Here is a 144,179-nt window from a genome sequence, read left to right on the forward strand (position 1 = left end):
TGGAGTCTCACTAAAGTTCTATTCAACTCTAGCATCATTTCCCTGCTTTTGTAATCTGTGCCTTGATTGACAAAGTGCCCGATATGCCTTTTCCACCACCATGGCCTTCTGAGATCATGGAGAAACATGCCAAGGTTCCTTTGTTCCATAGAACTTTCTAGTGTCATGCCAATCTTTAATTGGACACAGTCATTGCAACAACATTTTGTTTGTGGACCCCTGGATATAATATAAACCTCTGTATTCTGTCCATATATTTCTCATGGCTGCACCCATCTCCTGTCTTAGTCTGTGCAGCTGTTGCACAGTTCTCTTGCAAGCTGTTTCATTCTTTCTCCCACTGGTCCTACCTCCTTACTCCCTGCGACAACCTCCCCTGGTAGTGTCATGATCCTTCTTGTAAATAATGCTTACAAAGTCAATCCAGTCATTCTGCTGATCTTACTCTGTGTCCCATCAAGATACTGAGTGGTAGAACATTTCCCGTGTCCTGAATGGCTTCAGCTAAAACCTTTTTACTATTCCATTCAACCATGCCTGAATTCTGCAGATGATACTCAATGTGGGACTTCTGCTTTATATCCAGCCATTTACATACCTCCTTGATTACTCTTGAGTTTCCCCATCTGAATCTGTCTGGAATAGTATTTTCCACTAGGGAATGGCCTCCTCCAACATTGTTCAAGCAACAGATGGGGCTGAACCATCTCAAATGAGAAACACTTTTACCCATCTCTTAAATTGATCAATGATGACTAGACAATACTGTTTACTCTTATTCTGTGAGAGGAGGGCTGCTTGTGAAGTCTATCTTACCTGCTCCCATTGGTTACTAAATGTCTCTATGCGACTTTGCCAGATTTACCTCCTTCATGCCCCGTTGTTGCTATGGCCACCTCGTAACTCTGACCAGTTGTTGCAGCCTCCTCAGTTACTGTATCCACCTATTGATTACCCAAATCAATGGCAGGCAGCACCTTTTGGTGTGCTTTTGATTTTTATTACTGCTGTCTCCAGTTTATTATGCAGCTTCCACTGAATCCTTAATTTTCATCATTTCTTTTCATATCCTTATTCGGTATTCATTCAGTTAAAGTCTTCTTATGACACGAGTGCAATGTGTATTGCATGTGATAATCTATGCCCTTCATTTCAATTTATTTTGAGGTTCACTCCTGTCTCATGCTTAAATACAACGTCATAAAAATCAGATGAACATAATTCTCCCTTTTTTTTGTCTGATGGATTTGAAGCCAGTTTCTTTGAGGAGTATGGGTCAATGCCTCATCATTTGAAATGTGGTTTATTGATTTGAGGGACATGGGTATCCACCCCGCTCAGTCCCAATATTTTGAACGGTGGCCAATTCTAGTTCTCGTAAAACTTCTTAATCATGTGGGCTTCACTTGTGACCAATGTAAGGACTTACATTAATCAGACACTTTCATAGTGCAGGATATGTTGGTATTCATAGTTCATTGTCATGATCACAGGTGGTCTAAAAGGCCTAGTGGCATGATCATTAAACTACTTATCTATGTCTTTGGATGATTTTCCAGGGATCTGGGTTCAAATCCTATCATGGCAGATGGTAGTATTTTAATTCAATCCAAATCTGGAATTAAGAGTCTATTGATGATCAGCGTTGATTGTCAGAAAAATCCATCTTCTTCACTAACATCCTCAGGAAAGGAATCCGCCATTTTTACCTGGTCTAACTTACATGTGACACCAGATTCCAGAATTGTGGTTGATTTTTAACTGCCTTCTGTTAAATTACGGATGTGCAAAGAAATGTAGGCCTTACCAGCAATGCCCCAATCCCATAAATGAATTTTAAAAACACATCTCCAGACAAAGCTGTGAATTAATTTGCTTTATCTGTACTTTTTTTTGAAATTCTCTATTTAACTACTTCCAAAAGTGGATTGTTTACTTTTATTGTTGATTTCCCTGTCACTATCCAAATAAAATATTCTTAAAACAAAAATCAAATATTCCTATTTATCCACAAAGACCGACTGAAATGTTTTACAATTGGGTCTCTTAGGTTTCCAAAAATAAAAAGTTACTTGCTAAATTTCTTCAGACATTTCACTTTAAAAAATATTACAAATTCACAGTAAAATGTTCCCTTTGGAATTTATCACCTTCCTAGAATCATTCGTATGTGTATTATTCTTAACATTGACAAGACATTATGATTAATGAACTACAGCTGATAAAATTTAAGCGACTGCTGGACATGTACATAGAGAGCAGCGAGTTGAGGGGTGCGTAGGTTGTTATTATATTAGGATTAAACCTAAGCACAACATCGTGGGCCAAAGGGCCTATTCTGTGCTGTACTGTTCTACATTCTATGTTCTAAAGGACCATACAATAATTAAAATAAACCCATTGCCCTGTTTTGCAGATCCACAGGCCTTTAGATAGTCGAGTGTGTCATTAAACTGTAGGAAAGGTTTACTTAGGCTGACTTTAAACCCAGCTGCTTGAGGATATACAGTAAAGGGCTATATTCCTTTCTGGTTTCTGATGTAATCAAAACATGGTCTATATATTAAATCAGTGCTGCTTCTTTGACTACATGTCACTTTCCAATTGAGAGCTTGAAATTGCAACATTATTTATTAATTCAAATTTCAGAAACATGTATCCAAGCTTGGTGGTTTTAAACGGTTATTTCAGATCAGAGATCCAGGAGATCAGAGTCAATTTTCCCAATCTCAAACACTTTGTCTTTGAAGATAACATCTGACCTGATTGGTCAAGGCCAGTATCTAAGTCCTTAATCCAAATTGGACATTTTCAACAGCCATACATTCAGCAATATGGGAAGTATGGTGAAATTAAATGGTAGCTACCAGCAGAAATAGTTAATTCTCTGCTGTTCTAAGAGGCTGGAACCAAGCTATCAAATGATGTAATTCATCATTTTTGCTTTCTTAAAACACTTCTGAAATTTTCTGATCATTTCAAACTGACCTTTTAAATGTTGATAGTCTTCTCTTGGTTTTTCCAACTTGCTTTCATTGTCTGAAAATGCCTTTCACATCTTTAAGATCACCAACATAGTGCCATAAATATCTTAATTTTATATTTCTCTTACATGTTTTTCAATAAGTAGTTTGATTAGCTATTTTACCAAACTAGGAGAAAGTGAGGAATGCAGGTTTGGAGATCAGAGTCAAAAGGTGTAGTGATGGAAAAGCACAGCATCCAAGAAGCAGGAGAATTGACATTTCAGGCATAAGCCCTTCAGCATTCCTGATGGCCTGAAATGTCGATTCTCCTGCTGCTTGGATGCTACCTGACCTGTTGTGCTTTTCCAGCGCCACACTTTTCAACCATTTGCCAAACTAGTCAACCTATATTTTGAGAACAAGCCAACTACAGCACTTTATATGGAAAAATATTTCTTATTCCAAATTCTAACTTCAAATTGGGTGTCTTGCAAAATGAAATTACTTATGCTGTGAGAATAACTTGAACTTGTACAACATAAAAACTTGTTTTCAAATGAGAATTAAAAAAAACGCATTCAGTTTATTTCCAGAGATTTACACAGTATTTTGCAAATGATACCCTGATTTTCGCTGACTTCTTTCTAACTACTGAGTGGGTTGTTGCCTTCCATAGGATTGGAAAAAAAAGCCCCATCATCTAAAATATTGAAAAATAAAGTATTTTTCAAATGTCAAAAAAACTGGACAAAACACACACACACACACACACACACACACACACACACACAGTTTTTCAGGGACAGTTGTTCAGACTGATGTTTCATTTTACACTCCCACTGCAAGAGTGGAATCAACCAACCTTAACACTAACTAACTTTTACACCTCGGGCTGCACAAAGCAGACAATATGAAATCTCAAAGTTAATGGACATTCAACTTCAATCAAAATATGTTCACACATACTTTTAACCATGAAGAAGCTAATTTATCTCAAAGGGAACACCAGAAGCACAATGGCAACATGAGAGGAGATAACAGGGCACACAGTCTGTAAAACTGTTTGCCCTGACTTTACCTGGGAGAGAGCCTTTTCAACAACAAGCATCTGCATAAACAGCTTCCCCACTGGCTCCCAGCCCCAACAAGCAGTTTTGGACTCAAGAACCACACAGGCTGAACTGAGAAGCATCATCGCAACAAAAGGACATCAAAGAGATGGGGAAGCCAACCAAGTGGTATCTGAACAAGAGCTTCCAGGCACAGGCCTGTTCCAAACCAAGACAATCAAAGGCAGGAGCCATACTTATACTTACCTTTTTGTATTTAAATAAACACCTGTCAACTACCTTCTACCTTTCACATTCCCTAAATAAGTCGTGTCTAGAACCAGGGAACTGGGGGTGAGTTGAACCACCTAATATCAGCAAGTTACTGATTAGAGTGGGCACTTGTGATTCATTGTTCAGGGCTGGATGTCTTATCATTTTTTTCAGCTGTTTCTACCTTATCGTCATGGATACCAGCCATAGCCATTGACTTGCAGCTTCATGTATATTAACATGATCTCATTTGCATAATTATATTTAAAATGGTGATGATCATTTCCTCCGCTGGTCTTAGTTGTGCCCCATTTCTTGGAGCTATTAGTTTCACTAGTTATTGTCCTAGTGGCCATGGAGTGTAGGGACAAATGTTGGTATATTATGATATGGATAGACCCTGCCCCTCTGTACTCACTGTACTTGCTACAAGCTGACCATTCCCCTCCCATGATCTTTCCATTTGTTTCTCTAAAAAGTTGTGGGTTTAGATTTGTAACCATTATCACTCCTTTCTGCTCGCAATCCTTGTTTTGACCCACTCACTAGCACTTCTGATTCGCAGGTGTGTCGTGTGGGTCCCAACCACTCCCCGGCATTTTCATAACTAAGTTTGACTATCATTCCATTGCACAATTGAAATGTCGAGCTTATTCAAGTTGGCAAATGGAGTTTAATGCGGAAAAGGGTGAGGTGATTCACTTTGGAAGGACTAACTCTGAGCCCTAGAGGAAAGGCATTGAATCAATTAACCGAATAATCAATTATCTGAATGAAATAGTGCCCACCCAGCTCGATCAGATATTCAAGGTTCCTCTGTATATGTCTCAATTAAGTTACCTCTCAACCTCTTCTCTCTGATGAAAACAGCCTCAGGTCCCTCAGCCATTCCTTGTAAGACCTTCCCTCCTTACCAAGCAACATCCTAGTAAATCTCCTCTGAGTTAATGGTAAGATTCTTAATAGTGTAGATGAGCAGAGAGATCTGTGTCCATGTACATAGATCCCTGAAAGTTGTCACCCAGGTTAGTCTGATTGTTAAGAAGGCATAGGTGTGTTAGCTTTTATTAGTAGAGAGATTGAGTTTTGGAGTTTTGTGGGCGGCGCAGTTAGCACTGCTGCCTCACAGCGTCAGAAACCCGGGTTCAATTCCCGCCTCAGGCGACTGACTGTGTGGAGTTTGCACGTTCTCCCCGTGTCTGCGTGGGTTTCCTTCAGGTGCTCTGGTTTCCTCCCACAGTCCAAAGATGTGCAGGTTAGGTGAATTGGCTATGCTAAATTGCCCGTAGTGTTAGGTAAGGGGTAAATGTAGGGGTATGGGTGGGTTGCGCTTCGGTGGGTCGGTGTGGACTTGTTGGGCCGAAGGGCCTGTTTCCACACTGTAAGTAATCTAATCTAATCAAAAGGTCATGCTGCAGCTGTACAAAACTCTGGTGTGGCTGCACTTGGAGTATTGCATACATTATTGAAGGGGTTCAAAGGAGATTTATGATGATGTTGCTTGGTATGGAGGGAAGGTCTTTCGAGGAATGGCTGAGGGACTTGAGATTAAAATGGCAAGATTAGCAGCTGGAATGGCTAATGGTTATGAATCCCCTCCAAACCAATCACTATGGCTGACTTGGAAATATACTACCATTGCTTCATTGTCCCTGGATCAAACTCCTGGCAGTTTCTCCCTAGCGGTACTGTGCATTTACCTACAGCACAGGAACTGCAGCAGTTCAAGAAGGCAGCTTACTACCAACTTCTCAAGATCAACTAGCGATAGGCAATAAATGCTGGCTCGCCTGTGAAGCCCACGACCCACAACAAATCATTGAAACAACATTCCCACACCAACACTCCAGACCATGTTCCCATTCCAACACTCCTGACCAAATAACTATCCCAACTGACTTTCCAGACCAACCATTCCCACACTGACATTCTGCTGATGCTGACCTTTTTTATTTTGGATTTCAGTTTTAAAACAAAAACCTTGAGAAACTGATATCCCCTGCTTATTTTCTTTTGTACTTGTTACTACTGATTGATTAGCCATTATCGTTTCCAAATCTCTCACTGTATGCTTTTATTGTGTGCCTGTCATATGAATCTTACCACTTCCATTATGTGTGAAATATAAACCTTACTTCTGGCTAACTTTAACACTATTGCTGTAAAATTAGTGCCCAGAAACAAAGAGTGAGCAAAATACACACCCACCATAAAAAAAAAGGGCAGAAATAAATCTGCTTTGGACAGATGCTGTGAATAGGAAAATATTGATTTTAAAGTTTGCAATCTACTTAAGACAATGGTTTTGTGAAAGGAAAATAAAGTTTAACTGACTTACTAAAAGCTTTTGAGGACTTATGAAGCGACGTCGATATACAGAAACCTGTACTTGGAATCATTGAGATCTATTGTATAGAATAAAATAACCAACAGATCTTTCATACCCAGCAACATCATGGTAAATCCCTTCTGAAACCCCTCTATAGCTTAATAATGTCTTTCCTATAAGTGGGCAACCAGAATTGGTCATAATGAAAGGCTGGATAGGCTGGGAGATCTTTTTACTGGAGCGTAAAGGTTGAGAAGTGATCTTATAGAGGTTTATAAAATTATGAGCGGTATAGATAGGGATAGCAGTATAGAAAAGGGTGCCTTTTCCCTAGAATGGGGGATTTCAAGACCAGGGGGCATATTTTTCAAATGAGAGGAGAGAGATTTTAAAAAGACACGAGGAGCAATTTATTTTATACAGAGGGTGGTTCGGGTGTGGAATAAACATCCTGAGGAAGTGATGAATGTCGGTAAGTTACGACACCTGAAAGACATTTGGATGAAAGATTTGAAGGGATATGGGCCAGGAGCAGACAGGTAGGACAAGTTTAGTTTGAAATTATATTCGGTATGGACGAGTTAGACCGAAGGGTCCGTTTCCATGCTGTATGACTATATCCAATTATTTTCATTTTCCAACAATCAGCTTCTATGCCATGGAATCACAAACACACTTCTAAATACTTCTTCAACGTTATGAGGGTTCCTGCCTCAAAAGGCAGTGCCCTGTAGGCAGTGAGTTCAGATTCCCACTACCCTCTGGGTGAGAAAGCTTTTCTTCACATCACCTCTAAACCTCCTGCCCCTTACCTTAAATCTTTGCCCTCCCACCCCCAGCCCCGTCACTGATACTTCCACCAGAGAGGAAAAGATACCATATCTATGCCCTCATAATTTTATACATCTCAATCATGTCGCTATTCAATCTCCTCTGCTCTACCCAGTTTGTCCATTGTCCCTTCATAACAAACTCTCTAGCCCAGGTAACATCCTGGTTAATCTCCACTGCACTCTATCCAATACTATCGCATCCCTCATGTAATCTGGATTCTAGAACTGACCTCAGTACACTAGCTGTAGCTTAACTAACTATTTAACACCGGCATAACCTCCCTGTTCTTAAACCCTATGCCTCAGCTAATAAAGGCAAGTATTTCCGGTGCCTTCTTAATCACTTTACCCAACTTTGTTTTCCTTTGACACCTTAAGGTGTACATGCATATTAGGGTCCCTCGAATCCTCAGTGCTTCTCAGAGTCTCACCATTCATCATGTATTCCCTTGCCTGGTTTGTCCTGCCTACACTTATCCAGATTCAATTCCATACGAAAAAACTTACTGAAGTCCAAGTATTAGCCTCACCTATAAACTTCAGCACCTCTGAAAAATTCAGTTAAGACATAATCCCTTCTTAACAAAACCATATTGACTGTTCTTAATTACTGCCTGCCTCTCCAAATGCAAATTAATGCTGTCCCTCAGAATAGAGGGACAAACAGTCCTTGTTAATAGCCAAGTGCCTGTTATCTGCTTAGACATAATGCTTTCCCCAGTGTCGAAGCATATGTGGAGTACATAGAAAAATACAGCGCAGTACAGGCCCTTTGGCCCTCGATGTTGCGCCGATCCAAGCCCACCTAACCTACACTAGCCCACTATCCTCCATATGCCTATCCAATGCCCGTTTAAATGCCCATAAAGAGGGAGAGTTCACCACTGCTACTGGCAGGGCATTCCATGAACTCACGACTCACTGAGTAAAGAATCTACCCCTAACATCTGTCCTATACCTACCACCCTTAATTTAAAGCTACGCCCCCTCGTAATAGCTGACTCCATACGTGGAAAAAGGTTCTCATGGTCAACCCTATCTAAACCCCTAATCATCTTGTACACCTCTATCAAGTCACCCTTAAACCTTCTTTTCTCCAATGAAAACAGCCCCAAGTGCCTCAGCCTTTCCTCATACGATCTTCCTACCATACCAGGCAACATCCTGGTATACCTCCTCTGCACCCGTTCCAGTGCCTTCACATCCTTCCTATAGTATGGCGACCAAAACTGCACACAATACTCCAGATGCAGCCGCACCAGAGTCTTATACAACTGCAACATGACCTCAGGGCTCCGGAACTCAATTCCTCTACCAATAAAAGCCAGTACGCCATATGCCTTCTTCACTACACTATTTACCTGGGTGGCAACTTTCAGAGATCTGTGTACATGGACACCAAGATCCCTCTGCTCATCCACACTACCAAGTATCCGACCATTAGCCCAGTACCCCATCTTTTTGTTACTCATACTAAAGTGAATCACCTCACACGAACCCACATTGAACTTCATTTGCCACCTTTCTGCCCAGCTCTGCAGCTTATCTATATCCTGCTGTAACCTGACACATCCTTCCTCACTGTCAACAACTCCACCAACTTTCGTATCATCTGCAAACTTGCTCACCCAAACTTCTAGCCACTCCTCCAGGTCATTTATAAAAACGACAAACAGCAATGGTCCCAAAACAGATCCTTGCGGAACACCGCTAGTAACTGCACTCCAAGATGAACCTTTACCATCAACTACTACCATCTGTCTTCTTCCAGCCAGCCAATTCCTAATCCAAACCTCCAACTCATCCTCAATGCCATACCTCCGTATTTTTTGCAGTAGCCTACCATGGGGAACCTTATCAAACGCCTTACTAAAATCCATATACATCACATCTACCGCTTTACCCTCGTCCACCTCCTTAGTCACCTTCTCAAAGAATTCAATAAGGTTTGTGAGGCACGACCGGCCCTTCACAAAACCATGCTGACTATCCTTGATCACATTATTCCTATCCAGATGTTCATAAATCCTATCCCTTACAATTCTCTCTAAGATTCTGCCCACAACAGAAGTGAGACTCACCGGCCTATAGTTACTAGGGTTATCCCTACTCCCCTTCTTGCACAAAGGAACCACATTTGCTATCCTCCAGTCTTCTGGCACTATTCCTGTAGACAACGAGGGCATAAAAATCAAGGCCAATGGCTCTGCAATCTCCTCCCTTGCTTCCCAGAGAATCCTAGGATAAGTGCCATCAGGCCCAGGGACTTATCTATTTTCACCCTTTCCAGAATTTCTAACACCTCTTCCCTACATACCTCAAAGCCATCCATTCTAATTATTTGTGACTCAGTATTCACATCGGCAACAATGTCCTGTGCCTGAGTGAATACTGACGAAAAGTATTCATTCAGTGTCTCCCCAATCTCTTCAGCCTCCACACGCAACTTCCCACTACTATCCTTGACTGGACCTATTCCTACCCTAGTCATTCTTTTATTCCTGACATACCTATAGAAAGCCTTAGGGTTTTCCCTAATCCTATCAACTAAGGACTTTTCATGTCCCCTCCTTGCTGTTCTTAGCTCTCTCTTCAGATCCTTCCTGGCTACCTTATAACTCTCAATTGCCCCAATTGAACCTTCACGCCTCATCTTTACATAGGCCGCCCTCTTCCATTTAACAAGGGATTCCAATTCCTTATTAAACCATGGCTCCCTCACACGACCCTTTCCTCCCTGCCTGACAGGTACATATTTATCAAGGACACTCAATAGTTGCTCCTTTGACAAGCTCCACTTATCAATTACGCCCTTGCCTTGAAGCCTACTTTTCCAAGCCACGCATCCTAACTCGTGCCTCACCACATCTTAATTTCCCTGCCCCCAGCTATAACTCTTGCCCTGCAGTGCACACTTATCCCTCTCCATCACTAGAGTAAAAGTCACCGAATTGTGGTCACTGTCCCCAAAGTGCTCACCTACCTCCAATTCTAACACCTGGCCTGGTACGTTACCCAGAACCAAATCCAGTATGGCCTCACCTCTTGTTGGCCTGTCTACATATTGTGTCAGGAAACCCTCCTGCACACATTGGACAAACACCAACCCATCTAACGAACTCGAGCTATAGTTTTCCCAGTCAATATCAGGAAAGTTAAAGTCCCCCATAACAACCACCCTTTTACTTTCACTCTTCTCTTGAATCATCCTCGCAATCCTTTCTTCTACATCTCTAGGACTATTAAGAGGCCTGTAGAAAACTCCTAACAGGGTGACCTCACCTTTCCTATTCCTAACCTCAGCCCAAACTACCTCAGATGGCGAGTCTTCTTCCATCGTCCTTTCCATCACTGTAATACTATCTTTGACAAGCAATGCCACACCTCCCCCTCTTTTACCCCCACCTCTGACCCTACTAAAACATTTAAACCCTGGAACCTGCAACAGCCAATCCTGTCCCGGTTCTACCCATGTCTCTGTAATAGCCACAACATCGAAATCCCAGGTACCAACCCAGGTTCACCGCTGCAAGTTCACCTACCTTATTTCGTATACTTCTTGCATTGAAGTATACACACTTCAAGCCACTTTCCTGTTTACAGGCACCCTCCTTTGAGATTGATGCCATGTTCCTAACCTCCCTACACTCCAGGTCCTGCACCCTAAAGCTACAGTCTAGGTTCCCATGCCCCTGCAGTTAGTTTAAACACCCCCCAAAGAGCACTAGCAAACCTCCCCCCAAGGATACTGGTGCCCCTCAGGTTCAGGTCTACACCAGCCTGTTTATAGAGGTCCCACCTTCCCCAGAAAGAACCCCAGTTATCTAGATACCGGAATCCCTCCCTCCTGCACCATCCCTGTAGCCACGCATTTAACTGTTCTCTCTCCCTATTCCTCGACTCTCTATCACGTGGCACGGGTAACAAACCAGAGACAACAACTCTGTTTGTTCTAACTCTGAGCTTCCAACCTAGCTCCCTGAAAGCCTGCCTAACATCCTCAGCTGTCCTCCTACCTATGTCGTTGGTGCCAATGTGGACCACGACTTCGGGCTGCTCCCCCTCCCCCTTAAGGACCCGGAAAACACGATCAGAGACGTCACGTACCCTTGCACCTGGGAGGCAACATACCAAACGTGAGTCTCTCTCGCCCCCACAAAACCGCCTGTCTGTGCCTCGAACTATCGAGTCCCCAATACCTATTGCTCTGCTCTTCTCCACCCTTCCCTTCTGAGCAACGGGGACAGGCTCCGTGCCAAGGCGTGAAACCCATTGCGTACCCCTGGTAAGTCGTCCCCCCACAAGTATCCAAAACGGTATACTTGTTCTTGAGGGGGTCCCTGCACTGGCTGTTTCCTCCCAGTCCCCCTCACTGTCACCCATCTGTCTGCAATCTTTGGAGTTACTACTTCCCTAAAGCTCCCTCTGCCTCCCGAATGATCCTAAGTTCATCCAACTCCAGTTCCCTAACACTTTGATCAAGAATCAACTTGCAATTAATATTCAGGCCTGGCTTCACAAACAAGTAACAATTTGTTTTAATACAAGTGCTGCCCTCTGTCCAAAGGTCATTTTGAGCTCACATTTCACAGGTCCAAACCAAAACTGATAAGAGAGTAAAATAAAAATATTGAAAAATCAGTGAGGATTTTTAACAAGGTACAGCAAATAATTAGGAAGGAAATGAACGTTGGCCTCTATTCCAAAGAGAATCAAGTATAAAAGTAGAGAAGATGTGTTACACTTTTACAGGGCATTAGTTAGACCACAGCTCAAATAACATGCATCGTTTTGTTTCCCTTAGCCAAGAAAGTATTTAATTAACTTAATAACCAATTCAGGGAAGATTCACTCAACAAACTTTTGGGATGAATAGGTTGGGCCACTGTACATTGGATTTTAGACGACTGAAAGTGATTGTATTGATGGGACATGGTAGGATGGATGTTGAAAGGATGTTTTGCCTCATGGAGCAATTTAATCAGAGCGCATCCCCTAGTCCACCTTTGATTAACTAATGGGAACACTTGTAGTTAGTAAACATGAGAAACAAACATGTGATGGAAATGCGAATAAAACATTGTAATTGATTTAAGCTGTTTTCCTGTCACAAGATTAAGTGTACTTAGTGACCATACTTGTTCATTTCAGGGATAAAAATTTAAAAGTTTTCTGACCAAAGTAAAAGTCCTGTACTTTCTATCTGCGCACAGACTTTTAAAATTCTTTAACAACTTTGAAGAATTTGTACAACTCATTTTTTTACTACAGGAAGGAATTAACAGTTTTCTGCATTGTCCAAATGTCGAACAGTTCCTGGGAAAAAAATCGCAGATCCTGTGCAAAGGCACACTGGTGGATCACAGCCAGTAGCGCTTGTGCATGTCTATGTCTCCATATGTAAGATATCCCTGTTTACTGATGGGCCAGCTATTGTTGCTGTAGTAGCGATAGGGACTGAGCCTTGCATCTTGATGCGTGTTACTGAAGAATACTTCTTGGTGTTCTAACGTGGCATATGGAAGGTACATGCGCACTTTGTCCAAGAGATGGCCAGGCCAGAAGGCATATGGGTTGGCCTGAGCACTGGGGGTCAGGCCTGGCACTGACTGCGCCTTCACCTTCAACTTTCTGAAAAATAAAATCAACAGAAACAAATTCAGTGATTCCATCAATTTGCTTTTATCCTTTGCAGCTGACTTTACTCTGGTGGATTATGGGACTCAATTCAATCCAAAATGTTTGAACATGGATTCAAAGAGGGCTATAGCACACAAAAAAAGACCCTTTGTTGCCCATCTCTGATTACTCTTGAATTCAGTAGCTTGCTCGGTCATTTCAGAGGATAGTTAAGAGTCAACCACATTACCATGAAACTGGAGTCAGATATAGATTAGGTTGGGCAGGACAGCAGATTTCCCTCCACAAAGGGCATAGGTGAACCTGAACAGGTGCAGTGTTTACAATAATCATCAATGGTTTTCATGTTACCAGAGTCTAGCTTTTAATACCTGAATATTGTGCATTGATTGAATTTAAAATACCACCAGTTGCAAAAAAAGGAGTATGAATACCTGCCCCTTTGATCATCTGTCATAGGGAAAATGCTGGAAGTCACAGAACAACACAGGAATAGGCCCTTTGGCCCACATGTCTGTGCTGACCATGATGCCGATCTAAACTAATTCCATCTGTTACACATGGTCTGTATCCCTCTCTCCCCCGTCTATTCATATGTCTGGCTAAATGCCTCTTAAACCTTGCGAATGTATCTTCGTCAAAAATGTTCCTGGCAGCACTTTCCAAGTACTTTCCATGCTCTGTGTGAAGACCTTTCCTCGTACATTTTCCTTAAACTTTTCCATTCTCATCTGAAACCTATGCCCTCTAGTATTTGACATTTCCACCCTCGGAAAAAGATTCCGAATGCCGACATTATCTATGCCTCTCATAATTTTATATACTTTTATTAGAATACCTCTCTGCCTTCGCTGCTCTAGTGAAAACAATTCAAGTTTGTCCTACTTGCCCTAATAGCTAATACACTCCAATTCAGGCAACATCCTGGTAAACGTCTTTTGCACTCTCTCAAAGCCTCCACATGTTCCTATAGTTTGGGGACCCAAGCTACAAATATGGCATAACTAAAGTTTTATACAGCTGCAATTGACTTCCCAACTTTTATACCCAATGTCCCAATTGATGAAGACAAGCAGGCTGTATGCCTTCTTTATCATTTTACCTACTGTGTGTCATAATGAGGGAAGCTATGGACTTGGACCCCAAGATCTCTCTGCATATTACTGTTCTTAAGGGTCCTGCCATAAACTGTATACTTTCTTCTTGTATTTAACCTCCTAAAATGCATCACCTCACACTCGTCCAGATTAAAGTCCATCTACCATTTCTCCTCCAACTGTCCAGATGATCTGTTTCCTGCTGTATCCTTTGACAACCTTCCTCGCTATCCATTACTCCAATTTTCCTGTTGTCTGCAGACTGAATAATGACCACCTATATTTTCATTCAAGTCATTTGTAAAAATTACAAACAATAGAGGATCCAGCTCCAATCCTTACCAGTCATCACAGACCTCCAGTCAGAAAGAACACCCTTCCACAACTGCTTCGTTATGACCAAGCTAATTTTGTATACAATTTCCAAGGGACTTAATCTTCTGGTTCGGCCTATCATGAGGCTGAAGGAGGAAGGGAGGAGATTGCTGGGGCCTTGACAGAGATCTTTGTCTCCTCTTTCGCCACAGACATGGTCCCAAAAGACTGCAGAATCGCCAATGTTATTCCTTTGTTTCCTTTGAAGAAGGGTCACTGGACCTAAAATGTTTACTCTGCTTTCGTTCCACATATGCTGTCAGCCATGCTGAATTTTTACAGCAATTTCTGTTTTTGCTTTAGTAAAACCCATGTAGGTAACATCTATTGGTCTACCCCTCATCAATCACATTGGTCACTTCCTTAAAAGTGAGACAAGACCTTCCCTGCATTCAGCCACGCTGAATATCCCTAATAACTCCATTATTTTTCAAATGCACATAAATCCTGTTGCTAACAATCTTCTCCAATAATTCTCTATCACTGATGTAAAGCTCACGAGCTTATCATTTCCTGTATTATTCCTGTTGCCTTTCTTAAACAAAAGAACAACAGTGGAGTGTACTGCATCACACTCCTGAATTATGCCTTTTACATGCTGGACAAGTTTTGGGGAGTCAGCAGGTAAGTTGCTTGCTGCAGAATTCCTAGCCTCTGACTTTCTCATGTAGCCAATGTATGTATATAGTGAGTCCTGTTGAGTTTAGAGTCAAAGGTAACCCTCAAAATATTGTTTATTTGGGATTCATTAATAGTAAGGTTGCTGAATATCAATGTCAAGTGGGTAGCTTGTCTCTTATTATAAAAGGTCATTGCCTGGCAATTTGTGTGGCACAAATGTTACTTACCACTCCTCAGCTTAAGAGTATGGTGCTGGAAAAGCACCGCAGGTCAGGCAGCATCCGAGGAGCAGGAGAATCAACGTTTTGGGAAGGGCTTATGCCCAAAACGTCTATTGTCCTGCTCCTCAGATGCTGCCTGACCTGTTGTGCTTTTCCAGCACCACACTCTCGTCTCTGATCACCAGCATCTGCAGTCCTCACTGTCTCCTTCTTAACTCAAGCCTGGATATTGCTCAGATCTTGTTGCATTTGAACATGAACTACTTCAATTTCGATCAGAGTGTGGTGCTGGAAAAGCACAGCAGGTCAGGCAGCATCCGAGGAGCAGGAAAATCAACGTTTCCGGCACAAGGAATAGAGGCAGGAAGCCTCCAGAGATAATGAACTTCAATACCTATGGAGTCACAAATAGTGCTGAATGTTGCACAATCAATCAATCATGAGCGAACATCTCCACTTTGACCTTATGATGGAGGGAAGGTCATTGATGAAGCAGATAAAGATAGTTGGGTTTCGGACACTACCCGAGGAACTACTGCAGAGATGTTCTGGAGCTGAGATGACTGACCTCCAGCAACTACAAGCATTTTACTTTGTGCATGGCTTGACTCCAACCAATGGAGAGAGTCTTTCCCCTGATTCCAATTAACTCCAGTTTTGCCAGGGATTCATGAAGCTACACTTGGTCAGGAGTTGGCTTGATGACAAGGGCTGTCATTGTCAGTTTCCCTCTGGAATTCAGCTGCTTTGTTCACTTTTCAACGAGGGCTGTAAAGAGGTCAGGAGCTGAGTAACTGTGATAGAACCCAAACTAGGTGTCACTGAGCAGGTTCTTGCTGAGCAGGTGCTGCTTGACAGCACTGTTGATGACACCCTTCCATTAAATTAGATTAGATTATTTACAGTGTGGAAACAGACCCTTCAGCCTAACAAGTCCACACCGACCCGCCGAAGCGCAACCCACCCAGACCCATTCCCCTACATTTACCCCTTCACCTAACACTAGGTGCAATTTAGTATGGCCAATTCACCTAACTTGCACATTTTTGGACTGTGGGAGGAAACCGAGTACCTGGAGAAAACCCACGCAGACACGGGGAGAATGTGCAAACTCCACACAGTCAGTCGCCTGAGGCGGGAATTGAACCCGGGTCTCTGGCGCTGTGAGGCAGCACTGCTAACCACTGTGCCACCGTGCTGCCCATTACTTTGCTGATAACCGAGAGTAGACTGAAGGTGCAATGATAACAACTTCTCTCTCAATGTTGGCAAAACTAAAGAACATCGACTTTAGAAAGAAAGAAGAACACACCCCATCGACATCAATGGAGCGCAGGTTGAGAGGATGAAGAGCTTCAAATTCTTAGGAGTAATGATAAACAACCACCTGTTCTGGACTTCCCATATAGATATGATGGTCAAAAGTCACTACAACACCTCTTCTTCCTCAGACAGCTTAGGAAATTTACATACCCATAAGGACCCTCACCAACTTTTACAGATGCACCATAGAAAGCATACTGTCCGGGTGCATAATGGCCTTGTACAGCAATTGCTCTGCCCAGGACTGTAGGACTGTAAGAAGGTTGTGTGCACAACTTAGATCATCATGGAAGACAACCTGCCATCCATGCACTCCATTTACACCATCTCATTGCTGCTGAAAGACTACCAACATTGTCAAAGACCCATCCCAGCCTGGTAATGCTCTCCTACAACCTCTTCTGTCAGGCAGTATATACAGAAGCTTGAGCACATGCACAAGCTTCTTCCCTAGCATTATTAGACTGATGAATGGACTCTCTAACTTCAAATAATGTTGATCTTGCCTCCCATATGTCATAAAATCAAAGATTTATACAGCATGGACACAAGCCCTTTGGCTCAAACTGGTCCATGGTGCCCACTCAGCGAGTTTCAGTTGTCTGCATTTGGTCCATATCCCTCTAAACCCTTCCCATCTATGTACCTATCCAATTTTTTTTCTAAATGTTGCTATTGCACCTGCCTCAACTACTTTCTAAAGAAGGGCTTATGCCCGAAATGTCAATTCTCCTGCTCCTCAGACACTGTCTAACAGGCTGTGCTTTTCCAGCACCACACTCTCAACTCTTCAACCACCTTCCTTGCCAGCCCATTCCATATACATACCACTCTCTACGTGAAGACACTGCTCCTCAGGTCCTTCTTAAATCTTTCCCCTCTCACCTTAAACCTATGACCTCTAGTTTCCAAATCTACATCCCTGGACAAAAGACTATTTGTAGTCATCCTATCTATACCCCACATGATTTTATACACCTCAATAAGGTCATCCCTCATTCCCCTACATTCTAAGGAATAAATTCCTATCCTGGCCAACCTCTCCCTATAACTCAGGCCTACTGGGTGGCATGGTGGCACAGTGGTTAGCACTGCTGCCTCAAAGTGCCAGAGACCCAGGTTCAATTCCTGCCTCAGGCAACCGTCTGCGTGGAATTTGCACATTCTCCCCGTGTCTGCATGGGTTTCCTCCAGGTGCTCCAGTCTCCTCCCACAGTGTACAGGTGAGGTGATTTGACCATGCTAAACTGCCCCTATTGTTAGGTGAGGGGGTAAACATAGGTGAATGGGTCTGGGCGGGTTGCTCTTTAGAGGGTTGGTGTGGACTTGTTGGGCCGAAGGGTCTGTTTCCGCACTATAAGTAATCTAATCTACTAGTCCTGGCAACATGCTCGTAAAGCTTCTTTGTACTCTTTGCAGTTTAACTATGTCTTTCCTAAAACTGTACACAAGTGCGGCCTCACCAAAGACTTACACAACTGCAACATAACATCCCAACTCCTATACTCAGTGTCTTGACCGATGAAGACCAGCATGCTAAATTCTTCACCACCCTGTCTACCTATTACGCCACTTTCAAATAACTATGTACAGCGGAACCTCAATTATCCAAATTGGGCAGGGAGCATTTTGTTCGGATAATCTGAAATTCAGATAATCGAGGTTTCTCTGTACTCCTAGATCCCTCTGTTCCGCAACACTCCTCAGGATCTTACATTCTGTGCAGTGTAACCTGTACACCTCACTCTATCCAAGTTTTCTCACCCACGATCTGTATGTCATTGCTCACTGCCTATATTGCTCACACAAAAAAAGGCCTTTCGCAGTTCTTAGGTGTGCATGACAATAAATCTAACCAATCAATCGGCTTTGTTGGATTTGTCAGGCTTTTTGTGTACAGCGTCTGAGCAATTTTTCTCATTGTTGGGTAGATGCCAGTTTTCTAACTATACTGGAAGAGCTTGGTTCAGGAGCAGCAGGTTCTGCAGCACAAGTCTTCAGTACTATTGCAAGAATGTTGTCAAAGTCCATAGCTGTTCAGTAATCACAGAAACATAGGAAAGGGGTGCTGGAGTAGGCCAGTCAGCCCTTCGAGCCTGCACCACCATTCAATTCGATCACGGCTGATCATTCAATCTCAGTATCCCATTCCTGCCCTCTCCCCACACCCCTTGATCCCTTTAACCGCAAGGGCCACATCCAATCTCTCTTGAATATATCTAATGAACTGGCCCCCAGTTTCCTGTGGGGCAGAATTCCAACTCTGAGTGAAGAAATTCTTCCTCATCTCAGTCCTGAATGGTTTACCCCATATTCTTAGACTTTGACCCCTTGTTCTAGATTTCCCCAACATTAGAAACATTCCTCCCACATCTAGCTTGTCCAGTCCCATCAGAATTTTATGTTTCTATGAGATCCCCCTCACTCTTCTAAATTCCAGCAAATACAAGCCTAATTGATCCAGTCTTTCCTCAAAACTATTTGGATACAGAACTGGCTCGAAGGTAGAAGGCAGAGGGTGGTTGCTTTTCAGACTGGAGGCCTGTGACCAGTGGAGTGTCACAAGGATCGGTGCTGGGTCCACTACTTTTCATCATTTATATAAATGATTTGGATGTGAACATAGGAAGTATAGTTAGCTACTTTGCAGATGACACCAATATTGGAGATGTAGTGGACAGCGAAGACGGTTAACTCAGATTACAATGGGATCTTAATCAGATGGACCAATAGGCTGAGGAGATGGTGTTTTAATTTAGATAAATTTGAGGCGCTGCATTTTGGAAAAGCAAATCAGAGCAGGACTTATACACTTAATGGTAAGGTCCTAGGGAAGGTTGCTGAACAAAGAGTCCTTGGAGTACAGGTTCATAGTTCCTTGAGAGTAGAGTCGCAGTTAGATAGGATAGTGAAGTAGGGATTTGGTATGCTTTCCTTAATGGTCAGAGGATTGACTATAGGAGTTGGGAGATCATGTTGAAGCTGTATATGATCATTGGTTAGACCACTTTTGGAATATTGCATGCAATTCTGGTCTCCTTCCCACCAGAAGGATATTGTGACACTTGAAAGGGTTCAGAAAAGATTTACAAGGATGCCGCCAGGGTTGGAGGATTTGAGCTCAGGAAGAGGCTGAATAGGTTGGGGCTTTTTTCCCTGGAGCGTCAGAGGCTGAGGGGTGACCTTATAGAGGTTTATAAAATCATGACAGCCGTGGATAGGGTAAATAAACAAAGTATTTTGCCTGGGGTGGGGGAGTCCAGAACTAGAGGGGATAGATTTAGGGTGAGAGGGGAAAGACATAAAAGGGATCTAAGGGGAAATGTTTTCACACAGAGTGATGCATGTATGGAATGAGTTGCCAGAGGAAGTGGAGGAAGCTGGTGCAATTGCAGCATTTAAAAGGCATCTGGCTGGGTATATGAATAGGAAGGGTTTAGAGGGATATGGGCCAAGTGTTTGCGAATGGGATTAAATTACATTAGGATATCTGGTCAGCATGACGAGTTGGACTGAAGAGTCTGTTTTCATGCAGTACATCTCCATGGCTCTGTGACTATATATCAGTCACGTCATCTCAGGAATCAGTCTTCGCTGGACTGCCTCCATAATGTCCTTCCTTGATTCGGAGACCAAAATCGCATACAATAATCAAGGTGTGGCCTCACGAAGGCGCTGTATAACCACAGCAAGGCATCCTTACTCTGATACTTGTCTTGCAGGAGGAGCATGCATTAGATTTCCTCACTGCCTGCTGCAGCCGCACGCCAACCTTCAGCAACTATTCCACCCTGACACCTAGGTCTCGTTGCACCTCACCTTTTCGTAAACCGACACCATTAACAGATAATCTGCCTTCCTGTTTTTGTGATCAAAGTGGAGAATCTCACATTTATCCACATTATATTGCATTTGCTGACTATTTGCCAACTCAGCCAGTCTGTCCAAGTCACCCCGCATCCTCTTAGTATCCTCCTCATCGCGTACACTGCCACCCAACTTAGTGTCATCTGCAAATTTGGAGGTATGGCATTTAATTATTTTATCCAAATCGTCAATGTATATTGTGAACAGCTGAGGTCCCAGATCTGGACACTGCATTCACCCCACTCTGAAAAGGACTAGTTTATTCAAACTCTCAGCTTCATGTCTGTATCCAGTTTCTCCTATCGTTTCTTGATGTCACGTGAAGTGAATTGAATTGGCTGAAGACTGGGATTTGTGATGCTGGGGACCGTTACAGGAGGTTGAGATGGATCATCCACGGGGCATACCTGGCTGAAGATTGCTGTGAATGCTTTTACCTTATCTTTTGCACTGAACTGGACTCTTCCATCATTGAGGATGAAGGTATTTGTGGAGAATTTTCCTCCAGTGAGTTGTTTAATTATCAACCACCATTCACTACTGGATGCGGCATGACAGCAGAACTTAGATCTGATGCACTAGTTGTGGGATCTCTTCGCTCTATAACTTGCTGCTTATGTGGTGTGGCATGCAAGTAGTCTTGGCTGGTAATGAGGTATGTGAGGGGTATGATGTGTGTGGGTTGTGTGTGTGTGGGGGTGTGTGTGTGGTGGGTGTATGTGCGTGTGTGTGTGGGTGCATGCGTGTACCGTTGTGGTTTGTGTGCCATGTGTATGTTCAGTGGGTACATATGCATGGGGTGTGTGTGTGTTGGGGGTGTATGCATGTGGGGTGTGTGCATGTCTGCGTATTTGAGCATGTGTCAGTGGGTCTGAGTGCATGTCAATTCTCCAGAGTATTAATTATTATTTTTATTCCAGAATCTGTGGACTGATCCACCTATTTTGTGTCTGAAGTTCTATGATGTATTTATGCGAGATGAACGACACTAAGTGAACACCCCCAAAATATCACTGTTTACAGTCAGCACACTGATTCCAGAGCTTGGAGTTTATGTTTCAGCAGCTCAGCATTGCCAAGCATTAAAAACTGTAGGAGCATCACAGCAGCGCTTGCATTGGCAGCTGTATTAATCCAGAGTCAGCATTTCCAGGACAACCCGTAATAAATTGCAAGACCACTGTGCAATCACTGAGGGATGACCACAATATTCAGGTAATATTACATAAGAAATCTAACCTTTTGAACTTCACATAATCGTCGAATGTCATGTGCTGTTTCTTGTTGCTGGGTGCATGAGTTCTGCTGCCCTTCTTTTTCCTGTGACCTTTCCTGTGGGATTGGGGTAATAATGCAGTTAAATGAAAAAAAAATTAAGAAGTAATTATTTAAAATGAAGTTTGACCAAAATTGATGTTTCAAATGGAGGCACCCCCTCCCCAGCATTTTAGGCAGTCAGGTTCAATGGTCAATCTTTCACTAACATTAGTCAATACAATGTGGGAGTTTTTAGACAGAGAGACAGACTGAAGTAACCACATCTGCATTTGGTTGTCTGCTCTCATTAAGCAAAAATAAGAGTTGGACACATTGTGATGCATAACAAGAAGTGGTGTACAAATTACACAATCATACCTACTGGAGAGATACAGGTTCAAATGGGTTGGTGCAGGCAATCATGTACCCATTGAGGGAAACTGAGTGAGGGGTGAGGGGTGAGGTAGAGAATGATGTCCTGCTGAAACTGGTTTCTCTGATAGTATTAATCAGCATTCTACCTTGTGTATAAGTCTGTCTTGAGGATAGCCAGATGGGGAATAGGGTATCTTGGCACAGGAGACTGTCCAAAAGTGTGACAGTGGAGAAGAGAGCAGAATATTGAACTACCCAGACATCAACTGGGATATCGCAAGAGTATGGATATAGAATGAAATGGTTTGAGAATTTGAGAATTTTGGAGAATTTGACCACATAGAGGCAAAAGGTTTTTAAGTTTAGAAAGGCATCACGTGTTGGCCCAGTTTTGGTGGGCCAAAGGGCCTGTTCGGTAATGTTCTTTGAATCTCCGTGTATTAAGTGGACAATAGGTGAAGAAAGTACAGATGAAATTGGATACAGGAAACCACAAAGCTTTTGCATGATGAAAATCTGTAAATTTGTAATTTACATAATCGATACACTATTGTATTCCTTTAACGGAACATACCCTCTACATTAAAGAAGATATTCTTGACATCAAAGGGTAGAAATTTAGAAAACAAAAATTGTGTTAAAATTACATAGCATGTTTGCTCATTGTCTTCTAAAATATTAAAACTTTTAGTAAAGGGCACAGGGATACGGGATGGTGAGTATAATAAGCTCACAAAAGAGGCAAATGATAGATGTGAGAATGACATTGTTACAGTTAATATTTAAGTCTGGCTTGTCAATGCAGATAGTGGTCATGGATTTCAAGGGATAAAGAAAAATGTTCGTTTTACGTTTTACAGATCTGGCAAGCAGATTTTGTCAGACATCAATAGTAAAAGGAAAAACAATAAGAAAATAATTGTGGCTGTGATAATTGAAAAGTGGATGGGACCACCAGCTAAGTTTCTTACTGAAAATAGGGAGTGTTTGAGAGTGATGAATTTAGTGCTCTGTGTGAGAATGAATAGAATAATTATGGATCTGGCAGCAGAAAGTCCTTTTTGCTGTTGGAGTAATGCAGTAAAATGGTACATAAGATTTTGACAGACCAGCCAAACTGTAAATTAATGTCTGCACCTCAACACAGCGACTCAGTGGTTAGCACTGCTGCCTCAAAGCGGCAGTGACCAAGGCTTGATTTTGCCCTGGGATGATTGCCTGTGAGAAGTTTGCACATTCTCTATATGTGTGCATGGGCGTCCTCCTGGGACTCCGGTTTTCTCCCACAGTCCAAAGGTTGTGCTAAATTGCCCCTTGGTGTAAAGGCTGGGTGGATTAGCTGTAGAAATGCAGGGTTACAGGGTCGAGAACAAAGAACATCACAGCACAGGAGCAGACCCTTCACAGCCTTCCACACCTGCGCCTATCCATATCCCCTATTTAAATCTGCTGCCTATCTTTATCTTCTAAGGAACTATATCCCTTTGCTCCCTGTCCATTTCATGCATCTGTCCATATACATCTTAAATGACACTATCGTTCCTGTCCCAACCACCTCCGCTGGCCCCCTTTGCGTAAAGAACTTTCCACGTATATCTCCCCTAAATCTGTCCCCTCTTATTTTGAACTCGTGACCTCTAGTAATTGAGTTACCCACTTTGGGAAAATGTTTCTTGCTATCCACCCTGTCTACACCTCATGATTTTGGAGGCCTCAATCAGGTCCCCTCTCAAACTCCTTCTTTCCAATGAAAATAATCCTAATTTACTCAACCTCTCCTCATAGCTGGCACCCTCCATACCAGACAACATCCTTGTGAACCTCCTCTGCACCCTCTCCAAAGCATCCACATCCTTTTGGTAATGTGGCGACCAGAATTGTATGCAGTATTTCAAATGTGACCGAACCAAAGTCTTATATATGACTGCCAACTTTCATACTCAATACCCTGTCCAATCAAGGAAAGCATGCAACTCTACCGATCTGCACTGCCACCTTCAGGTAACAATGAATCTGAACTCCCAGATCCCTCTGTACAGCAATTTTCCCCAAGACTTTTGCATTTACAGTATAGTTCATTCTGGAATTGCATCTTCCAAAACACATCACCTCGTATTTATCCGGATTGAACTCCATCTGTTATTTCTTTGCCCAACTCTCCAATCGATCTATATTCTGCTGTATTCTCTGACAGTCCCCTTCACTATCTGCTACTCCACCAATCTTAGTGTCATCTGCAAACTTGCTAATGAGGCAACCTACACCTTCCTCCAAATCATTTATGTATATCACAAACAACAGTACTCCGAGCACAGATCCCTGTGGGACACCACTTGTCACAGTTCTCCATTTTGAGAAGCTCCCTTCCACTACTACTCCTTGTCTCTTATTGTCCAACCAGTTCTGTATCCATCTAGGTAGAACACCCTGGACCCCACCTTCACCTTCTTCATCTGTCTACCATGGGGAACTTTATCAAATGCCTTGCTAAAGTCCATGTATATGACAGCTACATCCCTTCCATTATCAATCAACTTTGTCACTTCTTCAAAGAATTCTATTAGGTTTGTAAGACATGACTTTCTCTGCACAAAACCATGCTGTCTATCAATGATAAGCCCATTTTCTTCCAAATGGGTATATATCCTATCCCTTAATATCTTCTCCAGTAGCTTCCCTACCACTGATGTCAGGCTCACAGGTCTGTAATTGCCTGGATTATCCCTGTTACCCTTCTTAAACAAGGGGACATTAGCAATTCTCCAGTCCTCTGGGACCTCATCCATGTTCAAGGATGCTGCAAACATAACTGTTAAGGCCCCAGCTATTTCCTGTCTCACTTCCCTCAGTAACCTGGGATAGATGCCAACCGGACCAGGGGACTTGTCCACCTGAATGCCTTTTAGAGTACACAACACTTCCTCCCATCTTATGCCAACTTGACCTAGAGTAATCAAAGATCTATCCATAACCTCAACATGCGCTATGTCCCTCTCCTCGGTGAATACAGATGCAAAGTACTCATTAAGAATCTCACCCATTTTCACTGACTCCACACATAACTTTCTTCCTTTGTCCTGGAGTGGGCCAACCCTTTCCCTAGTTACCCTCTTGCTCCTTATATAGGAATAAAAGACTTTCGGGTTTTCCTTAACCCTGCCCGCTAAGGATATCCACTGATCCCTTTTTGCCCACTTAATTCCTCATTTCAGATTGGTCCTACATTCCCGATATTCATCCAAAGCTTCATCTGTCTTCAGTCGCCTAAACCTTATGTGCACATCCTTCTTCCTCTTAACTAGTCTCCCAATTTCACCTGTCATCCTTGGTTCCCCAATCTTGCTATTTCTATCCCTCATTTTCACAGGAACATATTCTACCTGAACACTAATTAACCTCCCTTTAAAAGCCTTCCACTTATCGAATGTGGATTTCCCTTCAAACAGCTGTTCCCAATCTATATTCCCCATCTCCTGACGAGTTTTGGTATAGTTGGCCTTCCCCCAGTTTAGCACTTCCTTTAGGACCACTCTCATCCTTGTCCATGAGTTTTCAAAAACTTATGGAATTGTGATCACTATTCCCACTGAAACTGCAACCACCTGGCTGAGCTCATTTCCTAACAGCAGGTCCAGTATGGCCCCTTCCTGAGTTGGACTACTTACATACTGCTCTAGAAAACCCTCCTGGATGCTCCTTACAAATTCTGCACCATCCAGACCTCTAACACTTAATGAATCCCAGTCAATGTTTGGAAAATTAAAGTCTCCCATTACCACCACCCTGTTGCTCCTACATCTTTCTATGATGTCTCTACGTATTTGTACCTCTATCTCACGTTCGCTGTTGGGAGGCCTGTAGTACAATCCCAACATTGTTTCCGCACCCTTCTTATTTCTGAACTCTGCCTATATTGCCTCACTGCTCAAGTCCTCCATTGTGCCCTCCTTCATTACAGCTGTGATATCTTCTTTTATCAGTAATGCAACTCCTCCACCCTTTTTACCTCCATCTCTATCGCGCCTGACGCATCGATATCCTGGAATATTTAGTTGCCAATCATGCCCTTCCCTCAAGTGTCAGTAATAGCAATAACATCTTACTCTCAGGTACAAATCCAAGCCCCAAGCCTTACCTACTATACTTCTCGCATTAAAACAAATGCACCTCAGACCACCAGTCCCTCTGCGTTCGCCCTCCGCTTCCTGCCTACTCTTCCCCTTAGTCACGCTGACTTCATTATCTAGTTAGGTAGGGGACTAGGTCTGGGTGAGATGTGCTTCAGGGGGTCAGTGTTGACTCAACAGGCGAAATGGTCAGCTTCCACACTGTAGGGATTCCATGATTTGAATCAATGAGGTTGGTAGTCTCAAAGGACAACGGCCAGAAGTGGTTAGCAAAATCAAATGCCTGTGAGATAGGTCAAATCAGTGAATAAATATGACTATTATAAATACAGCTGGGAAGGCCACTGGAAAATACTAAACCTGGATGAATGCACAGAAGGTTGGTGTCATTGATTGGGAACATGAAGTACAAGCATGGAAGGCAAGAAAATAGTGTAATCTCAAACACTGGGTCTGGGAATGAACATTTCATGAGAAAGAGATCTTAAATCATTGAAATAAATACTGCGGATAGGTCACATAGTAGCAGCCTAGAAGGCAAAATAAAGGATGTAATTTAACAGGGACAAGAAACATTGGGTCAGATTTTCCCCTGGTTGGGCAGTTGTAGTGCAGAGTTAGAATTGGTAAAGTGCACGGGGACCCTGTGGAATCTCCTCAGTTGCAGGATTCCTTCCCTTCTGAAGGAATTACCCAGAAGATCAAGTTTTCCCTGGACAATTTCACTATGCTCAGAACATAGTGGCCTCACAGCACCAGAGACCCGGGTTCAATTCCCGCCTCAGGCGACTGACTGTGTGGAGTTTGCATGTTCTCCCAGTGTCTGCGTGGGTTTCCTCCGGGTGCTCCGGTTTCCTCCCACAGTCCAAAAATGTGCAGGTTAGGTGAATTGGCCATGCTAAATTGCCCATAGTGGTAGGTGAAGGGATAAATGTAGGGGAATGGGTCTGGGTGGGTTGCGCTTTGGAGGGTCGGTGTGGGCTTGTTGGGCCGAAGGGCCTGTTTCCACACTAAGTAATCTAATCTAACATTACAAACCTCTCCATAAAAACATTGGAGACTTCAGATAGTTATGATGAAATTAAATAAAATACATAGGTAAACACCGGAGTAATTATTAAATTGATCCCATAGCTAACCCACCACTCCCACCACTTATACCCACATGCCCTAACCGGCAACCCTACCGCACCAAACGTTCATCCCAGGACCAAACAAACCCTGGCCCAAACCACTGAATCCCCTCGTCCAGGCACGGACCTAAACTAAACTAGATCCAATCTGACCCCATGCCCATACCACTGCCACCAGACCCAATCTGACACCACTGCGGCCCAATCTGACCATCTGTTCCCTTCTACCAAACTATCCTGATTCAATCCAACCCTCATCAACCTGCCAGACTCTACCCAAGCCTGTGTTGCTAATCTAAATCTCCTTGATGCAACATCTAATCTCCTTCCGCCACTGCCAAACCAAATTGTTTCCGTCCACCCCGACCCTAAACATTTACCTGCTCTCTTGTGGCCTTGCGCTATCCCCACCCCACCTAGCACTCTACTTATTTCGCACCCTATCTCTATCCATTTGTTATCCTGGCATCCAACCTCCCCTTAGCATATTACATCCCTGGCAACTTTATCCTCCTATCTACTTAGCAGTCAATAATCACAGCAACCTAACATCACCCTTAGCTTATTTTATTTTTACACTTGACAGCAGACTGGCTGTCTGAAACATTTATATTTTAGATTACGGCTGCTTACTGCTGTGAAAAGCAGGAATGGTTTGACAGATCTGTGCATCAGAATGGAAGTGCGCCTTTGCTTTTCAGAAGGTGGCCTGATCAGAATACGGTTTATATCGAACTTCCTTTTCTCATATATAAAAAAAGTGAGTAGCTACTTGTGTGGGATTGCCTGTTACCAGAAAATCTGGCCCTTATTACAGGAGTAGCATGTGGGCTTGAAGAAAAACTGTGATATCAAGATACAAGAATATAATCACCAATGACAGTAAAAGCAATTTTGAGCATTTTTTGACTTTGTTGGGAACAAATGTCTGGGATCAATTGGTGTTAAAATTGCTTTACGTGTTATTCACTCACCGAAATGGAAAAGGCACCGAATACAATAGGGACATTCTGGAAGTTAAATAAATGTATATATGGCTTAAATGATGCCTCAAATGTTTGGTACTTTTCAGTAAGGTCTGTCTTACTAAAATAGAGTTGTCATCAGCATGTTTTAATGGCACCATGAGGGGGACAGATTTAAAGAAATTTTAGGACGTAATTATTTTTTGTGGAGTGGGAGCATTGAATTTGGACGCATTGTCATAAATGGGTTAAAAACAGAATGCAAAATTGGAAGTCAAGCTTCTACATTTTTCAGACAGACTGGTCATGTATCAATTTGCATCAGCAATCTTCTTTGTGAAGGTTCCACTGCTAGTCAAATTGGCCTTCACAGAAAGATACATTGGCTTCTATAACTGAGGTGGAGGAATTATGATATCCAGATGGGCAGCTGAATTGGCTGGGTATCCAAATAAGCTCAGCCAACAGTTTTAAGTATTAGAGTTGAGCACAACTATGACAAATGCTAAGGTGGAAGATGTCATTCGGGGAAATAAGACATTGAAAAAAAAATGGAGCATCATGTTTTGCAATATCCCTCATTGCCAGGAACGTGAAGCTTGTAGTCTTTAATGCTTGGAGTAGTTTGTTTGCAGGCAAAAGGACCTCTGGCAAGTGAGAGAGCTAGAGTTCAATGTCTTTATGTTCCTGTGAGGGTGAAGGGCTAGGTTGGCAGGAATAGGGAGCCCTGGATGACAAAAGATATTGAGGCTTTTACCAGGAAAACGGAGGAATGGCTCAGCTACAGGTGGGATCAAGGTAATCACTGGAGATTTATCAGGGAACACAGGAGTTTACTGAAGAAGGAAATCAGGAGGGTGAGAAGGGGGCACAGGATAGCCTTGGCTGAGAAGATTAGGATGAATCCAATGAGGTACTTTAAGTACATTAAAGGAAAAAGAATGACTAGAGAGAGAATAGGGCCCCTCAAGGACCAAAGTAGACATTTAAGTGTAGAACTACAGGAGATGGACCAAGTTCTCAAGGAATATTTCTCCTCTGTGTTTATCTTGGAGAAAGACATGGGTACTTGGGGAAGTTAGCAGTGATATCTTGGGGACAGTCTATATCACAGCACGAGAGATGTTGGACGCATTAGAATGTGTGGATAAACCTTCTGGTCCTGACCAGATATATCCAAGAACACTGCAAGAGGCTAGAGAAGAAATTGTGGCGACATTGGTTGATATCTTTGCACCATCATTTGCCACAGGTGAGGTTGCGGGAAGACTGGAGAGTAGTGAATGTTGTGCCATTATTCAAGAAGAACTGCAAAGAAAAGCCTGGGAACTATAGACAAATAAACTTAACATCTTTGGTGGGTAAGTTACTTGAGAAGATTCCGAGATAAGATATACATAACATTTGGAAAGACAGGGTTTGATTAGGACCAGGCAGCATGACTTTGAGTGGGAGATCAGGCCTCACAAATTTATTAGAGTTCTTTGATTAAGTGGTCAGGAAGGTTGACAAGGGCTGGGCAGAAAATGTAGTCTATATGGATTTCAGTAAGGTCTTTGATAGGGTTCCATATGGTAGGCTGCTCTGGAAGGTTAGATCGCATGGAAACCATGGGGAGCTGGCAAATTGTATACAAAGTTGGCTTGATGGTAGGAAGCAGAGGCTAATAGTGAAAGGATGCTTGTCAGACTGGAGGCCTGTGACGAGTGAAGTGCCTCAGGGGTCAGTGCTGGGCCCATCGCTGTTTGTTGTCGAGGTCAATGATTTGGTTGAGAATGTACAAGACATGATTAGTAAGTTTGCTGATGATGCCAAAATAGGTGTCGTGGATAGTGAGGAAACTTATCAGAAATTGATCAGGACCTTGATCAGCTGGGAAAGTTGGCTGAGAAATAGTAAGTGGAGTTTAATATAAATAAGTCCGAGGCCCCCTTGCATTTTGGAAAGTCAAATCAAGGTGGGAGTTTCATGGTGAATGGTAGACTCTTAAAGAGTGCAATGGAACAGAGGGATCTTGGAGTTCAGGTTCATAGCTCTCTGAAAGTGGAGTCACAAGTAGACAGGACAGTGATGGCGGCTTTTGGCACATTGGCCTTCATTAGTTGAGGCATCGAGTATAGAGCTTGGGAAGTTATTTTGCAGTTATACAGGATGTTGGTGAGGCCGCACGTCACTTGGGGTATTGTGTTCATTTTTGGTCACATTACTTACTATAGGAAGGATGTTACTAAACTGGAAAGAGTGCAGAGGAAATTTACAAAGATATTGCCTGGATTCAATGATCTGAGTGATATGGAGAGGTCGGACAAGCTAGGAATTTTGTCTTTAGAGTGTAGGAGACTGAGGGGGGGAATCTTATAGAGGTGCATAAGATCATGAGAGGCATGGATAGGGTGAATGCACTCAGTCTTTTTCCCCAGAGTTGTGGAATGGAGAACTAAAAGGCATCAGTTTAAGGTTAGAGGGGAAAGAATAAAAGGCAACCTGAGGAGCAACCTTTTTTACGCAGAGGGTGGCATGCGTACGGAAAGGGCTGCCAGCAGAAGTGGTTGAGGTGGAAACATTAACAACATTTAAAAGGCATTTGGACAAACAAATGGATAGGAAAGGATTAGAAGGATATGAGCCAAGTGCAGGGAAATGGGATTAGTATGGACAGACATTTTGGTTGGCATGGACCAGTTTGGGCCAAAGGGCCCGTCTCCACTCTGTAGGATTCTATGACTCGATGGTACTTCTCATGCAGTAATCAATGGCAATGAGGTTTATGAAGTAAATCTCTCGGATAAAAGTATTGAAATAGTTTTCTTTTGGAGTAAAATCATTAACAGGGATGTGGGAATGTTTAATGTAGAACACAAACAGATCAGCCTTGATATTGCCCCATATCCACTCCTGTTCAGTGTGCACTCCGCCTATTCACAATACAAGTTATTATAGCGTTAATTTACTTTCCTGGTAGCCCCCGGACCTTACTCTCACCGCTGTCAGTGCTGCTGCAAAAATGTAAACCGCTAATCCCATGAGTTAAGTTTTTAAAGGATTAATTTACCTACCTGGCAGTCCCCTGGTCATCACTCTCACCACTCCTGCTGCGGCTGCAAATATGGAGATTGCTGATCCCACAAGGTAAGTTTTTAAAAGGATTAATTTACTTTCCTGGCATCCGCCTAGTCCTCCCTCTCACTGCTCCTTTTCCTGCTGCAAACATGGATGCCACTGATCCCACAAGATAAGGTATTAAAGGATTAATTTACCTTCCCGGCAGCCCCCGGTCCTCGCTCTCATCTCTCCTGCTGCTGCTGCAAAAATGGAGGGATGGGAGGTATGGGATGCAGGGAAATTCTGGATATATAATTAACTAGCTGAAAGACGACAGCAAATGGTAGTGGATGGAAAGTATTCCAACTGGAGGTCAGTGACCAGTGGTGTCCCGCAGGGATCTGTCCTTGGGTCTCTGCTTTTTGTAGTTTTTATAAATGACTTGGATGAAGAAGTGGAAGGGTGTGTTAGTACGTTTGCCGATGACACAAAGGTCAGTAGTGTTGTATATTGTGTTGAGGGCAGTTGCAGGCTACAAGACATTGACAGGATGCAGAGCTGAGCTGAGAAGTGGCCGATGAAGTTCAACCTGGATGAATGTGAAGTGATTCATTTTGGAAGGTCAAATTTGAATGACAGGGTTAAAGACAGGATTCTTGGCAGTGTGGAGGAACAGCAGGATCTTGGGGTCCATCTAGATAGATCTCTCAAAGTTGCCCCCCAAGTTGACAGGGTTGATAAGAAGGCGTATGGTGTTTTGGCTTTCATTAATAGGGGGAATTAGGAGCTGCGAAGTTTTGCTTCAAACTCTATAGTTAGACCACACTTGGTATTGTGTGTCCAGTTCTGGTCGGCTCATTACAGGAAGGATGTAGATGCTTTAGAGAGGATGCAGAGGAAATTTTCCAGGAGGGCTTGTCTTATGAAGAAAGGTTGAGTGAGTTAGGGATTTTCACATTGGCGAGAAGGAAGAGAGACCAGACAGATGTGTACAAGGTAGTGAGAGGCATAGACAGAGTAGATAGCCAGAGACTTTTCCCCAAGGCAGAAACGGCTGTCACCCGGGTCATAATTTTAAGGTGATTTCAGGAAGGTATAGGGAAGATGTCAGAGATAGGTTCTTTATGGAGAGTGTGGTAGGTGCGTGGAATGCACGGTCAGCGGTGGTAGTACAGTGAAAGACATTAGGGACATTTAAGCGACTGCTGGACAACCACATGGATGGCAGTAAATTGAGGGGTGTATAGGTTAAATTGAACTTAGATTAAGATAAATGCTAGGCACAACATTGTGGGCCGAAGGGTCTGTACTGTGCTGTACTGTTCTATGTTCTATATTGTTGAATGTTGATAAAGGCTCAAGGGGCTGGATTGTCTACTTTTGCTCATATTTCTTATGTTTGTATGAAAACCTTAAATGAACCAACGTCCAGTTCAGGCAGTGTATTCCATAGCTTAATTACTCACTGCAGGGAAAAGGCTTAATCTTGTATCATTTTTGCTTGTTTGCTAATCATTTTAAATCTGCCCTCTGTTCTTGATTTTAGCACAAGCGAAACAGTTTCTTCCTATCGACCCCAACATCCATCAGAGCACCTCTCAGCCTTCTTTTCTCGAAGAAAAATAGTACTAACTTCTCCAATGTAAGCTCATAACTGAAGTTACTCATCACTGGCACTAATATTCGATATGATGTCAGCTAACCCTTTTAGATACTTAATCGCTTTACACAACAGAACAAATAATTTTTGTGCCCTCTCCAATGTCTTCACATCCTTTCTAAACTCAAAGTCACGTGGGAAGGCTGGTGAACTAATTTCAGTTTTATCATTAAAGCTATTTTCTCCAGTATTGTAACCATGATAATGTGAAATCATCTCTGAACAGCATGTCCACATGCCAAGTCATCTGTCTTTTTTCACAACTTAAGGTTGATGGCTGATCTCAAGGAAGACAGAGGAAAGGGAGGACACTGAAAGACTCATTGACAAGGGAACAAATTAAGTGTGGATCTTGCTGATAATCCTCATATAATGATATGGGCAACATCTCACACCCCAAACCACATGTAGTCAGAGACACCTACATAAACTCTGTTAAGTAGAAGCAGCAAAAGCTGAAAGAGAGAGTGTGGAACTCTGGTAAGTTTAGTGTTACGATGCTCAAAATTACTGTTGTGCAGAAACATCTCAAAATGGCTTTTTAGAATCTATACAAAAAGCAGCTAGAGATTCCCATATCTACTACATTTGTGCCTCTTGAAAAAGTTCAACTGTTTTTGGGACCTCACTTGCCTTTTGCAAATCCACACTGGTTCTCTCAGATGAACTCACGTTTATCCAAATACATAACCACTCTGTCCCCAGTATCAGGTTCCAGGATCTTCCCACAACTGGAATGAGATTACAGGTTGAAAATCTCAACCTTTCACTATTTTATCCATCTCAAAAGAATACAATGTCAAAAACAGACTTCCAATTTTCCAACTTTCCACAGCTAAATGTATACTTCCATTTCACAGCCACACCATAAACTCTCTCATTTATATCTATGGATTGATGTCCACAGCAGAACTCACACCTGTACTCACCCAGAGTTCACAACTTAAATCAGGTCGCCTACACACATGCCTGCACACCCACTGGTTTGTAATCCAGAGTAGGACTCCCAGCCTCCATCTGGATGAATAGATGAGCTGGCTCGTATTGAATATACCAAGCGTCTTGCTTTAACACAGATAACATCTTGATTCTCAAGAGTTCTAGTAGGAAACGGGAATGTTTGAGAGCAGTTAGGTTCTCAGCGAACAGGATGGTTGAAACTCTGGCGTGAGTTTCAGTATGGCTGCTGTGTAACTGGGGAAGTTTCCACTTTTGATCTATTGAATACATTAGGCAGGATTGAGTTCATCTGAGGGGCAGTCCATTGCCAAATAGTACTCATAAGGGAACAGTTCAGCATTCTCATAAATACCTCCGTACTCTTCATGTACGATTAAATATTATCTTACATGAGTATTTGTGCCAATCTGTTTTTGAACAGCAAAGTCCCCACAAAGAACATAGAGATAAATAATCTGTTTGATCTGGTGTTGCTTGAAGAACAAATGAGGAGTACCAGCAAAATTTCCCCCCAGTCCTCAAACTGTGGTGAAATATTTGAAACTCAGCAAAGCAGAATGATATGGATAAATGATGGGGAACTGAGACTGACCAGCTCATATTCACTGTGTTGTCACGTGAAATGGGATCCAGCAAGAGTTAGCAACTTCTCAAAGTCAACTTTGAATATGGAGGAGGTTGTGCTCCAGCAGGTGGGGAAAGAAGCAAACCACACTTACCTCAGCTTTGTCTCTTGACTGACATTCTTCACGGTAATGTTTTCAAGCTTCGACTCCCTCTGAATTTCACCTTTTTTTTCAGCCAACTGACGATTAAGTTGTTCCAAAGCGATAAGCCGTCTAGGATATTGAGAAGTTTAGTCAAAGACTTTTCTACACTGTTCAGCAGGCAGCGTCATCCTAAAGTTTTCAACAGAAACTCTTCATTCTTATGGTTTACAAAATCGAACGGTTCCTAAGAAGGCTGGGTGTGACCATGGTTAGAAATGTAATGCCTGCAAGGTGAAAGGTGCAAGTAGTACTACTATTCAAAACTCCATGCACAAGGGGATGACAAAGAGGCAGAAATCCAGGCTTGAGGAGTCGGAGATTGTGGTGCTCAGCCTGGAGTCACTTTGCGGTTAGCCTGACATTGACCCAGCCATGCAGGAGGCATACAAAGAGAGGACGGGGCCGCAGAGGGACCTGCAACCTGTTTGGCCAAACAATCTGGTTTGTAGAGCTGTGGATTTTGTGGGCCACATTTACATATGTTATGGGAAGTTTGACTTACTTTTTAGTTATTTAAAGAATCTGCTGGAGTTTTGCCTGCTCTTCAGCCTCAAGTTCCTTATTGTTCTGCATCCAATGGAAGATGGGGAGACTTAATCGTACGCCTGTCTCGGTGTCTGGCTAAAGTAGCCATCTGGCAACAGGGCACGAAGCAGGTTGTCATTTTAAATTGCCCTGCCTCTCTTCCACCGTTACAACTGTGCCTGGGTAGAGAGTCATAGAGAGGTACAGCATGGAAACAGACCCTTCAGCCCAACTCGCCCATGTCAACCAGATATTCTTAGCTAATCTAGTCCCACTTGGCAGCACTTGCCCATATCCTTTTAAACACTTCCTTTTCACATTGCCATGCAGATGCCTCCCAGATGTTGTATTTGTACCAGCTTGTACCACTTCCTGTCAGCTCATTCCATACACATACCAACCTCTGCATGAAAAAGTTGCCCACTGTTCCTTTTTAAATTTTTCCTCTCTCATCCTAAACCTATGTCCTCTAGTTCTCAACTCCCCCAAACCTGACAACATCTTTGTAAGTCTTTACTGAACCCTTTCAAGTTTCACAACGTCCGTGGAGAGGGAACATACTTCAACCACTGGTGGTCTTGAAGCATTTACAGATAGGTGGGAACCACAAGGGATGCAGTGAGTGGTTTGTGGGTGGAATGAACTGCCAAAGGAAGCGGTGTATACAGGTACAGTTAAAAAATTTAAATACAATTTGGATAAGTACATGATTAGAAAAGGTTTGGAAGGATATGGATCAAACACAAGCAAGTGGGACGAGTTTAGTTTGGGAACATGGTCGGTGTGGGCTAGTTGGACTGAACAGTCTCGTTCCATGCTGAATGTAGGATATTTCCAAATAATTTTACTTTAGCTCCCTCCTTTCATTGCACTGTCTCGCAGTATTCCAAACTTGTTAATTAGCTGATTTCTAAAATTGGTGTTGAAATTTATTTAAAAATGGAGAACTGTGTTCTTGAGTGTCACATGATAGTGTGCCCTCCTATAGGCCACAAGATTCCATCTGTTGCAGATGTGTCATATAATGTTGAACAGGTAATTACAAACAAAAGCTGTGTTATTCTCCGATGGGTAGTTGATTTATAGATAAAGAAAGGATCCAGAAGGGAATGATGGAAACTTGTTTTTGTGTTAATCTACAGATTTACAATCAAACATTAGTGAGTCTTTGAAAGTGTTTTGCTGCCTAATTCAAGATCTTTGTCGATAAAACAGCACTCAATGTTTCTTCCAGGTTGTGTTGAACATGAAGGAGTATTGAAGGAGGATGGTAGGTAATAATCAGTAGACCTGCTGTACAGTATTTAAACTCATAGAATGAGGCGTCGCGAGGTTCAGAGTCAATATTGTGCAGTCCCACAGTGAATGTTGCTCATGTGTATACCATTGTTGTCGTATGAATACCCAGCATGGTGGTGGAGGAGTCTGGGATGTAGCTGAAACATATCGTTCGGTATGTCAGACCGTCAGTTCATGATGTATGGGGCAGCTGTCAACATTTTTGTCCATATCCTCAGACAAAAGAGAAGAGGATTACGCAGAATCAGCTATGTCTGCTTTTGTTGCATCTGAATGAAAAGATTTGATTGAAACTGAAACTCTCTAACAATATTATTAGGTGTTTGGTACCACTTCATGGCTATCCTGGCCATTAAAAAGGGCAAATAATGATTAACCAAAATGTTTTTCAATTGAGGATAGTGAGAAACTGGAACTCACTGCCTGCAAGGGTGATAGAGGCAGCTGAAACTTTATTGCTGGAACAGCACAGCAGGTCAGGCAGCATCCAGGGAACAGGAGATTCGACGTTTCGGGCACAGGCCCTTCTTCAGGAATGAGCAGAGAGTGTTCAGCAGGAGAAGATAAAAGGTAGGGAGGAGGGACTTGGAGGAGGGGCGTTGGAAATGTGATAGGTGGAAAGAGGTCAAGGTGAGGGTGATAGGTCGGAGTAGGATGGAGGCGGAGAGGTCAAGAAGAAGACTGCAGGTCAGGAAGGCGGTGCCAGGCTGGAGGGATCCGGCTGAGACAAGGTGGGGGGAGGGGGGATGAAGAAACTGGTGAAGTCCAAGTTCATCCCCTGCGGTTGGAGGGTTCCCAGTCGGAAGATAAGACGCTCCTCCTCCGACCGTCGGGTTGTTGTGGTTTGGCGGTGGATGATTTCCAACGCCCCTCCTCCAAGTCCCTCCTCCCTACCTTTTATCTTCTCCTGCTGAACACTCTCTGCTCATTCCTGAAGAAGGGCCTGTGCCCGAAACGTCGAATCTCCTGTTCCCTGGATGCTGCCTGACCTGCTGTGCTGTTCCAGCAATAAAGTTTCAACTTTGATCTCCAGCATCTGCAGACCTCACTTTCTCCCTGATAGAGGCAGCTACATTCATAACAGTTAAAATGTTTGTATGTACACTTGCAATGCTAAAACATATACACTGTGGGCCAGGTTTAAGGGTTTGAGCTATACGGAGAGGCTGAATAGGCTGGAGCTGTTTTTCCCACAGCGTTGGAGGCTTTATAGAGATTTCTAAGCTCATGAGGGGCATGGAAAGGGTAAATAGACATTGTCTTTTCCCTGGGGATGGGGAGTCCAGAACTAGAGGATATAGGTTTAGGATGAAAGGGGAAAAAATTTAAATGGGACCTCAGGGACAATTTTTTCACACAAAGGGTGGCATGTGGATGGAATGAACTGCCAGAGGAAGTGGCACAAGCTGGTACAATTACAACATTTAAGAGACATCTGGATGGATGTATGAAGAGGAAGGGTTTAGAGGGATTTGGGCCAAGCGCTGGCAAATGGGATGAGATTAGTTTGGGGTATCTGGTCAGCATGTTGGACTGAAGGGCCTGTTTCCATGTTGTACATCTCTATGACACAATAACTCTAAGTGCTGGAAAACTGAATTAGAATTGTAATGTTTTTGACCTACACAGACTCGATGGGCCGAAGGCACTTTCTCTGAGGGGTAGATCTCTCTGACTCAAAATCTAACCACCTTGCTGTGTGCCTGCTGTAGACAACACTGGATAAGGCAGATTTCTTTCCATAAAAGGATATTAATAAATCAAATTGTTGTTTTTAACAAAAATTTAAAGTGCCATGCTCATTACAGATACTAGCATTTCAATGCATGTTTATTTAATCAATGAAATTAAAATTCCATTGCTCTTGAGGGGAGTCCTGGCTTCTAGATTTACTGAACCGAAAGTAAAATACTGCAGATTGCAAAAATCAAATGAAAGCAGAAAATGTTGGAAAATGGTAGGTGGTGGAAAAATAGATTAAAAGTCCAATAACATTCCTAAGTAATCTAATGTTCCAGTCCCACCCAATTTAGAATTAAAACCTGGTATAATGATAGCAATGTAACAATTGTTGATTCTTAATAAAACCCATCTGGTTCACAGATGTCCTTTAGGAAAGGAAATCTGCAAATGTGCCATCCTTACTATTGTCCACACATGACTCCAGAACCACAGCAATTTGGTTGTCTCTTGACTGCCTTCTGAAATGGTTGACTCAGTCAGTCAATCAGCTCAAGAGCAATTAGGGATGGACAATAAATGCTGGTTCAACCTGCGATGCCAACATCCCATCAACTAACATAAAAAAAAGAGCAGGTCTAGCAATACCTGTGAAGAAAGAAATAGAATTAATATGTTGTGATGATTTTTGCCTTTCCTTTCATTTCTGATTCATAATTCTAATTTTTGTTTGTTTTTTTACTTTCTTTGTCCTTTCTCATATTTCTTAATTTATAAATTTTCACTTATATAGCACAGTTAATGCAGAAAGACATTGTGACGTGCTTGCATCATCAGCCAAAGTGGAGCAGTTCTTTTTTGATTATGCTTTCTCTACAATCAAGAGGGTTGTCCATTAAGAGGAAACTGAGTGAGTTAAGTCTATGCTCTGGATGTAGGTATGCTCGCTGAGCTGGAAGGTTCATTTTCAGACATTTCGTTACCATACTAGGTAACATCTTCAGTGAGCCTCTGGACGAAGCACTGCTGACGTTTCCTGCTTTCTATTTATATGTTTGGGTTTCCTTGGGTTGGTGACATCATTTCCTGTTCTTTTTCTCAGGGGGTGGTAAATGGGGTCCAAGTCAATGTGGTATCATGGTAGCCCACAAACCCACAATACACTAAAACAGCAACTAATGAACTTGAAAGACCCTATACAGACAACAAGCAAAACTAATGTCATTTTCAAAATATTGTAACAAACACTACATTGGATAAACAGGCAGAAAACTAGCCACCAGGACACATGAACATCAGCTAGCCACAAAATGACATGACCATCTCTCACTAGTATCCTTACATACAGATTAGGGAGGACACCACTTCGACTGGGACAACACATCCATTCTAGGACAAGCCAGAGACACGCACGAGAATTCCTAAAAGCATGGCATTCCAACTGGAACTCTATCAACAAACAGATTGACTTGAACTCCATTTACCACCCCATAAGTAAAAGAACAGGAAATGACGTCACCACAGGAAATAACATCACTAACCCAAGGAAACCCAAACATATAAATAGAAAGCAGGAAACATCAGCAGTGCTTCATCTGGATGCTCACTGAAGATGTTACCTAGTATGGTAACGAAACATTTGAAAATGAACCTTCCAACTCAGCGAGTGAACCATCCAGAACCTCAACCTGAGCTACAAATCTTCTCAGAACTTGCTAAAGTCCATGTTCCCTGGAGTTCAGAAGGACATTAGATGATGCCACTGAAATTTACAAGATTACTTTCCTGGGCAGGGTATCTGGAAAACGGGGAAAAATGAGTCGATAAGGGACTAATTGTTTAGGATGGAGATGAGGAGAATTTTTTTTTCCCCCACAGTTTGTGAATCTTTGGAATTCATTACACAAGAGAGTTGTGGATTCTCAGTGAAAACACATTTAAGGCTAGGATAGCCATCATTTTGGTCTCAAGAAATTCAGAGATATGGGGAGTGGACAGGAAAGCAGAGTAGAAACCACGATCATACTGAATGGTCGTGTAGGCCTGACAGATATAGGATTTACTCCAATTCCTTTTACTTACTTGCTTATTTTCAGATCAAGTGCCTTTTTTGAAAGGATGATCTGATTTATCTCCCTTCCTACGTGAACTTTCCTGTGCACCATTACCTCAACCTTTACCTTAACAGGTACAAACCTGTTTTGCACAAATCCCTTACAATGACACACAGATGCAAAGCATGGCTCCCCTCTTTACCTGGTGGAGACCCATTTTTCCACTTCATGATTAGGTAACAAGCCAGTCCCAGGAGGCCTTAATTTCAAACCTGGCTCCATTTTCAATTTGTCTCCAGGATGAAGTAAAGCTGCAGAGAAAGATAGATTTACAGATGAAAGACAACTCTTCAAACTTGATGTCAATAGTATTTTCCACTGTAACATTACACCAATAATTTGTATAGCCTTGCAAAGATAGTAAAACATGCCAAAATGCTTCACAAGACTTATCAACAACAGCTGTACAAGGACATAAGAGGGTGATACCAATAGCAAAGTCAAACAGTCAGTTTTAAGAAGCATCTTTTAAAAAAAAAGTGGAGAGAGTTTGAGGGGTTTACTGAGAGAACTCCTAGAGCTCACAATAGTTGATGGCACATTCACCAGACATGGAGTGTGAAAAATCAGGGTAACCAGAAGCCAAGATAGATTGACGAGTGTAGGAATGTTGGGGATGAATTGATCTTGGTATACATGAGATAAAATATGGGCAGCAGGGTTTTAGAGGAACTTGGAATTTAGGGAGTTTGTGGGGACAAAGATAGAAAGCCAGTCAAGAGTGTGACAGAATTGCGAAATCTAGGGGGTCAGAGGAATGGAGTGAGGATTTCAGCAGTTATGACATGGAGACAGAACCCCTGTACTTGTAACACAGTAAAATTACACCTTCAAAAGACTCTCAAAATTAATCCCAATGGTTCCTAGTTGAAAAGTGTGGTGCTGGAACAGCACAGTAGGTCAGGCAGCATCCAAGGAGCGGGACAGTTGACGTTTTGAGCATAAGTTCTTCATCAAGTGGGGGTAAGGTATCTGGGAATGCGATATGTAGATGGAGGTGGGGGGTGATGGTGATAGGCCGGAAAGGAGAGTGGAAAGAGATAGGTGGGAAGGAAGATGGACAGGTAGGACAGTTCAAGAGGGTGGCGCCAAATTGGAAGGTTAGATCTGGGATAAAGTGGGATGAGGGGAAATGAAGAAACTGGTGAAATTGAGATTGATCCCTACTCTTGTACCAAATCACAATCCCTTGCACTTATCCAGATTGAACTCCCACTGCCATTTTTCTGCCCATTGACCTGTTTGATCAGGATCCTTTTGTAATCTTGGAAAACCTTCTTCACTGTCTACTATGTCACCAATGTTGGTGTTGTCTGCAAACTTACTAACCATGCCTTCTACATTCTCATTCAAATCATTTAATATAAATTACAAACAAAAGAGGACCCAGAACAGATTGTTTCCTGGTTGATTTTCTGAAGATATCAATCAGGGTCACCTTTACAATTCACTCAGATAAAGGCAGTAATACTTATAATTTAGTTTTTTTTTATTTTCTGAGATTCTAAGAGCTGATAAAGAGGTTAAGGAAGGGAGCTTCTGAATATTCAAGTTGTAGAATCAACAGCCAGATTCCATTTTTTCAGAAAACTAATCCAAATTATGACCAATCCTTGACAAACTGACTGTCTCATCCATGAGTAAATGATTGGTGGAGATGGAGCCCAAAGATATAGATATATATCGATATATAAACATATCAACCTTCTTCCTCAACTGAGGAATCCTCACCACCACGTTTTACAGGGCCCTCAGCCATGTCCAACCCATCTCCCACACTTCAGCCCTCACTCCTCCTTTCCCACTCATAACAGCGAAAGGGACCCCTAGTTCCCACTTACCAGCCTTCACCAGCATCAAATCAAATCCTCTCCCTTCTCTTGTCAGCCTTCCCCAGTGATTGTTCCTCTGGAACACCTTGGTCCATTCCTTGCCCACTCCTAACACCACCCTTCACCCCATGGTACTTTCCCCTGCAATCACAGGTGTAAATCCCACTTGTTTATTTCCTCACCATCCAAGGCCCAGACACACCTTCAAGATGAAACAGCGATTTACCTGCTCTTCATTCAATCTAGTCTATTGTATTCACTGCTCATAATGTGGTCTCCTCTACAGTGGAGAAATGAAATGTGGACTGGGCGACTGCTTTGCGCAACACCTTTGTCCTGTCTGCAAAAATGACCTCCAGCTTCCTATTGCCAGCCACTTCGACACATCACTGTGCTCCCTGACCAAGATCTCTGCCTTGGGCTTGCTGCAATGTTCCCACAAAGTTCAGCACAAGCTGGAATAACAGCAAGTCATTTCCTGCTTGGGGATCCTGCAGCCTTCAGGGCTCAACATTGAGTTCATTAAGTTCAGGGCCTGAGCACCTTCTCCCATGTCTTTACCTTAACCCTGACACACCAGGCCCTTGTCTTTATGTGGGCTGCTACGACAACAACCTTATTGTCAGCTACTAATTGCTCCTATTAGCAGCTATGGATTCTGCCAGGCTGAGTTATACCCAATCATATGTCTGCCCTACCTTTCTCTGTCTGTCTGTCTCTCTCTGGGCTCATCTCCACCAATCATTTGTTCTTACCTCCCAACCCCACCAACACATCTTCAGCATATATGCCAACCTTTTCCAAGCTACAATCAGATCTGAACAAGAGTCACTGGACCCAAAATGTTAACTGTGCTTTCTCTCCATAGATGCAGCCAGACCTGTTGAGTTATTCCAGTAATTTATGTTTTTGTTTCCTAGTTCCAGAGTTCGCAATTCTTTGGGGTTTTTTTTGTTTAATGTTTATGCCTGTTTGTTTTCCTTTTGACACAAACTATTACTCACAGTCCAAAAGTCACCCTTAGCTCACAGTCCGCAGTTCACAGCTCCAATCAAAAATTATAAAAGAATAGAACAAAAAATTATTAGAAATCGGTAAGGGCTCTTATACTAGAAGTGTCTAGTTGAAGAAACAATACAAAATTAATTTCATTACTGTAATTATTTACAGATTACATAAATTTGATTTGCTTTTTTTTAAGATTACTCAGTGTGGAAACAGGCCATTTGGCCCAAGTCCACACCGACCCGCCGAAGCGCAACCCATTCCCCTACATTTACCCCTTCACCTAACACTACGGGCAATTTAGAATGGCCAATTCACCTAACCTGCACATTTTTGGACTGTGGGAAGAAACCAGAGCACCTGGAGGAAACCCATGCAGGCATGGGGAGAATGTGCAAACTCCACACAGTCAGTTGCCCGAGGCGGGAATTGAACCCAGGTCTCTGGCGCTGTGAGCAGCAGTGCTAACCACTGTGCCACTGTGCCGCCCACCTTGCCTTTTTTATTCATTGTCACATGTTCTAAAGTATAGTGAAAAACTTTGTTTACGAACAGTACAGGTGAATCGTAGTAAGCAAGGACATACAGATCATAGAATAGAAAAAAAACTTAGAGGCATGCAGGTTATGTTGCATCAGGTGTGCACTAGGCAAGATCAGCATTATTTGAAGCTTTGGAGTCCATTCATCGGTAATAACAACTGGGTAGAGGCTGTTCCTGCGGGTGCGTGTGTTCAAGCTTCTATATCTTCTGCCTGACGGAAGAAGTTGTAGCACAACATTACTGGGGTGGGATGGGTCTTCGATGATGTTGGCAGCCTTTCCGTAGCAACAAACCATGTAAATGGAGTACATGAATGGAAGGATGGCTTCATAATGGTCCAGACTGTGCACATCACCTTTTGTAGTTTCTTACAGTCCTGGGCAGAGTAGTTGCCATACCAGGCTATTATGTACAGTATGCTTTCAATGGTGCATCTATAAAAGTTGGTGAGGGACCTTTTGGGCATGCTGAATTTTCTGAGCTGCCTGAGGTAGAAGAGGTGTTGTTGTGCCTTCTTGACCGTCACATCTATATGGGAAGTGTAGGACAGGTTGTCGGTTATTATCACTCCTAAAAAGTTGATGTTCCCCACATTCTCGACCTCAGTTCCATTGACGTGGTGCAATGAGAGCAACATCTGTCAACATTGACAAAACTAAAAAAAAACTGATCAGAAATTCAGAAAGAAAGGAGGAGAACACAGCCCACCTACGTCATCAAGTTCTCAATTTCCTTTCTGTATTCGGAATAGTCGTTGTTACAAATCTGTCCTACCACAGTTGTGTTATCAGCAAACTTGCAGATGGAGTTAATTCAGAGGTTGGCAAAAGTCGTGGGTGTACAGTAAGTACAGTAGGAGGCTGAGGACTCATCCTTGGGAGGGATCCAATGTTGAGTACTTTTGTGGAGGAGGTATAGTCTATCTTCACTGATTGCGATCTGTGGGTCAGAGAAATGACGATCCAGTTGCAGAGGGCAAGGTCAAAGATCTTGGAGTTTTGAGATCAATCTGGAGGGGATAACGTTGTTGAACACGGAGTGTAGTCAATGAGGAGGAATCTTACGTCCAGATGTTCCAGGGCTAGGGTAATGGTGTCCGTTGTGGACCTGTTCCATCAGTAGGCAAATTATAGGGGATCAGGGCAGGCTGGGAGACTACAGTTGATGCGGGCCATGACCAGCCTCTCGAAGCACATGAATATGACCTATATTAGGACAGAACTAGTCCCAGCTTTGTCTCAATTAATCTCCTTCTCTTCTGATAAGAGTCCCTTGGGTGGGTGCATATTGCATTCAATCAATCATGAATGCTTTCACAACCATACAGAACATCACTGACCCCGATACTTCCCATCCATGCTCCTCAATTTTACATGCCTTAATCAAATCAAATCCAATCTTTCTTCATAGCTACAGTTATCTAAGTCTTGGCAACGTCCTCATGAATCTCCTATATCCCTTAGCAGTTCAATTACATCTATTCTGTAATGAGGTGTTAAGAATTGCAGACAGTACTGAAGTTATGACTTAACTCGAGGTTTTATAGTTTTGTAGTCCAACTTCCTTAATCTCAAATTCCATACCTCAGCTAAAAAAAAAGTGATTCCATATGGCCTTTTAATAATCTTATTTACTTGTCCAGCTAACTTCAGGGAATTGTGGATATTCACTCCTAGTGCTCTCACTTCCTCTACACTTCTTAGTATTAAATACACTTTGCTTTGCCTGGTTTACCCACCCCAGTACCTCACCACTCACTTCTCCAGGTTGAATTCCATAAGTTAATTTTCGTGCTATTAACTAGTGCTTTGATAGCACAGAATTAGTCAGAGATGTACAGCCCAGAAACAGACCCTTTGGTCCAACTCGTCCATGCTGACCAGATATTCACATTTATCTGGTTCCATTTGCCAGATCTCTAAACCATTCTGATACATATCCCCATCCAGTTGCTTCCTAAATGTTGTAAATGTACCAGCCTCCACCACTTCCTCTGGCAACCCATTCCATACATTTTGTATGAAAAAGTTGCCTCGAAGGTCCCTTTTAAATCTTTCCCCTTTTAACATAAACCAATACCCACTAGCTCTGGACTCCCCCACTCCAGGGAAAAGATCATGTCTATCTACCCTGTCCATGCCCCTCATCATCAGTTTATAAACCTCTAAGGTCACCCCTCAGCCTCTGATGCTCCAGGGAAAAAGCCCCAGCCTTTTCAGCCTCTCCCTAGTTGATATGATACACAAGGTGGCCATTCAATGCCCATTGTGTCTGTATTAGTTATATTATCTAGAGACAATCTCTCCATATCCCTGCATACTTTTTCTATCCAAATAAACATCCAATACCTTCCTGAATGCCTCAACTGAATCTGCCCTGACAATATTTCCAAGTAGTGCATTTCATATCCTAACTATTTAATGAGTGAAAAATTATTTTCTCACATCACTCTTGCTTGAGTTGCACATTACTTTTAACCTACGTCTTCTTGCACTTTCACCTTCTATGAGCAGAAACACTGATCTCTTTCCAGCCCATTCATGATTTTGAAAACCGCTGTCAAATTTCCTCTCAGCCTTCTTGGCTACAAGAAGAACAGACCCAACTACTTCAATCTGTCCTCATAATTGAAATTTCTCATTTCTGGGACCATTCTTGTAAACCTTTTTTTGCATCTTCTCCAAATGCATTCACATCTTTCCATGTGGTACCCACAACTGTACACATTAGTTCAGTAGAAGTTGAACAAGTGTCTTCTACAAGCTCAAGATTACCTCTTTTCTCTTGTACTCTGCAACCCAATCAAAGTTTCTAGCCTTGCTGCCCTCAATGATCTGTTTAACATATACATTCAGATCCCTCTGCTCCTGAACTCCATTGAGAATTGTAGGCCCTATTTTACATTGTCTGTCAATGTTTTCCGACCAAAGTTCACTACCTCACAACTTTCTGCATTGAATCACATCTGCTAACTATCTCTACATGCCAACAACCTGTCAATGTCCTTTGGGAGTTCCATATTATCCTACTCAGTTTACAATTCTTCCAAAATTGGTGTCATCTGCAAACTTTGAAATTCTTCCCTGTGCATCAAGATCCAGATCATTAACTGATATCAGGTAAAGGAATCTTCAAAACTGATCCTTGGGGAATTCTACTATGAATCTTCCTCCCGCCCGAAAAATATTAATTGAGCATTAAGCTCTATACTCTATAACTCGGCCTCACAGCGCCAGAGACCGGGTTCAATTCCCACCTCAGGCGACTGACTGTGTGGAATTTGCACATTCTCCCCGTGTCTGTGTGGGTTTCCTCCGGGTGCTCCGGTTTCCTCCTACAGTCCAAAGATGTGCAGGTTAGTTGAATTGGCCATGCGAAATTGCCCGTAGTGTTAGGTCTGAAAATGTGTTGCTGGAAAAGCGCAGCAGGTCAGGCAGCATCCAAGGAACAGGAGAATCGACGTTTCAGGCATAAGCCCTTCTTCAGGTGTTAGGTGAAGGGGTAAATGTATGGGTGGGTTGCGCTTCGGCGGGTCGGTGTGGATTGTTGGGCCGAAGGGCCTGTCTCCACACTAAGTAATCTAATCTAATCAACTCAGCCAATTTTGAGTTCATGATGCCATGATTTGTATAACATCTGTCACAAGCTTGTTGAGTGGCAAACGCCTTCTAGAAACCAATGTATAATACATAAACAGCATTATCTCTTCAAAACATACCAGCAAAATGAATTCCGCCTTAGAAACCCTGAATCTTTTCAAACTTTCTCTCTGTGAGATTACCGATTCTATTCTGAATAAATGTTTCTAGAAGGTTTTCACCAATAAAGTTAAACTGACAGATTCTTGATCAATAGGAGAATCAAGAACTATGAGGAAAGAGCAGGAAAGTGGGCATGAGGAATGTTAGATCAGTGGGGGAAGGGGAAATGAGGAAACTGTTGAAGTCCTGGGGTTGAAGTGTTCCGAGGCGGAAGATGAGGCGTTCTTCCTCCAAGCGTCTAGTGGGGAGGGGTCTGTTTTCCCTCCCCACTCCTTTCCGCCTTCCGCAAAGACCGTTCCCTCCGTGACTACCTGGTCAGATCCACGCCCCCCTACAACCCACCCTCCCATCCTGGCACTTTCCCCTGCCACTGCAGGAACTGTAAAACCTGCGCCCACCCCTCCTCCCTCACCTCTAACCAAGGCCTTAAAGGAGCCTTCCACATCCAAGGTTTTACTTGCACATCCACTAATATCATTTATTGTATCCATTGCTCCCGATGCGGTCTCCTCTACATTGGGGAGACTGGGCGCCTCCTAGCAGAGCGCTTTAGGGAACATCTCCGGGACACCCACACCAATCAACCACACCGCCCCGTGGCCCAACATTTCAACTCCCCCTCTCACTCTGCCGAGGACATGGAGGTCCTGAGCCTCCTTCACCGCCGCTCCCTCACCACCAGACGCTTGGAGGAAGAACGCCTCATCTTCCGCCCTGGAACACTTCAACCTCAGGGCATTAATGTGGACTTCAATAGTTTCCTCAGTTCCCTTTCCCCCACCTCACCCCAGTTCTTAACTTCCAGCTCAGCACTGTCCCCATGACTTGTCTGGACTTGAGCTACCTGCCTATCTCCTTTTCCACCTATCCACTCCACCCTCTCCTCCCTGACCCATCACCTTCATCCCCTCCCCCACTCACCCATTGTACTCTGTGCTACTTTCTCCCCACCTCCCTCCTCTAGCTTATCTCTCCATGCTTCAGGCTCACTGCCTTTATTCCTGATGAAGGGCCTTTGCCCGAAATGTTGATTTCGAAGCTTCTTGAAAGCTGCCTGAACTGCTGTGCTCTTCCAGCACCACTAATCCAGAAGAATCTGGTTTCCAGCATCTGCAGTCATTGTTTTTACCTCGGAATGTTAGATCAGCCATGATCCCATTGAATGGGAGAGCAGACACAAGAGGCTGAAAGGTCTATTCCTGTTCCTATTTCTTATGGTCCCATGAAACCCATGTCCTCAGAAACCTAGCCTGGAGTTCTCGATTATCATCCAGTGACATTGCTACTAAACTACCACCTCCCCTTCATTTTCCATAGCTCTGGCCACATTTACTCTACACATAGACATCTTCCTTTTCCAGCACTGTAACTGTCTCCTTAGCAAACACTGCCACCCCGCACCCTTCCTTCCTTTCTCTATTTTTCCTGAATAACTTATACCCAGGAATATTTAACACATTATCTTACCCTTCCTTGATCCAGGCCTCTGTCACCACCACAACAACACAAATCCACACTGCAATCTGGGTTGTAACTCTTAAATTTATTTACATACTCTGTGTATTAACATACATGCATTATGCATTGGATGTCCTTCCTTTTTCTCCTACCCGATTTCGGTGATTAAATTATTATTCTGCATGCTAGTGCCAGCTGTTTCCCTGCAAGCCCTATGCCAGCAAGACCTAGTATTCTGCTCTACTAATCGTTCTTGGTTCCCATGCCCATACCAAGCAAGTTTAAAGTCCACCCAATGGCACTAGCAAGATGCCGACAAGGTGTTCAGGTGCACCTAATTTGTACAGGTACTATTTTTGCCAGAGCCACTCCCAGTCCCTCATGAATCTAAAGACCTCTCTACTGCACAAAATTTCCAGCAATATATCCATTATCCTGTTATTTCTATACTCACTTGCACGTGGCATTGGAGTAATGTAGAGATTACTAAATTATGTAGTGACATGACTAGACAGGAGCCCAGACTTCTGAGGTGAGTAAACAAATTTATTTATTTGAGTAGATGGAACACCTGTAACTGCAAAATAATATAAATGCACACCTCCAATAGATAACACTGAGAAAATTGCTTCTGCTCAATGTGCCAGTCAATCTACTCACAGATACCAGAAATAGTAGAGGTAACATTGGTTGTGTGGCACTACTATTATGTTAAATGGAGTAGATGCTAAACTCTGTTACAGGCTTTTTGGGATGAATCGGCTCGCTTCCATGGATATTGAACCCTGTCATTCATTCAAAAGTGAAGTTAATCCCTGATAAATTGCATAATGTTCAACATAATTCACAATCCCCCACATATAGAAATATCCAAGTCCACATGCAGCAACAACTGGACAATATTTAGGCAAGTGGTGTGCAACATCTTTTCCAAATATGTAGCAAACAGCATCTCCAAGAAGACAGAATCTAACCATCACCCCTTGATAGCTACATCCTGGAGGCTACCATTGACCAGAAACTGAACTGGACCAGTCATATCAGTGCTGTAAGTTAAGAGGGGGGTTCAAAGCTTGGAAGTTTTAGAAAGCTTTTGTGACAATGCCATTTAACAAGGTCATTTTGTTTCTTTAAGAGAGGTTGTAAAGGTAGAGATGTCGAGGAGGCTAGAAAGAACCTCACTTAACAGTGGCAAGGGAGTGACTAGTTCTCCCCTTTCAGGTTTTTTCGAGTTTGGTTTACCTGTGGCAGTCACAAGATGTTGCAGTCCAGGAAGGTTGTATCTTCAGCACATGATTCCTGACTGACTTTCTCTCTGAAATGTTCCGCCCGTAAGAATTGGTGTTTCATTTACCTTTTTTGCCAAGGGGTGTGTTTATGGGACGTTACTGGATTGAAACAGTTCCTTAGTTAAGATTAGATTAGATTAGATTAGAGTGTAGAAACAAGCCCTTCGGCCCAACAAGTCCACACCGACCCGCCGAAGCGAAACCCACCCATACCCCTACATTTACCCCTTACCTAACACTACGGGCAATTTAGTATGGCCAATTCACCTGATCCTGCACATCTTTGTGATGTGGGAGGAAACCGGAGCATCCGGAGGAAACCCACGCAGATACGGGGAGAACGTGCAAACTCCACACAGTCAGTCGCCTGAGGTGGGAATTGAACCCGGGTCTCTGGCGCTGTGAGGCAGCAGTGCTAACCACTGTGCCACCGTGCCGCCCACAAAGTTGCTGATTAAGGTCAGTTAAGTTTTCCAATAGATAAAATATTCTAATTTCCGTTTTCTTTTGCTTATGTTTCAACTGTAATGTTTAAATACTTTCTGTGCTGCTTAAAGCCAAGTGGTTTAACCAGCTGTATCACACCTGGAATATCCACTTCACATCTGCCTTTAAAATAAGAAAAAGTTAGGGTCTAGGCTACCTTCTTAAAATATTTTGAAGGGGTCTAGCCTGGTCCATAACACTTTGGATAAAGCTAGAGGTTGTTGTTCAAAATCAATCCACTTGAAACTGGTGGTAATACACTGGCATGAATTGAGAATTTGTTAGCTGACAGAAAATAGGAGGAATAAAAACGTTGTTAGTGAACTGGAAAGGAGTGACACATGGGCACCTCTGGGATCAGTATTTGGGCCTCAGCTATTCACAATATATTTCAATGATGTGGATGAGGGAAACGAGTTCAATATCTTCAAGTTTGTAAATGACAATTCTAGGTGGGATTGAGAGTGGTGAAGAGTATGGGAAGAGTTATTGGTACAAGTTGAGTGAGTGGGCAAATACATGGCAGATACAGTATAGTGTGGAGATTGGCCAATGAGGTGAGAAAAACAGAATGATAGAATATTACTTAAATGATGATAGATTGGGAAATATTGATATTCAAAGGATATACATGAAGTGTCCTTGTATACAGGTCACTGAAACCAAGTATTCTGGTGCTGCAAACATTTAGGGAGCCACATGGCTTGTTGACCCTCACCACAACAGGATTTGAATACAAGGAAGTATTACTGCAGCTGTACAGCGCTTGGAGAGACCACATCTGGAATATTGTGCGAACTCCTGCTCTCCTTATCCAAGAAATATACATGCAATAGAGGGTACCAGAAAAGGTTCATCTAACTGAAAACTGTGGTGGTCAATCTTCCAAATGAGGGAGTGGGTCAACTCGGCCTGTATAAATTGATGTTCAGAAGAATGAGGAGGAAATCTCATTGAAATATTCAATTCTGACAGGGCTGAAAGACTGGAGGTAGGGGTGATATTTTCTTTAGCTGGGGATCCAAAGCAACCAGGTCTCATGATATGTGGTAGGCGATTTTGGACTGAGATATGGAGAAATTTCTTCACTCAGAAAGAGGGTGGTGAACCTATGGAATTCTCTAAAGAAGAGGATTGTGGAGCTAAAGTGAATGAATATATTCAGGAATTAATTAAATTTCTAGAGATTAAAGGTGGGGCAGTGCAGGAATAAGATATTGATAGACAGATTAGCCATGATCGTGTCAAATAGAAAACAGCTCAATGGGCTAAACCTTTTTTAAAAAAATCATTCACAGGATATGGTCATTACTTGTTAGACCAGCATTTATTGTTCCTCCTTAATAGGCAAATAAGAGTCAAACACATCAGGTCTGGAGTCAGATGTGGTCCACACCAGGTAACAATGGCAGTTTCCTTCCATAAAGCATTTTAGTGAACCATATAGTTTTTTCTGATGATCAGCATTGGTCAATATTAGACTCTTAAGATTTATAGTGAATTCAAATTCCACTATCTATCATAGTGGGATTCCAATTCGAGTCCCTAGAAAATATCTAGGTCTCTGGATTAACAGTAAAGCAATTATGTCACTAAGCCATCAGATTCCCCTCAATGGCCTATTCCTTCTCTGAATTTCTATATTTTTACTTCTGCAGTGAGTATCTCATCATCCAAATCCCAAAACCTATCCAACATTCACAACTCAGGCATGTGATGGAATATTCTCCATTCACCTGGATGAGTTAAGAAGCTCAAGCACCTTCACTCCCTGCACCCCTTCACACACAGTGGCAGCAATATAAATCATCTACAAGATGCACAACTGCCAAGCTTCCTTTGGCAGCATCTTCTAAACCTGTAAGCTCCACCATCTAGAAAGACAAAGATACCTGGAAACACTACCATCTGTAAGCTCCCCTCCAAGTCACTTCCGTCCTGACTTGGAAATACACTACATTTCCTGCAGCATCTTCAGGAGAAAAATCCTTCAATTTTCTTCTGAACAGCACTGTGGGTGCATGTGCAACACACCTCTGCATCAATACAAGAAGGCAACTGCCATCCTCTCTGGAATAATTAAGAATCAACAACAAATTCTGGCCGACATTCCAAGAAAGAATAAAACGCCTTTATAAAACATTGGTTTGGTTTCAAATGGAGGACTGCGTTCAATTCTGCATCAGAAAATTCATGAGAATTGCTCTGGATACAGCGGCAAGGGGATAAACTGAATAACAGGATTGGTCTTCTTCAAAGAAAGAGGGTTTGAAAGAAGATTTAAAAGAAGTGTTACGGTTCGTAAGGGATCTAGACGAGTCAATGAAGAGGAGCCATTCTCAACGATGGAAGGTTCAAGAACCGGAGGATACCAATTAAATCTACAAGTATGATAGAATACTCTCCAGAAAGCTGGGGGTTGGCTAATGTGGTGCCATTATTTAAGGAAAGCTGTAAGAAAAAGCCAGGGAATTCTAGACCAGTGAGCTTTAAGTCACAAGGATTTACAAGGATGTTACCAGGACTGGGGGAGTTTGAATCATAGGAACAGACTGAATAGGTTGAGGCTTCTTTTTCTGAAGTGTTGGAAGCTGAGGGGTGACCTTACAGAGGTGTATGAAATCATGGGAGGCATGGAAAGGGTGAATAGCCAAGGTCTTTTTCCTAGGGTGGGGAAGTCCAAAACTAGAGGGTGTAGATTTAAGGAGGGAGAAGAAAGATTTAAAAAGGACCTCAGGGGTAATTTTTTTCACACTGAGGGCGGTGCACCTATGGAACAAGCTGCCCAAAGGATTGGTGGAGGCAGTTATATAATAACAGAAACGTTATATAATAATAAAACAACAACAACAAAACTTAAAAGGCATCTGGATGGGTATATGATTGGAAGGGTTTAGAGGGATATGGGTCAAACGCTGTCAAATCAGACAAGGTCATATTGAGACTTCCTAAGAGAAGGTGAGGACTGCAGATGCTGGAAGTCAGGGTCAAGAGTGTGGTGCTGGAAAAGCACAGCAGGTCAGGCAGCATCTGAGGAGCAGGAGGATTGACATCAATTGTCCTGCTCCTCGGATGCTGCCTGACCTGCTGTGCTTTTCCAGCACCACACTCTTGACTCAGATTGGGATCTCTCATCGGCACAAACAAGTTGACCCAAAGGGCCTGTTGCTGTATGACTCTATGACTACCTGGATGTGCGTAGGTCCAACAGCACTCAAATAGTCTGATTGGTACTACATCAACCACCCTCAATATTCACCATTTACTCACTCCATCAGTGAACGTAACATATACAAGATGCACTGAAGGAATTCACCTTTGAGAACATCTTCCAAAAAGGGATTGCAATTGGATTTCCTTATACAGCTAAGATGAATCAAATCTTCCTGATTCAACTGCATGTAACTTTATCCCTTAGGAGTGAATCTCTTATAAAGAGTCCAGGAGAATGGTAGGGCGGAGGAATGAAGTCTTTGCATTAAAAGCATGGCTAGGGATCATGCATAGTGAAGCATCTGGGAGCAAAACATGGAGGCCAAGCAGAGTGCAAGATTATTGGGGTGTATAAAACAGAAACAAAAATGCTGAAGATCTGAAATAAATACAAAGTGCTGTAGAAAGTCAGCAGGTGGTGCATATGAAATACTGACATGGATGGTATGCATATGGAATGTATTATACATTACTTTAAAGAATTCGGAACCCTTTCACCTCTACATCACATTCCAGATTAGCTCTGTACTCAACTCAGTGAATCAACAAATTCCACTCAAATATACATGTTGTAGAAATGCAATAGTTAAAACTAGTCAGGGAATAGTCACAATAAGTTGACACATGATCATGGAATTAATGCTCAGAGTTGAATTTGACACTTCTGTTGAGTTCCTCAGTACAGTAAGATAGGACTTGAAATGTTATCGGTTTCTCTCTCCACAAATGTTGCTAAATGTGCTGAGGATCTCCAACATTCTCTGTTTTTAGTTCAGATCTCCAGCCTCTATGATATTATGCTTTTGACCCAATCCCTAGAGCTACTTACAACCACTGACATGAAGTTCAAGTTTTGAAGTAAAGAAACCAGTCACATTTCAGTTTGATATCAACACACCAGAGAACTGTCAACGAGTTGAAAAGGAAATGAAGAAATTCAAGACAAGAATTGATACGCAAATAGTAATTGAACAACGAGTGGCCTTCAAACAAAGGAGATGGTTAAGGTTCAGAATAGACATGAGGAAAAAAGATTACTAAATTCTCCATGATCATTCCATGATTGTATGCCATGTTTGTACAGATGTCAAGTTATATCCAACATTTTTATCTGTATTGGTAAAATAATGGATCCACGACAAAAAAGCAGGTTCCCAACTCCACCCCTTCATTGAAAAGTGGGGATCTAAATTGGGATTTACAAGAACTGACCACAATGAAAGTTTATATTGTGGCGTTTGGTGGATTTGGGAAGTAGGCTGCACAGAGTTACATTTGAATGTTACCTTTCTCAAGCATTCTTTCAGTAAAAGAGATGCCATAGTATTGGCACATTTTCAGGATTTTCTTATATTCCTCAAGGCAGCGTTGCCTATGCACATTGTTTGCCTTTCCCATCTCTCCAGCTATTGTAGTCGGTAGTGAATGACAGGCTATGGTACGCTTCTCTCCTCTCACAAGCAGACATTTTCCCATCAAATCCATGTGATGCAGTTTGTCCTGCAAGGTTCAGAAGAGAACAGAGATAACGAATGACAAATATTGAATTATATCTTTCAGTTAATAAATTGACTGTAACATTAGCAAAACCAGAGAGAGCCCCGTTGTTGACAAAGCCAACAATCCAGGTAATAACGGCCATGAGTCTCTCCAAGGGAACTGCCCTATTCACTGACCTGACCATTACTGACCGTCTCTTAGAAATGGTGCTTGGCAAGGAAGTCAACTATATGAAAAGGTCCAATTAGTTGACCTCAAAATCCAGTTGAAATTCTCTGCTCAGCATATTGAATGATCAAAAAGAAAGGCCGACTTGGCAAAGGTACAGGCAAAAATAAAGCATAGTAAACTTAAATATGTGTTTCTAAAGAGAGAGCAACACATACAAGTCCAAAAGTAAAAAAAAAATCAAAGCATTATGGGTCTTTTTCTCCTCAATAGATTTAGATTAGATTAGATTAGATTACATTACATTACAGTGTGGAAACAGGCCCTTCGGCCCAACAAGTCCACACCGACCCGCCAAAGCGAAACCCACCCATACCCCTACATTTACCCCTTACCTAACACTACAGGCAATTTAGTATGGACAATTCACCTGACCCTGCACATCTTTGGATGGTGGGAGGAAACCGGAGCACCCGGAGGAAACCCACGCAGACACGGGGAGAACGTGCAAACTCCACACAGTCAGTCACCTGAGGCGGGAATTGAACCCGGGTCTCTGGCGCTGAGAGGCTGCAGTGCTAACCACTGTGCCACCGTGCCACCCACAATAGCTTGCACACAATACAGAGATCCCAGTGTGGGGGAGGTAGTGAGAAAAGTTTGGTGATGATTCAGACAAGGCTGCTGGGTGTATGGGAAAACTCAAGAGGATTGGAGTTTTAGTTGCTATACTTCCCCTGGGAGGATACTGTGAAGGATTTACATTATACCAAATCTCTGCGTTAACCTTGGCAAAAGAGACAGTTGACAAATACGATGTTGTTGATGCCGGCATTCAAAGGCACATATGATTGCAGTGTGGGAGACTGCCTCTCTGGTGCCAGAATCAAGGGAGTCAATCATCAGCTACAGAACACTGCTAATTGGTAACAACACAATGGTTAATTTTGCATTAGAGTGACAGACCAACAACTGAGTCAAGAAGTGTGGTGCTGGAAAATCACAGCAGGTCAGGCAGCATCCAAGGAGAAGGAGAATAGATGTTTCAAGCATGAGTCTGATAAAGGGCTCGTGCCCGAAACGTCGATCCTCCTGCTCCTCAGATGCTGCCTGACCTGCTGTGATTTTCCAGCACCACACTCTTGACTCCAATTGGGATCTCTGATCGGCACAAACAAGTTGAACCAAAAGGCCTGTTGCTGTATGACTCTATGACTATCTGTATTTGTGTATGTGGATTCCTGATGAAGGACTTATGCCCAAAACATCGATTCTCCTGCTCCTCTGATGCTGCCTGACCTGCTGTGCTTTTCCAGCTCCACACTTTTCAACTCTGATCTCCAGCACCTGCAGTCCTCACTTTATCCTAGTTCAAGGAATTGACCCAACTGAACCCAGATCAGAGAAAGTGATGTTGATACAATCAATCAGCATCAGAGTTCTACACACTAGAACCTGTCAGAGAGAGTAAAAGTAAATTGGGTGAAAAATATTATTTTATGACAACCATTCAGATGGATAAGAACAAAGTGGGAGATTAAGTTCATGATTTAACTATATAACAAGCTAGTTTTCTGCAGTTCTAAAGTTTATTACAATTCACTTTCCATTTGTTCTTTTAGTGCTATGTAGTGTCAATGGCAAGATGGTGGAGTAGTGACAATTTCACTAGGCAAGTAATGCAGAGATCCAATTAGTGATTTGAGGACCACAGCAATTAGTGGAATTTGAATTTGATAAACCTGGAATTGAAATCACAATTAGGAAGCTAGAAATAAAAATACAGTGCTGGAGGAATTCGCCAGGAGAAATAAAATCAGAAAGTGCTGGAGAAATTCAGCAGATAAAGCAGCATCTGTGGAAAGAGAAACAGAGCAAAGCTTTTGAGTCCAACATAACTTTTCTTTGGACTGAAAGGGAATGAAAAGTAATCTATTACAGAGGAAGAGCATCAGGAAATGTTGGCAAGAGCAAATGACATAGGGGGTGCTAATGCTAAGTATGAACAGTTTAAAATACATCAGCTCTGCTGAGAGCAAACTCACATAAAGACGACACCAGGGAAGGGGTGTGATCAAAATAGAGGTCAAAGTTCATGGTCAGTGTTCTATTTAAGACTGCAGCATCCAGAACAGGTCTGAGGAAGAGTCACTGGACCGGAAATGCTAACTCTGATTTCTCTCCACAGACGTTGCCAGACTTGCTGAACTTTCCAGCAATTTCTGTTTTTATTTCTGATTTCCAGCATCCACAATTCTTTTAGTTTTTAACATGGTTTGCAGGCTGTTCACCAAATTGTTCTTCAGGTTTCTGAATCCACCTCTCCCCAAAACATCAAACAGACAATGTATTACTTTGTTCAGTCCCCTAGTTTCAGAAGTCACTCCAAAATGAGCTTCACTTTCATGCCATCCTCAAGATGGTCTATATCCATCTAGAGATCATTCACCACTTTCTCAGCTCATCTGCTGCTGAAACCCTCATCTAGGTTTTTGTTAACTCTGTACTTGACTGTCCCAACATACACTTGGCTGGTGTTCCACAGTCTTTCCTCCATACACTTGAGACTGTCCAAAATTATTGTTTACTGTGTTTGAACACATACCCAGTCCCAAATAACCTGTCACCTGAAAATCTTGATTTTCAAATGTTCATTCCTATTCCTTCCATTGCCTTGCCCTCCCCTACCCCTTAATTTCCTTCAGCACCACAAACCTTGATGATTTCTCTAATCTTCCAACTGTGGCCTCTTATCATCCATAGTTTTAACCCACCTCCAATCTTCAATTACCTGTGCCTTAAAAATGGAAATACTCTCAATCACTCAATATCTACGTCACTCACTTCCTTTAAAATACTTCTTACAGGCAACCTCATTGTCCAAGCTGTTGGCCATCTAATCTGCTGGCCCTGAAGCTTTTGAAAGGAAGCAAATAAATCAAATGTAGAAGTCAAACAAAGCATTAAGAAAGAAGGTAAAAGAAGATGATGATAAACAGTTTGGAAGAATCACAGAGGCTTAGCTATAGTGAATTTCACACACTATTTTATTTCTCTCACTCTGTCAAGCTTGGCAAAATGTTTATAAGCTGATGGATGTCAGAGTGTGAGGCAAGAGATCCTGAGAATCTGATCTGTCTTCAGCAAGTAGCTAGCTACGGGGACTACTCAAATAATAGTAAGAAGATTATTATGTTAAACTTGTTTCCAATGGCTTTCCAGTGCCCTAAGAAGACAGATGCTCACAGTATTATATATCATAATGATTGATGCAACTTTATCAGGGCCACATCCAGGGAGTAGTTCCATGTAGTGCAATGGTCAAGGTGTGTTTTGATATAATGGCAAGGACATTACCAGATGGCAGACCAGATGTTCAGGCTTCTGGCCCGTCCATTCTCTCATGTGACTGACCACATCTTGTTTTAAATTTTTTTTTCTTCATTTGACTTTTGAATCAAATACATTTTTTCTTCTTTTTGCAGCTGCGATGGTGTAGAAAGACGTTGCAACAGCTTGAGCACCTGTTCCAGCATCAACAGATCTTTTTTACCTTTGCTGTTTCGGTGGTGTGCATTCTCAAGAGTTAATTTGGATGGTCTGTCAGTCCTCCGAAGTTGAGAATGGGTCCTGGTCCTCAAGAGTTGATACAGTCTCCTGGCTATGGCGGAGGCTGGAGTATCGGCTGGCAGAGGTGACATATTGGGTTCGGTCAGTAGTGGCAGGGGCTGCTTCAACGTGCTTCCTCCTTATAGGATCCTTAGTATGGAAACAGGCCATTTGGCCCAACAAGTCCACATCGACACTCCGAAGAGTAACCCATCTAGACCCATTCCCCTACCTAATATTTCCCCTGATTAATGCACCTAACCTATGCAGCTCTGGACACTACGGGCAATTTAGCAGAGCCAATTCACCTAACTTGAATATCTCTGGACTTGGGAGGAAACCAGAACACCCGGAGAAAATTCACGCAGACACAGGGAGAATGTTCAAACTCCACACAGACACAGTCACCCAACGCAGGAATCGAATCCTGCTGTGAGGCAGCAGTACTAACCACTGACGTGCCCTTCGTGTTGCGGCCTCGAGGTTTTGATAGCTGTGCAGTAAGGCATGTCCTGTAGCCACTTATGGAAAAAATCAATAAGCCATGGTTTGAACAAAAAAAGAAATTTGTCTTAAATTATAACTTAAAAATATTAACTTGTGTATTTAAAATGGTTCCGGACTAATTATGGCCTCTTACACATTTATGAGAATACAGGAAAATGTGTATGTAACAATAAGTTAGTGTGCCATATATATTATCCTAAACAAAGTATAACCACTGTCATCGGTAAGTTTTATAATTTTGAATTGTTTCAGAACTTGATAGCAAAGATGTAAGCAAGTTAATTAACACTGCTGAATTCTAACATATGTGGGAGGATACTTGCTCTGAACTCACTCTATTTCTTAAGTACTTCACACTGCTGTTACACATTTATCTTCAAGTTGCTGTTTTTAGCCCATGTTGCCAAACCACATTATTCAAATCTGCCCTTTCCCCAGGTGAGAACTTTTACTACTTCTTGATCTTTGTCCTTTTTGTAAAAACCAAACCTTTTTAGTTTTTTTGTATCTTTAATTGAAAACTAAAATGGCAAATGGAAGCGTTAAATGCCAAGGATTGCATATCGAGTCATAGAGATGTACAGCATGGAAACAGACCCTTCGGTCCAACCCGTCCATGCCAACCAGCAATCCCAACCCAATCTAGTCCCACTTGCCCCATATCCCTCCAAACCCTTCCTATTCATATACCTATCCAGATGCCTTTTAAATGTTACAATTGTACCAGCACCTCCTCTGGCAGTCCATTCCAGACATTCTGTGTGAAAAAGATGCCGCTTAAGTCCATTTTATATCTTTCCCCTCTCACCCCAAACCTATGCCCTCTAGTTCTGGACTCTCTGACCCCAAGGAAAAGACTTTGTCTATTTATCCTAGCCATGCCCCTCATAATTTTGTAAACCTCTATAAGGTCACCCCTCAGCCTCCGACACTCCAGGGAAAATAGCCCCAGCCTGTTCAGCCTCTCCCTACAGCTCAAATCCTCAACCCTGGCAACATCCTTGTAAATCTTTTCTGAACCCTTTCAAGTTTCACAACATGTTTGCAATAGGAAGGAGACCAGAATTGCACGCAATATTCCAACAGTGGCCTAACCAATGTCCTGTATGACCGCAACATGACCGCCCAACTCCGGTACTCAATATTCTGACCAATAAAGGAAAGCATACCGAATGCCTTCTTCACTATCCTATCTACCTGTGACTCTACTTTCAAGGAGCTATGAACCTGCACTCCAAGGTCTCTTTGTTCAGTAACACTCCCTAGGGCCTTACCATTAAGTGTATAAGTCCTCTTAAGATTTGCTTTTCCAAAATGCAGCACCTCACATTTATCCGAATTAAACTCCATCTGCCACTTCTTAGCCCATTGGCCCATCTGATCAAGATCCTGTTGTAATCTGAGGTAACCTTCTTTACTGTCCACTACACCTCCAATTTTGGTGTCATCTGCAAACTTACTATCTGTACCTCTTATGCTCACATCCAAATCATTTATATAAATGATGAAAAGTAGAGGCACAGATCCTTATGGCACTCCACTGGTCACAGGCCTCCACTCTGAAAAACAAGCATCCACCACCACCGCCTGTCTTTTACCTTTGAGCCAGTTCTGTATCCAAATGGCTAATTCTCCCTGTATTCCATGTGATCTAACCTTGCTAACCAGTCTACCATGAGGAACCTTTATCGAACTCCTTAAAGAAGATCAGATCAACCGCTCTACTCTTATCAATCCTCTTTGGTACTTCTTCAAAAAACTCAATCAAGTTTGTGAGACATGATTTCCCACGCACAAAGCCATGTTGACTACCCTTAATCAGTCCTCGCCTTTCCAAATACATGTACATCCAGTCCCTCGGGATTCCCTCCAACAACTTGCCCACCACCAATGTCAGGCTCACTGGTCTACAGTTCCCTGGCTTGTCCTTACCACCCTTCCTAAACAGTGGCACCATGTTAGCCAACCTCCAGTCTTCCGGCACCTCACCTGTGACTATCAATGATACAAATATCTCAGCAAGAGGCGCAGCAACCACTTCCCTAGCTTCCCACAGAGTTCTAGGGTACATCTGTTCAGGTCCTGGTGATTTATCCACCTTTATGTGTTTCAAGACATAAGGCACTTCCACCTCTGCTACACTTTTTAAAAAGTTACTAAAACTCATTTTATGTGCTGTTTACAAAGCTGATGGTTCAAGCAGGGAGAAAGCCTAGTTACATGTGAGCTAGAGCCACAAGGTCTACCGATAAAGCCAGCAAGAAGTATCTGATTTGTTCATGAAATATTGCCAACAACTATGCAATTGAGTCCAAGGTAGCTGAACAGCTTGTGTGAAATTAAGGTTAGGTCAGAGGCCATCAGGCAGGGAATAAACCATTGTGCTCTGTAGTAGAAAACATCTCAAGCCTGAAGTTTAACCCAGCTTATTTTCCCTTTCCAGTTATCGTAAGCTGTGACTTTTAATTCACAAGTGAAATACTTTATAAGTGTGAACCAATCACTCTGTCCCTCCTGCAAACAAGTAAAAATACCTGGAGAAGGAAGATCAAGAAGCAGCATTTTGATCAGCGCAAATAAAATTTCAGCAAATCCTGCAACCAGAGGTCACTGCACTACCTGTCTAATCTTCCCTTCAGCTCATTAACACACAGGCGTTTTGTTTGTGTCTGTCTGTATGTGTGTATAAAAGAGGAGTTTAAGTAAGTTAGAGTCATAGAGATCCACAGGATGGAAACAGACCCTTCGGTCCACGCGTCCATGCCGACCAGTTATCCCAATCCAATTTAGTCCGACCTGCCAGCAACCGGCCCATGTCCCTCCAAACTCTTCCTATGCACATACCCATCCAGGTGCCTTTTAAATGTTGCAATTGTACCAGCCTCCAACACTTTCTCTGGCAGCCCAACCCATACACGTACCAGCCTCTATGTGAAAAGGTTGCCCTCAGGTCTCTTTTATATTTTCCCCTCCCACCCCAAACCTATGCCCTCTAGTTCTGGACTCCCCGACCCCAGGTAAAAGACTTTGTCTATTTATCCTAGCCATGCCCCTCATAATTTTGTAAACCTCTATAAGCTCACCCCTCAGCCTCTGACACTCCAGGGAAAACAACCCCAGCCTGGTCAGCCTCTCCCGATAGCTCAAATCCTCTAACCCTGGCAACATCCTTGTCAATCTTTTCTGAACCCTTTCAAGTTTCACAACATCATTCCGATATGAAGTAGGCCAACAGCAATGGGTGGCACGGTGGCAGAGTGGTTAGTACTGTTGCCTCACAGCGCCAGCGACCCGGGTTCAATTCCCGCCTCAGGCGACTGACTGTGTGGAGTTTGCACATTCTCCCCGTGTCTGAGTGGGTTTCCTCCGGGTGGTCCGGTTTCCTCCCACAATCCAAAAAATGTGCAGGTTAGGCGAATTGGCCATGCTAAATTGCCTGTAGTGTTAGGTGAAGGGGTAAATGTAGGGGAATAGGTCAGGGTGGGTTACGCTTCGACAGGTCGGTGTGGACTTGTTGGGCTGAAGGGTCTCTTTTTAGTGTGGCCTGTTTCCACACTAAGTAACCTAATCTAATCTAAATATTCCAACAGTGAGTTTTAATGAGTTGAATTGTATGCCAATGACTCATAATTGTCTATCTGCAGTTAGAATCTATTTATTTGTAATAAATAATAATTCTTGATAAGTACAGTCATTTGGTCTGGTAAATTGGGGGAATCTACATTTTTAAAAATCATTGAACTTTTGTTGTGACTCTGGGAGTAGAGAGGCTTGATTTCTGGGATCATACTCAAGTGAAATGTATTTTCTTTTACATAACTACATTAAATCTGACTGTTTTTCATTAGGGACATCCCTTACATCCTAAAAGGAAATTCAAAACGACCCTTCCTCTTGTTAGTTTTGTTACAGACTGGTTAAAAAATTCTGAACACTAAATTCTGCAGCCACTGTGTCTTTCACACTGAATTTATCTCTGTTAATATTGAACTGGTTGACCCCTCCCCCACTCTTCGTGTCTAGCTGTTTCTGTACCTCTCAACAATTTGCCTTTATATTAACATCATTGCTCTGACTCTTTGAGAATCCATCATACACACACAGCGTGTTATATTTTTGCTTTTCTGTTTAACCTATACAAACTAATTTGATTAATCTTCAGGTGTATCAAGCCCACTCACAAATATTACACTTCTCTCCTTGATAAAAATTATTTCTCTCATTTATTGAACCGGTATCCAGCCATGTCGAACAGCCCATCCAGCCTATCTTTAGGTCATGTTTCAGTATCAGTTCCGACAATTTATCTGTGTGTCCATCTCCTCTACAATATTCACTAATTTTCTTGTATTACTAAAATATAAATCAATCAACAATCTCTGAACAACTTCTGTGTAATTTATTTTGCAGCCTGTGTCTCCTCCATCTTCCACACTCATTTACAGGTAATGCTCACTGCATTTAATAACTGCCCAAATGCAGCAAATTCAAAGACTCAGAATATGACTTGTCATTTGACATCTTCATCTAAAACTCCTGTAAGCCTTTTTTATCCATTACAGCCTTCTGTCACACATCAACCAACACAGCCTGATGATGAAGGAGAAATGCTCTAACTTAACCATGTCATTGTCTGAGCTGCTTTGGCAGTCTCTTTATGGCTATGATAAATTAGAGCACTTCCAATAACACTTACATCAAGACTTGGCCAATATCAAGTGTTGTACTTTAACCAACATGACATTTCAACCTGGTAGTGCTGCAATACAGGACTTAGCTATTTGGCATTTCATTTGACTTTCATGCCAAATAGCTCAGCACCATCCATTAAACAGGGCGAAATGATGCCAGAAGTATTAGATCAGATCAAGGTTCCATAATCTTGTCACATTCGGTCATTAATCGTGGTGCACAATTAATTAACTGGCAGAGAAGGAGGCTCCACAAATGATGAAGAAGCCCAGATCATCAGTGAAAAAGACACAGCTGATGCATTTACAGCAAGCTTTGGCCAAAATCATGGAGTCGATGAGCCATCTCAGCTTCTGCCTAAGGTCCTCAGCATCACAAATGCAAGCTATGAGCAAATTCAATTAGTTGCTGTAGTTGTGGGTATGTTTGCCAAGCTGGAACGTTGATTCGATATCACCTCAAAAGGGAACGAAACATCTGTGAATCAACTTCCCAGCTCATCGAATATACCCACAACTATATCAACTGGCACCCACGCAACAAATCTTCATGCAAACATTGAAAGTCAATTAGTTCAATGCAATATCACCAAATAGAAGGCACTGGATATGCAGTATTTCTGGGCTCACACATTATTCCAACAATAGGACTAGCTGCACCTTTAACCAAGTTGTTCTAGTACAGCTATAACATTGGCATCTACTCAAATTGCAAATTTGCCCAGGTATGTCCTATACAAAAAAGCAGCGCTAATCTAACCCTATTATGCCCCATTAGTCTACTATTGATCATCAGTGAAGCCATAGAATCAGAGTCACACAGCACTGAGACAGGCCCTTCAGCCCAAACTGGTCCATGCCAACCAAAACGTCCATCCATGCTAACCCCATTTCACTGCACTTGGTCCCTATTCTTCTAAACCCTTCATAACCAGTGAATTTATCCATAAGCCTTTTAAATGTTGTTAATGTACCCACCGAAACCACTTCCGCGAGCAGCTCATTTCATATGCATATTAGATTAGATTCCCTGCAGCGTGGAAACAGACCATTTGGCCCACAAGTCCACACTGACTCCAAAGACCCACTTCCCTCTGACTAATGCCTAACACTATGGGCAATTTAACATGGGCAATTCACCTAACTTGCACATCTTTGAACTAAGGAAGAAAACCAGAGCACCTGGAGGAAACCCACACAGACAGGGGGAGAACGTGCAAACTCCATACAGACCTGAGGCTGGAATCAAACCAGGATCCTTAGCACCGTGCTGCCCTATTACTGTCTGTGTAAATAAGTTGTCCCTCAGTTTCCCTTTTATTCTTTTCCCCTCTAACCTTAAACCGATGCCCTCTCGTCCTTAATCCCCAATCCTGGAAAAAGGACAGAATGCATTCACCCTATTCCTGACACTAGGTGCAAATGACTGTTCTTGATGTCATGGCAGCACTTGACCAAACATAGAATCATGGAGCCCTGGCAAAACCAGAGTCAATAGAAATCAAGGGGGAAAGCTCTCCACTGGTTAGTACTACCTGGAACAAAAGGATTGTTGCAGTTGTTGGAAATTAATCACCCAAGGCGATTAACAACACTGCAGATGCTCCTTAAGGTAGATAATTGCTAAATAACCTGCTCAAAAATGTTACTACACATTTCTGGAGCAGGTGGGACTAAAACCTGGGTGTTCTGGACCAGAGGTAGGGATTCTGCCACTGCACCACAACAGACTCCTCGGCATTCCTCACGATAATTGACTAGTCTCAACCATCTTCAGCTCTTTTAGCAATGGACTTCCCTCAACCCTAAGGTCAGAAGTAGAGATGTTCTCTGATGATTGCACAATGTTCAGTACCAGTCCATTCATGACTCCACAGATACTGAACCGTGTGCATCAAGACTAGATCATGTTCACTCCCCTTGACAAGTCAGTCACTGAATTTAAATCCTTGAGATCCTCACCTTGTCAAACTGCGTGAAGACATCTTGTGAATGTTTCTCTTTTTGTTCTGTTTTACTGCTTGAGAAGATGTCCTCTGATCTCCGCTGTTCTTGATCCCAATTTTCCTTAAGTAGTTCCTCTGGCTCCAGAGAGGATAAATTCATCATCAAACCAATGTCATAAAATGAGCTCAATTCCATTTCTTTCTGCGAAGTGTTTATCTGTAACACATGGTCAAAATTATTGCAATAACTTGAGTACTAAATACTTCATTATTATTACTTTTGTTATGAGGGGGCAGGAATGAGAAAGGTGAGTAGGAGATTTGGGGCAAGTGAGAGGATATGCAAGCAGGAGGCAGAGCAAAGTGGAGGAAGGCTGAGAGCATAAGTTGGTGAGGATGTGGTGATGTGGTGGGGGTGGAGTGTCTGGAGGAAGGAAGGAAGTGGAGAGAGGGGAATGAAAGAAGTGGGGTGGGCGGAAAAGTACAGGGCGGGTGATGGACAAGCAGTCGGGGGTGGGGGTGGGGGTGGGTGGGCGGGGAGGATGAGTAGGAGGGCTAATAAGCAGGGTGGAAATCTAGGCAACGGGAAGGTTTGGAAGAGTAGAGGAGGAAAGGGAGACAGAGACGTCTTACTACATTGCCCCAAATTTTGTTGCCACAGGTTCAGGAGAAGGGCACATGAACTGATGAGGGTTAGAACAAGGGAAAGAGTGAGCGTGGAGGAGAGTAATGGGGAGTGAGAGGGAAAGAAGGAAGAGCGAGGGAAGGGGGTGCATAGGGGTAGAGAAGTGCTTTATACCAGAGTTTTTCAACCAGTCAGTTGTGGCACACCATTATAGTGTGAGAACTGTCCGACTGTGCTGTGAACGTTTGTACAAAGATAATAAGAATCAATGTAAAACAAACATGGTTTCATCTTAAACATTATTCTATCTAGTCAAAATTACAACTCTTAAAATTCATGAAAATTAATCAAAGTAAAAGCAAGGAATCAATGTTTTGATTCTTAAACATGAATATTCTAAACACAGGTCACCAAAGGGCAAAATTGAGATGACATGATAGTTTTTAATAGTGATCATAGAAACCATGCGACAGTATTCACGTCTTTTTTTTTGTTAATAGTAAAACAAGCTAACATTAGTAATGTCACTAATTTGACTGTAACCATATTTCATCACAACAGCTGACATTAAAAGAAAAAGCGAAATATGCAGAGCTACGGATGGAGTGCACAGTGAAGCTGAAGTTTGAAAATGCGCATTTGTACATATGTTGTCTCTCAGCAGAATGTCAATATCTGATGATTGCTGGTCATGCTATTTCTGTACTCTTGCCATTTCTAGCATCATATTTCTGTGGACTAGCATTTTCCACAATGGCATATGTTAAAAAAGATGAGGAAGTACTGGCGAGTGGAGCAAAATTAGTGAGTGCCCCTCTCAATTCCTCTCCGGATCAAAAGATTGTGTACACACCAACAGGCTCTGATTTCCCATAAACCTGGTAAATTACGATATTTTCTTTACTTTTTGTTCTAGTCCATTGAACTTAAATTCTGTATTGTGTAACTTAAAACAAAATGTACTTCGCAAAATATTGTTATAAATAGGAAATGTGAAATTCAGACCCCGGAACCAAGTGTAGTGTGTGGAACAGATTTGCAGTTGAATACAGTGCATCTTTGCCTGGGGTTATGAAACATTAATATATTTAATGTAATGTTTATGTAATTGAAAAGTGTTGCACTGGAAAAGCATAGCAGGTCAGGCAACATCCGAGGAGCTGGAGAGTCAATGTTTCGGGCACAAATGTGAAAGCATACAGTGTGTTAGCTTTTATCAGTAGAGGGATTGATATTTGGAGCCACAAGGTCATGGTGCAGCTGTACAAAACTCTGGTGCGGCTGCACTTGGAATATTGCATACACTGCTGGTCACTGCATTAAAGGAAGGATGTGGAATCCTTGGAAACGGTTCAGAGGAGATTTATGAGGATGTTGCCTGGTATGGAGGGAAGGTCTTACGAGGAAAGGCTGAGGGACTTGAGGCTGTTTTCATTAGAGAGGATGGTTGAGTGGTGACTTAAATGAGACATATAAGATAATCAGAGGGTTAGATAGGGTGGACAGTGAGAGCCTTTTTCCTCGGATGGCGATGGCGAGCACAAAGGAACATAGCTTTAGGTTGAGGGGTGGAAGATATAGGACATATCTCAGAGGTAGTTTCTTTACTCAGAGAGAAGTAGGGGCGTGGAACACACTGCCTGCAACAGTAGTAGACTCATCAACTTTAAGGGCATTCAAATGGTCATTAGATAGACATATAGACAAGAATGGAATAGTGTAGGTTAGATTGGTTTCACAGGTCGGCGCAACATCAAGGGCTGAAGGACCTGTACTGCCCTGTAATGTTCTATGTTCTATTGTTTAAGAAAGGGGCAAAGGATAACTACAGAATTGTCAGCTTGACATCAATAGGAGCAAAACTGATGGACACCACAGTATAGGATAAGGTGAAATACACTTCAAAAGTAAAGTAAGTTATTGCAAGACCCTGTAGAGATTTTATGATTCTAACTGTGATAGTTGCAAGAAATCAATTCAGCTGGAAAATGTGGGTGCACCATGGAATTAGAATACAGGATACAGTATTATATTAGAATAAAGGACAGCATAGACCCTTCGGCCCTCAATGTTATGCTGATCTTTTATCCTCCTCTATGATCAAACTAACATAGATGCCCTTCATTTTACTATCATCCACATGCTTATCCAGGAGTTGCTTAAATGTCCCTAATGCATCTGACTGCTAGTGCATTCCATGCACCCACCACTCTGTATAAAGAACCCAGCTCTGACATCTCCCCAAACCTTCCTCCAATCATCTTAAAATTATCCCCCCTTATGATAGCCATTTCCAGCCTGGGAGAAAATCTCTGACTATCTATACCTCTCATCATCTTGTACACCTCCATCAATTCGCCTCTCACCCTTCTTTGCTCCAATCAGAAAAGCTCTGGCTTCCCCAACCTTTCTTCATAAGACATGTCCTCCAGTCCAGGCAACATCCTAATAAATCTCCTCTGCACACTTTCTAAAGCTTCCACATCCTTCCTATAATGAGACGACCAGAACTGAACACAATATTACAAGTGTGGTCTAACCAGTGCTTTATTGAGTTGCAACATAACATCGCGACTCTGAAACTCAATCCCCCTGTTAATGAAAGCAAACACACCACACGCCTTCTTAACAACCCTATCAACATGGGTGGCAGCTTTGACAGATCTATGGACATGGACCCCAAGATCCCTCTGTTCCTCCACACTGCTAAGAATCCTGCCATTAACCCTGAACACTGCATTCAAATTTGATCTTCCAAAATGAATCACCTCACACTTTTACACATTGAACTCTATCTGCCACTTAGCAGGCCAGTGCTGCACCCTTTCCATGTCCTGTTGCAACCTACAACACTATCCACGACTTGTGTCATCAGCAAACTTACTAACCCACCGTTTCACTTCCTCAACCAAGTCATTTATAAAAATCACAAAGAGCAGAGGTTTCAGAACAGATTCCTGCAGAACACCACCGGTCACAGAGCTTCAGGCTGAATACTTTCCATCTGCCACCCTCTATCTTCTATGGGTCAGCCAATTCAGTATCCAGACAGCCAGAAATCCCTGTATCCCATGCCTCCTTACAATCCCAACGAGCCTACCATGGGCGACCTTACCAAACACCTTACTAAAATCCACGTACACCACATCCACTGTTCGACCTTCATCAATGCATTTTGTCACATCCTCAAAGAATTCAGTAAGGCTTGTAAGGCATGACCTGCCCCTCACAAAATCATACTGACTATCTCCCATCAAATTACGATTTTCCTAGTAATCATAAAGCCTGTCTCCCAGAATCCTCTCCAATAATTTTTCCAACACAGACATAAGACAGACTGGCCTGTAATTTTGAAGATATCCCTATTGCCTTTCTCCAACAAGAAAATAACATTTGCCACTCTCCAACCATCTTGCACTACTGAAATGGACAGTGAGGATGCAAAGATGATTGCCAAAGGTACAGCAATCTCTTCCCTTGTTCCAGGGTTTAGATGTTTCAAAAGGAATAGGGGAGGGACTATGAGTTAAAAGAGGTGGGAGAGTGGCATTGCTAATCAGGGATAGTATCACAGCAGCAGAAAGGGAAGTTGTCGAGGAGAGTTTGTCTTGATTGTTTTCTGGGTGGAAGTCAGAAACAGGAAAGGAGCAGTCACTTCAGTTGTAGATTCCCTTCCCCAAGCCCATTTTGGATATTACATCCCAACATGTAGGCATGTAATATCCTGCCAAAGGCTGATGAGGAAGCTTTCTGCTGTCTATCCTGCCTCTAAGCAATCTTATCCCTGAGGATTGAGAGGCTCCCAAAAATCTTCCTGTCCAGGTTTGGCTGGGGTGAATCACCAATCCCAGAGCAGACCTGACCTGATTGCTTCAACAGACCAACTAAACCATTCTGTTGGAATCTATCAAAACCATTCCAAGCTTCTTCCATTGTCTTTCTGGAAATTTTGATTACATTAGCGGCTTTGCTGACATTTGACACGTGACAATGACATGCAAGTAACTATTTCAAGATGTCTGGGCACTTTGACGGTTGAGCTCTCACTTTGTACTTTGTGATTCAAAGTCCCCTAACCTTTGGAGTCTTCACAGAACTTCTTGCCTCACAGAGTTGAGTAGAAGCATTCAATTAGAAGATGTGTACATGTGTGTGGAAGGAGAAGAGAGAACAGGGACAAGGGGAGGAAATACAAAAGGTAGGTATACGTAAATGGCAGGACCTTTAGGTCAGAGAGATCCTTGGGTGCAAATCCATAATTCATTAAAAAGTGGCAGCATACACGTGGATAAGGTGGTAATCGTACATACCATGCTTACCTTTGTCGGTTGGGTGCTAAATACAAACGTGGCTGACCGTGTTGCAGTTGTATAAAACTTTAGTTACGCCACATTAGGATTGACGACTACACTAACAGGAGGAATGTGAAGGCTTTGAAAATGCTGCAAAAGAGGTTTACCAGAATAATGTTGTCTGGTTTGGAATTTATTAGCTAGGAGGAGAGGTTGGACAAGCTTGGATTGTTTTGGATAGAATGTAGGAGGCTGAGGGGCAACCTGATAGAAGTCCATATACAAAGCTTAGAGGCGTGGATACTTAAATACAAGGAGGTATAGGTTTAAAGGTGAAAGGGAGAAAGTTTAAAGGAGATGTGCGAGACAACTTTTTTTTAAATACAGATGTACTATACTCTTCTATATTTGCTGAAAACCAAGGCGTGCGGAATGGGGAAGAACGAGGGAGGAAACAGGGCCAGAAACGAGGGTGGAGAGGAGAAACAGGGATGGGGGAAGGAGCACTGGAACTGACCTCGACTGGGGTGGGCTCACTCAAGCCCAGGCTGTCTTTGTGCCTGGACGCCCGCTGCTGCCTCTCCAGTGACTCGAGGACGCGGAGCTCCAGGTCGTTGGCGGAGAGTTTGCTGTTGATCCACCTCCGCACATTCTCCATGACCTGCAGCTCGGCTCGCTGCCGCTTCCTGGCAGACAGCCACTCGGTGTACTCGGCCTCATTCCAGCCCCCCGCCTCCAAGCCTGAGCGTGCCGCCGCCGCCGCCTCCTCCTCCTCCGCCGCCTCCTGCAGGGATTGGTCCGCCGGCAGCCGCGCGGGAAGCCGAGGCTGGGCCCGCTCCGGAGCCCTCATCGCGGTGCTCACCCTCAGCTTACATCGGGGGAACCCGAACGTCGTCGAGGCCATTTTGAAGAAGTGAGTCCGCACCATTTCCCGGCGGCGGCGGCGGCACATAGGCCAGTCCGTGACCGGGTCTGCCTCGGCGACCGCACCGTCCTCCGAGAGCGGGTCCCCTTCAGAGACCGGACCGTCGTCCGAGAGCGGGACCCCTTCCGTAGCCGGGTCTCCCTCCGTGACTGGATCCTCCTTCATGCGTACGCCGTTCTCCATCGCTCCCTGTTTCGGACCCATGTTGTTTGAACGCGTCGTCGTACCGTTACCACGACAACCGAGCCGGCTGCCTATCCTCTGCTCTGATTGGCTCGCCATGTAGTGCTGTGATTGGCTAATCGAGGAGGCGGGATGGTTTGAAGTCCAAGTTCGTTCGAAATTTCATTGTCATCCGGGTCCCGGATGCAGCCCCGCCCCTTTCCTTAACTGCCCTGTTCCCCTCGGGTCCCGCCATTACAGTGGGCGCTGTTCACAGAGTTATAGAGATGTACGGCATGGAAACAGACCTTTCGGTCCAACCCGTCCTTGCCGACAGATATCCCAACCCAATCTAGTCCCACCTGCCAGCACCCGGCCCGTGTCCCTCCAAGCCCTTCCTATTCAGATACCCATCCAAATATTCGAACACTGATCCTACCCTAAGCATTTCGACGCCCAGCGTGGTACCTCCCAGCCTCAAGTTAAAAGGCCTACAACACCAGGTTATAGTCCAACAGGTTTATTTGGAAACACTGGCTTTCGGAGTGCTGCTCCCTTGTCAGGGAGCTAACCTGGGTAACTGCTGTGCTGCGAGCTCGCTGTGCTTGAAGGTTTGCTTTCAGACGTTTTGTCGCCTTTCTAGTCACATCATTATCCAGTTGTGTGATTTTTAACTTCGTCCACCACAGCCCTCCACATCACAGCAATCTCCCTCCTGCAACCTCGCTCTCTTCCCACAGCACCTTTCACCAAACCATCACCGCCCCACACCGCGCTGTGGTGTAACTCGAATTTTTAATTTGATTTATAATTGTCACTAGGTACAGTGAAAGGTTTTGTGTGCAGAACAGACAAATCCTGCCATACGTGAGGGTAAGAGAAATGAGCGAAGTGTTACAGCTGCAGAGATGGCGCACAAAGAGCGGGATCAACATTAAATTTAAAATTTGAGAGGTCCGTTCCAGAGTCTAATAACAGCAGGGAAAAGGCTGTTCTTTAATCTGTTGATACGTGTGTTTAAGCTACTGCCTGACGGAAGAGGTTGAAAAGAGATTATAACTGGGCTGGGTGGGAGACGTCTTTGATTATGTTGACTGCCTTTCTGAGAAGTCCGGATGGAGTCAGTGGGTGGAAGATTAGCTTGCATGATGAACTGGAATGTGTTCACAACTCTAGTTTCTTACAGTCCTGAGCAAAGCAGTTGCCATAGCACGTCATGATGCATCAGATAGAATGCTTTCTGTTGTACATCTATAAGAATTGGTAAGAGTCTGTAAGTTAGTTCGCTGTGCTTGATGGTTTGTTTTCAGACGTTTTGTCATCATACTAGGGAACATCATCAGTGAGAGTCCCCGGTGAAGTGCTGATGGTATGTCCCGCCTCTCTGTTTATAAGTGTTGGTTTCTTAAAGTGGGTGATGTCATTTCCATTTCTTTTTATCAAGGGACGGCAGATAGGATCTAAATCCTGATAGTTTGTCTGATGGTAAGAGTCTTTATGAGAATGTGCCAAATATCTTTATCCTCCTGAGGCAGTAAAGGCATTGTGCGTTCCTGACTGTAAGGTCAACATGGGTGGACCAGGAGAGATTATTGGTGATTACCAATTCCTAGGAACTTGATGCTCTCGATAATCTCCATCTAATTGATGTAGACAGGAGTGTGCCCTTCAACTTGCTTCCTGAAGCCAATAATCAGCTGTTTTGTGCTGTTGTTGAGGGAGATATAATTGTCTTTACAGCATGCCACCAAACACTTTCCCTTTCCTGTATTCTGTCTCACAGTTGTTTGAGATCCGGCCTACACCAGTGGTGTCTTCAGCGAATTTGTAGATGGCGTTAGGACAGAATTTGGCCTCACAGTCATGAGTGTAAGGGTCTGAGTACGCAGCCTTCTGGGGTGTTGGTGTATTGAGGATTAGCCTGGAAGAGGTGTTATTGTCTATTCTCACTGATTATAGACTATAGATCAGGAAGTCAAGTATCCAGTTGCAGAAAGTGGAGCAGAGACCTAGTTCTCGGAGTTTGGAGGTTAGTTTGTTTGGAATTATGGTATTGAAGGCGGAGTCAATAAGTAGGAACTTGATCTGGTATTCTTGTTATCTAGATGTTCTTAGGGATGAGTGTAAAGCCAGGGAGATGATGTCTCCCATGGACCTGTTGCAATGGTAGGTGAATTGCAAGGGATCAAGACAGGCAGGGAGGCTAGAATTAATTTGAACCCTGACTAACCTCTTAAAGTACCCCATAATTATGGAGGTCAGAGCCACTGGATGGTAGTCATTGAAGCACACTACATGCGTTCCTCCCCTCCCAAACCCCTATCCACTTCTGAAGCCTTTTCCCACTACCCCAAGCTGCACTCCCCTCCCTCAGCCCTTACCCCCTTTCCCTCCCACAGTCCCTAACTGCAATATCTCCCCTTCCATAACACCAAACTGTACCACTTGCCCCTTCCTCAGTCCCTGCTTGCACACAATCCCTCAGCTCCTATTCACACAACAGTCCTCAGCCCCTGCCTGCACCCCTTCCTCACTCCTTCCCCACACATCCCTTCCTCAGACCCTATCTGCACCTTATCCGCAACCCCTCCTCCTTCCTCAGGCCTTACATGCACCCCACCTTTCAGTCACTACCCATATCTTCTTCCTCAGCTCCTGCAAATCCTCCTCCTTTCTCAAGACTTCCCTTTCTCGGTCTGCCCGTACCTCATCTTAAGCCCCTATCTGCTACCTTTCCTCCTTCCTCAGCCCCTACACACAGCCCCTCTCTTCCCTCAGTCCCTATTCATACCACCCCTCCCTCCCCAAACCCATTTGCACCCCTCACTCTGTCCCTACCTGGACACCTTTGCCCTAACCCACCTGGTATACAATAGATTGCTGAGCTTCCAGGGAATGATGGAATTCAGGTTCATGGAAAGATGAGAAAAAGCTGAATTGTTCTTGAAGAACTGAAGAATATGTAGAGATTTAATATACATGTTTGAAATCATGAAGAGGTTTGATTGTGTAGGAGGCTTGGCAAGCCCGAAACAAAAAGACACAGATGAAACTGCTGTTTTTTAAAGGGGAAGATGAGAACATTCATATTTAGTGATACTATGGTCAAGGTCAAGTACAAGACATTAGTGAGGCCTCTTCTGGAGTACTGTGTCTAGTTCTGGTCACCCTGTTATAAGAAGGACATTATTAAGCTGGCAAGGGTTCAGAAAATATTTACCAGGATGCTGCCAGAATGGTATATTTGAATTATAAAGAGATGCTGGATAGGCTAGGATTTTTTTTTTTGCTGGAGCATAGGAGGTTGAGGGGTGACCTTATAGAAGTTTACAAAACCATGAGGGATAAAGAGAATGACAGGTGTATTTTCCCTAGAATGGGGGATGTCAAGACTAGAGGGTCTTGACATATTTTTAAGGTGAAAGGAGAACGATTTTAAAAAGATATGCAAGGCAACTTTTTTTAACAGAGTTAAAAATCACACAACACCAGGTTATAGTCCAACAGGTTTAATTGGAAGCACACTAGCTTTCGGAGTGACACTCATTCATCAGGTGATAGTGGAGGGCTCAGAGAGTGAGTCATGTGTAGAATGAACTTCCAGAGGTGGATGAAGGTGCAGTTACAACATTTATAAAACATTTGGATTAGTACATGAATAAGAAACATTTGGAGGGTCATGTGTCAAGTGCAGATTGGTGGAACGAGTTTAGTTTGGAATTACAGTCAGCATGGATTGCAGTTGGACCGCAGGGTCTGTTTCCGTACTGTATGACTCTAAGTTGCCATTGTTCCAGAGAATCATAGGACTGATATCGCATTTGAGCGAGAGAGAGAGAGACAAAACTGGCAATAGCTGTACCATATGGTCATCATACCTCAGGTGAGGGGAGAGGTAGAGAAGGAAATTAATTCATGGTAACCTCATCTGGTGTGGAAATGGACCCAATTTGTCATCACTGCGTCACAAACCAGTAGGCCAGCCAATGGAACTAACCAACCACTAGATTGATAATGTGCCAAAAAAATCGGGTTTGTCCTCAGATTGCCTTTGGTTACTTAGCTTCAACTGCTTTCATCAACTTCATGTATGTTTCTTTTCAAGTATTTATCCAATCCATTTTAAATTTGCTTTTATCACTGTATCAGGAAATAGATACAGATTCAATAGTATCTTGCCAAAATGCACTCGAGTGAGTGGAAATATTGCCAGAATATGCCTGATACCTCTGTTCCGATCTATATTGCTCTTCAACAGGACCAACACTGTCTGAGCTGTACTTTTTTATGATTCTATGAGTATGTGGAGGAAAGAAGGCAAATGGAGGTGAGGTACAGATGTATTGTGATCCAGTCATTTGGCAGAAATAAAAGAAGTAGAAAATAAAGACTGCAGATGAGGCTGGGGCTGTTTTGCCTGGAGTGTCAGAGGCTGAGTGGTGACCTTTCAAAGGTTTCTAAAATCATGAGAGGCATGGATAGGATAAATAGACAAAGTCTTTTCCCTGGGGTGGGGGAGTCCAGAACTAGAGGACATAGGTTTAGGGTGAGAGGAAAAGGATGTAAAAGAGACCTAAGGGGCAAACCTTTTCACACAGGGGGTAGTGCATGTATAGAATGAGCTGTCAGAGGAAGTGGTGAAGGCTGGTACAGTTGCAACATTTGAAAGGCATCTGGAAGGGTTTGGAGGGATATGGGCCGGGTGCTGGCAAGTGGGATTATTGGGATATCTGGTCTGTTTCTGTGCTGTATATCTCTGACTCTATGTAACTAAAATCTGCATCTAATGTTGCAGTCTGGCTTCGTGTAAGAAAGATGATGTACCTCATTGTGCTGTACTGTGGTGGGGGTGGGTTAAGTTGTCAAGGTTGTTTTCACAAAAAGTTTAGTAAACTTAATATGAATGACGATATCTAATGACAGCATTGAACCAGAAATGGCCCACCACAAGTATTCTAGCCCACCACTGAGGTTCTGAGGATGGGTCACTCGACCCGAAACTTTAACTCTGATTTGTCTCCACAGATGTTGTCAGCCTGCTGAGCTTTTTCTGCAATTTCTGTTTTTGATTTTGAGTTACAGCATCCATGGTTCTTTTGGTTTTTAGTTCGTGTTCAAACTGGTTTAGGTGATGGTTGAGGCTGCAACATCAGATAAATGCCTGGGTGTGTTCCCTCAGGTCTTTGAAATAGGGGTTATGGCATCCTGTACACCTAAGATTCAACATCTCAGCAGAGAGGTGGCTCACTTTGGTTAGTGCTTCAGATCTTCAGTACCCGAGTTTCCATGCTGTACATCTCTATGACTCTGGATGCTCTGGGGACTTGGGTCCTAATTCACCGTGGAGAAAGTGAGGTCTGCAGACGCTGGAGATCAAAGCTGAAACTTTATTGCTGGAACAGCACAGCAGGTCAGGCAGCATCTAGGGAACAGAAGATTCGACGTTTCGGGCACATGCCCTTCTTCAGGAATGAGCAGAGAGTGTTCAGCAGGAGAAGATAAAAGGTAGGGAGGAGGGACTTGGAGGAGGGGCGTAGAGGAGATGACCTGGGGTGTGCAGTGAGAGAGGGACTCACTGAAATCTTTATAGAGAGAGGCAGAGAGCTTCTTCAAGGAAGGCATCCTTGTAAGAGGATTCGCAGTAGGTTGAAATCTTCGAGGAGAAAGTGAGGTCTGCAGACGCTGGAGATCAAAGCTGAAACTTTATTGCTGGAACAGCACAGCAGGTCAGGCAGCATCTAGGGAACAGAAGATTCGACGTTTCGGGCACATGCCCTTCTTCAGGAATGAGCAGAGAGTGTTCAGCAGGAGAAGATAAAAGGTAGGGAGGAGGGACTTGGAGGAGGGGCGTAGAGGAGATGACCTGGGGTGTGCAGTGAGAGAGGGACTCACTGAAATCTTTATAGAGAGAGGCAGAGAGCTTCTTCAAGGAAGGCATCCTTGTAAGAGGATTCGCAGTAGGTTGAAATCTTCGAGGAGAAAGTGAGGTCTGCAGACGCTGGAGATCAAAGCTGAAACTTTATTGCTGGAACAGCACAGCAGGTCAGGCAGCATCTAGGGAACAGAAGATTCGACGTTTCGGGCACATGCCCTTCTTCAGGAATGAGCAGAGAGAGTGACGAATCTTCTGTTCCCTAGATGCTGCCTGACCTGCTGTGCTGTTCCAGCAATAAAGTTTCAGCTTTGATCTCCAGCGTCTGCAGACCTCACTTTCTCCTCGAAGATTTCAACCTACTGCGAATCCTCTTACAAGGATGCCTTCCTCGAAGAAGCTCTCTGCCTCTCTCTATAAAGATTTCAGTGAGTCCCTCTCTCACTGCACACCCCAGGTCATCTCCTCTACGCCCCTCCTCCAAGTCCCTCCTCCCTACCTTTTATCTTCTCCTGCTGAACACTCTCTGCTCATTCCTGAAGAAGGGCATGTGCCCGAAACGTCGAATCTTCTGTTCCCTAGATGCTGCCTGACCTGCTGTGCTGTTCCAGCAATAAAGTTTCAGCTCCTAATTCACCGTGGCAACTGGTGGAATTTAAATTCAATAAATCCGGAATTAAAAGCTCGTCTTAGTAATGGTCCTACCAATTGTCATAATAATCAATCAGGACAGGAAATTGGCTGTTTTTACAGCTGACTCTTAGCTGCCCTCTGAAATGGCAACATAGCTCAAGGGCAATTAGGGATGGGCAACAAATACTAACCTTGCCAGCAATGCCCACAAATCATGACAAAATCATTCTAAACATTAAGAGTAGAACCTTTATTTTATCAACCCAGCTCTTTCATTCAATGAAATTGGGCCTTGAAGGGGTGCAGCAGTTTGACTAAATGATAAAGTGACTGAAAGTGGTCAGACCTGGTTTCATAGACAAGGCTTGTATTCTCCTAGATACTGAAGCTGAAGGGGTGATCTCGTGATGATTAAAAGAGTAGTACGACACAAAGGGAGAAACTATTGCCCCAGAAAGAGAAATTCAGAAATGAGCGAGTTGAACCTGCTTATGAGAACAAGGACGTTTGGGATCAGCATTCTTCATACAAAGGCAAGAGGAAATGTAGAGTTCTCACTTTCACATGTCTTTTGAGCAAGTAGAGTTAAGATGTGGATGATCCATAAACTAATTGACTGGGAGAATAGACTGGAGCAACTGAATAACCTCCACCCGTTCTTCTGTACTACACAATTCCGATTTCAGTGGCTGAACCTAAGTTTGGCTAAACCTAGTTTTTATTCTCTGGGTTATCGAGAGTGTCACCTTATTTCTGCCAAACACCATCTCTTGCTCATTCAGCATTTAATTAACACTGCCATATGCTCTTTTCCCTGACAATTTCTGTGTATCTCTTACTCCGCCGACCATCCAAACCAGCAATGGATTCCATAGTCCTCCAGTTAGCTCAGGTGGATTTAGAAACAGCGCTGCAAAAGCATTTTTTTTAAACCAGCAGAAATGTCCAGGAGGTGGAATTGAGGAAGTCTTGGGCATCTTTGCACAGATGGAAACCCCTGGAAACTCAACTAACCTCCTTCAATCCAAAGGTTGCCAGAGGCCAGTTGCAACCAACCCAATTCCCCCACCTGGAGTTTCACAATATTTCTCATGAACAGCTAGGAACTCTCAAGCCAGGATACTGTGGATCAAACTACCTCCTTGTCCAACTTCATTATGCTCAAATCAATTTTCAGGCCTTGACCAGGGAGTGAGGAGAAGCTGAAGAACAGCCATGAACGTGCTGATCTCCGGGCTGTAGGCATTACCCTAGTTCATGTGGGCTATGTTGTACTTGATGGGATCCACATGGGGTCAACATATGGTTCTTGCTGGAACGCTGAACCTTGAACACAGCACCACAGCCTGAAAAATAGGAAGTGCTTTTTCCAATACATCATTATTGAGAATATCCTAATATTGAAGCAGTAATAACATGACTGTTGGAATGGAACAGAGAAGGTGGACAGAGCACACAAATTCTTTCGTGCTTTCTTTTAGGACTCTGGATCCACACCTTTAATCGAGAACAGAAATTACAATTCAGCCTGGGTAACTCAATCTTGCTCCTGCAATTGGCTGGAGGACTCATAACAAAGAATTTAGGGTTTAGCTGCTTCACAAAATCAAAACAGGTGAAATGGGGAGAATGTTTCTTTTTACACAGTGTGGAATCTGGAAGGACACCGAAAATTCTTCTAGTCCAGGCATGATCAGCGAGATAGATTCTTTCTGTTCTGTATGAATTTACAGGAACAGAACAGTATTCATAGGAACTATGCTGTTTTGGCCATTACAGAGACATGGATATCACAGGGGCAGGAATAGTTGCTGGATGTTCCAGGGTTTAGATGTTTCAAAAGCAATGGGGTGGGGCGGGAGATAAAAGAGGTGTAGGAGTAGCATTGCTAATCAGGGATAATATCACAGATGCAGAAAGGGAGATGGTAAAGGAGGGTTTCTCTAGAGTCAGTATGGGTGGAAGTCAGAACAGGAAAGGAGCAGTCACTTTATTGGGAGATTTCTACAGGATCCCAATAGCAACAGAGACATGGAGGAGCAGATTGGAAGACAGATTTTGGAATTGTGTAGAAGTAACAGAGTTGTTGTTATGGGTGACTTTAACTTGCCTAATATTGGATGGAACCTACTTAGTTCAAATAGTTTGGATGGAGCAGTTTTTGTCAGGTGTGTCCAGGAAGGATTCCTGATGCAATATGGAATTGACCTTGTCAAAAATCCCAATGCAGAATCCCCCGGTTCTCAGGCTGCCGAATAAAACTGATAGTATCTCAGAATTAAAGAAGGCTTGGGGGTCGTAATATTCCTTAACTAAATCCATGAACTCTTGAAAGGTTTTAGTATCTGGTGCCTCTGAGAATAATAACCGAAAATGCTGTTGGTCCTCAAGCAGAAAGAAGAATTACTGGTTGCTTTTCCTCTGCCAATATCATTTGCCTAGAACAAACAATGCATTCTTTCTACATACTGTCCACCTCTCTCAATCCCTCCAAACTCTCACCCTCACAAAACGCAGCCCTCCACTCCCTCCTCACAAACACCTCCTTCTACAGCCCCCTTGACCATAACCTCATCTCCCATCAGCAAGCCATCATCTCCCAGACCATCCACAACCTCATCAACGCAAGGAATCTCCCATCCCCAGCCTCCAATCTCACAGTTCTGGATCCCAGCACTGCCCAGTTCTACCATCAAGCCAAAATCCACAGAGCTGACTGCCCTGGTCAGCCTATTATGTCCGCCTGTTCCTGCCCCACTGAATGTATCTCTTCATATCTCAACACAGTCTGTCTTCCTTGGTTCTGGAATGCCCCACATACATTCGGGATACTACCCACGCCCTCCACCTCCACCTCCACCATGACTTTAGTTTCCCTGACCCTCAATGCCTCATCTCTACCGTAGACATCCAGTCTCTATACACATCCATCCACCATGGAGAAGGCCTGCAAGCCCTCCATTTCTCCCTCTCCCACCGACACAACCAGTACCCCTCCAATAACACACTCATTCATTTCGCTGACTGGTCCTTACCCTCAACAACTTCTCCTTTGTATCCTCCCTCTTCCTTCCGACCAAAGGGGAGACATGGGCACCTGCATGGACCCCAGCTATGCCTATCTTTTTGTAGGATAGGTGGAACAGTCCATCTTCGGCAGTTACATGGCACCATTCCCCACCTTTTCCTCCATTGATGGCTGTTTCGGTGCCACTTCGTGTTCCCAGTAGGTGGTTGAACTTTACTAAAACATTACACCCTGACCTTAAATTCACCTAGGCCATCTTGGACACCTTCTTGGACCTCTCCACCTCTATCTTTGATGACCGAATCAGCACAGACATCTATTTCAAACCCACTGATTCCCACAGCTACCTGGAATACGTCTCCACCGACTCCCCTCTCCTGTTAAAATGCCAGTCCTTACTCCCAATTCCTCCGCCTCCACGGTATTTGCTTCAAGGAGGAACAATTCCACTCCACAACATCCCAGATGGCCTCCTATTTCAAGGACTGCAATTTCCCCTCCCACGTAATCAACAATGCCCTCCAGCACATCTCCTCCACTTCCCGCAGCTCTGCCCTTGAACCGCAGCCCAACAAGGATAGAACCACCCAATCCTCACCTTCCACCCCACTAGTCTCCGGATACAGCGCATTATACTCTGCCATTTCCACCACCAATAATCAGACCCCCTGCCGGTGATATATTTCCTTCACCACCCCTATCTACATTCAGCAGAGACAATTACCTCTGCAACTCCCTTGTTAGGTCCACGCCTCCCCTAACAACCCACCCTCTACTCCTGGTACCTTCTCCTGTTGCTACAAGAGGTGTAAAACCTGTGCCCACACCTACTGCCTCACCTCTCTCCAAGGCTCCAAAAGATCATTGTACATCTGGCAAAGAATCATAGAATCCCTACACTGTGTAAACAGGCTATTTGGCCCAACAGGTCCATCCTTACCCTGCAAAGAGTAATCCACCCAGACCCATTCCCCTACTGTATTACTTTACATTTATCCCTGGCTAATGCACTAACTCACACACTCCGGAACACTATGGGCAACTTAGCAGGGCCAATTCACCTAACCTGCACATCTTTGGACTGTGGGAAAAAACTGGAGCACCCAGAGGAAACCCACACAGGCACAGGGAGAATGTGCAAACTCGACTCAGTCGCCTGAGACTGGAATCAAACCTGGGTCCCTGGCGCTGTGATGCTGCAGTCCTAGCCACTGTGCCACTCACATCCACCTCAATTACTGTGTCGTTGCTCTCGATGTGGTCTGCTGTACATTGGGGAGACAGTACACCAACTTGCAGAACATTTCAGGGACCACCTCTGGGACACACACACCAAGCAACCCCACCATCTTGTGGCTGACAACTTCAACTCCCCCTCACACTCCATCAAGGACATGCAAGTCCTTGGCCTTGTCCATCACCAAATCCTAGCTACCTGACGACTGGCAGAAGAACACCTCATCTTCCACCTTGGGGCCCTTCAACAACATGGCATCTATGCCAATGTCACCAGGTTCCTTATCTTCCCTCCCCCCATCTCATCCCAGATCCAACCCTCTGACTCAACACTGCCCTCTTGAACTACTCTACTTTTCCATCTTCCTCCCCATCCATCCTCTCCATCTCCATGACCTATCACAATCACCTCCCAACTACATCTACCAATCGCTCTCTGTTATCTTCCCTTTCCACCCCCAGCCTCACCCTCCTATTTATCTCTCAGCATCCCACCACACTCCAGGTGAAGGACGTACTCTCCCGCTCCTGGGATGCTGCCTGACCCGCTTTGCTTTTCCAGCACCACACATTTCAACTCTCATCTTGAGCATCTGCAGTTCTTACTTTCTCCTTCCAGGAGCGATGTCAGAGGGAGATGGTGGAGAATTCAGCATGAAACACCTTCTTCCATGTTGCTGTTTCTTTGACCAGCAGCCTCAAAAAGACCGACTACTTGCTCTGAACAGCCAAACTGCTAAAACCAAACCAGATAAAGACGAAGTTTGGAGAACTGGCCTTTCATTGTACAGGTGTGTTTTTTAAAACTTAAAAGCTTCTTCTAGTAGATAAATGCAGACAAAACAGAGCCTCTGTCTTTACAACCCCTCTGAAAAAAAATAGTGACAACCTAACATAGAACATAGAACAATACAGCACAGAACAGGCCCTTCAGCCCACGATGTTGTGCCGAACATTTGTCCTAGCTTAAGCACCCATCCGTGTACCTATCCAATTGTTGCTTAAAGGTCGCCAATGATTCTGACTCTACCACTCCCACAGGCAGCGCATTCCATGCCCCCACCACTCTCTGGGTAAAGAACCTACCCCTGACATCCCCCCTATACCTTCCACCCTTCACCTTAAATTTATGTCCCCTTGTAACACTCTGTTGTACCCGGGGAAAAAGTTTCTGACTGTCTATCTATTCCTCTGATCATCTTATAAACCTATATCAAGTCACCCCTCATCCTTCGCCGTTCCAATGAGAAAAGGTCTAGCACTCTCAACCTATCCTCGTATGACCTATTCACCAATCCAGGCAACATCCTGGTAAATCTTCTCTGCACCCTCTCCAAAGCTTCCACATCTTTCTTAAAGTGAGGCGACCAGAACTGCACACAGTACTCCAAATGTGGCCTAACCAAGGTCCTGTACAGCTGCAACATCACCTCACGACTCTTGAATTCAATCCCTCTGCTAATGAACGCTAATACACGATAGGCCTTCTTACAAGCTCTATCCACCTGAGTGGCAACTTTCAAAGATCTATGAACATAGACCCCAAGATCCTGGATCAATACTGCTGGAAGAGCACAGCAATTCAGGCAGCATCCGTCGAGCAAAATCGATGTTTCGGGCAAAAGCCCTAGACCCCAAGATCCCTCTGCTCCTCCACCTTACTAAGAACCCTACCGTTAACCCTGTATTCCGCATTCTTATTTGTCCTTCCAAAATAGACAACCTCACACTTGACAGGGTTGAACTCCATCTGCCACTCCTCAGCCCAGCTCTGCATCATATCTAAGTCCCTTTGCAGCCGACAACAGCCCTCACTATCCACAACTCCACCAATCTTCGTATCATCTGCAAATTTACTGACCCATCCTTCGACTCCCTCTTCCAAGTCACTAATAAAAATTACAAACAGCAGAGGACCCAGAACTGATCCCTGCGGAACTCCACTTGTAACTGGGCTCCAAGCTGAATATTTACCATCTACCACCGCTCTCTGACTTCGACTGGTTAGCCAGTTTTCTATCCAACTGGCCAAGTTTCCCTCTATCCCATGCCTCCTGACTTTCCGCATAAGCCTACCATGGGGAACCTTATCAAATGCCTTACTAAAATCTATGTACACTACATCCACTGCTCTACCCTCATCCACATGCTTGGTCACCTCCTCAAAGAATTCAATAAGACTTGTAAGGCAAGACCTACCCTTCACAAATCCGTGCTGGCTGTCCCTAATCAAGCAGTGTCTTTCCAGATACTCATAAATCCTATCCCTCAGTATCCTTTGCCTACCGAAGTAAGACTAACTGGCCTGTAATTCCCGGGGTTATCCCTATTCCCTTTTTTGAACAGGGGCACAACATTCGCCACCCTCCAGTCCCCTGGTACCACCCCCGTTGACAGTGAAGACGAAAAGATCATTGCCAACAGTTCTGCAATTTCCTCTCTTGCTTCCCACATAATCCTAAGATATATCCCGTCAGGCCCAGGGGACTTGTCTATCCTCAAGTTGTTCAAAATGTCCAACACATCTTCCTTCCTAACAAGTATCTCTTCTAGCTTACCAGTCCGTTTCACACTCTCCTCTTCAATAATACGGTCCCTCTCGTTTGTAAATACTGAAGAAAAGTACTCATTCAAGACCTCTCCTATCTCTTCCGACTCAATACACAGTCTCCCACTACTGTCCTTGATCGGACCTACCCTCGTTCTCGTAACCTTGTTCAAGAAACAACATTGTCAGACAACTGATTCAAGAACATCTCCTTCCTGCTGTTTTCCGAATTATAAATGGACCTTTTATATATTAGTGTTGATCTTTCTCTGCACCTTCTCTATTGGTGTAACACTATATTCTGCATTCTGTTCTATTACCTTGATGTACTTGTGTACGGTATGATTTTTTTTCTGGCTAGCATGCAAAACAATAATCAATGCATCTTGGAGCACGTGACAATAATAAATCAGATTGAATCAAATCAGGATGAAATTACTGCAGATGCTGGAATCTGTACTGAAAACAGCAAATGCTGGAGATCACAGTGGATCAGACAGCATCAATGGGGAGCGAGCAAGGTAATTTTTAAAAATCTAAATAACTCTTCAGAGCTGACGTGAAGTGTGGAGGGGACAGCATTTATGCTAAAGTTGGGGGTTGTGAAGTATACAGTGCTGGGGGAGAAAGAATGTTGATAATTCAGATTAAGTGATCAGAATGTGAGAATGGTAGAACAATAGCCACACCACTGTTCAGCTATTTTCACACTCTGATCACTTAAGCTGAACTATCAACATTCTTTCGCCCAAGCATTCTACACTCTATACCAAAATCTATCCAACCTCAGACATTCCGGAACCTGTGTAATTTTCAACATCTCATTTGAGTCTTGACAATGCTTTGGCAATCATGTTTTCTCACACTGCCAACTGCACAATTTTCTAGTTGAATGTCTATAACAACAATCTTCCTCTAAACAGTCTTGTATTTTTGTCTTTAAATTTCTCCACACATTTCAAGGGGTTATGATCAATGTATATGGTTGTCTCAGATACATTACTGGTAACATAAATACTGAAATGTTGTAATGCCAACACCAAGCTCAAAGTCCCCTTCTCAACCATTGAATATTTCTGCTAATGAACATTGAACTTCCTGGAGAAATACCTGTGAGAAACAGAGCTCACAATATAATAAATTTCAGGCTGAGTCAAATACTGAAATATTGAATGTTCTTGCAAGATCCAGAAATTACTCCACAATTTATACAGTTTAATTCTCGGTACTTCCCCATTTACCTCATTGGCCTTCAAACCTATCAATATTCCTTATTGTGTTCTGCCCCTGCCCAGCTGCGCTCCGCCCTTGTTTACGTCTCCCCTTACTCCAAGCTGGATGACCCGCCCAAGTGACTTGGCTCGCTTCAGTGCTGACATGAGGGAAATTTGCAGAACTTAGAATATCTTGATGTTCTTTTTCAACTTATCTATTTGTCTGTAACATCTTCCATTGTTTGCAGGCACGTTCTATTCTTGTATGCACATTTTAGCTAACTCAGCTCTTTACTGAAACAGTTATACACTGGTTTTAGGTTAGTTCATTCACCATGCATAAGCAATTATGGTTGCAGAAGTAACACTGCTTTACCTATATCCCACAATTTCCCCCTTTCTCTTCAATTAACATTTGTTATCTTCTGCATTTTGTTTATATGTCGCTTCCAAATTGACCAGCATCTTTTCTGAAATTTCATGTATTTTGGGAATCTCCCCGAGGTTACTTATTCCCTCATTGTTTAACAGGTAAGGCCCTTCCACCCGATTGTTCTTTAGAGGCATTTGTGTGGCCAAAGCTGTTTCAATCAATCTTTGGATTAACCCCCGTGTGCAAGGTATGATACAGTATCCTATTGTGATTAGTACTCCCACCACTACGATCAAGGAGGTAAGGACTGAAACCACCATACCCTTCCACTTTCCAAACCACAATTCTAGCCACCCAGTGAATGATGTGCTGACTCCTGAATTTTCAGCTAGTTCTTCAGCTAGTGTTGTTAGACCTTGCAGGGCTCGAGTAATAGACCCATCTGGGGCTGTGTTGTTTGGAATAAAGGTACAACAGCTCCCTCCTAACATTACACACACTCCCCCTTTTTCTGCTAGGATCATATCTAGGGCCATTCTATTCTCCCATGCCATTCTGCTGGTTGCATCAAGTTGTTTGACGATACCTTTAATTGCGTCTCTAGTGTAATTGATTAACCTTCATTGATTATAGAAAATATAGTTTATCCAATCCACATTTTTGTTGACTGTTACCCACCAAAAGAGGGCTGATTCAAAGCCTGCCATGATCTGGTTACGAACCTTGAACTCATCAGGTACCCCTCTTGGGACTCCTATAGAGTTTAGATATACCTGATCATCAAAAAAAGTACCCAAAAGTGATCTCTTACTTCGTCCCCCTTCCTTTACTATCTCTTTCTTTTCAAATGCCAGGGTGAACAGAATTGCCAATTGTACAATTGCACACATGCCCCTCCAATCTGGAGGTAAGGTGGGTCTCAATATTTTCCCTCTGCAGTACCACCACAGATCCGCTCGGAGAATCCTTAAAGCTGAGTAGTTCCCTCCCTTTTCTGTCACATACTCAATCTCGGTACATGATTTCAGTTCCCCCAAATATCTGGACCGATCTGTTCCTCACCTGTTTACACACGATGTGTGATTTCCGACCACGGTGGAAAACATGTGGGGGGGGGGGGCATCTTTAAGCCTTCCTTCTTTAAAGGAGGGAACTTTAATAGAAGGAGCATACAATCTTTATTACTCCATGCAGTCTCATCCTCATACAGGGCTATCATGCATGTCATGCCCCTCCTGTTTCGCTTCCACCCAAACGGAAAGGGGACTACTTGGACCATTGGTCTCCCAGAGGCACATGCATAACAATTGCTTTTATTCAAACTTTTCACAGTGTACTTTACCCATTCAACGCTGGCATTTTTATCCCCATATCCTGTTTCTACTTCAATGGTCTGCTTTAAGTCCTTTACCTCTACAATTTTTATCACCTTAGGGTCAGAGTAAGGGACTCTACTATTCCTTTCTCCTACTCGGGTTCTGTCTTTCACCTGTATTTTAAAACAACATTCCAGGAAATTCTTCACGTCTGCTTTCATCTCTATCCCAAATATTTGGTCTAATTGGACCTGATAGGTTTCTCCCCCTAAAACTGCTTCATATCATGAGGTTTTCTTTATTGTTAAATATATTGGGTTACACTTTTTGTTGGGACAGTCAGGAGCTGGCCGGAAGGGGTCTTGGTGTACTGTAACAAGTGGATTAATCAAGAGATCACCTCTGTGGCCTTCCTGTCTCTGCCATTCTTTACATTCTTTATTCCAAAGATATCCCTTACACTTCTCTCTCCGGGACATTTTCTTCCTGTTAGTCTTATCCTATGCCCCCCTTTTGGGACCTTTTTCATCGAACCTTAGATGTATCTCTGAGTTACTGTATTGCCTTTGATCTCATACATCTCCACAATCCACCAAGCTGCAGGCATCTGTTTCTATGACTTGTGCATTTGTACTTTCAGGAATCGTTATCACTGTTAGAAATGGGGTAAAGTGTTGTTTTTGCAGATATAGAAAAAGCATACAGAAAAGGGGTACAGCAAGAGAACTATTAACCCTGCAGGTATTTGGGGACTTTTCAGTGTATAATTGTGGTTAATTAAATACTAACTTTGGTGTGTAATTACTGTAACAAAGTTCTTTTTGTAAAATTATGCTTTCAGCAAAAAGCTGAGATAACCGAAATGCTTGAGCTATACAAAATGACACAAGTTAATGAAATGTCTGAGGATGGAATGTGCCAGCAGAATTGATACAAAATGTTAAACCAGATCTAGATGTACTGTCGACAAAATAAATGTATGTGTCAGCACTTACAGAAAGGAAGGTTGCCAACCTGGGGAAGGGGGAAGTAATAAGGGTGGAGCACAGCTGGGCAGTGGTCTGGCACAGTAGGAGAGATATGGTAATTAGGAGTCTGGAGATATGACCTCACTCAGCTCAAAGGGTATAACTGTACACTAACCTAAGTTCTAATTTGCTCATTTGCTTATGCAATTGAAGCCCTTACTTGCAAGTTCGTAATAAGTCTTGTTTCCAGTTTTGGTGGTCTCGTATAAATTTTATTGAATTTTGTTTCTAACAGATTTGGGGGCTCGTTCCGGGATCCCAAGCTCTGGTCGCTCGGTATTCTTGGAGAAATGGAGAAGGTGATTTCAGTGATCTCTAGTTTCCCCTTGTTGCTGAGGCGGCTTTGGGCGACCGTGATCCGGACTGGGAGACCCTGGAAACAAGACGGGCAGATGCGACAGGTTCGGTCAGGTGACTCTTGTGTGCACAAGACCCGGGTAAGAAAGGTCTTAAAAGATTTATCTGAGCGACCGGGGTAGGCAGCGGTATTTGCTGCCATTCTGATATATCCGGGGAACCGGGGTGCTGGTGACTGGAATAGGCTAATCCAGTCAGCCAGGGTGGGTAGCCATTGATACTGTTGCCAGGTGGATGTATCCGGGTGGCTGGCAGTGGTAGTTGCTGCCAGTTGGATATATCCGGGGATCTGGGGAACCGGGGTTCCGGTCGACCGGGGTTGGGAGCGGTAGTTGCTGTCAGGTGGATGTGTCCACGTATCTGGGCGACTGGGGTGGGTAGCAGTAGTTGCTGCCAGTTGGATATATCCGGGTAGGAGAAAGTGAGGACTGCAGATGCTGGAGATCAGAGCTGAAAACGTGTTGCTGGAAAAGCGCAGCAGGTCAGGCAGCATCCAAGGAGCAGGAGAATCGACGTTTCGGGCATGAGCCCTTCTTCAGGATATATCTGGGTAACCGGCGACCGGGGTTGGTAGCAGTAGTTGCTGCCAGGTGGATACATCCGGGAGACCGGCAGCGGTATTTGCTGCCAGGTGGATGTGTCCACGTATCCGCTGCCAGTTGGATATATCCGGGGAACCGGAGTTCTGGGCGACCGGGTTAGGCGAACCCGATCAACCAGGGTAGGTAGCAGTTGTCACGGTTGCCAGGTGGATATATCCGGGGTATTGTCGCGGGATAAGGGCGCGCGAATTCAACCAGGTAACTCTTGTGCACAGACCAAGGTAAGAAAAGGGACCTTTAAGTGTTGCCTTGGTGGTCGGGGAGGTACGAGAAGTACGGGTAATTGGAAACTCTTAAATTAAAGTGTTTAATTGGCTAAGATTAATCTGATGAGTAAGGTGTCTACCTGATTCGGTCACCCAGCCTTAGACCAGTTGTTAAGAGGGGAAATCCCCCACGCGAAGGTCAGGACCCTGAAGTGGGTGTGGAAGAAGGTGACACCAGACCTCAGTAAGGTTAATTAAATTACATAAAGAAACGGCTGATCATAGAAATGGGGAATAAAAATAGTGATTTAAGTTTAGAAGGGGACATGAGAGGGACGTCCAATGACCACATCCCAACGGACAGTCCTTTAGGAAAAATGTTAAGAGATTGGAAGTACAATCCTCGGACGGGAGGAAAGAATAAAAAACAAATGATAAAATGTCAATGAAAAACAGCCTTACAGTCAGGAGGAATCAGATTATGCTTCGTGTCAGAAGGGCTAGTAGCTGAAGGGCTACTGAGGGTGCACTTCGTAACTAACTTATGGCCAGACGCCCAGAAAAATATTCAAAAGCTAGAGAAGTCGTTGCGGGAAACTCAAAGTGTCTGTGAGACATGGTGTCTGTGTGTGTGTGTGTGTGTGTGTGTGAGTGTGGTGAAAGGGTTAAAATTGTGTCCCAATACATGTGTGAATCTAACCGAAAATGGAAGGTGTCACTTAGTCCCGTGTGAATCTTATTATACACCTTCCCGTGTGAATAACCAGAATGGAATGTGTTTTTTAGCCTTGCTCTGCTACATGTGTGAATCTAACCGAAAATGGAAGGTGTCGCTTAGTCCCGTGTGAATCTTATTATACACCTTCCCGTGTGAATCTTCTTATCTGTATGTAACCAGAATGGAATGTGTTTTTTAGCCTTGCTCTGCTGTTCACATGAATGTTTATATCTGGAAAAGAGTATATCAGCTGGAAAAGTCTCCAGTTCGGTAGAGTCTGCTCTGGGGTTGCGTTTAACCGCCGAGCGTGGGTTGTTGGCAACCGCTCTACGAGAACTGACGGCTCCCAGTTCCGGTAACACGTAGAGTGAGTATAAACCAGACCCGTTGTGAGTACGAGACTGGTTGTGGCGACGCTGCGGGGAATAAAACACTTATATTCTAGCAGACTCGCCTCTTGGCTGTTTGTTCTGTGTCAGACTACTTTCCTGCGAGCCTGGTCCTTGACCTTGAGAATTTTTTAAAACATTTTGGCGTAGTCGGCAGGATCAATCGCAATTGAGGAAAGATTTTGATACAGAACAATGTTTTGGAAAAAGGCTAAGAAACCAGAGGAACAAACTGTGGAGGTCCCGACCGTCCCGGGATGGCATGGGCCGTGGCATGGCGTGGCAGTTTGTTTGAGAACTGGGAGGCCGAGGGCGTAGGAACCCCAGGGTCGCTGCTGTCCACCCTTGAGAGGATCCCAGTCCTGCCGAAGAACCCCTTGCCTGGGGTACAGCGGAGGATGTGGGCCTGTGCGGCGGCTTGTAGACAACAGTCAGACAAGCGCCAAAAAGCTGAAGCAGAATTAGCCCTCCTGAAACATGAGCAGGGACTCAGTTCGGGAGATGCCTCTATGTTGAGGCAGGAAATTATGAAGTTAAAAGCTGAATTGACAGCATTAACTGAACTAGCAGGACGAACTATTATGTATCTGTCTGCTAAGAAACGGAAAGAGAAAAGGAAGGTCCCTCGAACCCCGGACCCGGTACAAGTACGGGCGTTTGTAGCCCAGTTAAATAACGGGGATCGGTGGGATATTGATCATTGGGATGGGAATATTTGGGGAGATTCAGATGATCAGTACGAAGAGGACCCACCCGTACTCCAAGCTAAACCAGTGGTTAGGAGAAAGCAGGTTCAGAGACGTCTCCCAGTGCAACGGGAGGTAATGTTAGATGAGGAAGGAAACCCTATACGGAATGAACAAGGGGAGGCAATTATGCATGAATTACCGCGGGCTCAGCCTCCCGCAGAATTCTCTGAATTAACGGAAGACTTCACTACCGATGAGGTGCTGTTTATCACCCAGAAAACCCGACGTAATCCTGGGGAGCCGTTAGAGCTATGGCTAATTCGGCTCCTCGAGGAAGGGGGGCAACAAGTGCAGGTAGACTATCAGGATGCTCCCAAGTTTGGTGGATTAGCAAAGGATGCTGCCATAGACCTGGGGTACCGCAGACAAGCCAAGGATATGGTAATAGATCGCAGTATGGGGACCTTATTTGGGATGTATGCCAGTGCAGTGGCCGAACAGTATCCCTTCCCGTCCGATTGGCCCCCCTTGGAAGGAACTTGGACAACAATTAAGGAAGGGGTTCAGAGGCTAACCCGTTTGTGTGTGCGGGATGCCCTGTTGCTGGGAGTGCTGGACGAGGTAGATAACACAAATGTTAGTAGACAGACTAGAGACCACCTAGTGAAGACTGCCCCCCCCCATTATAAACCACTGTTATTAACCATAATGTTGAGTGGACGGGGAGAAACCCTAGGAGATGCCCGTAGTATGATGAGGGAGATGGGTGGTTTGGGGGATTGGGGACCCACAACCCGTGCTTCTCAGGGGGGCACGGAGGGGCGTCGCCCTGAGGCTCGGGCAGGGGGAAAAGTAAACCCTAGTCAAGGAAGTAACCAAGGCCCCTCACGGCGTGCTTTGTGGCAAGCTTTGATACGGGCGCAGGTCCCAGCATCGGAGATTGATGGCCTACCTACACCGGAATTAAAAGACTTATGCAGACGAAAGGGACTGAAGGTGTCCCGGGTAGAGACGGAGTCCCGACCCACTATGGAAGACCTAGTGGAATTACTAACACAAAAATGTCAGACACGGGGTCCGGTTGTTAATGAGCCTCGAAGGGGTAGAACTTCCACTTCCCAGCGGTGGGAATCCTCGGAGGACGAGGAGGAGGAGGAGGTACGGCCTCCCCTCCGAGAGTGTTATAAAGTGGATAGGCGTGGCCGGACACCTAGTAAGAAAGGCAAGAACAAAGAAGGGCGAGGCAAACGTCTTTACCCAGTGCTGTCTGGGGAAGATGAATGGGAGGAACAATAGGAATCGGGCCAAGCCCCAAGGGTTTGCCCACGAACGAGCCAATGGTCAGCAGACGACATTCGACCTCATGTATCATTGACTATCTATTGGCGCAAATCCGTCCAAACCGTTATGGCTCTAGTGGACACAGGGGCGGAGGCCACCTTAATCTATGGGACGCCCCATAAGTTTAAAGGAACCCCAGTCACGCTGGTTGGGCTGGGAGGTAATCTGATTGAAGGAAAAACAGTACAATTGCCCCTAAAGATAGGTACAATGCCCATTAAAACTTATTCAATTATCATTACACCGGTTAGAGAATGGATCCTGGGAATGGACATTCTGGCCGGTTTAACACTTCACCTCCAACAAGGGAAGTTTGAATTTGGAATCACGAAAATGGCTTTGCGCTGTAGGACGGTGTTAGTGGGAAAGGTTAAAATGGACCCCTTCCCCATCCCGATCGCCGATCGCGTAATAAGTCTTAGACAGTATAGGATTCCCGGCGGACATAAAGAAATATCCGCCACAATTAAGGATTATTTGGAAGCGGGAGTGCTTAGGACATGCACCACGGCGTGGAATAACCCCTTATGGCCCGTACATAAAGCCGATGGGTCATGGCGGATGACGGTAGATTATCGGCAACTAAACCGTCACACTCCGGCCTTGACGGCAGCGGTCCCGGATGCCGTCACTATTATAGGACGAATCCAACATCATCCAGGGGTGTGGTACGGAGTAATTGATTTGGCTAATGCCTTCTTCACAATTCCTATTCCCGAAGATAGGCAGGAACAGTTCGCATTCACTTGGGAGGGTAGACAATTCACGTTCACGCGATTGCCCCAAGGATATCTGCATAGCCCTACTATCTGCCACCGGATAGTTGCAGAACACTTGGCTGCCTTTAAAGTGCCTGACGAAGTGATGATCTCGCACTATATTGACGATATGATGATACAGGGGACAAGTCAGAAGCAGGTTCAGGAATTGCTGGACCAACTGGTTCAACATATGCGAGGATATGGGTGGGAGATCAACCCAGCCAAAATCCAGGGTCCCTCACAAACGGTAAAATTCTTAGGAATCGTGTGGAACAAGGGGGAAAGGGAAATCACTGCGAAAGCTAAAAATAAGATTCAGGTCTTTGCCGTCCCTCACACCCAGAAGGACGTGCAGCAATTTATTGGGTTATTCGGATTCTGGAGACAGCATATTCCCCATTTAGGACAAATTTTAAAACCTTTGTATCGAGTTACGAGGAAAAAGGCAGCGTTCGAATGGACGGAGGTCCATCAAACTGCATTTGAAATGGCCAAGCAAGCGATACAGCAAGCTGTATCCTTGGGAAAGATACAGTCAGGACCTGTAGAACTGCAAGTCTCAGCACAGGGGGATTATGCCAATTGGAGCTTATGGCAAAAACAGGGAAGAGCCCGTAAGCCACTGGGATTTTGGTCCCGAAAATTACCCCCGGCAGGGGAACGGTATACCCCCTTTGAGAAACAGTTATTAGCATGCTACTGGGGCTTGGTGGAAACCGAAGCCCTGACCATTGGACATGAAGTGATCATGAGAACAGCTATCCCTATTCTTCCGTGGGTACTTAGTGACCCCACTACCCACCGAATAGGAACTGCCCAAGAGAGCAGCATCATTAAATGGAAATGGTATGTGTCGGAGAGAGTGCGGACTGGACAGAAAGGAGTGTCAGTCCTACATGAGCAAGTGGCGGAGGCCCCTGAGGAAGGGGAAAAACGGTTTGAGGTGATTGAATACAAGGAATCACCCGTTAAGATGGGAAAACGGTATGATGAACTGACCCCGGATGAACAAGCCACGGCTTGGTTCGTAGATGGGTCAGCCCAATGGAAAGCGGGACAGCGTAGATGGAAAGCTGCCGCCTTTAACCCTAAACAAGGCACTACCCTAGAAGAATTAGGGGAGGGAAAAAGTAGTCAGTGGGCAGAATTAAAAGCAGTGCATATGGTAGTCATGCAAGCAGGGGTCATGGGAGTTTGTTTGTTCTCTGACTCGTGGTCAGTGGTTAACGGCATGACACAATGGATGCCAACTTGGCAGGCCAATCAGTGGATGATCCAGAATAGGGAAGTATGGGGTAAACGGTTATGGGAAGATATATGGGAGAAAGCTCAATAACTGGTCATATACATCACCCACGTAGATGCCCATACATCTCGAAATGATGTGGAAGCTCTACATAACCGATATGTGGATGGTATCGTCCGAACCATGATGGTGCAAAGGGGCACCTCAGTGGACCTAGCTAGATGGGCACACCTTAAGGCTGGGCACTGGGGAGTGCAAGGAACCTTGCAATGGGCTCGAGACCGAGGAATAGATCTTATGGTAGATGATGTTAAGACTGCAGTAAACCAGTGTGAGCAGTGTCAACATCAGCGGCAGGGAGTGCCCCAACACATGATGGGACATATCCATCGGGGGGATGGTCCGGGACAGAGCTGGCAAATGGACTTTGTGGGTCCCTTACCCTCCTCACAAGGATGTAACCACATATGTACAGCTGTGGACACTATGTCTGGGGTTTTGGTAGCCCATCCCTGTCGTCACAACAATCAACAGGCTACCTTGCGATGTTTAGATTTGATTGAACAATTTTATGGATTGCCCATACAGGTCCAGAGTGACAATGGCTCCCATTTCACAGGAAGGGCGGTAAAGCAGTGGTGTCACGATAACCACGTGGAATGGGTTTATCATGTACCCTATCACCCACAAGCTGCGGGACTTATAGAACGAATGAATGGGCTTCTGAAGTCCTCACTACGAAAAGCAGGAGGTTGCAATGACTTAACAGGTTGGAAGAAGCAACTAATTCGGGTGGTGAAACAAATTAATAACCGCCCATTAGGAAATGGGGTAACACCCTTGAATAGGATGATACGAGTAAGTGATACCCCAAAGACTTAGCCTATTAAAATGTGGAAATTCGCTGAGGAAGCTGATATTCCCGTAAGGGCCACGCCGGCTTCGGCTGGACTGGACCTACGAGCACTAACTGCCCAGACTTTGATCCAACAGAAACCTACGGTGATTAAGACCGGGTTAGGATTGATTTGTCCCCCTGGAACCTATGGGCATATCCTCCCGCGGTCGGGACTGTCACTAAAGGGGATTGATGTGATGGCAGGCGTAATTGACGCAGACTACCAAGGGGAGTTGGGGGTGATCCTGGTCAACATCACCGCTGAACCTTACGTGATACAGAAGGGGGACAGAATAGCGCAATTGGTCATTAAGCCATGTAACCTTACAACGGTGGAAGAGACGGGAGCTCCCGTTACGGTTACTGAGCGTGGGACGGGGGGATTTGGGTCTACTGACACTAAGGGGGCCAAGGTATGGGTGCGCCAGACGACCGGCCCCCCCAGGCCGGCCGAAATCATAGCACAGGGGAAGGACAGTCTGGTCACCATTATGTACCCCGGGGACCCGACCTGGGCAAACGTCCCGGCGAACCAGTGCTACTTACGTGAGACCTAAATAATGTTGTAATTGCTATGCACCCGCAGGCTGGCCCTCCGCCTTGAACATGGGGTGGTCATGGGGATTGCGACTCCTATTGGCGATGTTCGCGATCGGATGGCCACTCCAGGGCATCGGTATCACGGCCTGGACGCTGGTACCGGTCGCCCGCCATGAGGTGCGGTGGGAGGCCAGTAGCCAGCGACGGACGCAGGACGATTTTACATGTGAACCCGGTCAGCAGTGCGTTGTTCTGACTCTCACCAGCGACTGTCAATTGTACACGTGTGCACAGTGCTACATGCGCCGGGATGGGGAAAAATATGACATATCGTTCATACCGCCTAATTGCACTCTGGTGGTAAATGCCCAAGTCAAGACGTGTTTGTGGGACCGACGCACCCAGACATGCGGGACAACGGGGACTCATTGGAGCGTCACAGCTCGGGGGGAAGATCTGTGGCTGCGCAATGCCACCGATATTCGGAATCGTCATCGATTCATGTGGTTAATAATGGTACTGCCCTCGACGAATGCCCCGTCTGAGGCGTTATTAAACCCCACGCGGGGCGGGCCAGCCACGGGGGGCGTGCGGTCGCATCGAACACAGTTGGCCCCTATTATGTCAACTTGTCAACAGATGGCCCGGGCGGTACTGCACACTGATGTTCATTGGCGGGTACAGTTGCCCCTCATACCCGAGTGTCATACCAAGAGGCGGCGACGAGCGTGGTACGACACCCTGCTGGGAGGCGCAGGAACTGTTATGGGTATCTCGAATGCCATTGACTCTGAGGTGACCCGTACTAAATTATCTAACACGGGACAGGCCACCTCACAAGGACTACATACTATTGGAAGGTGGATGCCATCCGTAATGATGACTCAAGGAGAGACAGCTGAAATAATGATACGATCTCTGCAATGGGAACTGGATGTCTGGGGCGCCACTCAGGAACTGTTTGAGAACATTACGGCTCAGTTAAATTGGACTGCCTGTCATATTCAAATGTTGCATGCTCAAATACAGAAAGAACGCTTTTTGCGTGTGGTAACATCCCCCAATGTACAGGCGTGGAGGGGACTATGGAATGTATCTGAGAAATTGTGGATGATAACCCATCCAGAGCGAACATGGTGTAACGCAACTATGTGTAACGGATACTTTGTTACCATGAATGTAACCCACACTGTTACGGTCTGTCGATATTATGTATTACCAGTGATTACATCTTCTGGATATTATTTTCTGAAGACAAGGGGACAGTGGTTTAGCCCAGATACCAATATTACCTATGATCTGTCCGCTTGTGAACAGACTGATCAGGGGAAAACTTGCCTACTGATGGACAGGTATCGGGACCCTTGCTTGACTAAGGGAACGGCCCTGTGCGAATGGACTGTTGAGACTCCAAGGGACATGATGTGGCAGATTGGGCCACACACGCTCTGTGTGGCTACCAATAATCCACATCCTATGCTTCCCTCAGCACCGTTCTCGGGATGCCTCTCAAATGTCTATCAGTGGCACTGGCAGAATCACACCTATTTGTTGACCACTTATAGCAGTGCTCGCCACTTTACCAAGGTGCAGTGGAAAGTGCTGATGAATCCTTGGAACATTTCCCTGGATCGGTTTAAGCGAGCATTGGACCGATCCGAGGAGCTTAAGCAGATATTACGAAAGCATCAAACCAATGTCACCAAGGTTACGGTGTCTACCTTTATACATGGACAGGAGGTAGTACATGCTGCCCGTGTAGTGGACGTGGAGTCAGCTCCTCATTGGTGGGACATATTGAGTGGTATGTCCTCCACTGCGGGGACATTCCTGTTCCCACCCTTGTCGATCCTGGTAGCGGTCCTGGTGATTTTAACATGCTGTAATGTCCTGACTTGCTTGTATATTTGGCATGTGCGTAGGCGCTTGTTAGAAAGAATACATATGGGCATAATGTAACACATGTATTGGGCCAAGCAGTGGAATGTGGTGTAAAATTATGTCCCAATACATGTGTGAATCATTATGCAACACATGTATTGGGCCAAGCAGTGGAATGTGGTGAAAGGGTTAAAATTGTGTCCCAATACATGTGTGAATCTAACCGAAAATGGAAGGTGTCGCTTAGTCCCGTGTGAATCTTATTATACACCTTCCCGTGTGAATAACCAGAATGGAATGTGTTTTTTAGCCTTGCTCTGCTACATGTGTGAATCTAACCGAAAATGGAAGGTGTCGCTTAGTCCCGTGTGAATCTTATTATACACCTTCCCGTGTGAATCTTCTTATCTGTATGTAACCAGAATGGAATGTGTTTTTTAGCCTTGCTCTGCTGTTCACATGAATGTTTATATCTGGAAAAGAGTATATCAGCTGGAAAAGTCTCCAGTTCGGTAGAGTCTGCTCCGGGGTTGCGTTTAACCGCCGAGCGTGGGTTGTTGGCAACCGCTCTACGAGAATTGACGGCTCCCAGTTCCGGTAACACGTAGAGTGAGTATAAACCAGACCCGTTGTGAGTACGAGACTGGTTGTGGCGACGCTGCGGGGAATAAAACACATATTCTAGCAGACTCGCCTCTTGGCTGTTTGTTCTGTGTCAGACTACTTTCCTGCGAGCCTGGTCCTTGACCTTGAGAATTTTTTAAAACAGTGAGAGAGAGAGAAAAGAGTTGTACAGCTAGTAGAAAGTTTAACCCTTTGTGATTCAGTGTGAATGCACATTTGTTTGTCGGTGATTGAATGTTCCCTGGAGCTTGAGATCCGGGATTGTTTTGAATCTGATTTCTATTATGGAAATTTTAACATGATTTCTTTTAAGGTTAAGGATTTTGCAAGATTATGAAATAAAATGTTCTTTTTACAGGTCATGACTGCCTTACTATCGGTTTCTAATCTCTTTTATCCTTACATAAAAGCGATTTATGGAGGACAGTTGAAGTTTTAACTTGAATAGACAAATCCTTTTAAGGCAGCTCTGGTTATTTCACGACCTATAGCATTGTAATTGAGCAATGACTGGTCAGGACTACTTGGGAGGACGAGTTTTGAATTTAAATCAGGGGACTGGAACCGGGTGATTGTGGTGGGTTTCAGAGTTGGGAATTGTGTGCATTTTGCATTTTGAATATTAAACACTGAATAAATGAATTTATAATATATAAATATATATTTACAAGTAAGATTCCAAAATGTATAGTTAGGAACAGGCTTTAAAGAAAAGCAAGCATAAATTGGTAAATTGTATTTGAGATTACAGGGAGCAAGAAATATTGCAATATTTCTTTAAAAGAATCAAGGTTTAAACAAAACATTGGGTGATGAGGAATGGCCATGAGGTTGCCCTACAGCTGTTCAGTTGGTTAAATCGGCTCAGCAATTGATCCGGCGATGTAACATGAGAAGCAGAAACAGAAGGCAAAAATAATGATAAGCCACAGTTGATGAGGTAATAAAGAAAAGGACAAAACTAAAAGGATAAGGGAACCGGAATGGTGGCGGGCAGCATGTTGAAAATAAAGTGAGGAGAAGGGATCGGGGAGGAGATGTTAAGGGGTCTGGTAAACAGGAACAAGGATCAAAGTGGAAGTCCCCACAGGTGGGATGTTATTACTGTGGAAAGACAGGTCACTTTAAGAGTGTACAGATCCGAAAAAGGAAGTAAAGGCAGTGCCGTTTATGAACCTTGTTGAAAAATAGAGGTGTCAGGAGTTCCTGCCCCCCGGGGACCCACCAGGAACCCTTGATAAATTTAAAGGTGGGACCTTACAAAGAGGACGCAGTTTTCCTAGTCGATACGGGGGCAGCAAGGTCATCCTTACATTTTAAGCCCAAGGGGGTGGGAATGAATAAAAAGTTAATTGGATTATGGCAACAGTTTTGTGATGAGAGGCATGAAGAATCAGTTTTGCGTTCATGACGAGATATTTGCCACCAAATTGAGGATTTAATTAACTGCAAAAGGTGCTATAGAATCTGTTGAGATTCTTAAAAATGAATGTGCTCGAGCAAAACAATTACAGAAACGGAATGAGAAGTCACAAGTGACTGGTAAACAAACAGAACTGCACAATTACAGTTTTTAAAATGTTTTAATCACTTGTTGTGTTTCCATCCTGAATTATATAATATATAGAAATAATAATTAATATTTATAATAAATCAATTGTGTTAAGCCTGAATCAATATTAATTGGCAGGATTCCTTCATACATTCTCAGTGACCTGTCATATTGATTCATGGTTAATTTAAAAACTGACTGCATTAATTCATTGTTAATTAAAGAATGGAAAGCTACATTACTGGCCAGAGTGTGTGCAGACAGTGGCAGCAATAGCCTTATTGGTAGAGGAGAGTCAGAAACTTACTTTTAGGGGAGCCTTAATAGTCAGCACCCCACATCAGGTACGGTCAGGAGAAGAAAGGGGCATGATTAGTAGAGCTGCTCTGAGGGAATGAAAAACGTGACATCCGGTGGGTGAGGGAGTGATACCAGCCAAAAACAAATTCCCCAATGTGGACCCACATTGGAAGGGTATGGATGAACATGATAGAGGCAAAATGAGGGACTTTCGAGAAATGGTCATTTTGGGTATTAAAGAAGCAGCACCTAAATCTCAGAATTTTTTAAAAGCCTTTGAAGTAAGACAGGAAAAGGAGGAAGCCCCGTCAGTCTTTTTACAGAGATTAAAAGAAGCCACTAGAAAATATTCAGGAATGAATCTCGATGATCCGGTAGCACAGGGACTTTTAAAGGTCTAATTTGTAACTAAATCATGGCCGGACATACAAAATAAATTACAGAAATTAGAAGGCTGGAGTGAAAAACAGATAGAAGATCTGTTATATGAGGCACAGAAAGTGAATGTGAAAAGGGAAGTGGAGAAACAAAAACAAAAAGCTAAAATAATGGTTGCAGCAGTTGAAGAAATTAGAACGAGAAAGTTAGATTCCTGATTCCTGAAGAAGGGCTTATGCCCGAAACGTCGATTCTCCTGTTCCCTGGATGCTGCCTGACCTGCTGCGCTTTTCCAGCAACACATTTTCAGCTCTGATCTCCAGCATCTGCAGTCCTCACTTTCTCCTCTAGTTGCTTGAATCCAGCTGCATTTCTGTGGCGGAAAGAGGGGGGTGGCCCCTGGCCATCCAGAACATGACTGCCTTGATATTACTGAATATCAGACTAAAGTGCGAATGACCTTAAGAGACGTACCATTGCATGCGAGAACTCGGTTGTTTATCGACGGGTCCTCCCGGATGATTGAGGGTAAAAAGCACAATGAATATACTGTAGTAGACGGGATAGAGGGAAGCATTATCGAGGCTGAAAGACTGCCTAACGGCTGGTCAGAGTTCAATGATAAGTTTTTAAAGAACTATATTGTGGCGCTCGGCTCTTCTTTGTTTATTCTTAGGAATAAAGGCCTGTTGGTACAGATACTGCCACTCGAGTTTGCAGTACATCGAATACAACCGGGTAATTGGGTCCTGATTAAGACCTGGAAAGATACCAAACTGCACCCAAGCTGGGAGGGGCCATTCCTAACCGTCCTAACTAGTGAAACAGCTATCCGAACTGCTGAGAAAGGGTGGAGTCATCACACTCGCGTTAAAGGTCCTGTGAACGCCCCATTGGCAGAGTGGCACACTCATCCTACAGACAACCCTCTGAAAGTTAAGCTGAGAAAGAAAGAATAAACTGAGACAAAAGACTCTTTTGACGTTTGCTTATATATATTGTTATTGATTGTAAGGGCTGTGTAGACTCACCTCTCCCTGGTGTCTAAAAGATTAAGACAGATAGGCAGGACGGTAGACAGGGGTTAGAGATGGGTGGGTATTAGTATAGTATTGTAACGTTAGTAGTACTAACTATTCAAGGAGATGGGAAAAATCACTTTACTTCACTATGCCAAAATTATGCTGAACAAAAGGGACTTGCTGACTTTTGGGTCTGTGCAGAGGTCCCACACCATGGCGAATCTGGAATCCCCACCTCGGTAATACTGCTCACCAAAAAAGAAGTGTACGATGTACAACAATTTGATGTGGGTTCAAATAATACAAAGTGGAGATTTGAAAGAAGCAAATATAGCTTTGCAGGATGGTTCCCAAGGCCAGCCCCGAAAAATCAGGGCGCTATTGATAGTCTTAGAATTTCCCCACCGAAAGGAGCAGTAAATACCACCTGTTTCTGTAATCAGAATGATGCTGCACCTTTCCAACTAGGAAAATCATCTTGTGTCCACACCAGTCAATCCACTGCCACGACCACTCCCCGAATATTAAACGGAACATATTGGGTATGCGATCTGAAGGCCTATCCATTTATTCATGTGATAAACACTTCCTCAAAACCAGAAAGGTTGGAGTGGCTGCTGTTACCTCGCTTATATAGTCCCTCACCTCTGAATAGAAAAGCATGAGCCCAACCTGGGAAAGGAGGGGGGGATAAGACGTAAGACCTGAGAGGTCTCTGATGAAGACCGTCTACTGTGGACACTGCTCCCAAACTACGGCACTACAAGGGCAGGGGTGGAAATACAGAAACTGGCGGCCGCCCTTGAAAATTTAATTAATGGTACCACCGGCGCAATGGGGGAAATTCAATCCCAAATATTGGCCATAACCACTGAAATGATTGCCACGAGACTAACAGCTTTACAAAATCGAATGACTTTAGATTATCTTTTGGCCGACAAAGGGGGAACTTGTGCTCTGATTGGCAAAGAATGCTGCACCTTCATCCCAGACACCTCTTCCATAGTGGAAGATAAGGCGGAAATAATAAATAAAAAGATAAACAATATAAGACAAATTGGAGATGAACTCCGAAAAGATGAAGGATGGGGATGGGAATGGGGTAACTGGAGATTGACCGGGTGGGGAAAATGGTTAGTGAATTTAAGCATTTATGTGTTACTAATAATTGTAGGTTTACTGATAGGGTTTAATGTGTTAAAATGGATAATGACTAAGCTGGTAATGTATTTGGGAGGACAACAACCAATAATGGTCATGACAATAGCACAAGCGCAAGAAAGAGAGAGTAACAGATTACTCCTAGAGTTTGAAAAAAGACAAACTTAGAAGGACAGAAATGACTAGATTGTGAACCTCGACACCATAGGGTGAAAAGACGGTAGAAAATAAGATTGCAAAAACAACAAATGGTTAAGAAAAGAAATGGGGGAATTGTTAGAAATGGGGTAAAGTGTTGTTTTAGCAGATATAGAAAAAGCATACAGAAAAGGGGTACAGCAAGAGAACTATTAACCCTGAGGGTATTTAGGGACTTTTCAGTGTATAATTGTGGTTAATTAAATACTAACATTGGTGTGTACCTATACATTCTTCCCATTCTACAGTGGTATTGAAGCACCGAGAGACTTAGCATACAATACTACAGAAACTATCCCGCGCTCACGCCGCTACTGTATAATCAGTTATTTAAAGTCTTTTCAGCTTAAGTTTAAGTGGTTCATTTGTAGATTCGGTTGTCCAGACTTCTGTCTCAACTGGAGATTCCACTGGCCCTTTGATCCGAGTGTAGTGAGTCCAGCCTTTCTCTGCCGTTCTTCTCGCTGTTTCAGTGGTTAAGTGTACTTGGTACGGCCCCTCCCAGTCTGGTTGCAATTTGATCTCAGTCCATGATTTGACTAGGACCCAATCTCCCAGTTGGATCGGATGGATAGTGAATTCAAGGGGTGGATTCTATGCCAACAAACTCTGTTTCCTGAGGAAAGACAAAGAGGAGGACAAACCCAATATGTACTTCTTTAAGAACAGATCTTTAGTCTCCAGGGTTGGCAGTTCCCCTTTCATTCCCAGATAGGGCAGGCCAAACAATATCTCATAAGGGGACAGCCTCATATCTTTGCTTGGGGCCGTTCGCACTCGAAAAAGGGCTATAGGTAAACACTTGGTTCAAGGGAGTCTGGTTTCTACTACTAATTTAGATAACTGCTTCTTGAGTGTCTGGTTCATTCTCTCAACCTTTCCTGATGAAGGTGGGTGCTAAGGGGTGTGGAATTCCCAGGAGATTCCTAACCCCTTCATTACTCCCTGGAGTACCCTGGAAGTAAAATGAGTTCCCTGATCTGAATCTATGCATTCCACTATCCAGTATCTGGGGATTCTGTGTTTGAGTATTATCTTGGACACCCACTTACAGTGGTAGTGGCTAAAGGGTATGCCTCCACCCATCCAGATAGGTGATCAACAATACCTCAGTCTTCCCACTCGGGATAATTCGGTATAATCTACCTTAATGCTCTGAAATCATCTTAGCCCAGGTTCTCTCCCTCCTGGGACTTGTTTCATTAACACCTTCTTGTTTTTTTTTACATGTTATGCATCCCTCACATATCTGTTTGGCTATTGTATATATCCCTTTGCATTCTTATTTCCTTAGGACTAAATCACACATTGCTTGCACTCCCCAGTGACTCCCCTGATGTAAGACAGCCATAATCTTTCGCATCATAATTTTATTCAACATTTCCCTCCCATCGGGTAACATCCAGCGCCCATCCGCTGTCTTTGCAGCTCCTAAATCTTTTAGTTCCTTTTCCTCCTTTGCAATAAACAACGGGGCACCCTGAAGATCTGGAATTGCAGGTATTAAGGAGTATATCACTGCTCCCTGTGGATTCAGGGCTGCTTCTTTAGCTACCTCATCGGCCAGTTTATATCCCCTTACTTCCAGTTCACTCCCCTTACTTCCAGTTCACTCCCCTTCTGATGTCCGTTTATATGAACTATCGCTATTTCTCTCAGGAGTAACAGAGATTCCAGCAGTTGTTTTATCAATTCCTCATGTGCTAGTTCTTTTCCTCTGCTATTTATCAGTCCTCTTTTTTTGCCAAATTTTTCCAAAGGTATATACCGCTCCAACGCATATTTGGAGTCTGTATATACTGTTCCTTCTTTGTTTTCTAAGGTTCTAAGTTGGGCTGACCAGCCGTTAGGCAGTCTTTCAGCCTCGATAACGCTTCCCTCTATCCCGTCTACGACAGCATATCCATTGTGCCTTTAACCCTCAATCACCTGGGAGGACCTGTCGATAAACAACCGAGCTCTCGCATGCAATGGGATGTCCCTTACGTCCATCCGCACCTTAGTTTGATATTCAATAATATCAAGGCAGTCGTGTTCTGGGTTGTCAAGGGCAACCCCCTCTCCCCGCCACAGAAATGCAGCTGGATTCAAGCAACTGTCTGTGACTAACACAAAGTCATTCCGCTCTATTAAGATTGTCTCATATTTCAAGATCCTACAGTCTGTGAGCCATCGTCCTGATTTCTGATTTAGTATGGTCCGTACCTGATGTGGGGTGCTGACTATTAAGGCTCCCCATAAAGTAAGTTTCTGAATCTCCTCGACCAATAAGGCTGTTGCTGCCACTGCCTGCACACACTCTGGCCAGTAATGTAGCTTTCCATTCTTTAATTAACAATGAATTAATGCAGTCATGTTTTAAAATAACCATGAATCAATGTGACAGGTCACTGAGAATGTGTGAAGGGATCCTGCCAATTAATATTGATTCAGGCTAACACAATTGATTTATTAGAAATATTAATTTTTAATTATATGTTATATAATGCAGGGTGGAAACGCAACAAGTGACTAAAACATTTTAAAAACTGTAATTGTGCAGTTCTGTTTGTTTACCAGTCACTTGTGACTTCTCATTCCGTTTCTGTAATTGTTTTGCTCGAGCACATTCATTTTTAAGAACCTCAACAGATTTCATAGCACCATTTGCAGTTAATTCAATCCCCAATTTGGTGTCATGAGCACAAAACTGATTCTTTGTGCCTCTCTTCACAAAACTGTCGCCATAATCTAATTAACTCTTTCGTTCCCGCTCCCTTGGGATGACCTTGCTGCCCCCTTATTGACTAGGAAAACTACGTTCTCTTTGTAAGGTCCCACCTTTAAATTTATCAAGGGTTCCTGGTGGGTCCCCGGGGACAGGAACCCCTGACACCCCTATTTTTCTTCAAGGTTCATAAACGGTATTGCCTTTGCTTCCTTTTTCAGATCTGGACACTCTCTCTTAAAGTGATCTGTCTTTCCACAGTAATAACATCCCACCTGTGGGGATTTCCACTTCAATCCTTGTTCCTGTCCACCAGACCCCTTAACATCTCCTCCCCGATCCCTTCTCCTCCCTTTATTTTCAACATGCTGCCCGCCACCATTCCGGTTTCCTTCTCCTCTTAGGTTTGTCCTTTTCTTCATTACCCCATCAACTGTCGCTATCATTATTTTTGTCTTTCGTTTCTGCTTTTCATGTTACGTTGCCAGATCAATTGCTGAGCCGTTTAACCAATTGGACAGCTTTAGGGCCACCTAATGGCCATTCTTCATCACCCAATGTTTTGTTTAGACCTTGATTTTTTTTAAGCAATATTGTAATATTTCTTGTTCCCTGTAATCTCAAATACTAGGAGCCTCTTCTCCCTGTAACTTCACCCTATAACTTCAAATATCAGGAGCCTCTTTCTACCTGTAATCTCAAATACAATTTATCAATTTATGCTTGTCTAACTTTAACGCCTGTTCTTAACTATACATTTTGGAATCTTACTTGTTCAGTATTTAATATTTTAAAATGTAAAATGCATACAGTTCCCAACTTTGAAGTCCACTATAATTACCCAGTTTTAGTCCCTTGATTTAAATCCAAAATTAGTTTTCTTAAGTAGTCCTGCCCAGTCGTTGCTCAATTACAATGCTATAGGTTGTGAAATAACTGGAGCTACCTGAAAAGGATTTGTCTATTCAAGTTAAAAAAAAAACTTCTAATGCATGAATAATGGCCGAATCCAAGGTCACTGAGATTAACCATACGATTTATTTTTATTTATTACAATCTAATGTTGAACTGAAACTTCAACTGTCCTTCATAAATCGCTTTTATGTAAGGATAAAAGAGATTAGTTAGAAACTGATAGTAAGGCAGTCATGACCTGTAAAAAGAACAGGAGTTAACATTTTATTTCATAATCACTGTAAAATCTTTAACCTTAAAAGAAATCATGTTAAATTTCCATTATAGAAATCAGTTTCAAAATAGTCCCGGATCTCAAGCTCCAGGGAACAAACCACAAACATTCAATCACCAACAAACAAATGTGCATTCAAACCGAATCACAAAGGATTAAAGTTTCTTTTAGCTGTACAGCTCTTTTCTCTCTCTCTCTCTCACAAACACACACACACACCGTATCTCACAGACACTTTCTGAGCTTCCCACGACGACAACTCTAGAGCCTTCTCGCTTCACCCCTCTATCTTTTGAATCTTTTTCTGGATGTCTGGCCATGATTTAATTACGTAGTGTACTCTCAGTAGCCCTTCAGTTACTCGCCCTTCCAACATGAAGCATAATCTGATTCCTCCTGACTGTAAGGCTGTTTTCCTTTGACATATAAATTCAAATATTTACAAACACATTCTTCGTCCAACCCGTACTTTGGCCAGAAGACGGCGGGATGAAGAATGGATTCCTTAGTCCATACAAAGCAACAACATTTAATCAACTTTTTCCTATAATTTCCCCTTGTACAAGTATTATTTTTCCAATTCCACAACATCCTGCCCAATGGACTTTCTGGAAGTATGTTGTCATGGACCCTGCCTCCATTTCCATTTTCTTTTTCCCAGAGGCTTTTTCCTTTCCCTCAGCACAGCCCATATTGAGTTCCTTCATCGGTCCCTTATTAACTGTTGGAACTCAATCCCAGCCACCAAGGCAGTACTTAAAAGTCAATTTTCCTACCTTGGTCCGTGCACGGAGTTGCCTGGCTCCCTGTGCCTACTTACAACCTTTCACCTGGTTCAGATAGACTCTCATCGGATCTCAGTCAACCAGAAGGGGAAACCCACCGCCGAGGAACACAGGACCGTTCTAAAAGGAACAGGACACATCTTCCCAGCCATCGACGGTGCCTATCCCACTGGTGATGATGGACACCCCAGATGAGTGCCCAAATTGTGAGAAACAGAGCTTACAATATAATAAATTTCAGTGCAACTCAAATTCTGAAGCAGCAAATTTTATTGAAATGTTCTTGCAAGAAGGGGTGACTAGCAATTAGGCACCCCGATCCAGAAATTACTCCACAATTTATACAGTTTAATTCTCGGTACTTCCCCGTTTACCTCATTGGCCTTCAAACCTATCAATATTCCTTATTGTGTTCTGCCCCTGCCCAGCTGCACACCCCCCTTGTTTACTTCTCCCCTTACTCCAAGCCAGGTGACCCTCCCCCCTATAAGTGACTTGGCTCGCCTCAGTGCTGACATGAGGGAAGTTTGCAGAACTTGGAATATCTTGATGTTCTTTTTCAAATTATCTATTTGTATGTAACACCTTCCATTGTTTGCAGGCACATTCCATTCTTGTATGCACATTTTAGCTAACTCAGAAGAAACTATGTATTCCTTTACATAGTTTTCATTCTTGTATGTACATTTTAGGTAATTCAGCTCTTTACTGAAACAATTATACACTGGTGTAGGTTAGTTCATTCACCTTGCATAAGCAATTATGGTTGCAGAAGTAACACTGCTTTACCTATATCCCACATACCCAATAGATCTTTCTAGCGTCTTGTCGTCTTCTTGCTAGAGCACAGTACCAACACCCACATCACTTGCTTCGATAGCCACCTTGAATGGCTTTGTGTAATTAGATGTGGTTAATACTGGGGCAGTGGTTAAGACAGCACTCAGGCTGTCAAATGCCTTCTGACAGTCGGCTATCCACTGAAACCTTTCTGTAGAAATTCAGTGAGTGGAGCAGCCACACTGTTAAAATCCACTCAATCTCAGGAACCATTACTGCTCTTCTTGTCGATGGTATGGGAAACTTCCCAAATGCCTTTGTTTTTGCATTCCATGGAACCATTTCTCCATGTTCAAAAATGTGGCCCAGGAAGGTGACTTGGGGTTTGGCAAATTTATTTTTAGCCAGATTTATCACTAAGCCTGCCTTTCGAAATCAATTGAACAAGTCTGAGAAATGTTGTAACTGTTCATTCATGTCTGACTAAAAGTCACCAGGTCATCTATATAAGTGAGACAGTTGGGTAGTCCGGCAATGACTTTATTGGTTAGTCTCTGAATTGTGGCTGGTGCATTATTAAGCTGTTTAAAGCCTTGACTTTAAACTGATACAATCCATTTGGCATTACAAAAGCCAAAATTGACTTTGCTCTTTCTGACAAAGGTCACGTCTGAGCAAGTCCAACTTAGAAATATAAGTTGCTTGTCACACTCTCAACACAGTCTTCCAAATGTGCAATTGGATATGCATCAGTCTGTGTAACTGCATTGACTTTGCGATTATCTACACATAACCGTTGGGTACCATCTGGTGTTGGCACCATTATGATGGGTGAGCTCCAGTCACTATAACTCACTTCGATTATGTCATCTTGGAGCAAGCATTCAATCTCCTTTTGAATCAGTGCCAAATTTAGAGGGTTATGCCGATAAGGATTTTGCTTAATCGGAACAGTAGCTCCTATGTCAACATCATGTTTAATTATGTTAGTATTTCCCTGTTTATTTCCACTGTAATAATTCTATAGTAAAAATTCTTTCAGGTCATTTCAATTTTCCTCGGGAAGGTAACTCAATACTTTATCCCAAGTTTTGACAGCTTCCTCATTGTCCAATATAATTTGAGGAATGTCTAATTCAGAATCCTCTACACTTGGTTCTTCCCTCTGTGTTGTAATCAATAACACATCTCCTCTTGCTTGCTTTCCCTGTCAAAATACCTTTTGAGCATATTCACATGACGCACTCTGTGAAATTTCTTTCTCTCTGGAGTTCCTATCAAGTAGCTCACCTCACTCAATTTCCTTTCAACTGGATAAGGTCCTGTAAACCTTGTTTTTAATGGTTTGCCTATCACTGGAAATAACACTAATACCTTATCTCGATAGCAAAATTGCAAATTTTTGATTTCTTGTCTGCTTCCTGTTTCATTGTATGTTGTGATACTTTAAATGCTTAGAGTGGTGCTTAGAGTTTTCCAGCACCACTCTAATCTAGAATCTAGTTTCCAGCATCTGCAGTCCTTGTTTTTACCATACTTTAAATGCTGTCTATCCAACTCCCCAGCTCTATTAATTATTCCCTAAAACTTGACACATTGTCCAAATATGTGGTCGACTTACCAATTTCCCCTTAATCAATTATGATGGTCCTCCCACTTCATGTCCAAAAATTACTTCAAATGGACTGACTTTGGTTGATTAATTTGGTGAATCTCTGATTGCAAAAACCACAAAAGGAATTCCCTTTCCCAATCATCTGGATAGCCATGAGTATAAGCCACCTTTCTAGCGCTCCCTGCGATTTTGGATGGTACACAGTAGATTTGAATTGTTTTATTCCTAAGCTGTCCATAACTTCTTTGAATAACGTTGATGTCAAGCTTGACCCTGGATCTGATTGTATCTCTATTGGTAGTCCATATTTAGTGAAAAATTTGAGTATTTCCTCTAAAATCCTTTTAGCTGTGATATTGCATAATGGGACAGCCTCTGAAAATCCAGGGAACACATCCATTACTGTTAACAAATACTGATCCTCACATTTTTCTTTGTGGTCAGGGACCTATGCAATCAATTAAGACTCTTGAAAAAGGTTCCTCAAATGCAGGAATGAGTATTAAAGGTGCAGGTTTTATTACCACCTGTGGTTTTTCAATTACCTGACAGGTATGACCAATCTGGCAATATTCAACTACATTCTTGTACACTCCAAACCATAAAAATGTTTTTTGTATTTTAGCTTGTGTTTTCCTCACTTCTAAATAACCCCCAAGTGGTAGTTCATGCACCACCCCCAATACCTCCTTTCCATACCCCACTGGCAATATGATTTGATGAATTTATGATCATTTCTCATCTGCCTGAATATGTGATGGTCTCCATTTCCTCATTAAGACATAATTTTTAAGGTAATAACATGAAGGGATACATTCTGATTCTTTCTCAATGTATGCCTTTTGATACAATTGCTTTAAATTTTCATCTTTCTGCTGTAACTCAATTAATTTATCTGAGCTAAAGATGTCAGCATTGTCATCTGCTTTTATCTCAACTACTTGATCAAACATGGTCTCTGCTAATTCCACTTCAGCTTTGATCTCTCCTATTTCAACTAGTGACTTCGTGACCTCATTACCACACAGTCAGGAAAAATCCCAGTTGCCTGAGTTTCCATTGGTTTTTCAACCATAGTTGACAGCACTCCTACTGAATCAGTTATATCATTAGCAACGACAAATTGTATTCCTGGAGCTGAGAGTTTGTTCAGTAATCCTACCACAAATTGTCCACTCTTCTCCGGACACTCTAACCTCACTTTACATAATTGAACACATTTTGTCTCACAGTGAATTCCTGTTACCAGTAATGATTCTGGCAATAGTCCTTCAGAAGTACATATCTCCTCATCTTTGAGCATCACAGACTGAGAGGATCCTATGTCTCTTCATATGTCTCTAACCTATTTACCTGCAGCTTCTGGCCTCTGTGGATAAACTTTATCTTCGCCAGGTATATTTTTTAAGAAGATCTGGCACTTCCTCCTTAACCAACCTTCGACCATCTTGTGCAGTCTGGTGCAGCTTCCTAGCCTCGACTGTGCTTTCTGTTCCCACTCCAATAAAATTCACTGGCTTATCCTGTTTTCCCATATCTGGTTTTCCAGTGCTTCTCCTAAACCACCAACACATGAGGATTTCTCTTTTCCCCAATTTCTATCCCTCACAATTTCTATCCCTCCCTATTCCAAAATACTTGCAACAATCCATGTAAACACGCTTTGGTACAAAAGGTAAAATGAAACACAAGTCCTTACTGGTTTGAAGTCAGGGAAAGAGAACCAACAGCTCGTACACACTACACATTGCTGCATTAAAACCAAGCCAAAAGAATAGCTGCTAGAACTGGCCACTCCCTTTTCATTATTCCAAATCTTCAAAGCCTGAGGCACTATCTGTTAGCTGTAAACAAATTGGTCCTAAAATCCATCCAATCACAGATATTCCAGAACCTGTGTCATTTACAACCTCTCTGAAAAAAAGCCAAGGACAATCTAACCTTTTTCAAGGAACAGCTTCATCACACACAGAAGGTGGTGTGGGTATGCAATGGGCTGCCAGAGGAAGTTTTAGAAGCAAATACAATTACAACATTTAGAAGACATTTGGACAGGTATGTGAATAGGAAAGATTAAGACGGATGTAGGCCAAATGTAGGAAAATAGTCTCAGTCAGGTTAGGATATCTGGTCGGCATTGGCAAGTTGGCACGCAGAGTCTATTTCCATGCTGTATGGTTTTATTACTCCATATCTCTATAACATCTGCAGGATTCATGCATTCCAAGACTCATTACTTGACAGCAGCACGGTTATATTCATCATTGAGGAATTATGCCCATTTGAAAAGCCTTCATATGCAATATTCACAACAAGACTTGAGAAGGATTGTCAAGGTCGGCAAATACAAAGCATTTGTTGACATCTAAGGAACCTTGATTGATGATGTTAGGCTGGTGCCTCAAATCTCAGCATCAGCAGTAGCTTCCTTCAAACTGTCCACATTTCCGATATCATAGCAGAACCCAACAATACTTAGTTTGGGTCACTGAATCGTTAATGTTTTACATTTGAAGAAATACGTTTGTTGGACCAAGAATGATTCTGAAAAACCAAAAGTAATGCTTACATTGACTGTTTGACACAAGACCGAAGACAAGTTCAGACAAAACATGAATGATTTTGGGATAGTGTAGGGGGATGAGCTGAGAACAGTTCACAGGTCGGCGCAACATCGAGGGCTGAAAGGTCTGTTCTGTGTTATATTGTTCCATGTTCTATGTTCTAAAACACAATCATATTTCATATAAGTTGAAATTGGGCTTCTACGATGAAAAAGATGGGGTTGAAATTTAACAAAAACAGCTCAGAGTGATTCTTCTTATTTACATTTTTCAAATACTTTACTAATTAGTCTCCATGGAGATTTCAACAGCGCCTTCAGCTCCTCTCTGAATTTGCTCTGAGTCACTGCGTAAATACATGGGTTGAGCAAACAACTTAACAATTTCAGAAAGTCTCCAGTTTCAGTGGCAATATAATTTGGGTTTGTGAAGCCACCTTGGTAATGATTGGCATTTGCAATTTTGGTAACCACTAGAGTCACTGAATTGGTTAACCAAAGCAATATAAAACCGACTGATATAGAGAACAATAAAATGATGGATTTCCGTCGGCTCTCTGTCTCTGAATTGATATTACCCTGACTTTTGTGACCCTGCAGTCTGGCACGGGCTCTGTTGGCCACTATAATACGTTGAAGAGTTAAAGAATTGAACATGGCAATCAGACTAAAAGGAATCCAAACAACCCAAGCACTGTAGAACCAGATATACCCTATACCTGCAGAAGAGGAAAAAAAGGCCACACTTGTTTGACAGCCCCATTGCACCTTGTTGATTATGTATTGAGGTTCATAAGCAAACAAAAGTGGAATATTCTTCAACACAATCAGGAAAGAGATGGTTGTTACAATCATAGTTGCAGTTCTTTTTGTACAATACTTTGTTTTAAACTTCTGGCAGCAGATTACAACAAATCTATCAAATGTGAAGGAGACAGTGAACCAAACAGAGAAATCTAGACAGACAGCGCAGGAATATATAATTCCCGTGCACGAAGATGTGTGCGACAGGGATGAAAATGGAAGGTGATAACTGAAAATATAATACACTTTTACATACAGGATAATAACAAGAAGATCTGCTGTTGCCATGGCCATCATGTAAACTAAGATACACTTTGAAAGACCACAATTTCCTCGTGACAGTATCACAATAGTCATCAAGTTTGCTGTAAGAGAGAGAAAAAAGTAACATTTGAATTTTGGTTGAATTAGATATGGATATATCTGCTGGCAGCATTCACAATCGTTGCATTGCGCTATCAAAACAGGAAAGCTACTCAAGTATTTATTAAGCTGCTCCAGAGCTGACTCTGCAATGGATAACAAGACAGCCCAATAATCTACTAAACACCTTCTGCTGCACCATCAGGGGGCATCCTATCAATAAAAAGCTTTTCAGTACAATGCAAACAGACCATTGATGAGTTTGTCGTGTAGAATATCCATTGTTGACTACTAATATCAGGAAACAGGTCACCTAACCCAAAATGGTATGAACAAGGAGACAGTTAACATTGATCAACAACAAACACCTGCAACGACTCACCAGGGAGAGCAAGTGTTGCGAGAATCGGATAGTAAATCTCTTTGAACAGCAGAATAGCTTGTTTCCCCATTTTCTGTGAGGATGGGTGATTTGTATCCGAGCTAATTGAATCTGACTGACTCACAACCTGAGGCAATGAAAGCAAATCTATATTTATGCGGCCATTCATCCTCCAGGGAGTCAAAAAGATTAGATCATCATCATAATTATTTGCACTCATTTAACAAATATATGCAAGTAAACTCTTTTTGTTATATCAGACTGAAAAAAAGTTAACATTATTTCAGACAATTGATGTCTGTAAAGCAAAGTAAAATATTGATGTTCAGCAGCTAGTCTCTGTCTGTGGAACTAACATCCAGGTTCCCGTCTCCCTCTCAAATGTTAATGCAGTATTTGTTAATTTCCCCAACTCATAAATCTCTGGGATATCTACAATTCTAGCTTCAAATTCCAGCTCTTTGACAACACTGACTCTTGTTGGTGTCTCTTTATAGAGTAAAGTGTGTTTATTCATTGGGCTTGGGTTCTCCAAACATGGTTTTGGACCCCATTCTTTTGACGTTATCTCTCAATTGAAGCAGCGGGAGAGAGGAAGAGAGAGATGCAGAAGGCGATGCATGTCAAAACAGAGATAGAGAGGCAAGAGAAATCACAGAAATTTGAAAGGGCCAGGGGATCATTAAGACATTTCTATCAAAAAAATAGACCAATCATCTTCATACATTGACAGAAGATTTCCAGCACTGGCGGTGAAATTTACCTTTAGAAGTAATGGATTTGTTTCCTTGTTGGGAGGAGGTGAGAATTGAAGCAGAGCTGATGGAAAAGGCAAGTTGGTGCTTCTTATCTTCCCTATTCCTCAGGAAATGTTCCGCTTGTCCTCTAACCTGTGTGACTCTACCAGGCAATGCACTTGTGGACTGGTAGCTGACAGTTGTCAGCCTTGTCCATTCCCCCTGGATTCTGTGTAATTCATCTTCCCTGTTAATATGGATCTTCGAGAAGCTCTGCTTTCTGTTAACTCAGTTAGATTAGATTAGACTCCCTTCAGTGTGGAAACAGGCCCTTTGGCTCAACCAGTCCACACCGACCCTCCAAAGAGTAACCCACCCAGACCCATTTCCCTCTGACTAATGCACCTAATGCTATGGGCAATTTAGCATGGCCAATTCACCTGACCTGCACATCTTTGGACTATAGGAGGAAACTGGAGCACCCAGAGGAAACCCACACAGACACGGGGAGAATGTGCAAACTCCACAGAGACCGTCGCCCAAGGCGAGAATGAAACCTGGGACCCTGGTGCTGTGAAGCAGCACTGCTAACTAGTGAGCCTGTTCCATCACTTGGGACCCTCCTAGTGCCTGAAACACTGCCCTTTGTTGTGTGATACTAACTGGCAATGTTCCTCTTATAACTATCACGGGCTCTTCGTAAATCTAAAACCACTTCAGCAGTTTTCTTTGTGCAATATTTAGATTTTTGTGTTTTTGACAAACAATTGGAGACAAAGTGATCGAAAGTGAAGGCTACATGAATAAGGACACGGTGAACACTGCATACAGGAAATTTAACAGGAAATAATAATCATTGAATGGATGGAGTGCAAACTCAGTGATAATCACCAGAAGATGCATCGCTGCACCCGGGTCAGAATTACAATCGCCATCACATTTTCTGGAAGAGAAAAATGGTAAAACCGAATGGAAATGAATTGCAAAGGTTCTCTGTTTCTGGCACCATAGTTAAAGCGGGATTTTGGCATGCAATCCCTTGGGTTAGGATCAGTACAGATGTTAACATAATCTCAAAAATACCCTTTACCTGGCTCCTTTCTGCATCTTCTGGGTTTATCAGGTTCGGGTTTGGGGCATGCAGTTGAAATGACAGGAAAGTGTTTGACTGGTTTTGTATTTTAATGTAGAAGGGAAGAAACCGGTTGCTCAGAAGTACTTCAACAGTTTCTGTCTACTCCCAGCTTTGGAAGCCATCAAAGATTGGGATCAATCTCCAGGATTTGAAATTTAGCTCTCAGACTGAAAAGCAAATTTTGAGGTTTTCACCCTCATCTTTCCCAGACTGTGATTTTTGTACTAAATGACAGCTTTCAGGAGTGATGAAAAGTGTGTTTGATGGGATTATGTAAATGTGATAAATGCACAGAATTCATAAATAGTATTAAATTAAGCTGTCTTATTTCTTAAACACTGATCACAGCTACCTAAGTTTTAAGATAACTATATATCTTAGGGTAAGTCAGGACCTTGCGGAAAGGTACTTAGTTGGAACAGTTTGAAGATCTGCTGGGAAGAATTCAAAATCAGCATGTTCCAGCAAGGAGGAAGGACAAGGATGGCAAGGCACTCTTGAATAATGTGGGAACTTGTGAATTTAGTCAAAAGGTTAAAAAAAGAAGCATATATTAAGTTTAGGAAACTAAAATCAGACAGAGCCCATGAGGAATACAAGGAAAGCAGGAAAGTAATCAAACAGGGAATTAGGAGAGCAAGCAGGGGAATGAAATAACCTTGGCAAGAGGGTTAAAGGCAATCCCAAGGCATTCTGTAAATACATTAAAGCAAGAGGATAACTAAGGAGAAAATAGGACCACTCAAGGATAAAGGATAACTTGCACTTGGAGGCATAGGATATGAGTGAATCCCAAATGAGTACTTTGCATTGGTATTCACCCAGGAGAAGGATATGGAGGATGGTGAGGTTTGTGTGGAGCATGCTCATATGCTGGGGCATTTTGAGATCAAGAAAGAAGTAGTATTGGATTTCTTGAAGAGCAATTAGGTGGATAACTCCCCAGGGCCTGATGGTATCTATCCCAGATTATTGAGAGAGGCAATAGAGGTCAAAACGCCTTGATCAGAATCTTTGTATCCTTGCTAGCCACTGGAGAGGTCCGAGAGGACTGGTGAGTAGCTAATGTTGTTCCTTTGTTCAAGAAGGGAAACAGGGATAATCCAGGAAACTGTAGACTTGGTGGTTGGGAAGCTATTGGACAGAATGATTAGGGATAGGATTTGTGCACATTTGGAAATTGATGGCCTAATTAGGGAACTTTAAAGAACAAAGAAAATTTACAGTCCAGGAACATGCCCTTCGGCCCTCCAAGCCTGAGCCGATCCAAATATACTATCTAAACCTGTCTCCCAATTCTTAAGCATCTGTATCCCTCTACTCCCCAGATACTCATGCATCTGTCCAGACACACCTCAAATGAATCTCCCATGTCTGCCTCTACCACCTCTGCTGGCAATGCGTCCCAGGCACCTACCACCACCTGTGTTATGTTCTTGCCGGGTGTATCCCCCTTAAACTTTTCACCTCTCTCCTTGAACGCGTGACCTCTCACTATTGAATCTTTCACCCTGGAAAAAAGCTTATCTCCATCTACCCTGTCTATATCCTTCATGATTTTGTAGACCTGAATCAGGTCCCCCCTCAATCTCCTTTTCACTAATCTGGGCGGCACGGTAGCACAGTGGTTAGCACTGCTGCTTCACAGCGCCAGAGACCCGGGTTCAATTCCCGCCTCAGGCGACTCTCTGTGTGGAGTTTGCACATTCTCCCCGTGTCTGCGTGGGTTTCCTCCGGGTGCTCCGGTTTCCTCCCACAATCCAAAAAAAAAATGTGCAGGGGTTAGGTGAATTGGCCATGCAAAATTGCCCGTAGTGTTAGGTGAAGGGGTAAATGTAGGAGAATGGGTCTGGGTGGGTTACGCTTCGGCGGGTCGGTGTGGACTTGTTGGGCCGAAGGGCCTGTTTCCACACTGTAAGTAATCTAATCTAATCTAATCTAATGAAAACAAACCTACTCAACCTCGCTTCATAACTTGCACCTTCCATACCACGCAACGTCCTCATAAACCTTCTCTGCATCCTTTACAAAGCGTCCACATCCTTTTGGTATGTGGCAACCAGAACTGTACGTAGTATTCTAAATGCGGCCGAACCAATGTTGTGTACAATTTTAACATGACCTGCCAGCTCTTATACTCAATACCCATCCGATGAAGGCAAGCATACCATGTGCCTTTTTGACCATTCTATCCACCTGTGCAGCAACATTCAGGGTACAATGGACCTGAACTCCCAGATCTCTGTGCTCATCAACTTTTCCCAAGGTTCTTCTGTTTACCATATAACTCACTGTAGAATTAGACTTCCCAAAATGCATCACCTCACATTTGCCTTGATTGAACTCCATGTGCCACTTCTCTGCCCAACTCTCCATCTATCTATATTCTCCTGTATTCTTTGACAGTTCCCTATGATTTCTGCTGTTCCACCAATCTTGGTGTCTTCTGCAAACTTGCTCAAAGAACTTGGTCACCTCCCCAAAGAACTGTGGAGCTTTGTGCAGGGCAGGTCATGACTTGCGAACTTGATTGAATTTTTCAAGGAGGTGACAAAGGTGATGACGGTCTAGCAGTGGATGTCATGCAGAAGATTAAGAAGCAGGTGATTCATAGTGATTTGGCCAGCTAGACTCAGAAGTCAGAGTGTAATGGTGGAATGGTGAATGTGCAAACACTACACAGACAGTCACTTGAGGCTGGAATCAAACCTGTGAGGCAGCATTAAGCCACTGTGCCGCTCACAACCTGCACATCCAACCACCTAATTTACTGTGTCCGTTGCTTTTGTTGTGGTCTGCCGTACATTGGGGAGACAGCACGCTAACTCACAGAATGTTTCGGGGAACGGCTGTCCCTGTCTATACTTTAGAGAACAGCAGTCCCCATGCAAATTACAGTGAACAGCAGTGCCTGTGTATATTAAAGTCAACAGCAGTCCCTGTCATTTTTATAAAGCACAGCATTCCCTGTGTATCATATAGAAAACAGCAGTTCTTGTGTATATTATGGAGAACAGAAAGTCCCTATATATATTACAGTGAACAGCAGTTCCTGTGTATATTTTTGAGAGCAGCAGTCCCTGTGTATAATATGGAGAGCAACAGTTGGTGTGTATAATGTAGAGAGTAGCAGTCCATGTCTATAATATAAAAAACAGCAATCCCTGTTTATATTATAGAGAACTGCAGTACCTGTGTATAATATATAGAACAGCAGTGCCTGTTTATATTACAGAGAACAACAATCACTGTAAGATACACAGTACAGCAGTCTCTGTGAATAATACAGAGAACAGCAGTCCCTATGTATCACACAGGAAACAGCAGTTCCTGTGTATAATATGGAGAGCAGCAGTCGGTGTGTATAATACAGAGAACAGCAGTCTATGTCTATAAAATAGAAAACAGCAGTCCCTGTGCATATTATAGAGAACAGCATTACCTGTGTGTATTGTATAGAACAGCTGTCCCTATGTATAACACAGGAAACAGCAGTCCCTGTGTATATTATGGAGACCAACAGTGTCTATGCATATTATAGAGAACAGTGGTTCCTGTGTATATGATAGCAAACGGCAGTCCGTGTGTACAATACAGAGAATAACAGTCCATGTATAAATTATAGAGAACAGCAGCCCTTGTCTATAATATAGAGAACAGCAGTTCTTGTGTATATTATAGAGAACAGCAGACCCCAACTATGTTTTCAAGAACAGCCATGCCAGTGCCTAATATGGCGAATATCAGTCTCTGCGTATATTACAGAGTACAGCTGTCCCTGTGTATGTTTTAAAAGACAACAGTGCCTGTCTATATGACAGCAAACAGCAGATCCTGTGAATATTATAAAGAGCTGCAGACCCCGTGCATAATATAGAGAACAGCAGACACTATGCACATTATGGAGTACAGAAGTCACTGTGTACGTTGTAGAGAATAGCAGTGCCTGTGTTTATTACAGAAAGCAGCAGTCCCTGTCTATATTATACAGAACAGCAGTCCCTGTGTATCATATAGAGAACAACAGTCCCTGTGTATCTTACAGTGAATAGCCGACCGTGTGTATAATACAGAGAATAGCAGTCCCTATATATTTTATAGAGAACACCAGTCCCTGCGTATATTATAGAGAACAGCAGTCCCTGTGTACACTATAGAAAACAGCAGTCCCTGTCTATAATATATAGAACAACAGTCCTTGTGTATATTTTAGAGAACAGCATATTATAGCGAACAGCAGATCCAGTCTATATCATAAAGAACAGTCATCCCTGAATATATTAAATAGAACAGCAGTGCCTGTCTATATTATAGAGAACAGCTGTCCCTGTGTATATTAAAGAGTACAGTGGTGCCTGTGCATATTATACAGAACAGGATTCCCTGTATATATTATAGAGAAGAGCAGTCCCCATGTATATTATAGAGAACACCAATCCCTGTCTATATTATTGAGCAGTGCCTGTGTATATTTTGGAGAACACCTGTACCTGTGTATATTTTAGAGAACAGTAGTCCCTGTGTATACTGTAGAGAACAGCCATTCCTGTATATATTAGATTGAACAGCAGTCCCTGTCCATAGTATGGAGTAGTATGCAGAGCCTGGGGACATTGCAACGTACAGCACTCACTGTGTATATGATAATAAACAACAGCTCCTTTGTATATTGTAGAGAACACCAGTCCATGTGTATAATAGAGAAATCATGAATCCATTGGTATATTATAGCGAAGAGCAGTCCTGGTGTATATTACAGAAAACAATAGTCCCTGTGGATATTATACAGAACAGCAGTGTCTGTGTATATTATAGAGTACAGCACTTCCTGTGTATATTCTAGAGAACAGCGGTCCTGTTGTACAGAGGACAGAACATCAGTCCCTCTGTATGTTATACAGAACAGCAGTCCCTGTGTATACTATAGGAAACAGCAGACCTTGTCTGTATTATAGAGAACAGCACTGCCTGTGTATACTTTGGAGACCAGCAGTGCCTGTTTATATTATGGAGAACAGCAGTCCCAGTGTAAAGTATAGAGAACAGCAAACCCTGTGTATATTGTAGAGACAAAAAGTACCTGTGTATATCATAGAGAACAGCAATCCCTATCTGTATGAGAGAGAACAGCAGTCTATGTGTTTATTATAGAGAAAAGCTGTCCCTGTGTATATAATAGAGTACACAGTGACTGTGTATATTATACAGAACAGGGGTCACTATCTATGTTATAGAAAAGAGCAGTCGCTGTGTATGTTATAGCGAACAGCAGTCCCTGTCTCATATAGAGAACAGCAGTCTCCATGTATAATGCAGGAAATAGCAGTGCCTGCATATATTAAAGTGAACAGCAATCCCTGTCATCTTGATAGAGCATGGCAGTACTTGTGTATATCATAAAAAGCAGCAGTCAGTGTCTATACAGCATTCCCCGTGTATATTATAGAGAACAGCAATCCCTGTGTATAATAGAGAAATCAGCAGAACCTGTGTATATTGTCGCGAAGAGCAGTCCCCATATATATTGCAGAGTACAGCAGTCCCTGTGTATATGATTGAGAATGGCAGTCCATGTGTATATTACAAAGAACAGCTGTCCCTGTGTATGTTATAGAGAACAGGAGTCCCTGTGTATATTATACAGAACAGCTGTTTCTGTATATATTATGATTCGGAGATGCCGGTGTTGGACTGGGGTGTATAAAGTTAAAAATCACACAACACCAGGTTATAGTCCAACAGGTTTAATTGGAAGCACACTAGCTTTCGGAGCGACGCTCCTTCATCAAGTGATTGTCTAGAGAAGAGCATATTCTAGAGAAGAGCAGTCCCTGTCGATATGATACACAACAGCAGTGCATGTGAATATTCTAGAGATCACCTGATGAAGGAGCGTCGCTCCGAAAGCTAGTGTGCTTCCAATTAAACCTGTTGGACTATAATCTGGTGTTGTGTGATTTTTAACTTTATACACCCTAGTCCAACACCGGCATCTCCGAATCTACTATCGATACCACTAACTGCCGGCTTAAAGTGGAGAGGATCTCCAAGAAGATTGCACATAAAGACAATCACCTGATGGAGCGTCGCTCCGAAAGCTAGTGTGCTTCCAATTAAACCTGTTGGACTATAACCTGGTGTTGTGTGATTTTTAACTCTGTATATATTATAGAGTGCAGCGGAGCCTGTGTATATGATACAGAACTGGAGTCACTGTCTCGATTATAGAGCATATTCTAGAGAAGAGCAGTCCCTGTCCATATGATACACAACAGCAGTGCATGTGAATATTCTAGAGATCAGCAGTCCCTGTCTACATAATAGAGAACAGCAGTCATGGTGTATATTAAAGAGAGCAGCAGTCCCTGTGTATATTGAGGACAATGGCAGTCTCTGTGTATAATATAGGGAACAGCAGTTCCTGCATATATTATAGAGAACAGCTGTCCCTGTGTGCAATACAAAGGAAAGCAGTCCCTGCATATCTTATGGAGAATTGCAGTCCCTGTGTATATTACTGCATTGCCCGTGTTTATTAAATGAACAGCAGGTCTTGTCATGTTTCTACAGCACAGCAGTCCCTGTGCATATGACAGAGAACATCATTGCCTGTGTTTATTAAAGTAACAGCAGGTCTTGTCATGTTTATACAGCACAGCAGTCCCTGTGTATATGACAGAGAATAGTAGACCCTGTTTATATTACAAAGAATAGAAAGCCCCTGTGCATATTAGAGAGAAGCAGTGCCTGTTTATAATACGGAGAACAGCAGTCCCTGTGTATATTATAGAGAACAAAAGTCCATTTATCTATCATGGAGAACAGCAGTTCTTGTGTATACTATAAGTGCCAGTGCCTAATATGGAGAATATCAGTCCCCATGTATATTGTAGAGAACAGCTGCCCCTGTGCAAATCAGATTGAACAGCAGTCCCTGTCCTGACTCTAGAGAATGCAGAGTTATAGAGAACAACAGTCCCAGCAGTCCCTGTGCATAATAGAGAAATCAGCAATCTCTCTGTATAGCATAGTGAAGACTGGTCCCCGTGTATATTATAGAGAACTGCAGTCCCTGTGTATATTATACAGAACAGAAGTCGTTGTCGACATTATAGAGAACAGCAGTCCCTGTCAATATTATAGAGAACAACATTTCCTGTGAATATTATAGAGTACAGCCAGCCTGTGTTTATTATACTGAACAGGAGTCCCTGACTTTATTACAGAGGACAGCAGTGCCTGTGTATATTATAGAGAACAACAGTCCATGTTTATATTATAAAGAACAACAGTGTCTGTACATTATAGGGAATGGCAGATTCACAGCTACTCCTGTTCTGTCTTAGATAAAAAAAGGGACTCCTGTCCTCACTGAGATGTACAGGGGCTAGTGTTCTCTCTAACATCCACAGGCACTGTTGTTCTCTCTCAGATACAGAGGGACTGCTGTTCTCTCTCAGATATAGAGCGACTGCTGTTCTCACTCAGATACACAAACACTGCTGATCTCTCTCAGATACACCGGGACTGCTGTTCCCTCTCAGATACACAGGGATTGCTGTTCTCTGTCAGATACACAGGCACTGCTGTTCTCTCTCAGATACACAGGGATTGCTGTTCTCTGTCAGATACACAGGCACTGCTGTTCTCTCTCAGATACACAGGCTCTCAGGTTCTCTGCAGATACCCAGGCACTGGTGTTCTCAATAAGATACACAAGGATTGCTGTTCTCAGTAATATATACAGGGACTGCTGTTATCTCTCAAATACACTGGCACAGCTGTTCTCTCTCAGATACAGAGGGAATGCTGTTCTCACTAATATGCACATGCACTGCTGTACTCACACAGATCCACAGGCAATGCTGTTCTCTCCCAGATATACAAGCACTGGTGTTCGCTCTCAGATACACTGGATCTGCAGTTCTCTCTCAGATACACTGGCTCTGCAGTTCTCTCTCAGATACACTGGCTCTGCTGTTCTCCCTCAGATGCACAGGGTCTGGTGTTCTCTCTCAGATATACAAGCACTGCTGTTCTCTCTCAGAGGCACAGTCACTGCTGTTCTCTTTGATACACAGGAGAAAGTGAGGTCTGTAGATGCTGGAGATCAAAGCTGAAACTTTATTGCTGGAACAGCACAGCAGGTCAGGCAGCATCCAGGGAACCCGACGGTCGGAGGAGGAGCGTCTTATCTTCCGACTGGGAACCCTCCAACCGCAGGGGATGAACTTGGACTTCACCAGTTTCTTCATCCCCCCTCCCCCCACCTTGTCTCAGCCGGATCCCTCCAGCCCGGCACCGCCTTCCTGACCTGCAGTCTTCTTCTCGACCTCTCCGCCTCCATCCTACTCCGACCTATCACCCTCACCTTGACCTCTTTCCACCTATCACATTTCCAACGCCCCTCCTCCAAGTCCCTCCTCCCTACCTTTTATCTTCTCCTGCTGAACACTCTCTGCTCATTCCTGAAGAAGGGCCTGTGCCCGAAACGTTGAATCTCCTGTTCCCTGGATGCCGCCTGACCTGCTGTGCTGTTCCAGCAATAAAGTTTCATCTTTGATACACAGGACTGGTTATCTCTCTAACATCCACAGACACTGCTGTTCTCTCTCAGATACACGGACTGCTACTCTCTCTCGGATATACAGTCACTGCTGTTCTCTCTCAGATACACAGGCACAGCTGTTCTCTTCCAGATACACAGGGAATGCTGTTCTCTCAGATTCACAAAAACTGCTGTTCTCTCTCAGATACACAGGGACTGGTGTTCTCTTCCAGATACACAGGTACTGTTGTTCTTTCTCACATACACATGGACTGGTGTTCTCTCTCAAATACACATGCACTGCTGGTCTCAGTTTTCCAGGGGGAGGTGTTCTCTCAGATACACAGGCTCTCATGTTCTCTGCAGATACCCAGGCACTGGTGTTCTCAATAAGATACACAGGGATTGCTGTTCTCAGTAATATATACAGGGACTGCTGTCATCTCTCAAATACACTTGCACAGCTGTTCTCTCCATGATACACAGGGAATGCTGTTCTCTCTAACATACACAGGCACTGCTGTACTCCCACAGATCCACAGGCAATGCTGTTCTCCCTCAAATATACAAGCACTGCTGTTCTCTCTCAGATATACAAGAACTGCAGTTCTCTCCCAGATGTACAAGCACTGGTGTTCGCTCTCAGATACACTGAATCTGCAGTTCTCTCTCAGATACACTGGCTCTGCTGTTCTCCCTCAGATGTACAAGCACTGGTGTTCTTTTTCAGAGGCACAGTCACTGCTGTTCTCTTTGATACACAGGACTGGTTATCTCTCTAACATCCACAGACACTGCTGTTCTCTCTCAGATACACAGGGACTGCTATTCTCTCAGATACACAGTCACTGCTGTTCTCTTCCAGACACACAGGGAATCCTGTTGTCTCTCAGAATCACAAAGATTGCTGTTCCCTCTCAGATACACAGGGACTGCTGTTCTCACACAGATACACAGGTACTGCTGTTCTCTCTCAGATACACAGGTACTGCTCTTCTCTCTCAGATACTCAGGGACTGCTATTCACTCTCAGATGCAAAGGGACTGCTGTTCTCTCTCACATACACACGGACTGGAGTTCTCTCTCAAATACACATGCACTGCTGTTCTCTCTCAGATACAAAGCCACTCATGTTCTCTCTCCAATACACAGGGATTGATATTGTCTCTCAGATACGCGACAATTGCTGTTCTCTCTCTGATGCACAGGGACTGATGTTGTCTTTCAGATACACCGTGACTGCTGTTCTCTCTCAGATGCATAGGCCCTGCTGTTCTCTGTCGGATACACATGCACTCAGATACAAAGGCACTGCTGTTCTCTTTTAGACACACAGGGAATGCTGTTCTCTCTCAGAATCACAAAGACTGCTGTTCTCTCTCAGATGCACAGGGACTGATGTTGTCTCTCAGATACACCGTGACTGCTGTTGTATCTCAGATGCACAGGGACTGATGTTGTCTCTCAGATACACCGTGACTGCTGTTCTCTCTCAGATACACAGGGACTGGTGTTCTCCCTCAGATACACAGGGACTGGTGTTCTCCCTCAGATTTCTAGCCACTGCTACTCTCTCACTCTCTCTCAGACACCCAGGGACTGCTGTTCACACTCAGATTCACAGCTAATCCTGTTCTGTCTAAGATACAAAGGGACTCCTGTCGTCTTGAGATATACAGGGACTGGTGTTCTCTGCCAGATATACATCAACTGCTGTTCTCACTCAGATACACAAACACTGCTGATCTCTCTCAGATACACAGGGACTGCTGTTCCCTCTCAGATCCACCGGGATTGCTGGTCTCTGTCAGATCCACAGACAGTGCTGTTCTCGCTCAGATACACAGGAACTGCTGTTCCCTCAGTTTTCCAGGGGCAGGTGTTTTCTCTCTCAGATACACAGGCTCTCAGGTTCTCTGCAGATACCCAGGCACTGGTGTTCTCAATAAGATACACAGGGATTGATGTTCTCAGTAATATATACAAGGACTGCTGTTATCTCTCAAATACACTGGCACAGCTGTTCTCTCTCAGATACAGAGGGAATGCTGTTCTCACTAATATGCACATGCACTGCTGTAATCCCACAGATTCACAAGCTTTGCTGTTCTCTCCCAGATATACAAGCACTGGTGTTCTCTCTCAGAGGCACAGTCACTGCTGTACTCTGTGATACACAGGACTGGTTATCTCTCTAACATCCACAGGCACTGCTGTTCTCTCACAGATACACAGGGACTGCTATTCTCTCAGATACACAGTCACTGCTGTTCTCTCACAGATACACAGGCACAGCTGTTGTCTCTCAGATTCACAAAAGACTGCTGTTCTCTCAGATACACAGTCACTGTTGTTCTCTCTGATACACAGGCACAGCTATTCTCACTCAGATATACATGCACTGCTGTTCTCTCTCAGATACAAAGGCACTGTTGTTCTCTCTCAGATACACAGGGACTACTGTTCACTCTCAGATGCAAAGGGACTGCTGTTCTCTCTCAGATACACAGGGACTACTGTTCACTCTCAGATGCAAAGGGACTGCTGTTCTCTCTCACATACACATGGACTGGTGTTATCTCTCAAATACACATGCACTGCTGGTCTCTCTCCAATACACAGTGACTGCTGTTCTCTCTCAGATGCACAGGCCCTGCTGTTCTCTGTCTGATACACATGCACTCAGATACAAAGGCACTGCTGTTCTCTTTCAGACACACAGGGAATGCTGTTCTCTCTCAGAATCACAAAGACTGCTGTTCTCTCTCAGATACACAGGCACAGCTATTCTCACTCAGATACACAGGTACTGTTGTTCTTTCTCCGATACGCAGTGACTGCTGTTCTCTCTCGGAGACATGGGTACTGCTGGTTCTCTCTCAGATACACAGGGACTGATATTGTCTCTCAGATACGCGACAATTGCTGTTCTCTGTCAGATACACAGGCACTGCTGTTCTCTCAGTTTTCCAGGGGGAGGTGTTCTCTCAGATACACAGGCTCTCATGTTCTCTGCAGATACCCAGGCACTGGTATTCTCAATAAGATACACAGGGATTGCTGTTCTCAGTAATATATACAGGGACTGCTGTCATCTCTCAAATACACTTGCACAGCTGTTCTCTCTCAGATACACAGGAAATGCTGTTCTCTCAAATATACACAGGCACTGCTGTACTCCCACAGATCCACAGGCAATGCTGTTCTCCCACAAATATACAAGAACTGCAGTTCTCTCCCAGATGTACAAGCACTGATGTTCGCTCTCAGATACACTGGATCTGCAGTTCTCTCTCAGATACATTAGCTCTGCTGTTCTCTCTCAGATACACCGGCTCTGCTGTTCTCCCTCAGATTCACAGGGACTGGTGTTCTCTCTCAGAGGCACAGTCACTGCTGTTCTCTTTGATACACAGGACTGGTTATCTCTCTAACATCCACAGACACTGCTGTTCTCTCTCAGATACACAGGGACTGGTGTTCACCCTCAGATACACATGCACTGCTGTTCTCTTCCAGACACACAGGGAATGCTGTTCTCTCTCAGAATCACAAAGATTGCTGTTCCCTCTCAGATACACAGGGACTGTTGTTCTCACTCAGATACACAGGTACTGCTGTTCTCTCTCAGATACACAGATACTGCTCTTCTCTCTCAGATACACAGGGACTGCTCTTCTCTCTCAGATACACAGGGACTGCTCTTCTCTCTCAGATACACAGGGACTGCTGTTCTCACTCAAATACACATGGATTGGTGTTCTCTCTCAAATACACATGCATTGCTGTTCTCTCTCAGATACAAAGCCACTCATGTTCTCTCTCCAATACACAGGGATTGATATTGTCTCTCAGATACGTGACGATTGCTGTTCTCTCTCTGATGCACAGGGACTGATACACATGCACTGCTGTTCTCTTCCAGACACACAGGGAATGCTGTTCTCTCTCAGAATCACAAAGATTGCTGTTCCCTCTCAGATACACCGTGACTGTTGTTCTCTCTCAGATGCATAGGCCCTGCTGTTCTCTGTGATACCCATGCACTCAGATACAAAGGCACTGCTGTTCTCTTTTAGACACACAGGGAATGCTGTTCTCTCTCAGAATCACAAAGACTGCTGTTCTCTCTCAGATACACAGGCACAGCTATTCTCTTTTAGACACACAGGGAATGCTGTTCTCTATCAGAATCACAAAGACTGCTGTTCTCTCTCAGATACACAGGCACAGCTATTCTCACTCAGATACACAGGTACTGTTGTTCTCTCTCAGATACACAGGGACTGCTGTTCTTTCTCAGATACACAGGGACTGGTGTTCTCCCTCAGATACATTGGTACTGTTGTTCTCTTTCAGATACAAAGGCACTGCTATTCTCTCTCTGATACACATGGACTGGAGTTCTCTCTCAAATGCACAGGCACTGCTGGTCTCTCTCAGTTACAAAACCACTCATGTTCTCTCTCCGATACACAGTGACTGCTGTTCTCTCTCGGAGACATGGGTACTGCTGTTCTCTCTCAGTTACACAGGGACTGATATTGTCTCTCAGATCAGCGACAATTGCTGTTCTCTCTCAGATGCACAGGGACTGATGTTGTCTCTCAGATACACCATGACTCCTGTTCTGTCTCAGATGCATAGGGCCTGCTGTTCTCTGCCTGATACACAGGGACTGGTGTTCTCCCTCAGATATATAGCCACAGCTTCTCTCTCTCTCTCTCTCTCAGACACCCAGGGACTGCTGTTCACTCTCAGATTCACAGCTAATCCTGTTCTGTCTAAGATACAAAGGGACTCCTGTCGTCTCTGATATATACAGGGACCCGTGTTCTCTCTAACATCCACAGGCTGTTCTCTCTCTGATAGAGGGACTGCTGTTCACTCTCAGATATACAGTGACTGCTGTTCACTCTCAGATATACAGTGACTGCTGTTCACTCTCAGATATACAGTGACTGCTGATCTATCTCAGATACACCGGGATTGCTGTTCTCTGTCAGATACACAGGAACTGCTGTTCTCTCAGTTTTCCAGGGGTAGGTGTTCTCTCTCAGATACAGAGGGACTGCTGTTCACTCTCAGATATATAGTGACTGCTGTTCACTCTCAGATATACAGTGACTGCTGATGTCCGGGATTGCTGTTCTCTGTCAGATACACAGGAACTGCTGTTCTCTCAGTTTTCCCGGGGTAGGTGTTCTCTCTCAGATACACGGCTCACAGGTTCTCTGCAGATACCCAGGCATTGGTGTTCTCAGCTGAAAATGTGTTGCTGGAAAAGCGCAGCAGGTCAGGCAGCATCCAAGGAACAGAAGAATCGACATTTCGGGCATAAGCCCTTCTTCAGGAAACATTGATTCTCCTGCTCCTTGGATGCTGCCTGACCTGCTGCGCTTTTCCAGCAACACATTTTCAGCTCTGATCTCCAGCATCTGCAGTCCTCACTTTCTCCACTGGTGTTCTCAATAAGATACACAGGGATTGATGTTCTCAATAATATATACAGGGACTGCTGTTATCTCTCAAATACACTGGCACAGCTGTTCTCCCTCAGATACAGAGGGAATGCTGTTCTCTCTAATATACATGGACACTGCTGTAATCCCACAGATCCACAGGCAATGCTGTTCCCTTTCAGATACACAGGCACTGCAGTTCTCCCTCAGATACACCGGCTCTGCTATTCACTCTCAGATGCAAAGGGACTGCTGTTCTCTCTCACATACACATGGACTGGAGTTCTCTCTCAAATACACAGGCACTGCTGGTCTCTCTCAGTTACAAAGCCACTCATGTTCTCTCTCCAATGCACAGTGATTGCTGTTCTCTCTTGGATACACAGGGACTGATGTTGTCTCTCAGATACACCGTGACTGCTGTTCTCTCTCAGATGCATAGGGACTGATGTTGTCTCTCAGATACATTGTGACTGCTGTTCTCTCTCAGATGCACAGGCCCTGCTGTTCTCTCCCAGATACACAGGGACTGGTGTTCTCCCTCAGATACATAGCCACCGCTTCTCTCTCACTCGCTCTCAGACACCCAGTGACTGCTGTTCACACTCAGATTCACAGCTAATCCTATTCTGTCTAAGATACAAAGGGACCCCTGTCGTCTCTGAGAGAAACAGGGACTGGTGTTCTCTGTCAGATATACAGCGACTGTTGTTCTCACTCAGATACACAAACACTGCTGATCTCTCTCAGATATACAGGGACTGCTGTTCCCTCTCAGATCCACCGGGATTGCTGGTCTCTGTCAGATCCACAGACAGTGCTGTTCTCGCTCAGATACACAGGAACTGCTGTTCCCTCAGTTTTCCAGGGGCAGGTGTTCTCTTTCAGATACACAGGCTCTCAGGTTCTCTGCAGATACCCAGGCACTGGCATTCTCAATAAGATACACAGGATATGCTGTCTCAGTAATATATATAGGGACTGCTGTTATCTCTCAAATACACTGGCACAGCTGTTCTCTCTCAGATTCAGAGGGAATGCTGTTCTCACTAATACGGACATGCACTGCTGTAATCCCACAGATCCACAGGCAATGCTGTTCTCTCCCAGATATACAAGCACTGGTGTTTGCTCTCAGATACACTGGATCTGCAGTTCTCCCTCAGATTCACTGGCTCTGCTGTTCTCCCTCAGATTCACAGGGACTGGTGTTCTCTCTCAGATATACAAGCACTGCTGTTCTCTCTCAGAGGCACAGTCACTGCTGATACACAGGACTGGTTGTCTCTCTAACATCCACAGACACTGCTGTTCTTTCTCAGATATACAGGGACTGCTATTCTCTCAGATACACTGGCTCTGCTGTTCTCCCTCAGATACACAGGCACAGCTATTCTCACTCAGATATACATGCACTGCTGTTTTCTCTCAGATACAAAGACAATGCTGTTCTCTGTCAGATACACAGGGAATGCCATTCTCTCTCAGAATCACAAAACTGCTGTTCTCTCTCAGATACACAAGGACTGGTGTTCTCCCTCAGACACACAAGTACTTCTGTTCTCCCTCAGATACACAGGTAGGCAGAAGTGGGTACTGCACTCCTCCCTCCATTCCAGATGAAGGGCTTTCGCCCAAAATGTCAGTTTTTCTGCTCCTCAGATGCTGCCTGACCTGTTGTGCTTTTCCAGCCCCACTGTAACCTTGACCCTGTTCTTTCCCAGATACTCAAGGACTACCTTTCTCTCTCAATGCACAGGAAATGATGTTCTCTCTCAGATACACAGGGACTGCTGTTCTCTCTCAGATACACAGCCACTGCTGTTCTCCCTCAGATACACAGGCACTGCTTCTCGCTCTCAGACACGCAGGGACTGCTGTTGACTCTCAGATTCACAGCTAATCCTGTTCCATCTAAGATTCAAAGGGACTCCTGTCATCTCTGAGATATGCAAGGACTGGTGTTCTCTCAAACATCCACAGGGACTGCTGTTCTCTCTCAGATGCACAGGTGTACTGTTCTCAGATACATGGGGACTGCTGTTCCCTCTCAGATACAGAGGCACTACTGTTCTGTTTAAGATACATAGGGACTGCTGTTCTATCTCAGGTACACTGGCACTGCTGTTCTCTCTCAGATTCACAAGGACTGCTGTTCTCTCTCAGATATACAGGGACTGGGGTTCTCTCTAACATCCTCATACTCTGCTGTTCTGTCTGGGATACACAGGGACTGATGTTCTCTCTCAGATACACAGGCACTGTGTTTTTCTCTTAGATACACAGAGTCTAGTGTTCTCTCTCAGGTTCACAAGGACTGAAGTTCCCTCTCAGATATACAGGCACTGCTGTTCTTTCTCAGATACACAGGGCTGGGGTTCTCTCTAACATCCACAAGCACTGCTGTTCTCCCTCACTTACACAGGGACTGCTGTTTTCTGTCAGATACACAAGGACTGATATTCTCTCTCAGATATACAGTGACCGCTGTTCTCTCTCAGATACACAGCGACTGCTGCTCTTTCTCAGATACACAAGGACTGCTGTTCTCTTTTAGAAACACAGGCACTGCTGTTCCCTCTCAGATACATTGGCACGTGTGTTCTCTCTCTGATACACAGGGACTGCTGTTCTTTCTCAGATACACAGGGAATGGTGTTCTCTCTCAGGTAAGCAGTTTGTGATTTTTTTTCTCAGATACACAGGCATTGCAATTCTCTCTCACATTCACAAGGACTGCAGTTCTCTCTCAGACACACAGGTAGACAGAGTGGTGAAGAGGCTGTGTTTCCTGCTTACCTTCATTGGTCAGAATAGTGAATTTGTGAGTAGGGAATGAAAGGTCGCAGTGGTACGGAATGTTGGTCAGGCCAATTTTCTATTATTGTGGACCATTCTGGTTGCCCTTCATCAGGAAGAAGTTTTTTTTTTTTTTCTTTTTTTTTTCCCCTTTCTTTTTTAACCCCCACACTACCACCTAAGTGCGGTAGTGCTTATTTTATCCCCAGCACCCATGGTGTGTGTGTGCAGGTGTGAGACACAGTGAAAGACACAAAGTGCACCAATCTTTATTCAATTTCCACCACCAGGAAGATAGGAAAACACCCGGGTGGCCAGTGACAAGCACTGCCCTTCACATCAAAGGGCAGTGCTGTGTGATCAAAACAGTGAGGGGGAGGGTAGGGACTAAATCAAAATAGAATTGGAGGGAGAAATGATGCACTCCACTCCCTGCGGTGCCCACCTCTCCCTGAACAACTCCAGGGTGTTGGTGGACACCGCGTGCTCCTTCTCCAAGGACACCCGGGCTCTAACGTAACCGCGGAAGAGGGGCAGACAGTCAGCCCTAACGACCCCCTCCACGGCCCGCTGCCTCGACCTGTTGATGCAGGAAGAAGTTATTAAATTCGAAAGGATGCAGAAAATATTTACAAGCCCGTTGCCAGGACTGGAGGGTTTGAGTTAGCTGATAAGGCGGAATAGGCTGGGGCTTTTTTCCCCGGAGCACCTTCGGTTGAGAAGTGACCTTAGAGAGGTGTTTAAAATCATGAGGGGCATGTATGGGTTGAATAGCTAAGTTTTGCTTTCCTGGTGTGGGTGAGTCCCAAAGATTCAAAAATGACTTGAGGAGTAACTTTTACATGCAGATGGTAATGCACATAAAGGAAAGCAGATAGGACAAATGTTTCATGGTTTCTATCAGTACTCCAGAAAATCTGAGCAACCCTTCCTTGGCTAATCATGGAAACTGAACTCTAGTTTATGATTATTGAGGATTAAGCATCCTTTAATCCGAGCAGGTACCCCAGCACGTTTGCCCGAATACTACCAATTTTCTTCAGGTTCTCCCCAGAATTAGAGCAGTGGAAACTTAGTTGCAAATCAACTTTTCATAAGTTTGTGATAGAGTAATAACTCTAACAAAATAAGTCTAATAATTCTAGTCCAAGGTGTGAGTTGCAAATTGGAGATGTCAGGAGAGGCCAGCTGAGTGGAATGTGTTGCTTGTCACATGTCAGGAGTCCTGGATGCTGCCAGATGCCTTTTAATTGTTGTAATTGTACTCGTCTCCACCACTACCTCTGGCAGCTCATTCCATACCCGCTCCACACTCTGCGTGAAAAAGTTGCCCTTTATGTCCTTTTTTCTTAATACATACTTTTATTGAAAGAAAGATTTTTAATAAAATTACACAAGATTACAACACCAACAGACCAACAAAACAAACATTACTCTGTGTGTATGTAACAACGTGAAAAACAACAACACAATATACCTATGTGCAAAAGAAGAAAATCAGTAAAGGTAATAATAAATAAATAAAGAAAACAGCTCAGCACAATAAAACATTAGGTCCCAACCTCTGAGAGCATTGAGTATTATACACGAATTTATTCAAACTTCTTGCTTCAGGGATATCAAGTACGTTAGAACAAACTGTCATGGCTACACAGAAGCCCTTGTTAAGATGGCAGATCAATCTATATCCAGATGGGTCCAAAAGGACTGCCATATCCCATGAAACTTTTCAGTTTTCCAGTGTACCATATTTGTTAAAAAAGTCCAGGGGAGTATGTTCCATGACAAGCCTATGCTAACCCAACAGACCCCCTCCCGACTCACATCGCATCAGAATATTTTACCTTGTACAAAAAATGAGAATATTAAAATGTTTTTTCTCATGAGTGTCCAGCCAAGATATATTGGGGAGGCCCAGGAGAAGAGAGATAGAGTCTATCTTAACCTTGGTCCCTAAGACCCTCTCCATAAATCCTGCCACAGCACTCCAATATGTATGGGGCCTGCGGCAAGACCATAAACAATGAGTGAGAGTACCGAGACCTATTTTACACTGAGGACATAATTAACATACTCCCACTTTAAATTTTGAGAGCCTGTCTGGGGCCAAATGGACCCTACATGTGAGAGAGGGTGTGTGTGTTGGTGTGAGTGCAGGAGGAATATGTGTGTGCAAATGAGAGAGTTTGTGTATGAGAGAGGGTCTGCGTGGGTATCTAGGAGTATGTGTGTGGGAGTGTATATTGTGCAGTGGGGTCACCTGTAGTGTGGCATAAAGCCAAGGTCCCAGTTGAGGCCATCCCCATAGGTACCAACATTGCTATCAGCCTGTGCTCGGCCACTCTACGTTGTTGCTTGTCCCGAAGTCCGCCTTGGAAGATGGTCACCCGAAGCTCAGAGGCTGAATATCCCGGACCCTCTCACATATACCCCATCACACTCACACACACATATACACACACACTATCACATGCACTCACTCCCACACACACACACTCACATGCACACTCAATCTGTCACTCCTACATGTGCACACATACAAGCTTATGGAATGAATTTATTTTTGCAGAATTACATTTCGTTTTGCTCAAAAACTGCACGAATCCATGTAAAACTCTGTAAAACTATACAGAGGGTTTGTCAGTCTGACATAGCATTAGGAGACAGACAGACTTCACACCTATTGTTTAAAAAGCTGAGCTAATTTGAGAATATAATTTAAAAGAAGTTGTGGGAATCACATATCAAAGAACAGAAACCAGCAGATCCCATTATAAATAATGAAAGTTTTAATCTAAGATTGTTTACTGCATCACATCTTGGAGTGGCACGGTGGCTCAGTGGGTAGCACTGCTGCCTCACAGCACCCAGGACCTGGGCTCAGTCCCTGCCTCAGGTAACTGTCTGTATGGAGTTTGCACATTGTCAGTGTGGGTTTCCTCCCATGATCCAAAGATGTGCAGGTCAGGTGAATTGGTCATGCTAAGTTACAGGTGCTTTAGTCAGAGGTAAATATAGGGTTGGGGAATGGGTCTGGGTGGGTTACTCTTTGAAATTTCAGTGTGGACTTTTTGGGCCAAATGGCGTGTTTCCATACTGTAGGGATTCTAATCTCCATGATACTGGACTCCTGTGGCCTTAAGTTCTGTGAGCGTGATCTTTACCTCCACAACCATTTGATGAAGGAGCAGCATTCTGAAAGCTAGTGCTTCCAAATAAACCTGTTGGACTATAACCTGGTGTTGTGTGATTTTTAACTTTGTCCACTCCAGTCCAACACCGGCTCTTCGAAGTCATACGATAGAGTACTCATGGTGAGAGTACTTTTACCATGAAGCACCCTCTAACAGATCTGTAGGGGTCAGTCAAAAGTGTGGTTTCTTTTTGAATATAATCCCTGACCTGGAAAAAGCGAAAAGGGTCTCTGCTAGCTAAGCCGTACGTAAGGGTTATTTGGCCAAAGGACATCATTATTTCACCTTCAAATAAATCACCCAAACAGGAGACTCCCCCAGCTGCCCAAAGCTTAAACCCAGGGTCCATTATCCCTGGCTGAAAACTTGGCGTACCAACTACTGGGGTGAGAAAGGACATTTTGGATAAATTACCCTCACTCTGCCGCATTGCCCTCCATGCCTTAACAGTAATAATAATTATTGGATTATGGTAATATTCCATAACCATCTTCATTTTTTCTAAGAACAACAGGCTAACGAGGGGACATTTTGCCTGGGAGGCCACAATATCGAGCCACATTGATGCTGGATTCTCACAAGCCCAGTCACCAACAAAAGATAGAAAGAAACTTAATTGGTATCTTTTACTATTTGTGAGGTCCACTCCCCCGACCGATGGGGCAACTGCAATTTAGCCAGCTTAAGAGGAGCACACCTGCGGTGCCAGATAAAGGAGCTAAACCAGCCATTAAGTCTCTGGAATGTTTGCCGAGGAAAAATTAAAGGGAGTATTCGTTTAGAGTACGGCCAAAGGGGAAAGAAATTCATTTTGATAAGAGCTCCTCAGTCCAGCCAAGATATTGGAAGCACCTCCCATCGCTGAAGATCTTGCTTAATCTTGTCAATCAAATGGGCAAAGTTAGCCTTAAATAACCTATCAAAGATGGAGAGTACTTAAATACAGATACCTCCCCTGTAACGACTTAAAGGGGAGCTGTGATTCAACCTCCACAACATGACCATCTTTGGCCTCATCTATTGCCAAAACAAACCACGACTCCTATTGGAGGAACAACACTTCATCTTCCACCTGGGCAGCCTACAGCCCAGAGGACTCAACATTGAGTTCTCCAACTTCAAATAACCCCCTCCCCATCCCCTGACTCCCTTCCCATTTTGCAAGGTTTGTGAAGGTTTGTAGTTCAGATTGAGATTTAGGGTGTAGGTTTGCTCACTGAGCTGTAGGTTTGATATCCAGACGTTTCGTTACCTGGCTAGGTAACATCATCAGTGGCAACCTCCAAGTGAAGCGAAGCTGTTGTCTCCTGCTTTCTATTTATATCTTTCTCCTGGATGGGGTTCCTGGGGTTTGTGATGTCATTTCCTGTTCTTTTTTTGAGGGGTTGATAGATGGCATCTAGGTCTATGTGTTTGTTTATGGCATTGTGGTTGGAGTGCCAGGCCTCTAGGAATTCTCTGGCATGCCTTCCCATCCCTTCACACTGTTTCCTGCCACTAACCAGATTCCTTCCTCCCATTCACCAAGCAGGTCGTATCCTGTTCCTGTCCCTACTTCACTCTGCCCCTGCCACCTCCTTTATCTGCAGGTCCCCCACACACCCACCCCCAGTCCTGAAGAAGACTTCTGCACCTCCTGATACTGCCTAGCTTGCTGTGTTCTTCCAGCTTCTTGCCTGTCTACTTTGGATTCCAGCATCCAGTTTTTTTTGTCTCTAATTAAGTTTGTCCTCGACAATATAGATAGTCACAGCTGTCGTCCACAATCTGCACAGGGTCTGCAATTCTCCTCAATATACACAGGAACTGCTATTATGTAAACTGCATACAGGGACTGCTGTTCTGTTTCATACACAGAGAGACTGCTGTTCCCAATAATACAAACATTGACTGCTGTTCGCTTTTATATGGTTAGGGACTGCTGTTCTCGATTCTAAAGATTGAGTCTGCTGTTGTCCATAATATGGACAGAGACTGCTGTTTTCTATACTATTGATAAGGACTGCTGCTCTCAACAATATACTCAGGGAGTGCTGTTCTCCTCAATATACACAGAAAGTCCTGTTCTTTGCATTACATGCAGGAACTGCTCTTTGTTCTCTGTTATATAGACTGGGACCGGGGCTGTAACATACTCTGAAACTGCTATCCTCTACATCATTCACAGGGACTTTACAATATGCACAGGGACTGCTTTGGTACTCAATATACATGAGGACTGCAGTTCTCTATAATATATACAGGAACTGCTGTTATCTGCAAGAATTACAGGAAGAACTGTTCTCTGTAATATTCACAGGGACGAACTGCCATTGTCAATAACATACACGGGGGCCTGGTGTTTTCCATCATGGACAAAGGGACTGCTGTTTCATTTTCGCATAGACTGCGCTTCACTTAAATATTAACAAGGACTGTAGATCTTTTTTTTTTCTCTTTCACTCTCTCTTCACAGAAAGAGCGGGAGCACCAGGGGGAAGTGACGACGACCAGAGGGGCAGCCGGGAAGGAAAGCGGTGAGTATTTATACTCACCCTTCGAAGCCGTCGGTCATTTCCAGTGCGAGCAGCAGCGAAGGTAAGACCGTTTGGTTTTAAAAGTGCTTACCGGTAGCGGGCAGCGGTGTTTTTTTTTTTCTCTTTCACTCTCTCTTCACAGAAAGAGCGGGAGCACCAGGGGGAAGTGACGACGACCAGAGGGGCAGCCGAGACCCGGAAGCAGTTAGTGTAAGCTTACCTGGGTAGGTTTTTTTCCCCCTTTAAAAGCGCGAAGGAGAGGAACTGCTGTTCCCCTCAAGAACAAGTATACCGTTTTGGATACTTGTGGGGGGGATGACTTACCAGGGGTAAGTAACGGGGCTCAGGTCTCTGGCACGGAGCCTGTCCCCGTTACTCAGAAGGGAAGGGTGAAGAAGAGCAGAGCAGTAGTAATTGGGGACTCGATAGTTAGGGGCACAGATAGGCGGTTTTATGGGGGCGAGAGAGACTCACGTTTGGTATGTTGCCTCCCAGGTGCAAGGGTACGTGATGTCTCTGATCGTGTTTTCCGGGTCCTGGAGGGGGAGGGTGAGCAGCCCGAAGTCGTGGTCCATATTGGCACCAACGACATAGGTAGGAGGAGTGGCGAGGATGTTAGACAGGCTTTCAGGGAGCTAGGTTGGAAGCTCAGAGTTAGAACGAACAGAGTTGTTGTCTCTGGTTTGTTACCCGTGCCACGTGATAGAGATTCGAGGAATAGGGAAAGAGAACACTTAAATGCGTGGCTACAGGGATGGTGTAGGAGGGAGGGATTCCGGTTTTTGGATAACTGGGGTTCTTCCTGGGGACGGTGGGACCTCTATAAACAGGATGGTCTACACCTGAACCTGAGGGGCACCAGTATCCTTGGGGGGAGGTTTGCTAGTGCTCTTGGGGGGGGTTTAAACTAACTCTGCAGGGGCATGGGAACCCAGATTGTAGCTTCAGGGTGCAGGGCCTGGAGTGTAGGGAGGTTAGGAACATGGCATCAATTTCCAAGGAGGGTGTCTGTAAACAGGAAAGTGGCTTGAAGTGTGTATACTTCAATGCAAGAAGTATACGAAATAAGGTAGGTGAACTTGCAGCGTGGGTTGGTACCTGGGACTTCGATGTTGTGGCTATTACGGAGACATGGCTAGAACAGGGACAGGATTGGCTGTTGCAGGTTCCAGGATTTAAATGTTTTAGTAGGGTCAGAGGTGGGGGTAAAAGAGGGGGAGGTGTGGCATTGCTTGTCAAAGTTAGTATTACAGTAGTGGAAAGGACGATGGATGAGGACTTGCCATCTGAGGTAGTTTGGGCTGAGGTTAGGAATAGGAAAGGTGAGGTCACCCTGTTAGGAGTCTTTTACAGGCCTCCTAATAGTCCTAGAATCATTGAAGAAAGGATAGGGAAGGTGATTCAGGAGATGAGTGACAGTAATAGGGTGGTTGTTATGGGGGACTTTAACTTTCCTGATATTGATTGGGAAAGCTATAGCTCAAGTTCGTTAGATGGGTCAGTGTTTGTTCAATGTGTGCAGGAGAGTTTCCTGACACAATATGTAGACAGGCCAACAAGAGGTGAGGCCATACTGGATTTGGTTCTGGGTAACGAACCAGGCCAGGTGTTAGAATTAGAGGTAGGTGAGTACTTTGGGGATAGTGACCATAATTCGGTGATTTTTACTCTCGTGATGGAGAGGGATAAGTGTGTACTACAGGGCAAGAGTTATAGCTGGGGTCAAGGAAATTATGATGCGGTGAGGCATGACTTAGAATGTGTGGCTTGGAAAAGTAGACTCCAAGGCAAGAGTGTAAATGATATGTGGAGCTTGTTCAAGGAGCAACTATTGAGTGTCCTTGATAATTATGTACCTGTCAGGCAGGGAGGAAAGGGTCGTGCGAGGGAGCCGTGGTTTAATAAGGAATTGGAATCCCTTGTTAAATGGAAGAGGGCGGCCTATCTCAAGATGAGACGTGAAGGTTCAATTGGGGCGATTGAGAGTTATAGGGTAGCCAGGAAGGACCTGAAGAGAGAGCTAAGAGCAGCAAGGAGGGGACATGAAAGGTCCTTAGTCGGTAGGATTAGGGAAAACCCTAAGGCTTTCTATAGGTATGTTAGGAATAAAAGAATGACTAGGGTAGGAATAGGTCCAGTCAAGGATAGTAGTGGGAAGTTGCGTGTGGAGGCGGAAGAGATTGGGGAGACACTGAATGAATACTTTTCTTCAGTATTTACTCAGGAACAGGGCATTGTCGTCGATGTGAATACTGAGTCACAAATAAGTAGAATGGATGGCTTTGAGGTATGTAGAGAAGAGGTGTTGGAAATCCTGGAAAAGGTGAAAATAGATAAGTCCCCTGGGCCTGATGGCATTTATCCTAGGATTCTCTGGGAAGCAAGGGAGGAGATTGCAGAGCCATTGGCCTTGATTTTTATGTCCTCTTTGTCTACAGGAGTAGTGCCAGAAGACTGGAGGATAGCAAATGTGGTTCCCTTGTTCAAAAAGGGGAGTAGGGATAACCCTAGTAACTATAGGCCGGTGAGTCTCACTTCTGTTGTGGGCAAAGTCTTAGAGAGAATTGTAAGGGATAGGATTTATGCACATCTGGATAGGAATAATGTGATCAAGGATAGTCAGCATGGTTTTGTGAAGGGCAGGTCGTGCCTCACAAACCTTATTGAATTCTTTGAAAAGGTGACGAAGGAGGTTGATGAGGGGAAAGCGGTAGATGTGGTATATATGGATTTTAGTAAGGCGTTTGATAAGGTTCCCCATGGTAGGCTACTGCAGAAAATACGGAGATATGGCATTGAGGGTGAGTTGGAGGTTTGGATTAGGAATTGGCTGGATGGAAGAAGACAGAGGGTAGTAGTTGATGGCAAAGTTTCTTCATGGAGTGCCGTCACTAGCGGTGTTCCGCAAGGATCTGTTTTGGGACCATTGCTGTTTGTCATTTTTATAAATGACCTGGAAGAGGGGTTAGAAGGTTGGGTGAGCAAGTTTGCGGATGATACGAAAGTCGTAGGAGTTGTTGACAGTGAGGAAGGATGTGGCAGGTTACAGCAGGATATAGAGAAGCTGCAGAGCTGGGCAGAAAGGTGGCAAATGGAATTCAATGTAGCTAAATGTGAGGTGATTCACTTTGGGAAGAATAACAAAAAGATGGGGTACTGGGCTAATGGTCGGATACTTGGTAGTGTGGATGAGCAGAGGGATCTTGGTGTCCATGTACACAGATCTCTGAAAGTTGCCACCCAGGTAAATAGTGCGGTGAGGAAGGCATATGGCGTACTGGCTTTTATTGGTAGAGGAATTGAGTTCCGGAGTCCTGAGGTCATGATGCAGTTGTATAAAACTCTGGTGCGGCCGCATCTGGAATATTGTGTGCAGTTTTGGTCGCCATACTATAGGAAGGATGTGGAGGCACTGGAACGGGTGCAGAGGAGGTTTACCAGGATGTTGCCTGGTATGGAAGGAAGATCGTATGAGGATAGACTGAGACACTTGGGGCTGTTTTCATTAGAGAAAAGAAGGTTTAGGGGTGACTTGATTGAGGTGTACAAGATGATTAGGGGGTTAGATAGGGTTGACAGTGTGAACCTTTTCCCGCGTATGGAGTCGGGTATTACAAGGGGGCATAGCTTTAAATTAAGGGGGGGTAGATATAGGACTGAAGTTAGGGGTAGGTTCTTCACTCAGCGAGTCGTAAGTTCATGGAATGCCCTGCCAGCAGCAGTGGTGGACTCTCCCTCTTTATGGGCATTTAAGCGGGCATTGGATAGGTATATGGAGGATAGTGGGTTAGTATAGGTTAGGTGGGCTTGGATCGGCGCAACATCGAGGGCCAAAGGGCCTGTACTGCGCTGTATTCTTCTATGTTCTATGTTCTATCTGTTTCATATGCACAGAGACTGCTGTTGAGTAGAATGCAAAAATACAACTGCTGTTCTCTGTAATATAAACAAGGAATGTGGTTCACTGTAATAAAA

At 43.7% G+C, this 144,179-nt stretch overlaps 2 protein-coding genes across 3 annotated transcripts; one reads left to right on the forward strand and one right to left on the reverse strand.

The window, feature by feature from the left end:
- Positions 1-11,321: 11,321 nt before the first annotated feature.
- On the reverse strand, positions 11,322-72,523 carry efcab12 (EF-hand calcium binding domain 12). 2 transcript variants are annotated; one of them, XM_043708416.2, is made up of 7 exons: positions 71,944-72,522; positions 66,526-66,726; positions 55,375-55,588; positions 40,644-40,752; positions 34,833-34,952; positions 21,834-21,926; positions 11,324-13,081 (listed from the first exon to the last, which is right to left on the reverse strand). In XM_043708416.2, exons 1-7 carry the CDS (start codon positions 72,514-72,516, stop codon positions 12,811-12,813), a joined length of 1,581 nt encoding a protein of 526 aa, XP_043564351.2. In that variant the 5' UTR covers positions 72,517-72,522; the 3' UTR covers positions 11,324-12,810. The 2 variants fall into 2 exon arrangements, with proteins under 2 accessions (XP_087850686.1, XP_043564351.2); XM_087994560.1 differs by lacking the exon at positions 21,834-21,926 and having other exon boundaries at positions 11,322-13,081; positions 71,944-72,523.
- LOC148147996 (uncharacterized) lies at positions 71,918-109,545 on the forward strand. The gene is made up of 3 exons (XM_087993999.1): positions 71,918-72,339; positions 89,997-90,198; positions 109,360-109,545. Exons 1-3 carry the CDS (start codon positions 71,918-71,920, stop codon positions 109,498-109,500), a joined length of 765 nt encoding a protein of 254 aa, XP_087850125.1. The 3' UTR covers positions 109,501-109,545.
- The last annotated feature ends 34,634 nt before the right edge of the window (positions 109,546-144,179 follow it).

The sequence above is a fragment of the Chiloscyllium plagiosum genome, unplaced genomic scaffold (assembly GCF_037043375.1).
Source record: "Chiloscyllium plagiosum isolate Xiang-an unplaced genomic scaffold, Cpla_swu_hap1 HiC_scaffold_14, whole genome shotgun sequence".
Classification (NCBI taxonomy): Eukaryota; Metazoa; Chordata; class Chondrichthyes; order Orectolobiformes; family Hemiscylliidae; genus Chiloscyllium; species Chiloscyllium plagiosum.

Bases quoted from the DNA above. Each gene is read 5' to 3' on its own strand.
- LOC148147996 (XM_087993999.1), top strand. From the start codon at position 71,918: ATGGGGGAAGGAGCACTGGAACTGACCTCGACTGGGGTGGGCTCACTC. The intron at 72,340-89,996 runs GTGAGTCCGCAC...TGTTTCTAACAG, and splicing joins GTCGAGGCCATTTTGAAGAA to ATTTGGGGGCTCGTTCCGGG. The intron at 90,199-109,359 runs GTAAGAAAGGTC...CACCTGGTTCAG, and splicing joins CTTGTGTGCACAAGACCCGG to ATAGACTCTCATCGGATCTC.
- efcab12 (XM_043708416.2), bottom strand. From the start codon at position 72,516: ATGAAGGAGGATCCAGTCACGGAGGGAGACCCGGCTACGGAAGGGGTC. The intron at 40,753-55,374 runs GTAACATTCAAA...CTTTCTCTGCAG, and splicing joins TGAAAGAATGCTTGAGAAAG to CTTTACTTCATCCTGGAGAC. The intron at 13,082-21,833 runs GTTAGATTTCTT...TTTATTTTTCAG, and splicing joins GATTATGTGAAGTTCAAAAG to AAAGTTGAAGGTGAAGGCGC.